At 36.8% G+C, this 140,188-nt stretch overlaps 5 protein-coding genes and 1 long non-coding RNA gene across 10 annotated transcripts; 2 read left to right on the plus strand and 4 right to left on the minus strand.

The window, feature by feature from the left end:
• Positions 1-28,766: 28,766 nt before the first annotated feature.
• On the minus strand, positions 28,767-36,292 carry LOC104092354 (vacuolar protein-sorting-associated protein 11 homolog). Its single transcript, XM_009597946.4, has 5 exons — positions 35,845-36,292; positions 34,427-34,600; positions 33,994-34,317; positions 32,142-33,902; positions 28,767-29,615 (listed from the first exon to the last, which is right to left on the minus strand). The coding sequence occupies exons 1-5, from the start codon at positions 36,058-36,060 to the stop codon at positions 29,226-29,228; spliced, it is 2,865 nt and encodes a 954-aa protein (XP_009596241.1). The 5' UTR covers positions 36,061-36,292; the 3' UTR covers positions 28,767-29,225.
• Positions 36,293-46,594: 10,302 nt separating this feature from the next.
• Positions 46,595-67,886, plus strand: LOC104092352 (disease resistance protein Roq1-like). 5 transcript variants are annotated; one of them, XM_070177758.1, is made up of 7 exons: positions 46,595-47,217; positions 51,058-52,144; positions 54,485-54,778; positions 54,885-56,676; positions 64,486-64,832; positions 65,033-65,138; positions 67,672-67,886. In XM_070177758.1, the coding sequence occupies exons 1-4, from the start codon at positions 46,721-46,723 to the stop codon at positions 56,508-56,510; spliced, it is 3,504 nt and encodes a 1,167-aa protein (XP_070033859.1). In that variant the 5' UTR covers positions 46,595-46,720; the 3' UTR covers positions 56,511-56,676; positions 64,486-64,832; positions 65,033-65,138; positions 67,672-67,886. The 5 variants fall into 5 exon arrangements, with proteins under 5 accessions (XP_070033859.1, XP_070033858.1, XP_018625057.2 ...); XM_070177757.1 differs by lacking the exons at positions 64,486-64,832; positions 65,033-65,138 and adding an exon at positions 58,295-58,385; XM_018769541.3 differs by lacking the exons at positions 64,486-64,832; positions 65,033-65,138 and adding an exon at positions 62,130-62,193.
• Positions 67,887-71,408: 3,522 nt separating this feature from the next.
• LOC104092351 (uncharacterized) lies at positions 71,409-75,259 on the plus strand. Its single transcript, XM_018769540.3, has 8 exons — positions 71,409-71,736; positions 72,224-72,502; positions 72,754-72,817; positions 72,901-73,113; positions 73,202-73,294; positions 73,377-73,478; positions 73,592-73,936; positions 75,010-75,259. Exons 3-8 carry the CDS (start codon positions 72,809-72,811, stop codon positions 75,100-75,102), a joined length of 855 nt encoding a protein of 284 aa, XP_018625056.1. The 5' UTR covers positions 71,409-71,736; positions 72,224-72,502; positions 72,754-72,808; the 3' UTR covers positions 75,103-75,259.
• Positions 75,260-112,650: 37,391 nt separating this feature from the next.
• LOC104095842 (myb-related protein 330-like) lies at positions 112,651-114,925 on the minus strand. The gene is made up of 3 exons (XM_009602064.4): positions 114,498-114,925; positions 114,042-114,171; positions 112,651-113,468 (listed from the first exon to the last, which is right to left on the minus strand). The coding sequence occupies exons 1-3, from the start codon at positions 114,628-114,630 to the stop codon at positions 112,865-112,867; spliced, it is 867 nt and encodes a 288-aa protein (XP_009600359.1). The 5' UTR covers positions 114,631-114,925; the 3' UTR covers positions 112,651-112,864.
• A 12,309-nt stretch (positions 114,926-127,234) lies between these two features.
• On the minus strand, positions 127,235-128,781 carry LOC104090875 (uncharacterized). The gene is made up of 4 exons (XR_685009.4): positions 128,623-128,781; positions 128,465-128,534; positions 128,207-128,386; positions 127,235-127,568 (listed from the first exon to the last, which is right to left on the minus strand). It is a non-coding gene; the product is annotated as an uncharacterized lncRNA (long non-coding RNA).
• A 721-nt stretch (positions 128,782-129,502) lies between these two features.
• On the minus strand, positions 129,503-130,291 carry LOC104090876 (cyclin-dependent kinase G-2-like). Its single transcript, XM_009596068.2, has one exon. It carries the CDS (start codon positions 130,289-130,291, stop codon positions 129,503-129,505), a length of 789 nt encoding a protein of 262 aa, XP_009594363.2.
• Between the last annotated feature and the right edge of the window lie 9,897 nt (positions 130,292-140,188).

Raw genomic sequence — 140,188 nt, forward strand, 5'->3', positions numbered from 1 at the left:
ATAATCTATACTATATATCTGTATAAATATCAATAATCTTTGAAATGTGAGAGTGTATTGATTTCTGAATCTTCAATGTTCAATCTTTCTTACAGAAATGATAGCCACTCTTCATATAGTGGAGGAATCCTACTTTGTATATAATTAAAAATACATAGTGGGGATCCCATGATAGATTAGTTAATTATCTTTTCCTTAATTCCAGTCGGGATTCTCTCCCCTAGTGCGGCTACAACGGCTCTTTGTCTCTTAGCTCGATCTTGGTCGGTCTTGGTATTGGTCAATCTCTGGTTCTCGAGCTCGATATTGACTCGAGCTCGGTATTTATCGATCTCGGGCTCTTGAGCTCGATAACACCACTTCACATCATAGCTCGATATTGACTCGAGCTCGACATTGCCTCGAGCTCGGCATTGATCGACCTGGATCTCGAGCTCGACAACCCGACTTCACATCATATCTCGATATTATAATGATAACCCTCGGTCCATTATATTACAATATTGACTAATTATACGAAGGGCAAACTCGATTTTGACTGTATACAGATAGTCCCCTCGTTTCTAGGAAAGAATGTGGCGAGAAACGATATGATTTTTCAACCTCTAATTAGATACACACTGACGCATGCGTCGAGCCCGATTATGACGTATGTGTCAAATGTCCCGTCGGTTCAGTTACCAAGACATTAAATATGCATCAGACGATGGTCGGCCACTGCTGATTTTGAACCGTCATTGCCAAACCTATAAATTGCCCCCCTTATTCATTATTTTAAACCTTTTACCTTCAACTCTTTTCATTCCAACCTTCACAGTTCTTCGTCTTCTCCAAAGTTCTCTATTTCTAGCTTTAAGAATTTCTTTGTTTGTTCTTTGCCAAACACCAAAATATTTCAGTTTCCCATCTTCTTTGTTCTTGAAAATTTAGATGGCTAAGATATCTAAAATCGTTCCTCAGAAAGAGGTTGCTTCCCCATCTCATCCGGCTGGTGAGAAACCGATGGTGGAGCCATGCCTCGAAGAACTAATTCCCGGGGGATGCGTTATCGATTCTGACTTTAAGGTCGAGAAACCCTCATCAGTTGCTGGTCGGTGTGAGCCGGTATTGAGATATATATGCTCGATACCCCAAAGCCTTATTGATTTAGTGAAGAAAGATTGTGGTTAGGAAAACAAAGAGGTTGTGATACCGGCACTAGAGGAAGCGATCACTACCCACGTGGAAGGATACTTGAGTATTTACACTTATCCTTTCACGCTGGGTCCCCTCGATCCGATCATCATCGACTTCTGCAAAAAGTACCAAGTAACTCTCGGCCAAATACATCCTTCTTTCTGGAGGATTGTAATACAACTTCGTTTCTTTGTGAGCAAAATCGACGGGCTTCCCTTCACCCTCGACCACCTCATAAGATTATATATCCCTCGTCTTTACCGAGGTGGGATAATAAAGCTTCAGCGCCGGGCCACCAAGGCATTCACCTCGAGCATAGATGAAGACAAAGATCGGGGTTGGATGAGACGGATTGTTCGAGTGAAGACCTCGTACTTAATCCCGGCTGAGAGTATGCCATTTCCCTAGAAATAGAATATGAATTGTAAGTGTGATACCGTTTTTAGCTTTTGTTGTTTTTACTTCTTCATCTTTACTTATCAGTGCTTTTCTTGACACATCTCGAGAACTGGGTCAGGAGCCTGGTTTCGACGTTGACATATGCCGAGCGCGCATGGTGCGATTTGTCAAAAGGCTGATGGGAGGCTCGTACTCATGGTAAACCTTCTTTTTGGCTCACCGATTTGCTTATTGTTCAAGTATTTTTTTAGGCATAAGTTTTACTTACTTTTCTTTCTTCGTAGGTCTCAGAAAAGATGTGGTTATGAGACCCCCATCAGGTGATGAAGAAGTTTTACCGCCTTCCTCAAAACCAGAGAAGGCGATTAAGAGAAAAATGACCTCGGACTCCGAGGGCCAAAAACCCAAAAAGAGAGCGGCTCGTAAACCCAAGGTGAACGTAATCCCTTTGACCATGGAGTCGGTCTGAGTCTATGGGACGAAGAAGAAGAAGAAGAAAATGATTTCGGGTTGTTAGTCTGTGCCCGGGCTAGTACCGATACTCAGAATACTTCAGTATCGGTGGGAGTTGATACTGCTCCGACCAGGCTTGATGAGGTCGAGGAGGGGACTTCGACCCAAGTTCTCGAGCCAAGGGAGACCGAGGATGTTTTACCTCGGGGTAAAGAGACCGTCGAAGAGGCAATGAATACCAGTGCACAAACTGAGCTTGGGGCTCCCAAAGACGGAGTCGGTGCCTCAAAAGACCTACTCGGGGCGATAGAGATTGGGGGTTCCCCCTCTTTCCTTTTCTTTTCCCAATTGATCATACGTGACACTCAATCTGTGGAGATTTTCCACGGGGAAGAGGCCCATAGAGGGGAGGATCCTTTCCGTGGTTATTTTAATTGGGTAGAAGAGGTTACCGGCCTGAGTGACTTGGAGGCTTCGAAAAAGAGCTCGAGCGAGGTGGGAGAGCCTTGCCTATTTAACAAAGCCCAACAAGCCCTGAATCGGGTAAGTTCATACTTTCTTTGCCAATTTTCATACTTGTGTTTTCCTCTCCTTGTATAATCTCTTCTTATTTTTGTAGGCTTCTGTGCTTCATCACGGGGCATTTTTTCAATCCCGAGGGGAACTGAGCTGGTACGAGGCCGAAGTTTGAAAGCTTACTGAGGAGAGAGATGCCTTAAAGCTTCTCAGTGAGCAGAGAGAAGGAGAAGTAAAAGGACTTCGGGCCAAGCTGGAAGCATCTCGAAAAGAACAAGTTGAGCTGGCCGAGCAGGTACAACGACCCTTTGAATTTAATGATATTGAATTGGGATTGATGGCTAATAATTTTGTCCCGCAGGTCGAACAAAGGTTCGATGCGATTAAGCAGCTTCATGCTGAAGTGGACGCAGTGAAATCGTTGGTCGAGGAGTGGAAAAAGAACATGGACCGCCTCACCTCAGAAAAGGAGACTGCCCGAACTCAACTGGCTTCGGCCGAGGCCCAACTTCGAAGCATAAAAGAGAAAGCCTTGGTGCAAGCCAAGAAAATCGAGGAGTTGTAGTCTCAGTTGAGCTCAGCAAATTTTGATCGATAGTGATTGGCCACAGAACTTGCAGCGGCCAAATAGAGGTCGAGAAAATGATGGCCAATGCTGATGCAATGGTGGCCGTTTATCGATCTGATGCCGAAGCTGCTCAAGTTCGAGCAAAGGAGGTTGTTGAGGCTGCTCAGGCTCGGGCAAACTGGATTGCCGAGCATGCTAAATGCTAGTCTCGAAGGGAGACTCTCGAAGAGATTCATGCTCGTGGCTTCGATCTAACAGCCGAGATCGAAAAAGCTAAGGAGCTTGAAGTCGAAGCAGAGTGTTGGCCTTTCCCGATGATGATGACACCAGGAGCGTGAGCGGATCTGAAAGTGAAGGGGGCCTCGAAGGCGAAGATGCTGCTCCCGAAGAGGACTAAAATTCTTTTAATATTTTTTGTGCTTCTTATAAGATAGTTTTGGTCTTTTGTAAATAAATTTGATCAGGCCTTCTTGCCCTTGTAAATGATTTTGACATGAATATAAAAACTTTTCTTCCTTTCATATCTTCTGAATCTTTTGCCTTTTGTTAACTTGTACAAAGGTCAAAAGTGCCTTAGCATTGAATAATTATTCGGAGGTCCAAGATTGAGATAGTAAGGATCGATAATGAGTACTGCACTCGACCGTTTCTTATAGGTAGTCCCCGAGTGAATGTTCGAACTCGAACTGAGGTGGCCTTTAGGCTTGATAGATAGATGTCAAATGAAATGATTCACTAAAACTTGAAGTAGAGTAGCCTTTTTAAGCTTGACACGTAGTCCCCGGTTCGGGGTAATAGTTTGAACTTGAATCAATGTGGCCCTTGGGCTTTGTGATTGAGTGAGAATGATTTCGCGGGCTCGAAGTAAGAGTAGCCTTTAGGCTTAATGGTCGAGTGAGTGTTTGCTCGAACTCAAAATGAGAGTAGCCCTTAGGCTTAATGATCGAGTGAGTGTTTGCTCGAATTCGAAGAAAGGGTAGCCCTTAGGTTTAATGGTCGAGTGAGTGTTTACTTGAACTCGAATTAAGAGTATCCCTTAGGTTTAATGGTCGAGTGAGTGTTTGCTCGAACTTGAAATGAGAGTAGACCTTAGGCTTAATGATCGAGTGAGTGTTTGCTCGAACTCGAATTAATGTAGCCCTTAGGCTTTATGGTCGAGTGAGTGTTTGCTCGAACTCGAAATAAGGGTGGCCATTAGGCTTAATGGTCGAGTAAGTGTTTGCTCGAACTCGAATTAATGTAGCCCTTAGGCTTTATGGTTGAGTGAGTCTTTGCTCGAACTCGAGTTAGTGTAGCCCTTAGGCTTTATGGTCGAGTGAGTGTTTGCTCGAACTCGAAGTAAGAGTAGCCCTTAGGCTTAATGATCGAGTGAGTGTTTGCTCGAACTTAAAGAAAGGGTAGCCCTTAGGCTTTATGGTCGAGTGAGTGTTTGCTCAAACTCGAAGTAACAGTAGCCCTTAGGCTTAATGATTGAGTGAGTGTTTGCTCGAACTCAAAGAAATGGTAGCCCTTAGGCTTAATGGTCGAGTGAGTATTTGCTCGAACTCGAATTAATGTAGCCCTTAGGATTTATGGTCGAGTGAGTCTTTGCTCGAACTCGAGTTAGTGTAGCCCTTAGGCTTTATGGTCGAGTGAGTGTTTGCTCGAACTCGAAGTAAGAGTAGCCCTTAGGCTTAATGATCGAGTGAGTGTTTGCTCGAACTCGAAGAAAGGGTAGCCGTTAGGCTTAATGATCGAGTAAGTGTTTGCTCGAACTCGAATTAATGTATCCCTTAGGCTTTATGGTCGAGTGAGTGTTTGCTCGAACTCGAATTAGTGTAGCCCTTAGGCTTTATGGTCGAGTGAGTGTTTGCTCGAACTCGAAATAAGAGTAGACATTAGGCTTAATGGTCGAGTGAGTGTTTGCTCGAACTCGAATTAATGTAGCCCTTAGGCTTTATGGTCAGGTGAGTGTTTGCTCGAACTCGAAGTAAGAGTAGCCCTTAGGCTATATGGAGCTCGATCTCGTTGATTTTTTGGTTGGCAGTCCCCGATTTATGGGGTAATTATTCAAACTTCGATCATGGTCGGCCCTTAAGCATGTTTACATAATAGATCGGGAACATGATATAGGAATCTTTCTGAGATATGAGATATCGGTAAAGAAGAAATTTCTCTTTATAAGTCATTATACATATGTTCATGTTTTGTGCCAGGGCTCGAGCAAACTAAGAGGGCATGGTTCATTTGACCATTTGACCCTTACAAATTTTCTCTATCGAGACCCTGTTTCCATGAAGTAACGTTCTTGCATCGAACTTGATATATTCGAGGGCAATGCCCCCCAGTATTCGAGGTTGATTGTAAAGAGGACTCAGATACTGTTGATTTGTTCTAAGTTAGCACGATCAATGGTTGCCTCATTAAAAACCTTGCTGAAAAACCCATTTGGGACAAAACCGGTCTAAGGAAAAAAGAGTGCAATGCGTGCTTTCATACCTAAAGGCTTCGAGTTGAATAATCCATCCCTATTTCTAGTCGAATACCTGCAAGGGTTAATTTCGAAATTCAAATGAACATGGGAGGTTCGTACCTTAGCAGTAGTATCGTTTTAGGTGCGATACGTTCCAATTGCTCGGTAGTTGTTTTCCGTTTATCACGACGAGTTTGTAAGATCCTTTTCCGACGATTTCGAGAACCTGATATGGTCCTTCCCAGTTCGGACCTAGTTTCCCTTCATTCGAATTTCGGGTGTTGAGGGTGACTTTCCTTAGTACCAAGTCCCCTATTTTGAAATGTCGAAGATTGGTTCTTCGATTGTAGTATCTTTCGATCTGATGTTTTTGGGCAGCCAACCGGACGAGAGTGGTCTCTCGTCTTCCGTCCAATAATTCTAGGCTCGTGTTCAAGGTCTCGTTATTCGACTCCTTTGTTGCATATCGAAACCTGATGCTAGGTTCTCCGACCTTAACCGGGATCAGAGCTTTGGCGCCATAGACCAATGAGAATGGCGTTGCTCCGGTACTGGATTTCGATGTTGTGCGATATGCCCATAGGACCTCGGGTAGTATTTCTCTCCATTTCCATTTAGCGTCGGTCAATCTCTTCTTAAGATTTTGGATGATGGTTTTGTTGGTCGATTCGGCTTGTCCGTTTCCGCTAAGATGGTACGGTGTTGATAGGATCCTTTTGATCTTGTGATCCTCGAGAAATTTGGAAGGCTCGGGATTTGGACCAAGTGAGATACATCAAGGACGAAGATGGTAGAGTATTGATGGAAGATGCCCAGATTAAGAGGAGATGGCAGACTTACTTTCATAAACTTCTGAATGAAGAAGGGGATCGGGATATTGTGCTAGGCGAATTGGAGCATTTCGAGAGTCACCAAGACTTTGGGTACTACAGGCGTATCGAGGTTGAGGAGGTCGTGGGAGCTATGCGTAAGATGAGTAGGGGCAGAGCGACCGGGCCAGATGAGATTCCGGTAGAATTTTGGAAATGTATGGGGAGAGAAGGTTTGGAGTGGTTGACTAGGTTGTTTAATATTATTTTTAAGGGGAAAAGGATGCCGGATGAGTGGAGGTGGAGTACGGTGGTTCCATTGTATAAGAACAAAGGTGATATCCAGTGTTGTAACAATTATAGGGGTATCAAATTACTGAGTCATACCATGAAAGTATGGGAGAGGGTGGTTGAAGCGAGGGTGAGGATGACAGTGTCTGTATCCGACAACCAGTTCAGGATCATGCCGGGTCGTTCGACTACAGAAGCTATACACCTTGTTAGAAGGTTGGTGGAACTATACATAGAGAGGAAGAAGGATCTGCACATGGTGTTTATTGACCTAGAGAAAGCGTATGACAAGGTTCCTAGAGAAATTCTCTGGAGATGCCTGGAGGAAAAAAGTGTGTCGATTCCCTACATTATGGCGATTAAGGACATGTATGATGGGGCTAAGACTCGGGTTAGGACAGTAGGAGGCGACTCTGAGCATTTTCCAGTTGTAATGGGTCCGTTTTTATTCGCCCTAGTGATGGACGCGTTAACACACCATATTCAAGGGGATGTGCCATGGTGCATGCTATTCGCCGATGATATAGTTCTGATTGATGAGTCGCGAGCCGGTGTTAACGAGAGGCTGGAGGTTTGGAGACAAGCTCTTGAGTCTAAGGGTTTCAAGCTGAGCAGGACGAAGACGGAATACCTGGAGTGTAAGTTCAGCGCTGAGCCAGGGGAAGTGGGCGTGGATGTGAGGCTTGATTCGCAGGGCATCCCGAGTAGAGGCAGCTTCAAGTACCTTGGTTCGATTATCCAGGGGGAGGGGAGATCGACGAGGATGTCACACACCGTATTGGGTTAGGATGGATGAAGTGGAGGTTAGCATCTGGAGTCCTGTGTGACAAGAGAGTGTCACCGATACTCAAAGGTAAGTTTTATAAAGCGGTGGTTAGACCGGCCATGATGTATGTGGCTGAGTGTTGGCCCGTTAAGAACTCATATATCCAGAAGATGAAAGTAGCAGAAATGAGGATGTTGTGGTGGATGTGCGGGCACACTAGGATATATAAGATTAGGAATGATGATATTCAGGAGAAGGTGCATGTGGCTCCCATTGATGACAAGATGCGGGAAGCGAGGCTTAGATGGTTCGGACATGTTCAGAGGAGAATCCCAGATGCTCCGGTACGGAGGTGTGAGCAGCTGGTTACGGAGGGCACGAGAAGAGGTAGAGGGCGGCCTAAGAAGTATTGGGGAGAAGTGATCAGGCAGGATATGGCGAGGCTCCAGATTTCCGAGGACATGACACTTGATAGGAAGATGTGGAGGTCGAGTATTAGGGTTGTAGGTTAGGAGGTAGTTGAGTCGTGCCTTACTTCGTAACATGGTGGGACTAGCCATGTAGGGTTTTTGTCTAAGATAACTAGTGGGAATGTTGTGGCTTACTATTTCGCTTTTCAGTGCAGGTCCTATTTACTAGCTATCGCTTTTGCTTTACATCTTTCTTCTAGATTTCATGGTGTTCCTATTTTTCTTATGACTGTTGTGGTGATACTAATATTTACTAATATTGTCTCCCTTTACTTTGCATTTTTCTTCTGGATTTCATGGTTTTCCTATTTATCCTATGATTGTTGTTGTGATACTAATATTGTCTTCCTTTTTGCCCTTTTGTCTTTTTGTTTTTTTGAGCCGAGGGTCTTTCAGAAATAGCCTCTCTACTCCTTCGTGGTAAGGGTAAGGTCTGCGTACACACTACACTCCCCAGACCCCATTAGTGGGATTTTACTGGGTTGTTGATATTGTTGTTGTTGTTGTTGCCGATGAATTATTTTCCATTATCACATACAATCTCGGATAGCATATCGAATTGACATATGATGTGGTCCCAAATGAAGTCTATCACTTCTTTTTCTCTGACTTTCTCGAAAGCATGTGCTTTAGCCCATTTAGAGAAATAATCAGTCATAAACAAAATAAACTGAGCTTTACTTAGGGCTGAGGGGAGGGGACGACGATGTCCATTCCCCATTTCATGAAAGGCCATGGAGATAGGACCGGGTGGGGTAGCTCCCCGGGTTGATGAATCATGGGCGCATGTCTTTGGCATTTGTCGCATTTTCGAATGAACTCCCTAGCATCTTTGCCCATATCGGTCCAATAATACCCTGCTCTGATTGCTTTGTGGACCAGCGAATCGGCACCGGAATGGTTTCCACAAGTGCCCTCATGAATTTTCCGTAGGATGTAATCGGTATCTCCTGGTCCCAAACATATTGCCAATGGTCCATCGAACATCCTTCTAAACAGCGTTCCATCTTCGGACAGTGTGAATTGTGCTGCTTGATAACTAGGGGTTTTAGCCTATTATTTGCTCTCTTTTGCTTAGGTTTTGGGTCAAAAATGCGTAAAGGTATTCCCGAAAACTAACTTAATGTGCTTGCTTGCAGAGTTTGGTCAAAATGAGGCAAAGAATCCATAATCAACTCATGAAGGAGTCAAACTTGCACGAATCCAAGGCTAAGACTAGAGCGCTGAGAGCGGCAGAAAAGCGCGGCCGCGTAAGGACTACCGCTGAGGCGGCCACTATTACGCGGTCCGCTAAAGTAGATTCAGAGAAGCTGCTTTGAGTACTGAAACCACCATTGATCGCGTTGGAAAGGCGCGTCCGCGAAGGAAATTCCGCTGAGAGCGCATCTTGAGGTTCAGAGACCCTGCAAATCGGGCTTTACTGAAGAACACGGTCCACGTCCAAATTATGCGGACGCGGTTGAAATTACGCGGCCCGCGAAACTAAGCCCAATCCAAACCCAGTATTGAAGAAATGCGGACCACGCTCATTATTACGAGGCCGCGAAAGCTCGAGCGCGGACGTGGTCAGAATTACACGTCCGCGAATCCTCCGCAGGGGCATTTTTATCCGAAAATTTTAGCCTAATATAAATAGATCCTTTTATCAATTTTAGGTTAAGTGTTGTTCAGCAGAGCACGTGAATGGCTGATTTTTCCTTTTTTGGGCAATTTTAGAGTAGGTTTACCTTCAAACTTTAGATTTTCATCTTGTACTTTAATATTATGGCTTATATTTCATCTTTATCTTTGATTTCTGCTGCTAATATGAGTAGCTAGACCCCATAGTTAGGGTTATGACCCAACCCTAGTGTGGGTATTTAATAGGTCTTGAATTTTAGGGCTTAATTATTTATGGGTTAGTGATATTTAGCCTAATTTATGCTAAAATTATAGAATTAGTGGTTACAAACACCGATTCATGCCTTTATGACTTAGGCTCTTCTTGAGAAAGAGGGACTAAGTCTAGAAAAATTAGGCTAACAAGGAATTGGGGGTGAACTCAAGAGATTGGTAGCCCCAATTAAAGGGTTAAACCTAGAGATAGTAATACCCGACTTGAGCAAATTTCACTTGTATTGTATGAACACCCATTTGGGCTTGAGAAAGCCAAATCGGGCAAAGTCACTCAAACTACCGAGAGGTATAGAGTGAGCACTTATGTGTGATGGTTATATCACAACCCCAATCATAACAAGCTTGTCCTAGATTCTTGATACCCATTATATACTCACGTAGGCGGAAGTCACTTCCCTAGTGCCTTTTAACACTTGAAAACTTTCACCAAAAATATTGTACTTAGCTTACACTCAACATACTATAGTATAAAATTAGAATAGACTCAATCGCAACAATGTTTAAAAGTGCAATTAGGAACAACACGCACATCTAGATTAGTTAGATTCCCAACTCCATATCAAATTAACTCCCTATGAAAATCGATCCCGACCTCGTTGGGTAAAACTGCATCAACCATCCTCGCTACTCTATATTGGTGTAGGTTTGGACTCGATCACTTTTTGGTGTCGTTGTCGGGGAGTTAGACGGTGTTGGCTATCTATCTAACTATTTGTGTGTCTTGTTTTTCTTTCCTTATATTTTTCTAACTTTTGTGTATCAATCACTTTAGGTACCAAATGGCTCATAATGATGCTCTCGGACATGTTCTTCCGGGGGAGGAGGTAGATGACAATGGTAAGGATGAGGTTAATATAGAACCTCAAGTCCAAAGAAGAGGCCTCCAGGCTATTGACAACATTCCAAACCCTCCCCCACCTCCTCCACGGGCAGCACACTAGGTGCTACCCAATGAAGGTTACGCAAGTGCAATTGTTCCGCCCTGGATTCGGGCGGGCAATTTTCAAATTACAAATGTCATGCTGACCCTATTGGAGCAAAGTGGCTTCTTCACTGGACTCCTCATCAGAATGCATACAAGCATCTAAAGGGTTTTGTAAACACATGCTGGGGGAGCAAGCAGACGAACGTGTCGGAGGACGCTCTGAGACTGAGACTTTTCCCATTTTCACTTAGAGGGAAAGCTTTGGACTGGCTCGAGAGGCTACCCAACCACTCCATACACATGTGGGATGAGTTGGCAGAAAAGTTTATAGCCAAGTTTTTCTCACCGGGTCATATGGCAGCATTGAGGGATGAGATCTTAGCCTTTAAACAAGAACCTAATGAACCCCTACATGAAATTTGAGATCGATACCGGACAATGGTCAAGGAATGCCCAAACAATGATATGACTAAAACAATGATTCATCACACATTCTATAAGGGCATCAACACGACCAACCAGTGTGTGGTGAATCAGCTAGCTGGGGGAAATTTTATGAAAATGCCTTATGTCGATGCTTGTGACATACTTGATGAGATGGCTGACACATCCTCAGCTTGGCAGAGTCGAGCAAATGTTCCTCAGGGTGACCCTAATGTCATCCATCTTCACAAGGAACTTCATGATCACGGACAAGCCATAGCCGAGTTCACAACTACTATGAATCAGTTAGAGAAGGCCCAGCTTCAGCAAGTTCAAGGGACAAAGCAAGTAAATGCCATGGAAGGGGTAAATGTCATGGTCAATAAGAGGAGACAGCGTGGTCAACAAGTGCAAAACAATCAAGATCAATATGAGCAAAGTATTAGTGGTTACAATCAAGACGATTCTTATGATGATCAAAGTGAGGAAGTGTTATATGCTAATAACTACCTAGGTCAACGGAGTAATGCTCCAACTCAACAATGGAGATCGCAAAGGAACAATCAAAATTAGGGAAACCAAGGCCAAGGGAATTGGAACAATGGCAACAACAACAACTCGAACAATTGGGGGAACAACAATAACAATTGGGGCAGCAATGGAAACCAAGGGGGTTGGAATAATAATAATCAAGGCAACCGGGGACCGGGCTTTCAAAGGCCCCCGATGTATCAACAACCCAACAATCCGCCTCCATATTTGTCTCAAGGGCAAAGTTCCTCAAATAATGAGATGAGGCGGATAGAGAGTATGTTTAAACAAATGATGGAAAGGAATGCTGACTCCGATGCCCAAATAGCCTCCCACACTACCTCTATTCGCAATTTGAAAGTACAAATGGGTCAAATTTTTCAAGCATTGAATACTCGCCCTAAAGGGACATTACCAAGTGATACGGTAGTAAACCCGAAGGGTGGGAACAATACAGGCCATGCTATGGCGGTGACCACAAGAAGCGGTAGAGGTGGAGATTCAAGTACCTCTAATCCAAAGAAGATTGTGAGTGATGATGTTGTATTGCAAGAAGATGATTAGATTCAAGCCAATGATAGGAATGTGAATAATGAAGTGAGGATCGATATTGATGACAATATGGAGGAGACTCAAAATGATGTGAACCCGTCTAGGGAACACATAATAGACATACTGGAAACGGTAATGCCTAAAGCCAAGGCCCATTTGCCAAGGCCTCCTCCACCGTATCCTCAAAGGCTTGCAAAGCAAAATAATGAAAACCGATTCAAGAAATTTATTGAGATGATGAAAAGTTTGTCAATCAATGTGCCCTTGGTGGACGCTCTCGAATAAATGCCGGGATATGCCAAGTTCATGAAGGACTTGGTAACTAAGAAGAGGTCTATGAATTGTAAGACCATAAAAATGACTCATCAAGTGAGTGCCATCGTGCACTCGATAGCTCCAAATCTTGAAGATCCCGGTGCCCTTACAATTCCATGCACCATTGGTAGCGCCGATTTTGCAAAAGCCTTGTATGATTTGGGAGCAAGTATTAATTTGATGCCATATTCCGTGTTCAAGACACTAGGTATTGGGCCACCAAGAGCTACTTACATGAGATTATAAATGGCGGATCGGACAATGAAAAGGCCGCTTGGTATTATTGATGATGTTCTAGTCCGGGTCGACAAGTTTATTTTGCCTGCTGATTTTGTCATTCTCGATTGCAAAGTCGACTATGAGGTGCCTATAATATTGGGGAGACATTTCCTAGCAACAAGAAAGGCATTGGTTGATGTGCAGGGGAGCTCACCTTCCGAGTGGGCGATGAAAAAGTTGTATTCCAATTGTGCAAATCAATGAGGCAACCAAATAGTAATGAAGTTTGCTCTTTTGTGGATCTTGTGACGGAAGTGATAGTTGATGACACGAGTGCCATGACCAATGTGGAAGACCCTTTGGAAGCCGTGTTGTTAAACCATGAGGATAATGACAAGGAAGGCTTAGTTGAATGTGCAAATGCGTTGCAAAGAATGGGATCCTACTCATATGGTCCCCGTAAACTTTCCTTGGACTTGGAAAATCGGAAAACTCCACCAACAAAGCCCTCGATCGAGGAGCCACCAACATTGGAGTTGAAGCCTTTGCCTTCACACCTCAGGTATGAATTCTTAGGCCCTTCTTCCACATTACATGTTATTCTTTCTGCTTGCCTAACTAACATGCAGGTAAACTCCACCCTTGCGGTACTTTAAAGAAGGAAAAAGGCAATTGGATGGACTTTGGCTGACATTCGGGGTATAATCCCCGCCTTTTGCATGCACAAAATTATACTAGGGGATGATGCCAAACCCTCCGTGGAACATCAAAGGAGGTTGAATGAGGCTATGTAAGAGGTCGTCAAGAAGGAAATTATCAAGTGGCTTGATGCAGGGGTTGTGTACCCTATCTCGGATAGTTCATGGACTTCACCGGTACAATGTGTGCCGAAGAAGGGGGGTATGACTGTGGTCACATATGAGAAAAATGAGTTGATCCCCACTCGTACTGTCACTGGATGGAGGGTATGTATGGACTATAGAAAGCTGAACAAAGTGACCCGCAAAGACCACTCTCCATTGCCCTTTCTTGATCAAATGTTGGACAGACTTGCCGGGCGTGCCTACTATTGTTTTTTGGATGGGTACTCAGGGTAAAACCAGATTCTCATTGCATTGGAAGAACAAGATAAAACCACATTCACATGTATGTATGGCACATTTGCATTCTCGCGGATGCCGTTTGGTTTGTGTAATGCACCGGCTACCTTTCAGCGGTGTTTGATGGCAATATTTATGGATATGGTGGAGGACTTCCTCGAAGTGTTCATGGATGATTTTAGTGTTATGGGGGACTCATTTGAAGAATGCTTGGATAATCTTGACAAAGTGTTGGCCCGATGTGAAGAGACCAACCTAGTGCTTAATTGGGAAAAATGCCACTTTATGGCGAGGAGGGCATTGTCCTCGGCCATAAGATCTGAAAGAACGGTATTGAAGTGGACCAAGAGAAGATTGAAGTTATGTCAAAACTCCCTCCTCCTACTTCCATCAAGGGAGTTAGGAGCTTTCTTGGGCACGCGGGGTTCTACCGAAGGTTCATCAAAGATTTCTCAAAAGTGGTGAACCCATTGTGCAAGCTGCTAGAAAAGGATGCAAAGTTTGTGTTCAATGAAGATTGCATGAAAGCTTTTGAGCTTCTCAAGTATAAATTGACAACCACTCCCATCATTACCGCACCCAATTGGAGCTTACCATTTGAGCTCATGTGTGATGCTAGTGACGTTGCGGTAGGAGTAGTTTTGGGGCAAAGGGTCAACAAGATATTTCATCCGGTCTATTATGCAAGCAAAATGATGAATGACACCCAAGTCAATTATACGGTGACCGAGAAAGAGTTACTAGCCATTGTCTTCTCCATGGAAAAGTTCATGCCATATCTCATGGGCGCCAAAGTGATTGTGCACACCGATCACTCGGCACTTCGTTACTTGATGACCAAAAATAACTCGAAGGCTAGGTTGATGAGATGGGTTCTTCTGCTTCAAGAGTTTGACCTTGAAATCATTGATAGAAAAGGAAGTGATAATCAAGTGGCAGACGACTTGTCCCGCTTAGAAGAGGAGGGGAGGCCCCACGATGGCCTCGAAATTAATGATTCGTTCCCGGATGAACAACTTCTCTCCGTGTCGTTGAATGGTATGCCTTGGTTCGCCGATGTGGCTAACTTTCTTGTGACCGGCATTGTCCAGAGTGAGATCTCTTCAAACCAAAGGAAGAAACTCAAACGGGACAGCTTGGATTATTATTGGGACGAGCCCTATCTTTTCAAGATTGGCAATGATGGTGTGATCCGGAGATATGTCCCGGAAGAGGAGCAAATGAATATTCTTGATGCTTGCCATTCCTCGCCCTACGGTGGTCATCATGGTGGGGCGAGAACTGCTTCAAAGGTTCTTAGCTATGGATTTTATTGGCCTACCCTGTATAAAGATGCAAGTAAGCTTGTTAAGAGGTGTGATGAATGCCAAAGAGCTGGTGGAATGTCCAAGAAGGATGAAATGTATCTCGCCACTATTCTTGAGATCGATATTTTTGATGTGTGGGGCATAGACTTCATGGGGCCATTTGTGAGTTCTTGTGGTAACACTTACATTCTGGTTGCTGTTGATTATGCTTCCAAATGGGTTGAAGCTGTAGCTTTGCCCAACAATGAGGCACGGAGTGTGGTGGCGTTCTTAAAGAAAAATATCTTCACAAGGTTTGGCACTCCTAGGGTGATCATCAGTGATGGGGTTCTCATTTCTGCAACAAGGCCTTCGACACTTTACTTTCCAAGTATGGTGTAAATCATAAGGTGTCAACCCCTTATCATCCCCAGGCTAGTGGACAAGTTGAGGTCTCCAACAGGGAGATAAAGAGCATATTATCAAAAACTGTCAATGCAAACTGGACGGATTGGTCAAGGAAACTTGACGATATTTTGTGGGCTTATAGAACTGCATACAAGACTCCAATTGGTATGTCTCCGTACTGGTTGGTATTTGGGAAAGCATGCCATCTTCCGGTTAAGTTAGAGCACAAGGCCATGTGGGCACTCAGGAAATTAAACCTCGAATGGGATGTAGGAGCCAATCTCCGGGTAGAGCAACTCAATGAACTTGATGAATTCCAGTTTCATGCCTATTCCAGCTCGTCCTTGTATAAGGACAAGATGAAGTACTTACATGACAAATATGCCCGAAATAAAGAATTCAAGGAGGGTGACTTGGTTCTTCTATTCAACTCTCGGTTATGACTGTTTCCAGAAAAGCTCAAGTCAAAATGGAGTGGCCCTTTTGAGGTGGTGCACGTGACTCCATTTGGTGCTCTTGACTTGAAAAACAAAATGGTGAAATCTTCAGAGTTAATGGGCACCGAGTGAAGCATTACCTCGACAAGTTTGACGACAGCCATGTGGTGGCATTGATCAAATTCCAATGATGTTGGTAACATGCATCGTGCAGCGACGTTAAATCAGACGCTTATTGGGAGGCAATCCATGTGTTTTTCTTTCTCTTTTGATTTTCTTTTACTTCTTAGATCAGGCTTTATTTTGAACTAACTGGTTGTGAGCTTTATGTAGGAATTGTTTGTGCAGTACAGGGTTGTTGCTGGAGAAATTTGCCTAAGTGTGGGGAATTATGCGGACCGCGCTCAAAATTTTGCGGTCAGCGAGAGTTTTTCGCGGGGGCGCAATTTGTCAGCGGACGCGGACTTGAAAAGTCCAGAATATCAACTCTCTGAAGTTGTATTCGCGTCCGCGTTCATAATTTCGCGGTTCGCGTTGATCTTACGCGGTCGCTCTCGTTAATACGCTCTTAGCGTGTCTGTTTCTGAAAAGGCTCTTCGAAAGGTAAAAGCGCGGACCGCGGTGGAATTCCGCGGACCGCGCTCAGGTAAGTCGGTGGGACCTCTAGGGTTGGTATAAATAGGAAGTCTTTAGGACTTTTATACTTTTCGAACACCACACTCTCACCGAAATAGGCCACTGTTCATCTTCCCCTTCTTACACTTTCAATTTCATATCTCATCACTCAAGAAGAAATTTTCTACTACAAATCCATATCTGGTATGCTCAAATCTTTACATTAATTTCATCATTTGATTTTCTTTTCTTCTAGTTTTACTTTTTTTTAGGGGTTAACACATGTCATGATTTCAAAATGATGCTTCATTGATGGTAAAATTGCATGTGGGTAATGTTTAATGCCTAATGGGGGATAGGGTTGTTCACTATGCCTGTTAATTGCCTAACTTTTTGCACTAAGTGAAACCCTAGGTCTTCAATAATTCATAAGTGCCATTATGTTTGAATTTTGCGAACCGCGGTCCAAATTATACGGTCCGCGTTCATGCTTTTGTGCGAACTGGTTAGGCTTATATGTTCGCGGACGCGCTAATTTTTCCGCGGTCAGCGGTTAACTTTACGCGGCTGCGGCCATAATTTCGCGGACCGCGTTCATGAGCTTAAGAGAATTAACAAATTGATTCCGCAGCCGCGTTCATTTTTATGCAGTCCGCATCCGTTATTTCGCGGACGCGCCCATTATTTCGTGGTCAGCAAAAACTAATGTTCAGAGAGTTGGTACCTGGTCCCAACACTTTTGCGGATCGTGCACCTTTTTACGCGGACCGCGCTGATCCTTCCACGGCTACGCTCTTTTTTACACTGTTAGCGAATCTCTGCTTTGAGAAACAATGTGATAATTTCATTTGCTTTCCTTTGCTGATTCAATGAACAACAATACTAATAAGCTTTCACTGATTATGTATGCAGATAATGGTGTGATCTCGTGGCGGTCCTAAGAAATCACAAGGGAGGGGAGAATCCTCCCGAGGCCGGGGTAGAGGGAAACAGACTGCATCCTTAGCACCTAAAAAGGTCATTGGCAAGAAACAAACCCTCCGAAGACCCACTCCCGACTCTTCTGAGACTAATGAGTATGTCCCTTCCTGGGAGATTTCTGAAGGGGAAGCTTCACAACCCCAACAAGAGGCTCAATCACAGCCCTACTGCCTCGTCGATGAATCTACCTCCTTGTCTTGGTCGTCTGATGGCTCAGGAGGAGGTAGTGCGACTTCCACACCACCTGCCCCATCTGTTGCAACTCCGACCTAAACAACGACTATAATTAATATTGATGATGAAGAGGATGTCCCGGATGACGGGAGAGGTGGTGATACCCGGGTTGAAGGTTTGATTAGATCAAGGAAGCCGGTAGGTTCGTGAGTGAGAAGGCCTACCACAAAATCCGGGAATGGTGGTCACAAAGGTCGCTCACCCTTGAGCGTCATTTCATAGAAAGAGATCTTCTACCCCATAATCCCAATGTGAAGAAGCAATTTGATGAAAGAGTGGGGTGGAAATTCTTCACTAGCAAGCTACCGGAGGCCAATGAGTACTTAGTCAAAGAATTCTACACCAATGTCGCCCACATCAAAAAGGGCACCTATGTGACGAAGGTACGGAACCGGAAGATAAGATTTGTTGGCAAGACACTGAACACATTTGCCGGGTTCGATGATGTGAACGAATCCCTGTACTTGGAGAAGTTGGCATTAGATGAGGCAGCCCGTCTATGGCTTGTAGAGGTGATAGCCATCCCTGGGTCAACACCGGTTTGGCTTACACCTGGGGTCCATATTGCTAGATGATAGTGATCCATGCCTACATGACAGTGACATTCCACTCTCTTGGGCGATCCTCATAGCATCCATCATGGCGGGGTACCCAATAAATGTGGGGAACCTCATGGCCCAGAACATATCTAAGGCAACCGGGAAGGAAGAAATATCCTACCCTTACCTCAATTTCATCACTATGTACCTAGAGGACCAAGGGGTTGAGGGGAGACACTTTGACACGAAGGTGAAGCCGAAAAGGTCCTTCTCTTGGTACAGCCTTCAGGGAGCAGACAATCCCAAGTCCAAAGGCAAATCCACTACCTCCGTTGGCCAGTCTGAAGAGCCAAGGGTAGTGGCCACTAGGTCCGAGCCTTTCACAGCCGAAGGTTCATCTGCTGATATACCACCTCCGTCCTCAGGGCCATCTGTCTCTGCCCCACTATTTGTGCCTTCCTCCTCAGCTTACCCTCTGACTGCACTGCGGATTAATCAGACTTTATCCAGCATCAACAACTGGATGCAGGTAGCTACATCAAAGCTATCTGCCTTATCCAGTGCAATCGCAGCACAGGTAGCTCCAGCACAGCTTCAGATGCCTCCGTCAGTGGAGGATTCATTGAAGAAGATCCTTGACAACCAAAAGCAAATTCTGGAGACTCTGGGTACTCATGCGAAGGCAATCAAGGAGATGGGAAAACAGGTCAAGAAGGTGAAGAAGAATCAAGAGCTGTTAAAGAAGGAGGTAGAGAAGCTTACTTCCACTGGCGATATTCCTCTGGACCTCCTTATGGAAGAGACTGCACCGACAACACAAACAACATATGGATCAGAGCAGGAGGCTGACAGAGAGCCGGTGAGAAGATTTATGGTACCCTAGACCGAGGACCTGGAGATCCAGTTAGAGGATCCTGATGGTGATGAGACAAATACCACATAAGGAGTTTTCTTTACTCTCTATCCCTCCCATGATCTTATTTTTACTTTTAACATTGAGGACAATGCTAACTTCTATTTGGGGGGTGGTCTTATTTTGATTTGATGATTTTGATTACTGGCATGTAATAATTATGATACTATTTTTCTTTATTTTTACTTATCGTTATTTTTATTTTCGTTACTTTTCACTTTTGGTATGTATATAACTTTACCATTCCATGTATATATTCATCCCCATTTTGTGTATATTCGTTTCACTCCCCTATTGTACATATTCATTTTACTTTCCGTATTTTACTTTATAACTTCTTTTGTAATTTTCATCAATAGCTTAGCTTCTTATTTCCTTTAGTAGTTTCATTTTGAGTTTGTAGCCTCTTTTTACATTTCTGCGTGATCAATAAGCCTTTGGTTTTCTTAATGCCACGGTTCTTTCCAAAGGTGGATGTTGTGTGAACCGGGTGGCTCTTCCCAACGATGGATGGTGTGACAACCTTCTTAAGGGATTGAGTCTGTTTTCCTTTCTGTTTTGATATATAGTAGTAATGAATAAAAGTGTCTCAAGCAGGCTTCACTTAGCAATAACACATTTACCTTCGACCTCATGGTTAGAGACAAGTTTGTTGACGAGATTAGCTCTAGTTGTGACCTTTAGACTCTTGAGTTGACTAAAACTATCATCAAGTGGTTTCGTTGAGCCATTTGTGATATTCAATCTTAGCTAGGGTTGTTATGGGCCCTCGACTCTGTTCTCTTTAACAATCCATTAGCTTAAGAGAGAGGTGAGGTATTGAATTGCAAGTCCAAGTCCCGTGCCAATAAGTCTAGAACTTGCCCTAAATGTTTGTCTAGGCGAAATTCTAAGTGTAGCTCGACTTGAGAAGTGATTATAGGCTCTCCTTAGTCCCATTTGAACATTTGAAAACTTTTGTAACCTACCATTATGATATCCTTAGTCAACCCCTTTGAGCCTAAGCCTTTTTCATTCAATAACCTCATTACAAGCCCTCATCCGTTTTATAATGACCCTCTCTTGGCACCCAATCTTTCCTTAGCATTCATGATGAACATTTGGCAAAAATATAAGTTTGGGGGAGAGACGAGGAATTACAAAGTGATGAAGGTTCAAAGAATAAAAAGAATTTATGGAAAGGAAAGGCAAGGAAAGGATGAAAAAACAAAAAGAAACATGTCAAAAAGAAAGTAAAGGTTGAAAGGATTCGAGGAAAACAATGTTCAAAGGCATGGATTGACTCAAAAGACTCAAAGGAGAAAAATAATTGTCATGAAGAAGAAAGAGTGACAATGTGTCTCTCTAGTTCCCCTAAGGAATAAGAAAATGACTCAAAAGAGTCAAGAAAGTATGAGCCGAAATGAGAAAATAGAGTGCTTAAGGAAAGATGATACCATCTTAGTTCATTATGTCCTACCTTGATCCAAAAAGCCTTCATTACATCCCGCTAAAGCCCTATATGATTTCAAGTTGAGTGAGCTTACATTAGTGGTGATTTACATGAGGTGAAAGCTTATGGTACTTAGAGCCGGACATGTGACATTCTTTTGAGAGTGATGAGCGCACTTCTTTACAATCCCTGTTTTGAGTGTCACATTCTATAAGGTGAGATTAGCTCATGGAGAGTAGAGGAGGAGGAGTCTGGGATCCACAATGACCTACGCGAGAGAGCGAGCTTCCTTGATGAATTGAGTCAACTCTTGATGCTTTTGTGACACATTAGAACTATGGAACTCAAGTAGTCATAGCATGATGTTGTTGATAACGCATTTGTGTTGAGGGTAATTGTTAGTCCCAATTGATGCTTGATAAAGTCACCTTAGGAAAGCTGAAATTTTCCTTTCTTTTTCTTGTGGAGGTGAGAATTACCTTGTTTGCTTGAGGACAAGCAAAAGCTTAAGTTTGGGGGAGTTGATAATTAGGGGTTTTAGCCTATTATTTGCTCTCTTTTGCTTAGGTTTTGGGTCAAAAATGCGTAAAGGTATTCCCGAAAACTAACTTATTGTGCTTGCTTGCAGGGTTTGGTCAAAATGAGGCAAAGAAGCCATAATCAACTCATGAAGGAGTCAAACCTGCACGAATCCAAGGCTGAGACTAGAGCGCTGAGAGCAGCAGAAAAGCGCGGCCGCGTAAGGACCACCGCTGAGGCGGCCACTATTACGCGGTCCGCGAAAGTAGATTCAGAGAAACTGCTTTGAGTACTAAAACCACGACTGACCGCGTTGGAAAGGCGCGGCCGCAAAATCTTTTGCGCGACCGCGAAGGGAATTCCGCTGAGAGCGCATCTTGAGGTTCAGAAACCCTGCAAGTCAGGCTTTACTGAAGAACGCGGTCCGCGTCCAAATTATGTGGTCGCGGTAGAAGCACACGCGAACGCGGTTGAAATTACATGGTCCGCGAAACTAAGCCCAATCCAAACCCAGTATTGAAGAAACGCGGACCGCGCTCATTATTACGAGGCCGCGAAAGCTCGAGCGCGGACGTGGTCAGAATTACGCGTCCGCGAATCCTTCGCAGGGGCATTTTTATCCGAAAATTTTAGCCTAGTATAAATAGATCCTTTTATCAATTTTAGGTTAAGTGTTGTTCAGCAGAGCACGTGAACGACTAGTTTTTCCTTTTTTGGGCAATTTTAGAGTAGGTTTACCTTCAAACTTTAGATTTTCATCTTGTACTTTAATATTATGGCTTATATTTCATCTTTATCTTTGATTTCTACTGCTAATATGAGTAGCTAGACCCCATAGTTAGGGTTGTGACCCAACCCTAGTGTGGGTATTTAACGGGTTTTGAATTTTAGGGCTTAATTATTTATGGGTTAGTGATATTTAGCCTAATTTATGATAAAATTGTAGAATTAGTGGTTGCAAACACTGATTCATGCCTTTATGACTTAGGCTCTTCTTGAGAAAGAGGGACTAAGTCTAGGAAAATTAGGCTAACAAGGAATTGGGGTGAACTCAAGAGATTGATATCCCCAATTAAAGGGTTAAACCTAGAGATAGTAATACCCGACTTGAGCAAATTTCACTTGTATTGTATGAACACCCATTTGGGCTTGAGAAAGCCAAATCGGGCAAAGTCACTCAAGCTACCGAGAGGTATAAAGTGAGCACTTATGTGTGATGGTTATATCACAACCCCAATCATAACAAGCTTGTCCTAGATTCTTGATACCCATTATATACTCACCTAGGCGGAAGTCACTTCCCTAGTACCTTTTAACACTTGAAAACATTCACCAAAAATATTGTACTTAGCTTACACTCAGCATATTATAGTATAAAATTAGAATAGAATCAATCGCAACAATGTTTGGAAGTGCAATTAGGAACAACACGTACATCTAGATTAGTTAGATACCCAACTCCAAACCAAATTAACTCCATGTGAAAATCGATCCCGGCCTCGTTGGGTAAAACTGCATCGACCATCCGCGCTACTCTATAGTGGTGTAGGTTTGGACCCGATCACTACTTTTATGCGCAAAGCTCTCGATTCCTTTGGATCTGAAGGAAGCTTCCCGTTCTTGAAGTACTCTATATATTTGTTTCTCCAATCCCAAGTTAGACTTGTGGAGTTTATATCGGCGTGACCTTCCTCGATCACCGATCTTATGAGTTGTATGACAATCCCCGAGTTGAGTTTCATCTTCGACCGATGAACCTAAGTTTGCAAGAGTGTCGGCCTCGCTGTTCTGTTCTCGGGGTACATGTTGCAAAGCCCATTCTTTAAATTGATGTAGAGTCACCTGTAATTTATCCAAGTACATATGCATTCGATTTTCTTGGACTTCAAAAGTCCTGTTAACTTGGTTTACCACGAGGAGGGAATCACACTTAGCCTCTACGACCTTCTCTCCCAAGCTTCTAGCTAGTTCGAGACCTGCAATCATGGCCTCATACTCGGCCTCATTGTTAGTCAATTTTGTAGTTTTGATAGACTGTCTAACAGCATTACCTGTGGGTGATTTTAGTACAATGCCAAATAAGGACCCCTTCGCGTTCGAGGTACCGTCCGTGAAAAGGGTCTAGATTCTCGAAGAGGTACCCGATTTTATCAGTAGCTCTTTTTCAATCTCGGGTACGAGGGCAAGAAAAAGTCAGGCACAAAGTCCGCCAAGATTTGAGACTTGATAGCGTTCCGAGGTCGATACTCGATATCGTACCTACCGATTTCTATGGCCCATTTGGCCAATCGACCCGAAAGCTCGGGTTTGTACAAAGTGTTTCAAAGAGGATAAGTTGTTACAACATGTATCGGATCAGATTGGAAATATGGTTTTAATTTCCTAGAGGCGCTTATTAAATCAAGCGCTAATTTTTCTAAGTGTGGATATCTAGTTTCGACCTTGCCTAAGGTCCGACTAACATAATAAATAGGAAATTGCGTACCTCATTCTTCTCGAACCAGGACTCCATACCGCTATCTCCGAGACAACTAAGTACTAGTAAAGTTGTTCGTCCACTTTCGGGGTATGAAGCAGAGGCGGGCTCGATAAATGCCGCTTTAGTTCTTCCAAGGCCTGCTGGCATTCCGGAGTTCATGCAAAGTTGCTTTTCTTCTTAAGCTATGAGAAAAATCGGTGGCTCCTATCTGAGGATCTCGAAATGAATCGTCCCAAGGCGGCTATCCTCTCTGTTAACCTTTGCACGGACTTCACTACTACCGTGATGTCCTCGATTTCTTTGATTTTATCGGGGTTGATCTCGATTCCTCAGTTGGACACCATGAAACCAAGAAACTTGCCCGAGCCAACCCTGAATGCACATTTTTCGGGGTTGAACTTCATATTGTACTTCTTTAGTATGTTGAAAGTTTCCTGCAAATGCTTTAAATGGTCCTCTGCTCGCAGGGACTTAACTAACATGTCATCAATATAAACTTTCATTAATTTTCCTATTTGTTTTTCGAACATTCGATATACTAGGCGTTGATAAGTTGCACCAGCATTTTTTAGACCAAATGGCATTACGTTATAACAGTAGGTACCGTACTTAGTGATAAACGAGGTATTTTCCTGATCCTCCGAGTTCATTTGTATCTGGTTGTACCCAGAGTAGGCATCGAGAAAACTGAGAGTCTCGTGGCCAGCCGTGGCATCGATCATAAGATCGATGCTAGGCAAAGGAAAGGAATCCTTAGGGCATGCTTTGTTCAAGTTTTTATAATCTATACACATTCTAAGTTTGTTTCCTTTCTTAGGGACTACCACCACATTTGCTAGCCGTTCAGGGTATTTTACTTCTCGAATGGATCCTATTTTAAGAAGTTTGGTTATCTCGTCCTTGATGAAGGCATGTTTGACCTCAGACTGGGGCCTTCTTCTTTGCTTTACCGGATGGAATTTTGGATCCAAGCTCAGTCTATGAGTGGTTATTTCCGGTGGGATCCCTGTTATGTCAAGATGGGACCAAGCGAAGTAGTTCATGTTAACTATAAGAAATTGAATAAGCTTTTTTCTGAGCTCGGGATCTAACCCCGTGCCCAGGTATACCTTTCGCTTAGGCAGATGTTCGATTAGCATGATTTACTCCAGTTCTTCGACCGTTGATTGGGTAGCGTAGGAATCATCGGGGACCACAAAGGATCGAGGGACCCCATAGCCATCGTCTTCGTCAGCCTTCTGGTTCTCTAGTCGGGTCGAGGCTGACGTTTTTGATTGATATTTGGTGTCATGTTCCTCCTTCGAATCTGATACCTTCATCAATGATAGTGAGGATATCAGAATCACTTCATCAACGACAAACATTTCTTTTGCGGCTAGTTGCTCCCCATATACCATTTTGATTCCCTCTGATGTTGGGAATTTTAGAACCTGGTGAAGGGTCGAGGGCACTGCTCTCATGTTATAGATCCATGGCCTCCCGAACATGGCGTTATATCTCATATCGCCCTCGATTACGTGGAACTTCGTTTCTTGGATGATCCTGTCCACGTTTACTAGCAAGATTATCTCGCCCTTAGTAGTTTCACATGCCATATTAAATCCGTTCAGTACCAGGGTAGCAGGTATGACCTGGTCCTGTAGACCGAGTTGCTCTACGACCCTTGATCGAATGATATTGGCCGAACTACCTGGATCAATTAACACACGCTTAACTTGAGTTTTATTCATAAGTACTGATATTACCAGTGCATCGTTATGGGGTTGCATGATTCCTTCCGCGTCTTCGTCACTAAAGGACAAGGCTCCTTTATGTGTGTAATCCTGAGTCCGAGATCGCTTTTCTCTTACAATAGACATCTTAGTGCGTTTAAGCACCAGTCCCTAGGGGACATCGATCTCTCTGATGATCATGTGGATGATGTGTTGTGGTTCTTCTTGTTCGTTTTGCCTATTGAAATCTCTGTTTTGAAATAGTTTCTTTAAAAATTCTCGAAAGCGCCCTTAATTGAATAAACGGGCTACCTCCTCTCTCAACTGCCTGCAGTCTTCAGTTCTGTGGCCATGGGTGCCATTATATTTGCACATTTGATTGGGATTTCTGCGGGCCGGATCAGACTGCAGAGGTCGAGGCCACTTAGTATCTTTGATGCGTCCGATAGCCGACACGATGGCGGATGCATCGATGTTAAAGTTATATTCTGATATCGTGGTGCTTCCTTAGATCCGATATGCCTGTCGAACCCATTCTTGTTTATCAGCCCTCGAGACCCTTGGCCTCGATCACTTCTCATTTCGCCTCGCACGGAGTTGCATGTAGGTTCGCTACCCCTACAATCTCCGTTATACAGCCAATGTCGGTCCTTGTTCGACCTTGGTTCTCGGTCGATGTCCCTTTTAATAACGGACCCGAAACCCAACTGGTTGTCTTCAACTCTGATCTTCGATTGATATCGATTGTGTACATTGGCTCAGGTAACAACCGGGTACTCGACCAAATTCTGCTTCAACTGTCGTGAAGCCATCGAGCTTCATTCATTCAGTCCTTGAGTGAAAGCTTGTACAGCCCAATCGTCTGTGACCGGTGGTAGATCCATTCGTTCCATTTGGAAACGAGATACGAACTCTCTTAGCATCTCGTTATCTTTTTGCTTTACCTTGAAAAGGTCTGACTTCCTGGTCTCGACCTTTATGGCTCCGGCGTGTGCTTTTACGAAAGAATCTGCAAACATAGCAAAGAATCGATAGAGTTAGGCGGTAAATTATGATACCATATCATTGCCCCCTTTGACAGGGTTTCCCCGAACTTCTTTAATAGTACGGATTCAATCTCGTCGTCTTCTAGATCGTTTCCTTTAATGGCACATGTGTAAGAGGTGACATGTTCGTTAGGGTCGGTTGTTCTATTATATTTAGGAATTCCGGGCATGCAAAACCTCTTGGGGATCGGTTTAGGAGTCGCGCTCGGGGAGAAAGGTTTTTGTACAAATTTTTTGGAATCCAAGCCCTTCAATACCGGTGGTGCCCCCGGGATCTGATCAACCCTGGAGTTATAAGTTTCTACTTTTTTGTCGTTTGCTTCAATCCTCTTTTCTCCTGACTCAATTCGTTTTGTCAGTTCCTCTAACGTCTTAATAATTTCGGGATTAGTCCCCGATTCTTGTTTATTTGATCTTACTACATCTGGCCCCGTTTCGTGGGTGATTTCTCGGGGTGGACCGGGCTCGGCCCTACTCGATGCCTGGGTTTGGCTCTGCAACTGAGCTATTGCTACATGTTGAGCTTGCAACATTTCGAAAATCATACGCAGGTTGATCCCGTCTTCCCCAATATTTTGGGTATTTCGAACTGCAAGTCGAGTTCCACCATGGATGCTGTTTTCGGGGTCGGAACGTTGGTTTGCCTCAATGGCCACATGTGAATTAACGTCGATTGGATCTGCGGCCCGAGTTCCAACGGGATCGACGAGTGTCCTTTCATCCCCGCTCATCAGGTTGTTGTTCTCATCTTGAAGGCCAGCTTCGTTGTCAATAGGTAGGGCCATTGATTGAGAGTTCGTCGTTTTTTACCTGAAATCAAAGACACTTCCAAGAGCAAGTGTAAAATGGTATGTTTTGTAGAGATTCGTACCAAATAACCACTATTATCCTTAGCCCCACGGTGGGCGCCAAACTGTTTACCCGAAAAACGGATATAGTTGAATTTATACGTAGTTCTAAGGATACGTGGTATAACTTGAGTAGAGAATAATTTATAAACGAGCAAGATGAATCAATGTCCAAAGCCCAAAAAAGGATAATCTCTACTATATATCTGTGTAAATATCAATAATCTTTGAAATGTGAGAGTGTATTGATGTCTGAATCTTCAATGTTCAATCTCCCTTACAGAAATGATAGCCACTCTTCATATAGCGGAGGAATCCTACTTTGGATATAATTAAAAATACATAGTGGGGATCCCATGATAGATTAGTTAATTAGCTTTTCCTTAATTCTCGTCGGGATTCTCTCCCCTAGTGCGGCTACAATGGCTCTTTGTCTCTTAGCTCGATCTTGGTCGGTCTTGGTATTGGTCGATCTCTGGATCTCGAGCTCGGTATTGATCGGTCTCGGGTTTTTGAGCTCGATAACACCACTTCACATCATAGCTCGATATTGACTCGAGCTCGACATTGCCTCAAGCTCGGCATTGATCGGTCTGGATCTCGAGCTCGATAACCCAGCTTCACATCATATCTCGATATTATAATGACGACCCTCGGTCCATTATGTTCCAATCTTGACTAATTATACGAATGGCAAACTCGGTTTTGACCAGGTACAGTAGGCGAGTCACATAATCTATTTTGTGCCAAGATGTGAGGTGCATGTATAACAATCACCCTTAAGTGTTGTTTGCCCTTGAGACTAGAAATTGAAGTAATAATTATCCTATAGATAAAATATTTGAATTTAAAACACATTGTAGAAAAAGAATTTGAGCTTAAAATTCTAAATATACTGAACTATTTACTTGTACTCATTAATATTCAAGTCATCGTTCATATAAGTCATAATGTTAGGAAGGTTTTTTTTTTTTTTTTTTTTCATTCTCTCCTTCCTTTTTTAAGGTAGAAATGAACCCGTGAATAGTTGGAAAAAGGGAAGCTGGAAGCAGAAGCTCCGTACCTAAGTGATAAATGGTGAAATTGCAAGATTATAACTCTAATCACCCCATTTCGTACATTAATTACTTTAGCAGGAAAGTTCATTGCTATAAAAGATTTAGCAAACAATCTTTTTGAACAAAGCATGATTTTGGAATAAGTTTTCATTAATCAAAGTCTGTGATTTAATAAAACAACACAAGCTTTAGTCTTCATCCTACAAACCCAAAGTGCATTAAGTTGCTGCAATAGCAAATAAAAAAATAAGCTGCTTAATAACCAATTAATAATGACAAAGTGTTACCAAAATAAGCCTAAAGTTTTTTCCAAAACTAGAGTGATTGTGTGACACACAATCAACCAGAATGCTAATCCCATTGGCTGTCAATCTCAAGTCTTCAAGGGAAGCAAAAGATAATAGGGAAGCTTAAATCCACCTTATATAATGCAAGTTTTAGCAAGTTGTTCAAATCAATCAGATGTTTTTCAGCACATAGAATGATCTTATTCTGTTCACACAAAATTCTTACAATACTTCAATTCCAGGGTACAACTTATATAAAAGAAGAAATTGACGCTCTACAATAAACTTTAAAGTAATCAGCAGAGAACACAACGTTATGAAAGATCCTCAATAGATTAAAATCTTGAGAAGACCCTCATAATGAAATGGTCTGAGGAAATCAAGTGGCCTAAGAAACATACATGGTTTGGTTGACATTCTTGTGAACGAATCGCTCAGTAACCTCTGTTTTGGATGGTCATCCAGTTTAATCAAGCATCTTTAATTCACCTACTTATGGCTGAAAAGATCTCAAGAATTTGGGTACACAACAAATGTGCTGAAAGCTTGATGACCAGTGCTGATCAAATCCTAGAAATCATTGCCGGAAGAAGCGCTGCCTGATCTAAGAGCTTCAGCATGCCCGTTGCTAGTTTTGCTGATAATCCCCTTGCCAAAATAATCAGCAATTACGGAAAATCCATCCTTAGAGCTCTTAACCAGTTGGAAGAACTGATCTGGGTTTTTGGAACTTTGCTCCAAGCTTCTCTTTGTTTCCAGAACAGCTCTGTACTCGGGAGCACACTCGGGGCATTCTTTCTCATTGTCGCCAAGGCAGCGCTGATGAAATGAGTGCATACACATGAAGTGTACAGCAGGAAGGTCGAGTGTGAACGTGCAAGTAGTACACTTGCTAAGCTGAAAAATTCTAGCATTTGTTCTTAGATCCTGGATCTCTTTTCTCATTGTTGATGATTCTTCCTGCAAAATGAGGGAAATAATCAGAATATTATATTTCTCAATTTGTGTTTAAAGATCCGTAAGAACTCAGATGAACATAAAAATAGAAATCGAGATAACTGAATATTTTTTTCTCGAAAAGACCATAGAAAAAAAAGGGAGTATTTTTCAAGTAGACTACCCGTCTTACAGGTGCATAGCTAGCGAGCTCGGAGAATTGCGGGTTTCGGTAGTGGTTCTAGGTGCTTGAAGCCGAGAGAAGGCAATAGAAGTCAAGCATCTAATTCAGCGGTGAAAAAGAATGCTTTCCATGTGGAACAGCCAATAGAAGGCAATAGGTATTAGGTAGACATGATGCCAGTAGTATAGGATTAAAGACAGCTATTCCAGCTACTTCTATCCTCCCTCTTCCAAAGAGAAAAAACAAAACATGGAAAAAAAAGAGTATGCAAGACTTATTGCTGAAAGGATAACTTGAACTTTGGTATAGTGACTTTCCATTATCTATTGAAATATCAATTGAGTAAGGCAAAATCATTTAAACAACAAATACTACTACGACACCTTACTTCCACACAAGTTGGAGTCGGCCATACGAATCCTTACTGACCTTTGTTCCCCATTTAAATTTATCTCGGGCCAACATTATACAAAATAAAAAGGAAAAAGAAAAATACTAGAAGTTCTCTATATTTTCTACTGGCATAAGCATTTGTAATAGCACTATACAAGTAAATTTGTGCATGAAACCAGCTTCTTCCTGACATTAAAGAAGACGAATAACAACTCTATGATAAAAACATTGGTACATTAGTTCAGAAGACCGACAATCGATGATCCCAATAGGTATGAAAAATATTCTAGCAGTTTTACTTTCTCGTTAGAGGCCACAAGGAGTAAAAATCCCAGTTCAGATAAACGTTCTAACACCAGGGAACTGTGATGGGAATACTGTTAGGTTGCTCATGAGGGTTAAGAAGGAAGTTGCATGAAGTGGACATGAGTGGGTGCACAGAAAGTAGTACACAGCAGTAGGAGTTCAAATAGTAACAATCGCCCACCGATACACTGATCCATTTTTATGTTACCTTCTCAAAGAAAAGTAACAAAATTTACACACCCTGATTGAGAGCCATGGTGTAAGTAGATCAAGGAGAGTGGCAATTTGAACCCATAAATCAAGAAAACCCAAGCTCCGCATATTTTTAGAAGGTATGATGAATAACAATTATATGTATTTCTGATTATATTAATAAATCTTAAAACACAAATACAATATGTGGTGGCACTAGAATTTAGAATCTCAAAATCTCACACTTGATATTCTGGAAAACTACTAAAGTTTTGGCATGAACACTACCACTTGATACTCACGGTTTTTGAGGTACAGGGAGGAAGGCCATATCAAAGCATCACTTTCAAAGCAAGGTAATTTGGATAAAATGGGAGGAATTTATATAAGTAAATTTATGCGTGAAACCGGCTTCTTCCCGACATTGAGGAAGACAAATAACAACTCTATGATAACAATAACAGTACACTAGTTCAGAAGGCAGACCATCGACGATCCCAATAGGGAAGAAAAACCGTCCTAGCAGTTTTACTTTCTAGTTAGAGGTCACGAGGAGTAAAGATCCCCAGTTCAAATAAACGTTCTAACACTAGGAAACTATGCTGGGAGTAATGTTAGGTTGCTCAGGAGGGCTAAGAAAAAGGTTGCATGAAGTGGACATGAGCGGGTGACAGAATGAAGTACACAGTAGTAGGAATTCAAATAGTAGCAGACTAGCGGACATATATTCTTGATTTAAACTTAATGGCCTCCCAGATATCGATCTAAGACTCAAACATCCATGAATACACCTCCAATAACAAAAGAAAACACACTCAATCAATTCGAGATGGTGAAAAAATAACAATCACAGGTCCTCTCATCTATCCAGCAATATGGACGGCCTAAGGTCAAAATCTCTGAAACAAAGCCTCACAAAGTAAGACGAGTATACTGTGAATCTTTTGTTGGGGCAATCAGTAAGAGTATTCAAAGGACTGAAAGGAATTCTAACCCAACAAACACAAAGAGAAGAGAATACGAAAGAAAACATTCTCCAAATTGCTTAGGCCACAAATCAGTATGTCAAATGAGATGAGATGGGATCTCAGCGAATTGGGAGTCCCTTTGATAAGTACTAAACTCATTTACTGATGCAACAGAAAAAGATTCTGAACTATGTTGGGATAATATGGAGCACTCATTATCTTCACCAACATATGGAAGATATCAACAGCAGACTATATTGAAACGTGTACTACATGAAAAGGCTCAGATAAGTTAAGTAGATGGTACAACTCCATAATTCACCACACATCAAGAAAGAACAGTGCACTGAAGCTAAGTGACCCTTAGTTATGCCATTGTAGTATAATAACCTTTTAACTCTAATAAGGAAATGACTGAAAGGAGGCAAGTTAGTTTACACATTCCAAGTAACCCAATATGTACACATCCAGAAATATAAAAGGGAATTGGAACAGACAAGTACCAACCTGATACTTCTCTATAGATCTGCGGTCTTCGTCAATCAGCTGAGACTCCCGTTCTAACTTTCGAGCTATGTAATCTTTGATAACAGAGAGAGTGAGGCACGGATTTTTGGCAAGTGTCTGAAGAACAACAATGGGAGGCAAGATATCATCCCTCTCAATGTAAGTCAATACTTCTTTGACTTCTTTTGAGCAGTCTTCTCCAAGTTCACCAAAATACTTCAACAAATCTGCCCAAAGAGAAGAATCACCCCCCTTACCCAAATCACCCAATCTCTTGCAGCATGCTATCAAACCTTCATGATCATGTACCTGCATGTAGCATGCAATAACTTCTTTGTAAAGTTTCATCTTCTCATAAAGAAACAGCAGTCCTTCTTTAAAGGCATTCATCTCGCATAAAATTATGGCAAGATCAACATCGTATAGTGGTTGTTCTACTTCAGAAGGCCATGCACTCTTAAGCAAGGCCAGCCCCTTCTGACGTCGCTCTTGACGACCTTTCTCATCATTTAAGTCGTTCTTGTCTGGTATCGCCCTCCCATCGGATACTGCTTTTAATGGTTTGTGTGCTAAATCATTTCCACTTTCATCAATGTTAGATTGTGAAATTGACAGGAAATCCAGATCATGAGAGAAGTATAATTCCAGGAGCGTGTTATGAATTTCCACTTGAGCAGATGAATCCTTCACTTTGCTGGTATATTTTTCAAGGAACTCCAGAAGTGCCTGTGGGTAATGGACAAAAATGTTGAGAAAATCAATAGGAGAAGGCAACATGGAGATAAATGCACTACTTGATGCTCCCTTCTTGGGCAGTTCCGATTCCTCTGTGCAAAGCCTCATAAGTATTTCAACTGTTTCAGCTGGCTTATGCTCAATAAGAATTTTGCCATACTCTTTCACTGTCACCCCAGCTTGACTCAACTCAAGGCTGCTGATATATTTTAAAGCTTCTTCATATCTACCTAGATCTTCAAGCAAAATTTTAAGGTACCATTCATGCCTCCCAGCTTTCTTAGCAACAGACATGGCATGCTCATGATAATTGGCAGCTCTGCATACCCTTATTGCAGTTTCAACGTCAAACTTTTGTTCCCCAACCCCATCCTCACTTTTGATGAACTCATTAAGCTTCTCAACATCTTTCAATTTGGTGTAACAATTTAATAAAAGAGTGGTATGATCTTTTGAGGCAAGCCCCTTCTCATGCAATTTTTCCAAGTAATTGGTGAGATTGTGGATTCTTTGGGCATCCAAAAATTTTTGTATGACATACGAAGGTTCTAGATGCCCAATGGTGTGTATATACTGAGCCATAGCCTCATCAAAGTCTTGTTTACTGTACAAGTGATCGCCATATTTCCTAAGCACTTCAGCAGTTGCAGCGGCATCAGCTTGCTGGCTTTGGACTAGATTTATAGCAACTGTATAAAGGTTTTTCTTGAAAAGCATATCCAATTTGCTCTCCATATCTTTCTCCCCAATACATAAAGTTGATTTGTCCTCCAAAATAAGTATTATGTTACCCCATTCACAAAGCATCTGAGAAACTTCTTTAACCACCATACTGTGGGCAATTAACCGGTTCTTCAGATCATAAATATTGAAAGTATTGTTTCCAGTTCTTTGATCTGCAAAAACACACAGAAGGTATCCGCGAAACCACCCAAGGAATTTCTTCTCTCCTTCAAAGGCCCAACAAGGACCACGGCCATCCACTTCATAGAAATATACCGCCTCAGGCCGACCAATAATGAATTCCTATAAGAGGATAATATCAATGACACTATGCAATGAAATTATCAGCAAAAATGGAAAGAAGATAAGACAGAACACTTCAATTAGCACGCACCGATCGATCAGTCATTGCAACACTAGTTACACTGGATCCAATCTGATCAAGAGTCTGCCGGGTAGGTGATTGAGTATGCATGTTGAACAGGTTTACCGAATTTGGAGTAACAGCAAACAGCTGAAGCATCTGACCATCCACTCTGAAACCAAGACCTGTAATGGAGGATTGACTTTTGTCTGAATGATTATCCACCTGAAGCTTAAAGCGCTTGATGCGTTCACGGGCGATGTCTCCTTGAATGCAATAGATGGAACCATTGTCCAGCCCTATAGCTATGAGTAATAATGGTGGAGCCTCCTCCAGAACTAAAAATGACGTAATCTGCAGTTATAATTTTTCTTCTTCCATTATTTAATCCAATGATATGCAATAAAAGAAAAGGCAAACAACTAGATAAGAAAGAAAAAGCTTTCTAAATACTAATATGCACCTTTGCTTCAGGGAACTGGTTGGTAAATATACGCAGTATTTGAATACAATCTGGACTTGATGTACTTGTTCCCTCGGGCTCCATCTTGTCAAGATCAAAAATTTTAAGACAAACAGCTGAGGACTGGGGAGATATTTGCTCATCTTCTCCAACGGTCACTAAGAAGTTCCTTTGCTAATTAACAGAGAAACGAGGAAAGACAAAGTTAGTGGAATCAGAAGCATTATCAACTTTAAAATAAGCATACTCTAAGGATCTAGAACTTTCTGGGTTTTCATCCAAATTCTGTTAATTCTCACAATCTAAACACGAGATATCAGATAACAAATGAAGTAATAAATTGGCAAAAAGCAAAAAGATTACTCTTCTCTGGAGGCACGTGAGCAGGTGTACTTCCAGAAAAAAAGAATAGAGTTGTCAATAAAAAGATACCAGAGAAACAATACTATCAATGCAACCACCCATCCAGCTCGATTAAATAGTTAAATTGAAAGAAAATTGCTGCAATAGACTTTCTAGTGAGGTAGAAGTAAATTTCAACTTCACGTCTTTTGAAGCTCTGTATCTTACTTGATACCTTCAGGTCCCAAACATATGGAAACCTCCACAAAAACCAAAACTCCAGTTAATTAATAACAAACCACTCATCAAAAAAAAACTTTTTATCAGCATTTCACCCAACACAAGTTTAGAGTTGAATTCCACAATGCAAAAACACAGTTAATCAACTTTCTACATAGAGTTTCCAGGGTTGTGAGAACTTGTCAACAAGCAGAATCAAGCAATCAATCCATCTATCAACATCGCCTGAATACCGACTAGTAGCGATTCATTATATGGGTCTTCTATATCCATTTCTCTCGACTCAGACCCATTTCATTCCAACAATAAAAAAAACTTGTCTTCTAAGACAAATTAAACTAGAGGTTCTCTACTTTCACACTTATTCACTTACTAACATACAAGGTCTCTACCCAAACTGAAAATTCTGCTAATAAACACCAAACTCGATATAAGTGTAACAAACAACTAAACCCTCCTAACCAAATTAGTATCGGTGATATGGATCCTCAACTTCCATTGCATTCTGTTCTTAACTAAGTCTGTGTTGTACTCCCTCCATTCCATTTTGTTTGGCACTTTTCCTTATTAGTCCGTTAAAAAAAGAATGACACATTTTTATATTTCCTTAACGAGAAACTCCATAGCTACTTGAATGTTATGATATACAAGTTTTAAAAGTCTTCATTTCTTTATTAAACTCCGTGTCAAACTATGCCAAACAAATTGCTAAATTTTAAAATTCTTCATTTTTTTCAACTTCATGTCAAGTAAAACTATGCCAAACAAATTAAAATAGAGTGAGTAATAATTAAGGAGAAACTTGAAAAACTAAAACAAATAAGAAAAACTTAAACCTTGAGCTGTTGAAGGAAGAGGACAGAGGAAGAATGAGCTTGGAAACCATAATTGAACTTCAATCCTCGATCCAATAAGGAAGCGGAGCCGTCATCACAGCCCAATACAATCCTTCCTTTACCGCTGGAACAACATTGGATCTTTCCCGTTATATCATCTGCTACTTTCCCACTAAACTTCTCCTCAAAGAATTCAAACTTCCTCCACTGATACATCCTTTTGTTGTTGATCAGCCCTTAGCAGTAGCTCAACTGCACCCACTATTTTCGGCTCGAACTGAAAACTTCAGAAATAATGTACATATGTGTAATTCTGAACCCACTGACTAGTATAAATTCAGGATTTCTATATAGCTAAGAATTCAATCTTTTCTTTTTGCAACAATGCTATAGCATCAAGAATTGAATTTCGACCCTTTTGGTTATTTGATGAAATTTTGACCAGATTGATTGGTTTCTGGGCGTGAGATTGATCTAGTAATATGAAAAGGTCGATGAGAGAATGGAAAGCTTGGAGAATGATACCGAATTGGACTTGTCGGGTCACTGCTGTACCCGTTTCTTCTGCCTGTTTTCTAGCTTTTGTTTTGTGCAATTTTTTATTATTTTTTATTTTTTGGGAAAAGTGAATTTTTTGTGTGTAGAAAATTAGGGTTTATTTTAGAATTTAGATTTTTGGCAATGGCAAAATAGATATCGTGTAGGACGCAGGGGCAGGGGCAGAATGTCTATTGAAGGAGGAATTTGATATTTAAGTAAAGCTGAAGTAAATATTTTCACCCAGTTTTTTTATTAGACTATTGGCAATCTGTTAAATAGACTATATGTGCTCAATTTTAACAAACTTAGAAATAAGGGTGGTATGTGGGCCGTGTCCGGTCCTAAGTGGTCACGGATTTCGCGGGTTTCTTGTTGGAACCGGTCTGGGACCGGGACCACGAACTAACGGTCCCGGATTAAGTGGCCCAAGTGAGTTAAGTGGGCCCAACGGATACTTTCTATTTTTTTAAAAAAAATTATAGAAGTTAGAGAAAAAAATGGTAATAAAAATATCTAAGGTAATTCCTTGTAAATTATATTATAGAATTGTGACCTAAATTTTTTAATTCAAATTTAAAGATAAAAATATTATAAAGAGATATTCAAAGAAATGCGTTATAATTTTATTATAGCATTAAAAAAAATATGGCAATATCTTTCTTAATCTTCCTCCCCCTATGGAATGAGAACAACAAGGTGCTAATACCACCATTGAGAAGAAAAAGAAACTAATCAAGATGTGCCAAAATACAAGTTACATATTAATTTTTATTCATATAAGTTACATGGTATCTCTTACAAATTTCATAAATCCTTCAAGTTTCCGTTGGTGGTGGCGGAAAAGAAGCTTGGTCATCACCGCTTCCGGGCGAAGCAGCATCCTCCGCAAGTTCAGCTAGCATTTCTTCGTAAGCTTCGTCTACCTCTGGTTGTGATTCAGCAAGTCCAAAATTTCTTCTTTCCGAACGGATCCAATCTCTGAAAAGTACTGATTTTTTCAAGCTCCCCCTCATAGACGCTCTATAATCACCGAGTTGAAGTTTTGCTTGACTGAAAGCGCTCTCCGGTGCCACTGTTGAAGCTTGAATAGTTAAAATGTCTCGGGCCATCCTTGAAAGAATCGGAAAGTATTTTTCTTTGTCCTTCCACCATTCCAAAATATTAAAGAAGCCGTCGGGATTCACTTCCTTAATTCTCTGTGACAAATAAATTTCAAGCTCATTTAGTTGTGAAACATCACTAGTACTATAACCTTGGGAACCCCTGAACCCCGCCCAAACACTAAGTGCTCTTACTCCCGTATTTCTTTTAGATGATTGAGAACTAGAAGAAGAAGGAGTTGGAACATTTGGTCTAGCATGATCTAATGCAACTTGATATGCATTATAAATAGTTTAAACATTTATTTTAATTGAGGCTATTGCGTCCGGAAGTTTAGACAACTCCTCGTCTTCAAGTGCTAAACCATTATAAACAGTTTCATACCAAAATTGAGGACCTCCTAATTTTATAGTAGGATTTAACGATGCAGCAATACCATAAATAGGGAAAATAGGGAAAAAATATTTTTTAAACTTTTTTCTCATAGAATCAATAGCAAGTTGATAAATTTTCCCACCCTCTGAAAAATGATCAAACAAATTTGCAAGTTCTGCAATATAAACTAAACAGTTAGAAATAGTAGGATAATATTGACCAGAAAATTCATTAGTAGCAATATAAAATTTTTCTAAAAAATCTACAAGTATTTTAACATTAGTCCAATTTGCATTTGTAAGGTGCTCATCATTATCACTTAAATTAGCATTAAACGTTGAGCTTATGGGACTTCTATATTCATATGCAACAACTAAACTTTCATACATGTAATTCCATCTAGTTGGACAAGGTTTAGGAACCTTTCTTTCTCTTAGGCTAAATTCATCGCATCTTTTAAAATATTCTCTAAGTCTACTTCTACGATTTGAATAAAAAAGCCAATTAAGAGTCATTTTAACCTTTTCAATTTCAACATTTAAAATTCACATACCATCACCCACAATTAAATGGTAAATATGACAAATACATCTAACATGAAAAATGTTACTAAATGTACGACTTAGTGTAGTGGTAAGCAAGGCTACAACATTTGTGTTACTAGTAGCATTATCCATTAAAACTGACATTATTTTATCACTAATGCAAAAATATCTACAAATATCTGTAACCGTGCTAGAAATAAACTGTCATGTGTGACGTGAATTAATTATTCTATAAGTAATAATGCGCTTTTGCATTATCCAATCCTCATCAATCCAATGACTGGTAATAGTAAGGTGATCACAGTCATTACCACTCCTACCAATATCAGTTATAATAGCAACACGACAATTTATATGAGTAAATAAATAGCGCAATTATTGTTCATATTCATGTTTATATTTATAAATATCGCTCTTTACGGTTGTGCGAGGAAAACCTTTATAAGTAAGATTATAAACTTTTCTAATATAATGCACAAAGTGAGGGTTAGAAGGAAAACTATAGGGTAAGCACATAACAGTAACCATTTTTGTTAATTCTTCCCGATCTTTTTTGGATCATAATATAAAATACCACCGGTAATAGTATTAATTCCCGATTGAAATTGATTTGACCCGGTACTAAGGTCAGCCTGACTAGGTGCACTTGTCCCCTCGGCCAAAGCTTTCATACGAAAATATCTAGCTTTATCTTGAGGGTGTAGCAATACGTGTCTAGTCAAACTTTCCGTCCCCCGGACTTCCAACATATTTAAAAACTAACTCTTTGCCACAAGTTTTACACTTAGCCCTATTTTTTTCTCTTAGTTGAGTAAAAAATGGCCAAACAACAGATGTTTCTGCCCGTTTAGAAGGTTGTCTAGAAAAAGTAGGGGCAGTAACATGAGGGTCAGACGGGGCATCATTTGGATTATTATTAGTTGGGTTAACTTCAGAAGCAGGACTAGTGGGTCTATCGTCATCCGGTTGTGTTTCATCAAAATCTATTTCTTCATCATTATTTTCATTAATAGTTGGATTACCATAAAAAGCATTCATATATTCATGGTTTAATTGTTTATCGGGTGCAATATTATGGCAAAATTGACTCTCGGTAAATTGTAATAAACTATTATCGTTATCAAGAATATGATGTGTAGGACGGGTAACAGGTTTGGGTCGGGGAGCCGAGGGAAGTGGAAGAGGAACAGATTGGCCACTAGATTCACCACTCTTGAATTTTCCCTTATTTTTACTAAATATTTTTTTAAGGAATAAGCCATCTTAATTAATCAAGCAAAGTAAATAAAACAAACAAAACTATAATATTAAAACTTAAGAGTTGGAACGAGTTTACCGAATTGACGAACAACTTGTTAAATATTAATTATCGTTGAAGACTTGATGACTTCAATTCACCAACTTCACAATTTTGCACAAATTGTAACAATAAAGTAAGCAATTATAGAAGAAAATTAGAGAGAGATTGATGATTTTGTGAGGAAAAATGAAAGAAATAGGGGGTATTTATAGTTGAAAATAGGGAAAAAGTATAATTATAAAAAGTTTGGGGTTAAAACAAAGTTTGGGGGGTTAAATGGCTATTTTGGCAAACCAAACGGCTAGTTTTTAAATGGCTAAACGGTCAATTTACCGTTTAGGGCCGCTAGGACCGGTCCGGTCCCGGTCCCAAATGGTCCGGTCTCGTGGGCCTCGCGTCCTGGACTGACCCACTTACAAGCCCACCTCCCCCCGGTCCCGGTCTTAAACGGTTAGGACCGTATAGGCCCACTACCCATATGGGCTGGTCCTGGTCCTGGACCGACCCACTTGCCAGCCTTACTTACAAATACAAATTTTAAGGATGAAAATAAATCTATATCCAACCTTAACATGTGGGCTAAAAAAAGCGAAATGTGACCTTTCAGAGACCGGACTATTTTGTGTTTATGAGAAAGCGGGAAATAGGGTTGTGCATAATTTGATAAATACAGAATTACTTTATCAAAATCGAAATTTTGATATTTGTTATTTGATATGGTGTTTGTATTAGGTATTTACAAAAATAATATTGAAAAACCGTATCGAAATATATAATAAGTTACAAAAAACACATACTATTGATTATAATATACTAATAGATTGTTTGGATGATTTTTACATATTGTATTGTATCGTATTGTTACTTTAAATACGATGTTTGTTTTGGTTGTTACTTAAATTTTATTGTATCGTATCGTTAAATCCGTCGTTACGTAACGACGAAATGTGTCACTTTATGTAACAACCGATTTGGTGTGGTTGCGTCGTTATCTTGTCTTTTTCTCTCATCTCACCCTTCATTATTATTAAATAGCTTTATTTTATCATTTACCCTACCTTTTTATATAATAAATTTACCATGTATCATATTTTTTCTTTATAATATTGCAAGTTTATTCTTCATATTGCTGGTGCGTGATATCATGAAACAACAACAAATGATACAATCTATCCAAACATTGTATTCATCAAATGATACAGTACAATACAATACAATATGGTACGTGTAACAACCATCTAAACAAGTTGTAAGTTACATAATACTTTTCTTTGGTATGCATGTTGGGGCTATCAGTACTTCTTTAGGATAATTGAGGAACAAGGTAGGCTGCAGATTTTGACTCTTAGAGCTTGTTTGGCCAAACTTCTGGGAGGTCAAAAGTACTTTTTTCCCAAAGAAAAATACTTTTTCAAAAAAAAAAAAAATGTTGTCTGGCTAAGCCAGAGAAGTACTTTTGGCTAGCAGCAAAAGCATCTTTTTGCTTTTGGGAAGAAGCAGAAAATTCTACCTTCTTCCAAAAATCAAAAGCATATGCAAAAAATTAATTTATTCAAGACAAAACTATCCTCACCGTATCCCTTACTAATTTAGGCTTTTTTCTCTTTTTTGTTTCTATTTCCTACCATTCTTTTAAAATTAGAGATATCGTATATATGAATCACTTTCCAAATTCCTTTTTGACTTTTTTTTTTACTTTTTTCTTTGTGTAATTTCTTGTAACTTTCCAAATTATCTTTGTAACGACCCGACCGGTCGTTTTACTTGCTAGAACCCATTTCCCTAAATAATACTTTCCGTACTTTCTTTTACTGATTTATGACTTGTGGGGATGGTTGGTTCGGGATTTGGAAGAGTTTGGGTTGAAATCAGAACACTTGGTTCCTTAAGGTTGACTTAAAAGGCCAAGTTTGACTTCGGTCAACATTTTGAGTAAACGTCCTCGAAATCGGGATTTGACGATTCCAATAGGTTCGTATGATGATTTCGGACTTGGGCGTATGTTCGAATCGGGTTTTGGATGACCCAGGAACATTTTGGCGCCCAACAGTGAAAGTTGGTTCTTGAAGAACTTTGAAGTTCTTTAAAATCGGTTTGGAGCGGGTTTTGGTGTTATCGAGGTCCGAATGGAATTCTGGGACCGAGAATAGTTTTGTAATGTCATTTAAGACTTGCACGTAAAATTAAGTGTCATTCCGAGTAGTATAAGCATGATTCGATGTATTCGGAGGAATTGGAAGAACTTGAAGTTCTTAAGTTTGATTCAATTGGTTTTAGGATTTGATTCTTAGTTTTAATGTTGTTTCGGGCGTTCCGAGAGTTCGAGTGAGTCCGTTTTATGGTTCCAAACTTGTTAGTATATTCGGGTGGGGTCCGGAGGCCCCGAGTGTCGATCGGGCGAGGCTCAGACCATTTCGGGAGCTGAAGCTCCCTAGTTATGTCATAACCGCGCCTGCGGTTGGCCAGCCGCAGGTGCGAGCCAAGCCCTCGCAGATGCGATCCAAGGATGGCCAGCCAGGTTCCGCAGATGCGGCTCCTTCCACGCAGAAGAGGGAGCCCTTCCACAGATGCGGCCCCAACCGGCCCGACAATTCCGCAGAAGTGGATATCTGGTCCGCATAAGCGAATCCACAGGTACGGCCAATACACCGCAGATGCAAAAATCATAGAGGCAGTGAGGTTCACTTAATATGGGACTTAAGCCATTTTTCACTCATTTTCTCTCACTCTTTGGGCGATTATTGGAGCTTATTGAGAGGGATTCCCACCTAGCTTTTGGAGGTAAGTAATTTCTACCTATTATGAGTTTAATACATAGATTATGGGTAGATTCCAACATGAAAATTGGTAGAAATAATGGGTTTAGATGAGAAACTTAGGGTTTGACAAAAATGAGATTTACTATGAAATTGACCATGGAACTTAGTGAAAATCATATATTTATGTTCCTAAGGTTATGGGTAACAATTTTCTTTGAAAATTTTCGAAATCCAGGCACGTGGGCCCAGGAGTGAATTTTAGGAATCTTGCAATTTAGGTTGGATAATCACTTAAACGGTGGAATTATGAACTTTTGAGCATAGATTGATTAGTTTATGTAATGTTTGACTAGTTTTGAGTCGTTTGGCGTCAAATTTGGAGGTTTGAGCGCGTTCTTGAATTGGGAAGTAGGCTTTGAGGCTAGGTAAGTCTCCTTTCTAACCTTGTAAGAGGGAATTAACCCCATAAGTGAAATAAAAAAATATTTGTACCAAATTGTGGGGGGTTACGTACGTACAAGGTGACGAGAGTCCGTCCGTAACTACTATTATGCTATTGTCCGGGTAGTTTAGGACCCATATTATACTATACTTGGAATGTTTGTGTCCTTACTTGCTAATATAATCACTTAGTCATGATAGAAATTGATAAAAGAATTTTATAAGGTTAAATTCACTTACTTGAAGGTTTGTATGAGATACTTGACTGTAAATGAGAAACTTGTGTTTTCTTGAAAATATTGTTATTTATGGATCGGGTCGAGCGCCTCGGTAGTAAATAGATGCATATATGGTTCGCGTCGTTCGACCATCCGGCAGTGCACAATTTAATATTATGTTGGACCGGGCCGTACGACTTCGGCATAATTGCGCATGTTAATTATTTGGAACTCTTCGTGATTTATACTGCTTAAATGCCTTGAAATGTAAGTCGTTAAAGGATATGACTGAAATTAAAATTTTAATTATGAAAGAAGAACTTATCTCTTCCCTTTATTTAACTGTCAGTATTATTCATGATATTCATACTTAGCATAATACTTTAATTACATTATTATTGGCCCTAGTAAGTGTCAAGCCGCCCCCTCGTCACTACTTCTTCGAGGTTAGGCGGGATATTTACTGGGTACATATTGTTTATGTACTCATACTACGCTTCTGTACTTAATTGTATAGGATCTGAAGTTGGTGCATCTAGTTACCCGTCTGATGCGCATACCTGATCTTGGACCGAGACTTCACGGTGAGCTGCCCTCTTCTGAGCCGTTCAGCAGTATGCCAGAGTTTCTCTTTTATTTTTATTTGTCTATTCTATTTCAGACAATACGATGATCATCTTTTTTATATTCTACTAGTTGCCCACACACTTGTGATACCAGATCTTGGCACGTATTAGTAGACTTTGATTTTGGGTTTGTAATTTCAATTTTTATAACTGTTTTTCGATGTTTCCAGTTGTTTGTCTTAAAAATCCGTTATTTATTAAATGCTTTAAATTTAAGTAAGGCTAAATGTTGGAATTGCTTAATAAACAAAAAAAGAGAGAAATCGCGAAGTTGTTCACTGTTGGCTTGTCCAGCAACGGTGCTGGACGCCATCACTGCCTGACATAGAGTTGGGTCGTGACAATCTTCTTTTTTCACGCTAAAGCAAATTATCTACATCCTTCTTTGGATTATCAATTCTCTTCCTACAAATAATCATTTATAATTTTCTTCTGTTATAGGCTATTAATTCTCGAATCTTTAAGACAATTATCAAATCTAATTTGTGAAAATTACCTACAAATAGGTAATAAATTTACAATTGCAACGCATAATCTTCTAAATATTATTAAAAGAATAAGTAGAAACCTCTACATTAAGTCAAGTGACAGTCTCGCAATAGATCACTTGACAATTTAAGACAAAATTAGTTAGCTTAGGTAATAATTAGATTCTTTTTTAATTTAAATTTTAAAAATAAATAAATTATGCATTATGTGTTGTTAATAATTAGTTTCTCTTTTTGAATTTAAATTTAAACATACTTAACTATTTATTTTTTTACGAAAATATTTTTTATATATTTAAAATTATTTATATTTTACGTTCAATGTCATCTTTCAAGTTGACACTCATAATCACTGTTTTAAAAGGCATTTTCGGGACGAGACGTACAAAAAACGGCCCGGGGCGATGGTATATGTCGAAAGTCTCAAGAGGCGTACGTCCAACAATTTGGGGCGTATGGCGTTCGAGGCGCATTTTTTTAATGAGGAGTAAGCCCCGTAGACTTTTTCAAATTAAAACAAAATTTGTTGAATAAGTCCTTCATATAATACCCAGATTCTCAAAAGTCAGTTTGGTAATTACTCAAAAGGTTTAAAAAGGAACTCTAAAGTATTAAATTTAAAAGTTAAGACCTTTTTTTATTGATTGAAGCCCTAATTCATGGTCTTTCCCAACTTTTTATTTTGTCCACTAGTTTGCTAATATCTCCCAAAAGCAACGATTTTTTTTTTTACAAATACAAAGAGAACTATATTCTCCTTCATAGCAGCAAGCTCAAAGTTCAAATTCCAGGTTAATCATCCCTTTTGTTCCTCCATATAGAGAATTTTATTCTTTTAGACTCAAATTACTTGTGCTTGTAAGTAGCGTATAATAGATTATTTTGATTAGTTACGCGCGCGCGCGCACACACACACACACACATATATATATATATATATATATATATATATATATATATATATATATAAAATATTATAATTAAATACCTATAATTTTCTTTAATTTTTATGCAATTTTACATGTTTATAAATATTTTATGTCATTATATTATTTTATAAAATATTAAAAATTAAATACCTATGGGACTTACGCCCCGTGCCTCGGGGCTTACGCCTCGCTAAGGCATATGTAAAATGCCTCGCCTTACGCCCACGCCTTTTAAAATACTGCTCAGAATCATCTTGTTACAATTACCATGGCTATACATAATTTCATTCGACAATATTCTTCTACCGATAAGGAATTCAGCTATTATGCTAATGAAGACATTACTGCAAAGATTGAGGAAGGAGATGTTCCTTCTGGTATTCTTGTAGAAATGCCGGGCAAGTCTTCTACTAATATGGAGGCGTTGTGTGATAGAATTAGAGATGAAATTGTTTAGAAATATTTTCATGCGTGAACGATTTTGCTTACTATTTTATGGTGGATTATCAATATATAGTAATTTGTGGAATAGACTTCTAATTCATATTGAACAATGACAATAAATAATTATACTAGATAATATTATATATTTTGGTATAACTATATATGTTATATTGATTTAAATCTTTAATATGTGTGTTTACTTTATATTTTATATTTTAATTAAATAAAATAAAAATAATAAAAGCCTCTTACGATAGATATTTAAGTTTATTTTTCTCTTTACAATAATTATAAGACCTTGGTAATATCCCTTTTGGTAAATTGACACTCAAAAATACTTTTTAGGAAGATTGGCTAAACACAATTTGTTTAACAAATGTTGCAAAAAGTACTTCTTAAATGAATTGGCCGATCACAAATTATTATTTTTCAAAAGTACTTTTGGAAAAAGTACTTTTGATTTTTTTCTCTTCAAAATAAGTAGTTTTTTGCAGCTTGGCCAAACGAGTTCTTAACCTCTAGGATGTCAAGCATCTTAACATAATACTTTTACGATTTTAGGGTGTTTTTTCTCGTCTATTGAATTGCATATGTTGGATTAGTCTTTGTTGTATTCTCTAATTTCAGCAATTAGCTTTTAGCAAGTAACAAAATATTTTCAATCATAAAATTTATTCCTTTATGTACTATTTTTTTCTCTCTATGGGTTAATATTTGTTGGTTTTGGATAAAATCTTGTTAAGAGAGTCATGTGAGCTTAGAATATTTTTAGTTTTATATTTGTGAGTATTTTAATTATAAAAATTAAAATTTATGACTTTATACACTAGTTAATATTAAAATCGAACAAACAAAAGTTATCGTTTCGGAAAAACCAAAAAGAAAGGGAAAAAGTCAAATAATATATTAGTATAACATTTAAAGACTCCTTAGTACCGAACTAAAATATTTAAATATATGAAATCCTAAAAGGGGAAACAACAAAATGAGCAAAGTTGACCCCGTTGACTCTTCCTTGTCTCAGTCAATGAATAACTTAAATGTTCCCAACTTTTCTTCATCTCGATCTTCTTTCTATTCGTTAGATTCCAAGTACTCATAAGTTCCCACATGGATTCCCAAAAGGAATTGAACAAAAAATGGGAATATGATGCCTTCTTGAGCTTTAGAGGTGAAGATACCCGCAACAACTTTGTGGCCCATCTCCACAAACGTTTGGAAGAGAGAGGAGTCAACGTATTCAAAGACGATGAGAAACTTGAAAGAGGAAGACCCATTTCAGCTGAACTATTGAAAGCCATTGAAGAATCAAGAGTTGCCATAATCATATTCTCCAAAAATTATGCTTCATCGGTATGGTGTTTGGAGGAACTCACCAAACTTATGGAGTGTGTTGAAAAGAAGGGACAGGAAGCTATCCCTATATTCTACAATGTTGACCCATCAGATGTACGCATGCAAAGATCCAAAAGTAGTTTCGCAAAAGCGATGGCCAAACACAAGGCTAATTTCGAGGGTAATGATTTGGAGAAGGTGCAGAGGTGGACTGACGCTCTCCAAAAAGCAGCCAATATAGCAGGATGGGATCTTGGTAAATGTGCTAACGGGTAAGTAAATAAATGTGTACTTAACTAGTTTATGAGTTCAATTTGATAAAAAAAAGTCCATTACGTGTTTGTTACATTCCTAAATAGTGGTGTTCAAGATAAAGGGAAAAGCCAAGGTGGGGAGGGTGGGTAAGGTGGGGTGTGGGGAGTTAGAGGGGATGGGGAAGGTTGAAAAAGTGTTTTGAAAAATATTTTTTTTTCTCTCGATAGAAAAAATATTTTTCTCCAATTGGAGGCGGCGAGAGAGGTGCTAGGGGTCTCGAAGGGTTTCTCTAGTGGCCACAAAGGGGGCTGGTCGTGGAACGAATAGGTTCAAGACGAGGGGGAGAAGAGGGCTAATAGGGAGGGGTATTAGAAGGCTAGGAAGGAGGTGAAGTTAGCGGTTATTGCGGCTAAGACCGCGCCTTTGGTCGTTTATATGAAGAAATTGGGGATAACGGCAGGGACAAGAAGTTGTACAGGCTGGCGAAGGTGAGAGAGAGGAAGGCCCGTGGTCTAGACCAAGTGAGGTGCATAAACGACGAGGAGGGTAGAGTTTTTTTGTTGGAGGGGGCACAAATTAGGCAGAGATGGTAGTCTTACTTCCATAAACTCTTGAATGAAGAGGGAGATAGGAGCATTGTGCTGGGTGAGTTGGAGTACTCAGAGCGACATCGAGATTTTGGGTACTGTAGACGCATAAGAGTGAGGGAGGTTGAAGGGGCTATATGCAGGATGAGTAGGGGTAGAGTGACTGGGCCAGACGAGATCCCTGTGGAATTTTAGAAGAGCGTGGGTAAGGCGGGCTTGGAATGGCTCTCTAGGTTGTTTAAGTCATTTTTACGACAAAGAAGATGCCTAAAGAGTGGAGGTGGAGTACGATAATTCCGTTGTACAAGAAAAAGGGGATATCCAAAACTGCAACAACTATAGGGGTATAAAGTTGTTAAGCCATACAATGAAAGTTTGGGAGATGGTGATAGAAGGGAGGATGAGGAGTGTGTCCATTTCCGAGAACCAGTTTGGTTTCATACCGGGACGGTCGACTACGGAAGCCATTCACCTTGTGAGGAGATTGGTGGAGCAGTATAGGGCGATGAAGAAAGACTTGCATATGGTATTCATTGACCTAGAGAAAGCTTATGACAAAGTCCCAAGAGAGGTTCTATGGAGATATTTGGAGGTTAAAGGAGTGCCTGTAGCGTATATTAGAGTGATCCAAGACATGTATGATGGAGCTAAGACACGGATAAGGACAGCAGGAGGAGACTCTGAATACTTCCCGGTTGAGATGGGGTTGCATTAGGGATCAACATTTAGCCCGTTTTTGTTTTCCTTGGCAATGGACGCATTGATGCGACACATTCAAGGGGAGGTGCCTTATACATGTTATTTGCAGGTGACATAGTCCTGATCGATGAGATGCGACGTGGTGTTAATGAGAGGCTAGAGGTCTGGAGACATACCCTTGAGTCTAAAGATTTTAAGTTGAGCAAGACCAAGACAGAATACTTGGAATGCAAGTTCAACGGTGTTACCGAGGAAGCGAACGGGGACGTGAGGCTTGATACACAAGTCATTCCTAGGAGAGAGAGTTCCAACTTCCAAGTACCTTGGGTCCATAATTCAGAATGATGAGTAGATTGTCACACATCGTATCGGAGCAGGGTAGATGAAGTGGAGGCTCGCTTTCGGTGTCTTGTGCGATAAGAATGTGTCGTTGAGACTTAAAGGCGAGTTCTACAAGGTAGTGGTTAGACCGACTATGTTGTATGGGGCAGAGTGCTGACCAGTCAAGAACTCCTATGTAACAGATAAAAGTAGCTGAAATGAGTATGTTGAGATGGATGTGTGGGCAAACTAGGTTAAGATAGAATTAAGATTGAAGTTATTCGGGATAAGGTGAGAGTGGCCCCTGTGGAAGAAAAGATGCGAGAGGCGAGACTAAGATTGTTCGGGCATGTTAAAAGGAGAAGCACAGATGCCCCTGTCCGGAGGTGTGAGAGGTTGACCTTTGGGGTAAGAGGAAGGGTAGAGATAGGCCAAAGAAGTCTTGGGGAGAGGTGATCAGACGGAACATGACACAACTTGAGCTAACCGAGAACATGACCCTTGATAAGAGGGTGTGGAGGTTGAGGATTAGGGTAGAAGGTTAGTAGGTAGTTGAGCGTTTCCCTTTGTCTTCCTTCGTTTAATAGTATTAGTGTTAGTATGCTAACCCTTTTATCCTTAGTTTGCTATTATCGCATATCTTGTGCTGTTATTACTTGCCATCGGTACTCTCTTAGTTTGCTATCACTGCATATCTTGTACTGTTATTACTTGCTATCAGTACTTCTTTCATATTCTCTTTTGCTATCTTGGATTTAGTTTTCTAAATTTCTTGTCTTGCTATTACTTGCTATCAGTGCTTCTTCCATCTTTTCTTTAGCCGAGGGTATATCGAAAACAATCACTCTGCCCTTCCAGGTAGGGGTAAGGCTGCGCACATCCTACCCTTCCCAGACCTCACTTGTGGGATTACACTGGGTTGTTGTTGTTGTTGTTGGACGAAAATGAATTCACGAGAAAAATGTTTTCCAAAACATTTAAGCTAACCAAAACATGGGATTACACTGGGTTGTTGTTGTTGGACGAAAATGAATTCATGAGGAAAATGTTTTCCTTCGTACCAAACACACCCTTAGTGTCTATCTCTTTGTTTTAAGTTCAAATGTATCTCTTTGTCAACTTTTTGGTGTAGGATGGAGAATACTTATGATTCTGGTAACATGAGAGAGTTTCTCAGCTCCTTGCAGAATCATAAAGGAGTTTGAGCTTTCTGTAATCCCTATACTATACATATACATCACTAACTTAGTGCTGATTTTATTAATAAAATTTTTCTTTAATGGTCTAAAACCTGTACTATGCTCAGTTTGTAATTGGGTTGTACATACTAACCAGCACTTTCTTTATGCTGGTTTTCTGACATAATGCTACTCTTTCTATTACTTATTAAAAAAAGGGCTTGAAGAAAGTAGAGTATAAAATCACTCTCAAACAGCAAATTGAACATTTGCTTCACAAAATAATTTACAATTAAGCTTGAGCTAGCACTTTGAAAGTGTTCCTTGAACCGAGCTCTAGCTGCACGATGGGGTCATACAAGCTCAGTTCAAATGTTATATGAGCAAAGTTGCAACACCCAGCACTTTGCATGATTATAATCATTTAAACCCCTATGACTAATTATCATAGTGATTCAAATATGTTACAATGTTATTACTGGAGGTAGAATGTGTTGATCAGACCTCTTGCTTCTTGGCTAAAAATAAAAAGATGTAATATCATGTGTTAATAAACCAGTTTCTAATTTTAGTCTATCCTGCTTTGGCACCAGTAGAGTCGCAGGCATGAATGACTGTTTTTTCTAGAATAATCTTGCTTTATCTCTTAAATTTCTTTTTTCCTCTTCAATTTAAAGCTCGGCAAACAATGTTACGCCTTTTAATACCAGGAATTGTTTTCACTTGTCAACATCTATCTCCACTCAATTCTTTTTACTCGTAGCAAATACAACTCGAAATGCAGAAGCTAACCACATACGGATGAAAAGCTAGTTTGAGTTGCATCTTGTTTGGACGAAGTAGGATCTTTGTTTAAAATGGGAATGAAACTGTTTGTTTGTTGGAATCTGAAAAATGGTGGTACAGAGGACAGCTTAGAGAAAAAACATCGACAGGATTTCTGGTTACTTTAACTATCTTGATTCTTTGGACATTAAGTTTCAATAAAGAATTACATTGAATATGGACTCTGCTTAGCATTGAATAAGTTTCACTACTTTGTTATTAATTATTATGTTCTTATTCATCACAGGAATGAGCCAGAATGCATTGATCGGATTGTACACGAGAAATTTCAAAATGTGCACCACACAGTTTCAGCAACTGAGAAGTATTTAGTGGGAGTCGAATCTCGTACTGGTGGAGTGGAATCAATGTTGAAAGTTGGATCAGGAGGTGTTTATTTTGTGGGAATATGGGGAATGGGTGGCGTGGGGAAGACAACGGTCGCAAGAAAAATCTTTGACAATATTTCTAATCAGTTTCAAGGGTCTTGTTTTCTTGCAAATGTTAGAGAAGAATCAAAGAAGCATGGGATAAAACACTTGCAGAAGACACTTCTTTCAAGAATCTTAAATGAAAAATCTTTGAAGGTAGCAAGTTTTTATGAAGGAGCTGACATGTTAAAAGGAAAGTTTTGTCTCAGGAAGGTTTTAATTGTTTTTGATGATGTGGATGACAACCACCAGTTGGAGTATTTAGTTGGAAAGCATGATTGGTTTGGTGATGGCAGTAGAATTGTTACAACAACCCGAAATGCAGATTTACTTCGTTGCCACGACGAGTTATATTCTGTCCCTGAATTGGCGAAATGCGAGGCTCTTGAACTTTTTAGTTGGCATGCCTTTCAGAAGAGGACTCCAGATAAAGAGTTTTTAAAACTCTCTAAGTCTGTAGTAGATTATGCTAAAGGTTTACCCTTAGCTCTTACGGTATTGGGTTCTTTTCTCTACAAACGAGGCATAACTGAGTGGGGAAGCGCATTGGATAGACTCAAAGATACTGGATATGAAGAAATTGTTAAGCAGCTCAGCTTAAGTGTAGATGGATTGTCCTATGAAGACAAGAATATATTTCTTGATATTGCATGCTTCTTTAGAGGAAAAAGGAGAGATTTTGTGATAACAATACTAAATAGTTTTGGCTTCAAATCAGAGATTGGAATAGATGTCCTTACAAAGAAATCACTTCTTTATATTTCAGAAGGAATGGTTGAGATGCATGATTTGATTGAACAAATGGGTCAGCAATTGGCACGTGATGTTGATCAGGACAAACCGTGGAACCATAGTAGAATATGGCATGAAAACGATATAGAAACTGTTTTTTCTGCAAATCGGGTATGTGTCTCCTCTAATCATTTTGAGGATGCTTGAGATTTGTCTTGTTTCTTTTGCATTTTTTGGGATTCATGAAAAGTGAAAACTAGACAATAGACATCGAGTTGTACAGCATTTTAGGACTAAAACATTTTTCTTAATAGTGTAAACTTCAAGTTATGGGCTGTTTTCTTAATTAAATCAATTGCAACATCTTGGTGACAAGTATACTCTGGTATCTCTGAATCACATTCCTTCTATTTTGCGGGCATGTGTCTCTCATGTGGTCATCAATGAGAATAGTTTTATTACGGATTCTACTTTCATATATTATCACATGTGCCTTTGGGAGATTTGAATTGGTATAGCTACTCAATATACAATTACTAGAGTTTTTGTTTCAATTATGATACTTGTATTAGATCTTGTGCTCTTGATTCTTTTATTTTTTGATATGATAAAAAATGTCAAATTTTTATGACCTATTATCCACTAAAGTAATATTAGTAAGAGAAAATTACTCATAGGCCCAATTTTTCCTTATGATGTCTTATTTAAATCATTAGGAGCTAGTAGTTCTATTTTCATAACTCCGCCCGTGTGAACAAAGTACAGCCGGTGGCGGTCCTAAGTTCGTAAAGGAGGATTATAGTAGGTTGACAGCCAGCGGCACAATAGTACTAAGTATGATGATTCTTGTGAATACTAATTTGAATAAAGCAAGATGAATATAAAGGTTTGATATAGTTCAATACAAAGTAATTTGAGATCATGGCATAGTTGATTGATTCATTGAGTCGTCTATTTTTTCTTTTTTACAATTTAATGGTGTTCATTTTTTTGATTTTCTCTGACTATAAGTGTTTCCTGCCAATAGAAGAAAAAAAGACAAAATTAATGTGCCTTTTTTTGTGTTATCACAATTCAGCTCTACAAACTTTTATTGACTTTTGTCATATGATTATCTCTCATATTGTTTCGTCTGCCTACATTCATGTTATTTGTCTTAATGGAAGTACATCTTAGGGAGCGCTTTCTTTACTACCTGTAAATAGTGATATAATTTACTTTTACTTCAAAGTAATTTGTTGCAGTGTCTTTTTTCAGTTATGCCGTTATTTGTCTGAGAGCTATTTGACTGATGACATTTGGCACTCCCTCCGTTTCAATTTATGTGTCTTAGTTTCCTTTCTAGTATGTCCCCTTTTACTGGAAATCGTTGCTCCTTGATTGTTACTATTTGATGCTACTTTTTCTCCTGTTCCTTATCGTCTTTTGTCTCCCTCTTCTTTCTTTCTCCCCCCTCTTTCTTCTTCTTCTTCTTCTTCCATCTTTTCTTGAGCCGAGGGTCTATCGGAAACATACTCTCTACCTCTCCAGGTAGGGGTAAGGTCTGCCCACACACTACCCTCCTCAGACCCCACCTGTGGGATTATAGTGGGTATGTTATTGTTGTTGATGTAGTTTCCTTTCTAGTCTGCTTTAAAAAATGCCATTCTTTATATTTGGTAAGTCTTTAATTCCAACATTCATTTGCATGTTTAAGACCATAAGATTATAAGAGTATTTTTTGTATGTTACTCGCTTTTAGTTTAAGATCACAAGATTCAAAAATATTCTTTACATTCTTAAACTTCGTGTCCAGTCATTCTTGTAAATTAGATTGTTGCAAAGTCTTCTCCCTCTTAGAGAAGAATTATATGAGGAACTAATAGTTGAATGTACTTTATTTTAGATTATAGGGGAAGCTATCCTTTGATAAGTTTCAACATAATTTGCTTTTTGTGGTTTAGCAATTCGTAGACGCTATGCTATATGGAACGAACTTTCGAATGAATTTTCTTTTGAAACTTCCATGTATCCACTTAGGATTTTCTGCTGGTTTTCAAGTTGAAGAAGCAAGTAACTTATTAAAAAACGGGTTGTGAAGCAGCTAGTAGATTTTAGGTTTTTAAGGGAAAGAGACCCTCCCCAGACCCCACTAGTGGGATTATATTGGGTTGTTGTTGTTGTTGTTGTTGTTGTTGTTGTAAGGGAAAGAGATTTTCTAAATGTAAAACATAGAATCTTGAGTTTATTGGGCATTTTTAGTTGAGAAATAAATGTATAATATGATAATTTCTTTTTGATAAGGAAAATGTATATTTAACTGAACTACTGTAGCAACTGAATAATATGATAAGAGAAAGCTGTTCTTAATAAAGTCATGAAACTATTTGATTCAACTCTGAATGAAAGCCAGATGCAAATCCTTCAGTAGTTTTATTATTTCTGTAACACCATTATGCTTTGTCTAAGGAGAATAGAGTCTTTCTCTTTGATGTGAATTCTGGTTAACGTAGTTACATCTTCCATTTTCAGTGGACAGAGTCAGTAAAAGGCATAATGGTACCAATTGGCTCAGACCGACATATATGCAAGTGGAGCAAAGCTTTCAGAAATATGCCTTGTCTTAGGTTACTCATGGTCAAAGGGGAGGAGGTCCGACATTATGAACAAGTTTCTGACACTATTGAATATCTCCCCAGTAGCTTGAAATGGCTTGATTGGTCTTACTACAGTTTTGAATCTTTACCAACAAATTTTCAACCAAGAAACCTGGTTGGGCTCAACATGACTTTTAGTTCTCTTGTTGAAATTTGCAAGGAACCAAAGGTATTGGTGATCTCTTTCATAACGGTTCTTTAAGTATTTAGTTTTCTTTCAAAGAAAAAGAGTTGGTTAAAGCTGACTTTCTATTCTTCTACTTTTTTATAAGCAGGCATTTGTCAAGTTGACGATTCTCAATTTAAGTTTTTCAGAGAATTTACTCCGAACACCCAATTTTTCTGAGATTCCAAACCTGCAGAGGATAATACTGAAAAGTTGTTTAAGCTTGAAAGATGTTCATCCATCCATTGGCAATCTCAAAAAGCTTGTTTCTCTGAACATGAAGAACTGTAAAAATCTCAAGTTTTTACCAAGCAGTATTCAAATGGAATCTCTTGAATGCCTCAACCTCTCTGGTTGTGAGAAATTAGATACTCTTCCAGAAATTCGGGGGAATATGGAATTGCTATCAGAGCTTCTTTTGGGACGTACTGCAATTCGGGAACTACCCTCATCAATAGGACGGCTCTTTGGTATTAGTTTGCTTGATTTGCATTCATGTGAAAATCTTGTAAGACTCCCAGCCAGTGTTAGCGAGATGAGAAAACTGAAAGTTTTAATTCTTAAAGGCTGCTTAAAACTGGCAACTTTTCCAGAAAGCCTGGGTGATCTAGAAGAATTGGAGGAGCTCTATGCTGGAAACACTGCCGTTTGGCGACTACCAGATTCTATGGAAAACTTAAGCAAACTTAAAATCCTATCATTAAAAGGTAGACGAGAGATGAAGTGTCAATCTGCTACAGGTTTGATATTCCCTTGTGCATTTCATGGTTTGAGGGCATTGAAAAGTTTGGATCTCAGTGGATGCAATTTATCTGGTGACGAGATTAATGGTCTTACCTGCTTGACTTCTCTATTGGAACTAAACCTTAGCAGAAACAAGTTTATTTCTCTACCTGATGGCATCAGTCAACTTTATCAACTTCGATATCTCAACATAACACACTGTCATGAACTTAAGAAACTTCCCAAACTTCCTCCAAGTATAAAGGAATTGTATGCAGAAGATTTTCTGGCCAAACAAATTATTCTAGCTATGTCGGTATACCGAGGGTTGTGTTTGGCCTCATTCACCAACTATAGTTTTGATCAACAACCATACACAGAGAAGAGCGATGATAACTCAGTGTTGGATGAGATTCTGAGCTTGTTTCTTTCAGACAGCATGGATGATAAGATGACTTATTGTATTATCTTTCCTGAACGTGCTATCCCCACATGGTTTAAACATCAGAGTACTGAGGAAAAGATCTTGCTTAAACTGCCTGAGGATTGGTATGATGATAGATTTGAGGGCTTTGCTATATGCTGTGTCACTTGCATGGGGGCAGGTGTCCACGATCCTGATTCAGGGCTATCAGGGAAGTACGACTATACTTTCATCAAAGCCAAATTGATATGCAATAATCATATGGAAGAGCTTGAAGTGCTGGAGAAAGAGTGTAAAGTCAGTACAACGTCTAGAACTTATAGCTGGTGTGTTTGCTTTGCCTACATACCATTGTATTCTTTGCTGCAGACTTCTGGCACACAAGTTCTAAACTTTAACCAGTATGGCCTATTCGAGGCATCTATCCAAAGGCACATTACGAGACAATGGGGAGTTCATTTGATTTACAAGTCTGAAAGACAATTTTTCGAGAGCAGAACTGAGAAAGGGTTGCTTGCCCAGAAGTTGAGTCTAGTCAAGCCAATTCGAGTCAAAACGAGAATTGTTCGATTAGAATTACCTAAATAGGCAGTTAAAGCGAAATCATTAAGAAAAGCAGTTGAAGCGTATACCAATTGCGATAGATGCGGACCCCCTATCTAAGTGATAACCCTAGCGCACATGAGCTTGAGGCCAGACTGAATAGCTCCACAAGCTGGTGTCTTCAGGGGATTACCAAGAGTTCACGTTTAAGGTAACTCGATAAATGCTATTATTTCTAATGTAAAATTAGTCTTAGATTTTGAATGCTATTGGGTTAAATAAATATTAAAAAAATTAGGGAAAATATTTATACTAGAACTCCAGCATAATATACTGGAGTTCCAGTATAATATACCGGTCCAGCATAATATGCTGGAAGTTCATATACAGGTGCACCGATCTTCAGTATATTATGCTGGAACTTTTCGTGTTGCAGCAAAATAATGGTTATTTTTCAATGACTTTGCAAGCGCTGACTATTTTTGAATGACCAGTCCGAAAACTGGCTAGCCCATACTATTTTTACCAGGATATTTGCTTTTAGTTAATTGAATATTTATCTATACTATATTAAAAGCATGAAGGCCTCTAGCGAAATGTCGTTCGCCTCTTTTACCCTTTTAAAATATAGTTCACATTAGACAAAATAGTCATTTAATTATTTTCCTAAAATTGAGTTGTTTAAAATCAACTAAAATTATGGCCATTAAATCTTTCTTTATTTGAAGAATGTAGGAACTCCTAATATAGAGGAACTTAAAATTATCCTTATAAAAATACTTTCCTTAGCAATAATTTTGCAAAGTAAATTATGTTAAAAGTTGAACTTTTAAGTTAATGATTTAAAACACGTAATATCAACCATGTTAAAAGTAATATTAGATGTTAAACTCTTTGCATTATACGAGACTTCTTAGATCAACTAATATTGTTTTTAGTGAATTTTTAAACGTGAGTATTTTTTTAATGAAGAATTAATACAAATAGCCGCCTACCTAATCTCTTCAAGTAAAAATAGCCCGCGGATGTATAATTAATGTATAATATGTGTATAACTATATATAATAAATGTATAATTTATGTATCGGTTAGAAAAAGTAAACAATGAATTTGGATGGCTATTTGTGTAACAATACCTTTTTTATTGTAAAGCCAAATAATATTTTAATCATTACTTGGATAAGTTTAAATTTCTCATCAACTATTTATTTGGATTTTTTATTAGATGTTTCTAATATCAAATTATTTGGTATAATATTGGTTCAAAATTAAAAAAAATGGCTTTTATTTCAAATTTCTAAACACCAAAATTATTGATTTTTTTATTCATATTATTTGACAAATCTTTGAATATTTGCAATAAAAGTATGTCACACAAAATATTTAACTAAACATAGTTTTCAAAAAACAAGTTCAAACAAAATGCAGCTGTTTTGAATTCAGAATTAGATTACTTAAACAACAATAATTTTTATGAGATATTTCAAATAATATGATGTTCATGCTGAAACTAAAAGGGAAGCATGATTACTTGTGAAGTTGAGCAGATGAAATTATAGAAGTGAAACTTAGTTTAAGTTGAATATAAGGAATGATGATTGAGGACTTCTATCGGGTAGAGTTTCATAATTTATTGAATTACCTATATAGGATCAATGTTCATCAATTTGAGAAGCTTAAATTTTTATTTTATGAGTCAATCATAGTTTTTAATATAATATTTATGAAATTTTTTAAAAACATTATTCATCGAGATAGGGTACACGAGCAACGTGCGTACTTTAAATTTAGGAGTCTCTTCTACCAATAAAATAATAATTATTTCACAGGTTTATTATCGTGTCTTTGCTGTAATACTATGCAAGTTCTAAGTCTTCTCTATTCATGGTGTTTTGCTTCTGCAATATCTATATTGACCAGGTTTGGCATTATATCTTACTACTTACTTCCTCTGTTAACTTTTAGTTGTCAAGTATTCTAAAGATAAATTTTCATTTTTACTTGTCACTTTTTGCATATCAAGAGAAAAATAATTTATTTTTCATGTTTTGCCCTTAACATTAATTACTCATTCCAAATTATTTTTCAAATCCATTAAGACTATGCACTAATTAATATGAGTATTTCTTAAGGGGCGTGCAAAGTCAATAATTGACTAGTAAAAGTGAACGAAGGGAGTATAAAACTTATGTGCGTATTTATTTTCAATAATTGTATTGATATCAACATCATATACAGAGTTATTGTTCAAGGGGATCGTTATAAATTTAGAACTTCCAAGAAATGTCGGACATGTGCATTTAAATAATTGAAGGAATTAAAATTTAAAGTTCACACAAATTTCTTATTTCTCCATTTTAGTGGATTTTTTCATCAAAGTAATTGCAAAGACGAAAAAAAAGGAAGAAACAAAAATTATAAAGAGTAAAAAGGAAAGGAAAGACTGATTAAAAGGGGGAAGTTTCATAAGGATATCAACTTTATAAAGCATTGCATCCTTTTAGGTTTAGGAGCTTTTTTTTGTTAATAAAATTTTGACAGATTAAATAAATATTTTAGGTAAAAAAGTATTTTGAACTACTTTTAGGTTTAGGATTCTTTAATCTCCAATTTATGGGTTTTTTCACAGAAAAAAATTACAAATATAAAATAAAAATAAAAAGAAACAAAAATTGCAAAGAGGAAAAAAAAGAAAAAGAAAAAGAAATAAAAGATTGGGGGGATCATTAAAAATTCACATTAGGAAAGTTTCTAATATATTGTATTTTTTTCAGGTTTAAAGTCTTTTTTTGTTAATAAATTTGTATTCATTGTTTGACTTCTTATAATTAGTTAATGAAATTTATCATATACTTGTATGGTTAAAATTGGAATAGGTAATTTTTAATTAATAAAACTAATTCATTATTTTCTTATATGGCGTCATAAGAAAAGCATTAAACATCCTTCTAAGGTTTTTAAAAATTTATTCCAATTTTCGAAATTGGCATTCTAAATGAGAAACATTCAAAAACACATATGTTCTTGTTTTTTAAAATCTTAATATCAATTTTTATAAGATGAATTTAATAAAAAATATGGGTCAAGTTACAATTCTGAAATGAAAGAGCTAGAATATTAGAACAAAGTAGTACGTTAACAAAGATTAAAACTACTCTTAGATTTTAAGGTACATATTTATTGTTATTTTATAAATTAGATGCAATTTAACTAATTAGTGATTGAACGATCTTCCGGTTAGTGTTGTGCGACATCCCTTAATTAACCTTCAACTATATCTAATACAAATGTGACATTTATTTTACTTTTAGTATCAAGGGCTATTTATCATTAATTTGTTCTTCTTGTCTTTAATTTTTATTAATCGCGAATAACACGTGTGCAACGCACGATACTAGTTTATCTTATAAAGCATAGAGAGTGATTATGTATCATGTCGTAAATAACTTAAGACTCCTATATAAGGAGTTCCACTTCTATATTGTTCATTTGCAAAAGCCAATTAGAAGTTCCATTTTTTCGTGGTATTGAGTCTTTACGATCTTAGTAGAGTAACTTCATGCGGCCTTACACCACCTTCTCCCAACCAATAGTTTTCTTCTTTCTTTCCTCTTTCTTCTCTCTCGCAAATGGAACCATTCCTCTATAACGATAGGAGCTCCTCTGTACCCTAAATGTTTTTGACCTTTTTATGCCAATTCAAGTTACGTTGATGATGTCAGGGAGATTTACAACGCCAGACCTCTTTTGGTGATTACGAATAGGTTCTCTTCTCTATCCAGTGCAAGAATCACTTTCTTTCATTGTGCAGTTCCTCTGAAGCCAAAGCAAGTTATGCTACCATTTATCGACCCTTTATGGTCATTCGTTGAATTCGGAGCATCTCTTGACTGCTAAGAATTTTTCGATTTCTTCTATTTTATTGACCCTGTCTGATTTTCTCTTTGCTAGGGATTTAGAATCATGTTTAGCAGATTGATTGTACAGTGCCACTTATATTGACACCAAGTACTGGCATTCTACTTTTGCTGTCTGATTGGTGTTGTCTCGTTCTAGCTTGCATTACGTATAACCTATCTCAAGAAGAAATTGATAAACTCACTAATTCCATTCAGAAATTATGGATTTTAAATAGTACAATGTTCTGCCTGAATTTGCTTATTTGTTTTGATGTTATATAATTATCATGTGAATTAGCATCAGCTGTGCCCCCAATGTTCCGGTCTGGTGGTAAGAGCGAATCAAGTGATGTATGGAATAAAGTACACAGTATAAGAGAATACACAGTTATACACACACTGAAACATGACTTTCATGCTTTGTTACACCGAATTTTTCTTTCTGAAAGAGTGCCTTCTACAATTGTCTACCCTGAACGTGCAATTCCCAAGTGGTTCAATTACCGCAATAAAAAAAAAAAAGTCTTGGTTGATTTGCCCAAAGTTCAGTATAATGACAACTTCCTTGGGTGAGTTGTAAGCTGCAGCATTCACATGGAAGATGGTGTATATGGTTAAGCGTATCGGGGAACTATGACTATATTTTCATCCAAACCAAATTGATATTTGCAAAGATAATTCACAAGAGCTCAAAGTCATAGAGAAAAGATGTAAAATGGGCACAGCTTCATGCACTTCCAGTTGCTGTGCTGTGCATTGCCTACATCCTGTATAATAATCTGTGGCAGGAGGCTTATGGGATGTTGGAAATTACAAAACCGAACCAGCATTGGCTATTTGAGGAATCTATAGATTTGGGCATTGCAAATGAGTGGGGAGTCCATTTGGTATACGGCAAACGTGAAAGGAGTATATATTTGGTACGGGGAAAACCTGTGATATAGTATTTATTTTCGAGAAATTTGTGAGAGAATTCAAAGCTATTTTTTGTTTGTTTGTATAGCTAGCAATAAGAGAGGAAAAAGAAAAGGAAGACTCAGATGGAAGCTCACAAAATTGTTTACTGTTAGCCTTCAGTTTGGTCTTCTTCTCTCTTAGCTTCACTATTCTTCTTCTTCTTTATTCCTTTCCTCTGCATGGTTATTGAATATTGCTAGTAAACGCATGTAAGGCTGCATCAGTGCCTTTGGTGAATTTTGTTGTAAGCGCGCATGTCTCGGTGTTCATGTCATGGGATTTGAGGGGGTCATATTGTGGGGGTTACGGGTAACCCTGCAAATTGCATCAATTTGTGGAGGCTTTGGCAACTGACACAAATTAGTTCAATTTTGTGGAGATTTCAAAACGTCACAATAATAGTACCACTTTTTTATACCATATTTGAAGGTTTGAGGTTATTAACCACCACATGTTTTTGGAGGGAAAAAAAACTCCACATATAACATAGTTAATAAATAAAACTTTTTTTTTGTATTGGAGTTTTTATTTTATTTTCTTTTATTTAGTGTATCAGTTCTCTAAACAGATACTTCCACTGCAACAATAACTAGAAAAAGCGGCAATAACGTATACATTGTCCTGCTCCATCCCTTCTTTCTGACTAGGTTTTCTTTTGGTTTTTAGATCCTCCTTCTCTCTGCTGCTTGTTCTGATCGTTCGCCATGTGCAAATAACTATATATTGATTGCTGTAATAATTTTTTTTGCTTGGATTCCTCATTGAATTTTTCTTTCCTCTACGTTTCTGGAAATAACTTGGATTGAAGGAGCTCTTGAAATTGTTGGAGTAGATTGTGGAAGTAGCCAAATCTGAAGGATTGCTTTTTTGAGGTATACTCTATACATTCATGCCCAATGCATTGACAGATATGGTTCCTCTTTCTTGATTGATTCGGCTGGTCCCTAATAAAAACATAAAGTTTTCAATGGATAAATCTTGGATTGGAAAGCCGAGGAACACAAATGAGTACTTACTTGGTTTGGATGAATTTTTAGAATTTGCATTTAATAATTCGGCAGCAGGAGATACATATAAGATGCCCATGTCCTAAATGTGGTTTTGGTAAATGGAAAACTAGAGATATAGTGCACGATCATTTGATTTGCAAGTCATTCCCTCAAAATTATGTTATTTGGGATCTTCACGGTGAGAAACGGGTAACAGAGGCGGCGGAGTCTTCTGAAAATATAAATGTAATGCAAGAGACATTTTACCTAGAAGATCCAATAGAAACAATGATTCATGATGCATTTGGACACCAAAGTTTCCAAGCTGATGATGTAGAGATATCTCAACCATTGGGTGAAGATGAAATATCAAACGAGGAGCATAGGGATGATCCAAGTGATTTTTACGAGTTTCTCAAAGATGGAAATGAAACACTGTATGAAGGTAGCAAATACACAAAGCTAGAGTTTGTAGTAAAATTATATCATATAAAGGTCTTGTGTGGATTAAGTGACAAGGCATTGACTATGATACTGGATTTGTTGAGAGATGCATTTGAAAATGCAAAGTTACCTCCTTCATTTTATGAGGCCAAAAAAACCATTAACAAACTTGGCCTTGACTACACCAAGATACCTGCATGTCCAAATAATTGTATGTTATATTGGGAAGGTGATTCAGAATTGGAAGCATGTAAGTATTGTGGTACATCTAAATGGGATCCCAAGAAGAAGAAAAAGCAAGCTGCAAAGGTTTTGCGTTACTTTCCATTGAAACCAAGGTTGCAAAGATTGTATATGTGTCGTAAGACTGCTGAGCATATGAGATGGCATGCTTCAAGGAGTAACAACGATGGGGTGATAAGGCATCCAAGGGATGGCGAGGCCTAGAGGACATTTGATTTGACTCACTCTGAATTTGCTTCAGATTCTCGAAATATTCGCTTAGGCCTTGCTAGTGATGGTTTTAATCCTTTTGGAACAATGAGTACTACCTATAGTATTTGGCATATTTTCTTGATTCCATACAACCTTCCTCCTTGGATGTGTATGAAGCACACCTCCTTCATCCTATCAATGATCATTCCAGGAAAGCAGATGCCTGGAAATAATATTGATGTATACTTGCAACCCCTCCTGAAAGAATTACGTGAGCTATGGAATGATGGTGTGGAAACCTTTGATTCCTCATCGAATGAAGCTTTTAGAATGCGAGCAGCACTTATGTGGACAATTAGTGACTTTCCTGGATTAGGTATCCTATCTGGCTGGAACACACATATTGGATTTGCTTGCCCAACTTGTAACTTCGACACAGAACCTTGTCGTCTTCATCACGGTAAAAAGTGGTGCTTTATTGGTCATCGGCGCTTTCTGAAAAGAAATCATAGATTTAGATTGAATCGAGTTCATTTTAACGGAAGCACAGAGGAACGAAATCCACCATTAAAACTATCAGGATCTGATATTTTGAGGCAAATAGAAGAAGGGAGAGGAGTAGAGTTGAATGGTAGTGGGAAAAGATCAAGACGGCCAACTAAGCAATGGAATAAGAGAAGTATATTCTTTGAACTTCCATATTGGGAGTCCAACTTGCTGCGTCATAATTTAGATTTTATGCATATTGAAAAAAACGTATGCGACAATATCATATATACATTGCTCCATGATAAATCAAAATCAAAAGACAATATTAATGCCCGGAAGGATTTAAGAGAAATGGGCATAAAGCGTGATCTTTGGCCGGATGATAATTGAACATATCACCTTGCTGTATTTTCACTTATGCCGCCTACACGTGATAATAAGCGTGATACCAGAAAGTTGTTTCTTACAACTTTGAAGAATGTTGTAGTACCAGATGGTTACTCAAGTAACATTTATAGATGTGTTGATTTGGTACAAAAAAAGATTTTTGGATTGAAAAGCCATGATTGTCACATTATTATTGAGCAATTGCTACCATTGGCGATCCGTAATGTGTTGCCAGACCATGTAACTGCAGTTTTGGTGGAATTCTGTTCATTTTTCAGAGCCCTCTCTAGTAAAAGCTTGAACCTTTCAGATCTTGATAAGCTCCAAGAGCGCATTGAACTTACACTTTGCCACCTAGAAATACTATTTCCTCCATCATTGTTTACAGTCATGGTTCATTTAACTGTCCATCTAGTACAGGAAGCAAAACTCGGAGGTCCAGTGCATTATCGACATATGTATCCTGTGGAGAGGTAAATCATTAGCATTTCTAATGTAAATCCATATGTATTCTGGGTCAATTTAAATAGTTTATATACTTAGTGCCTATTATTTTTATAGGGAATTAGGCCATTTTAAGTCCTTTGTGCGGAATAAGGCACAAGCAGAAGCTTCTATAGCGGAGGGTTACTTAGCTGAAGAGACTCTTACCTTTTGTTCTCGGTATATGGAGGATATCGAGACAAGGTTCAATAGACCTAGGCGTGTTCGTGATGACCCAAATGTCACGGAGCCTTCTGAAATGTCCTCTATCTTTCCTCAATTAGGTAAACCAGGATCAGCTTCTGAAAATTTCCCTTTAACACATATGCAGAAACTACAAGCTCATCGATATGTGCTTCTGAATTGTGCAATAGTCATGCCATTTGTGGAGTGAGTAACACTTACAAAGTTTACATCTTTATCGTTGTAATGTTTGAAACATGGCAGTCATGTTCTTTAACATTAATGTAATTATTTCATGTAGTGAATTTAGGCAGTTCATAAGGAGGAGTTCAAGAGGAAGACGACCTTCACCTACAGAGATCGAGAGGAGAGTAAATAAAGATTTTTTTGATTGGTTCCTGAGGAGGGTGAGTAAGCAATCAATAATTATGATTTTATATTTCCTTTCGAATAGGGAAACTCGACTAAGACAAATTTTTTTGATTTAGATTATGAATCCAGACATAATGGACACAATGTCTACTGATCTAAAATTTCTAGCACGAGGTCCATCGGTAAATGCAAGAAGATTTACTGCATATAACATTAATGGGTTCAAATTTCGAACTTTGGATCGAGAAAAAGGTCTGAAAACACAGAATAGTGGAGTTTTTTTAACCTCTAACACATCATGTGTTGCAAGCAGTGTTGACAGAAATTTACAACAAGCTGACTTACCATATTATAGAAAGTTAGAAGATATAATTGAGATTAATTATAATGGTCGGTTCAAGGTGGTTCTTTTCAAATGTATATGGGCTGACACTACTCGAGATAGAGGGTATAAAAAGGATCGTTGGAGTTTTAATTGTGTTAATTTTGATAGAGTGATTCATACTGGTGAACGTGAAGAACATGAGCCTTACATCGAAGCATTTCAAGCACAAATGGTATATTATGTGGATGATGTAGTCAATAAAGGGTGGAGTGTTGATGTGCATCTAAAGCCAAGAGATTTGTATGAAATGGCAGAAGAAGTAGTGGAAGATGAAGTATATGAGAATGAGCCTTACCAAGAGCAAGAACTTGAACAGTTTTTTGGCCATGGAGATGAGTATATACAACTGGCTACAGACCATCTGATTAATGAGGAAAATGTTGTTACTAACTTACCAGCAGATGCAAACATGTCTGAATAGAAAACATACTTTATATGGTGCTTTATCAAAAGATAACACTATTGCATAATTAAGCAGTGCTTATTTCATTTATTTTGTTTAAAAGTATGTTCAGAAATAACCATAGGAGATAGAGTTCATATCTGATTCACTTGTTTACACTATATTGCTTGTGACTTGGTTTGATTTTATTTGTTTATATTACATTACCTTAAGAAGCCTATTTGGCATTTGATACAATGTCACAACAGAGATTGTCACTAGAACAATAATACTATTGAGTTTGGTGTTTCAGAGTAGTTCCTTAAGTTTTTGAAAGATGATATATTAGTTTCAGACATTCATAGGTTGAGTAGTTTTAATTCCTTTATTTATGAGTTAGATTACAGTTATTTCACATGTTAAATTTCAAATAGAAACACCTTTGAGATAAATGAGGCTATTAAGCCGTTTGTTATTCATCATCTATGTTTTTTATTTGAACATGAAGATATTATCCCGAACAGAGAAGAACGGTAAAATGGAAGTATGTAATGAAAATTTATATCTGCAAATCATCATTGCAGTGTTTTATAAGAATAGATGTACTGTAAGAAATATGGGATTGTAATATCTGTAGCACAAACAAAATAGAACAACAGTTTGGGAAATTTTGGAGGTGAAAATTAGAGAAAATGGAATAGAAGATAGGATACTTACTGGATCAATGAAGCTCAGATAGTTTCTTATAAGTTTCTGTCTTTTCTTACAATTCCTATTCTTACAAGTTTCTGTCTTCTCATGTGTTTGCTATATTTTGGAACTTCATTGTCCATGCGGTAGATTGATTAAGCCACTTGATTAGGAATTTGTGACTGTTACTTAATATCTCTTAGTTTTAGAAATTTGCTTCTAGCCGCGTTGCGGGGACACTTTTGCATGCAACCAAAATTTGATTTGTACGTAGGGTGCCACGACTAATATATTAGTACTATTTTCTAACGACATACACCAAATTCTTACGAAACTTTTCGAGTGCCGGTGACCCCTCTTTTTATAAGTGTGAACTACTATTTTTGATATGGTATGCCTACATGGAATTGTTATATCCAAGTCAATCATCTCATATTACTCCTGCAATCTTTAAATTTACTGGTTTCCATGGCTAGAAATTGTGAGATGGTCACATTTGTTTTCTGCTTACCTTATGCATCTAGATATTCTGATGTTTTTGAACTTAAAATTTCCTTGCCATTTGTTTACCCAATTATCTTAAGGCTGTTGCTAGATTTTCCTATATGCATGACATTGAGTTATTTAAGATGCTATTTGGTTCTTCATTTTCTTTTACTTTATGTTTGGTAATTTGATAGTGGTGTGTCCATGAACAAATATGCTGACTTATACAGGCGAGATGTAGGCCTCTGTGTTAATCAGGTAAATCGTGTGCTACTTCATTATGTTAAACACTGACTTTTGACTAGAAATGAAAATTTAAGAGATAAACTTTGAATTAATCTCGTAAACTATGTGCTACATCATGGTCCTGTGCTAAATAGCTTATTCAGTAAATGACACTTTGCTGCTAGATCTTAGAAATGTCGTTATCCTGATATTAATCCATTTGCTAAGTATGGAGTTGGGTTATTCAGAGAGCATGTGACTTCAACCTAATGATTAATTCTCTATGGTATTCATTTACTTGCTAAACCTAGTACTGTTGCCTGCTATTTATGATCGTTATCTTCGTTTGGTTTAGCATTCATGAACTATGTATGACATTTGTTTTATTTTATCATTTCAGGTCATACGCTATGATGTTTAGAGATTTAGCAATATGGAAGACTTCATTACGATCAAGAGTTAGAGAAATGTTAATAGGCTAACTACTACTACTACTTTGTATTATGGATATTTGTTGACACTAGCTTTTGGATTCAAATAGTGTATATTTCTTTTCTGTGTTGACTCATTGGCTTCAAACGATAACCAATTTGTATAGTAGCTTTTTGTTTATTATGCTTTTGGTAAAATATATTATGTTTTTCAAATGCAAGTCTACACATCTTAGTTATCCGAGATTTGAGTAGTTTTAATGGTTATTGGAATTTGGTTTATATTGATATTCCAGCCTGCTTTGGATGAACTGAGTCTATTGGATTGGGTGTCTTTTAGCAGTTAGTGTCCTTCCGTTGGCCCTATATAAAGCCTTCAGTATGACTCTATTTTCCTAAAGAAACATCTCTTTTATCGAATTCTTACTTAGTTTTCTCTTTTGGGTATCCACTCTGTTGACATTCTTGAAGAGTTTTGTAGGTTTCTTCATTTGGGTTTTCTTCAAAAACCAGTCTTTCTTATCTCTGAACCAAACAAATTGTTGTGAACTACTACTGATCAGTACTGCAAAGAGTGAAGCTGTGGGTGTTGTTATACTCTGCATTTTATTTTTGGGATATTTGGTGAATTTTTGGTCCTAAATGTTCTGTCCAGTTTCGCTTCTGCGGAACAATTGGTCGCATCTGTGGCTCGCTTCTGCGAGCAAGAGTCGCGCTTCTGCGATCCACACTGCCCAACCCAAGCTCGCACCTGCGGACAGAATGCCGCATCTGCGCAAATCACGTGGAGTTTTCCGCTTCTGCAATGCCTTTCCAGCCCTGCCCAATTTCGCTTCTGCGAGGAGCTGCCTCGCTTCTGTGATGAAGCTGCCGCAGAAGTGAATGCACCAGCGGCTGTCCAGAACAACAGAAATTCCAGCAGCTCCCATTGTCCAAAATCCAATCCGTTAACCTTCGGAAATCCACCTGAGGCCCTAGGGACCTTAACCAATTATACCAACACGTCCCAAAATACAATATGAACTTAGTCGAGGCTCCAAACCACGTCAAACAACGCCGAAATTGCGAATCGCGCATCGAATCAAATTATGAGTTTTCAAATCTTCCAACTTCTACATTTTGTGCCGAAACGTATCAAATCAATCTGGAATGACTTCAAATTTTGCACACAAGTTACAAATAACGTAATGGAGTTGTTCCAATTTTTGGAATCGAAATCCGACCTCGTTATCAACCAATCGACTTATAGTCGAATTTATGAATATTTCTAGGAGTGTTAACGGATATTTAAAAACCGACTAAACCGACAGAACCATACCATACCGATCCGATTTTTAGGTTTCTTTTAATAAAACCGTAGGTTTTTATAAAATATATAACCGTACCGATAATTAGGGTAGGTTTTTTATTTTACAAAAATAAACCGAAAAATTACCGAACCGTACCGAATAAATTTACATGTGAAAAATATATCTATATATTAAGTTTAAAAATAATAAAATATTAAATTTTTCCTTGGGGTTTGAAATTATGAAAACAGTTACAAGCCACAAGTAATTAAACACAAAATCCTAATTCCCAAACCTCTTATGCTACTCCTATTGAAACTAAATTATTTCCAGCATATTTACTAGTAAGATACAAGGTATTCTAGCGATTTGAGTAGCAAACTACAATATGGTTGAATATGTTTCCTTTCATATGATTTAGATTTATCTTTTTGAATATTAATCTTCTATAAACTTTATTCTTGAGTCCCAACTTGGTTAATATCTTTTTACCCATCTGATTTATATATATATTTTTGTATTTGCTTAGTTTTTTTTTACGATGTTGTAGAATAGTTGATGGATCTATACTCTGGTCATCTTTCATGTTTACTTAATTTATCGCTTTATAAACAGTAAAAATGTTTAGAGAATTTTGCTAAGTCCTATAAAAGTACGTGTTTTATTGCATTCTACTTTTAATAGTGACTTTTATATGTCATTTAAAAAAATACTGAAAATTAACCGAATCGTACCGATACCGAAGAGAAATTGGCATGATTGGGACGATTTCAAAAAATCTAATTTTGGTTGTACATAATAGAATAACCAAAATATTGGTATGGTACACAATTTATAAATTTACCGGCCGAACCAAATCATTGACACCCCTAAATATTTCAAGAACTTCATTTTCCAACTTTTCGCCGAAATGTGCCAAATTGCCCTACGAACTTCTAAATCCAAATCCGGACATACACCTAAGTCCGAAATCACCATACAAAGCTATTGGCGTCATCAAAACTCCATTTCGGAGTCGTTTGCTCAAAAGTCAAACTCCGGTCAACTCTTTTCATTTAAGCTTCAAAAATGAGAATTGTTCTTTTATTTTAATTCCGAATCTTCCGAAAACTAAACTCGACCACACACGCAAGTCATAATACATATTACAAAGTTGCTCGGGACCTTAAGTCGCTGAACGGGGCGTTAATTCATAAAATGACAAGTCGGGTCATTACACATACATCTAATCATCAAGTGTATCGATTGAACTTTGTATCTTATGAAGCCGAGCTGAGCTCAACCAAGCTTTACTACAATTTGATCGAGCTCGAGACGGCTCTTTTTGTTTGTGTCCAGAAACTAGGCGATGCCTATAATGATTTCCGTTTATTGATATATTATATTAATTTAAAGGACAATTAAATTTAAATTTTCTATGTGATCATGATTTAATAAAACATGACAAAAAGTAATTTTAGAGATTAAGTTAAGAACACGATAATTTAAGTTTAATCTAAGACAGAGTGTGGTTAACAATTCATGTCAAACTGATTGATTAATAAAAAAATGAATACTACTTTTAAAATTGACTATTGAATTAAAATTTGTTGATTTCTGATTTACTACTTAGCAATTGAGCATAATGATTGAATGTTTTTTTTGTAAAAGGTTACACGATTAATCGAACCAAACGAGCCTTAGCTGAGCTAGCTAAATCGTGCCTGATCTTTAACCGAGTCAAACCGAATTTAGAATGAAATGGGATCAAGCATAGCCATGGCCTCTTTTTTAAAAATAGGTTAATTTGACATCAACGGGGAAAAACTCACATACGTCTAATCATCAAGTGTATTGATCGAACTTTGTATCTTATGGAGCCGAGCTGAGCTCAATCGAGCTTTACTACAATTTGATCGAGCTCGAGCCAGATCTTTTTGTTTATATACGCAAACTAATCGATGCCTATAATGATTTTTATTTATTGATATATTATATTAAAATCATGATTGAAAGGAAAGTTGAATTTGAATTTTCTCTGTGATCATGATTAACAATATATGATAAAAAAGTAACCTTAGATTGAGTATGGTCAAAAATATATTCATATTAAATTGATTGATTAAGAAAAAAATTGATTATTACTTTTAAAATTAACTATTGAACTAAAATATGTTGATTTCTGATTTACTACTTAGCGAATTGAGCCGAATAATGACATTTTTTTTTTGCAAAGAAAAAGTTACACGGGTAATCGAATTAAATGAGCCTAGTCGAGCCAGCTCAATCGAGCCCGATCTTTGACCGAGTCGAAACGAAATGGGGTTGAGCAGAGTCGTGCCTCTTTTTTATAAAATAAGTTCATTTAACATCAATTAGAAAAAACTCACATAAATGTAATTAGCTAATCTAACTTTGTATCTTATGAGCTAACGTACAAGATATGCCCAGCCCTAACTTTAGCCAATAGGCAAATAAAAGTACTCAAATTTTCTAGTACAAATCTCAACTGCAATCTTAAGGCTGCACATTGTATCCAAATATCATTGCCTCCATTATTTTTTCCATTTCCCTCCATTGTTTTTTTTTTCCTTTCCCTCCATTATTTTTCTTCATTTCCCTCGTAGTTTAAGAATCATGGGTGGTTTCATAAAACTGTTTATATCATGGGTACTTACCTTTACCTTTTATTTATTGAAAGCCCTCCCTTTACAGAGCTCCTCAACAAGAATTCATGCGTGAGAGCCAAATCTCGACAATCAGCTGGTCAGTTTTCATTGCCTCTGCTTTTTTGTTTCTTGATTCTCTATGCATCCTTTAAATTAAATTATGTCTACAACAAGTGGTATTTTATTGTTTATATGGGTTATTAATAGAAGTTGACTTGCATGTACATAGAGTTGGTATTTTCAGTTTTGCACAGTTTACAACTTGAAAGTTACCCTCTCTTTTTTCGCCTAAAATACAGAGTATTGGTAAATAGAGTTTGGCTCGTTTCTTCCTCAGATTTTACTATCAGATTTTAATGTTTATGTTATGCTTAATTTCCCATGTCTAAGTCACTGACAGGCCATCCTTTTCCTTCCCTACTCTGTTGTTCTTTGTCCTTTCCTTTGTTTGAATAAAATAGTGAAAATGACAATTTTGTAGAATTTTTCGGCAATTAAAGTTCTACCATAGTTCCGTGTTCGCTTCATCTCAGTGCACTAGATCATATTTGATTCACCAATTTTTTTTTCTTATGAATATGCAGCCATGCCAAAGGTTAAACGTTTCCGGAATCCATTAAAATCAGCTCATGGACCATATGATGCTCATGGACGTTTTTCATCACCAACAACTCCAGCCCCGTCACTTGCTATAGAGCCCTCAACTTCGTTACAAGCTCCCCCACATGCTCCTGCAAGTTCTTCAGTAGCTGATGAAGTCCCACAACAAGAACAAGCTCCAACTCTGCCTTCTAATCCAAGTGCAATGTCCACACGCCATCCTGGACGTGAATCTACACAATATTGGAAAGTAGAGGCAATAGGTATATGCCTTATATGTATGTTTATTTCACTTTATAAATTTCTGATGTTTTTCCTTTTGGTTGACTAACTTGTCTTTTTATTAAAGACTCAAACAACATTACTAAGCACATTAAGATCTACCTATCAGAGAACGCATCATTGTGGACTTTGATAACTACGATGCAGCATATGGGGAAGCGCAAGGGTTGCTCGCTGTATATTGTGGATTACTGGCTATTGATGGTAATTTTTTTCCAATTAATTTTGACAGGTGGTCAGGACCGCCAGGCATTCCTAAAAAATACAAGGAAGACTGCTTTGAAATAATGCTAAAGGTATTACACATATATCTATTTATTGTAACTAAATTTTTATTATTGGATAGAAAACTAACTTTGTTTTTCTTTTTCATTTGAAGCCTCGGTTCTTTTTTAGGACTACTAATGCCATTGCATACAGATATTGCAATGCTAGTTTGAACAAGAAATGGGCTACACATAGACATAGGTTGTGGGATGAATTTAATGACCCAGCCAAAAGTAGAACTGAACTTTTAAGCAATGTGCCATCGAGTATAAATAGAGACCAGTGGGCTGGTTTTGTTGCTTATCGTCTAAAATCATCAACAGTTGTAAGATTCTGATTATCTGAATAGATTTTGATGTCGTTATGATTAAATACTAGACTAACTTTTTAAGTTGTTATTATTTTGTTGTTAGAAAAGTTGTAGAAGAAATAAAAAAATTCACCGCAAGCAAACAATGCCTCACACTAGTGGTTCCAAAGCTAACTCGAGACGACGACATGAGCTGGTATTCATGTTAACTTAATAGTTTTACTTGTTCTCTAATTTAAATACTTTATTACAATCTATTTAATTTATCTCTTTCTTAGTTTTTGAAAACTGGGAAAAATCCTACTCGGGAAAAGATGTTTATCGAAACTCATAGGAGAAAGGATGGATCATTTGTAAATGATGAGGCAAGGACTATAGTGGTAAGTTCAGTTGTGGTGTGTTTTTCTAACATTATTTGTAGTTCTATTTAACATTTTGCATCTCAATCTAATTACTTTCCGTAAATACTAATTGATAATTTCTCTGCTTGTAGGAACAAATTGAATCGACTCAAGGTAATAGCAATGAATCTGAAATTTTTCCAGATGATATTATTGGCAAGGTGTTAGGGAAAGAGCATTCTGGGAGGGTACGATGTATGGGTATGGGAGCAGCTCCTTCAAATACATTCAAGAATATCAAACAACGACTTAATGAGCTGAACCATTCTTCATCTAGCTTCGGCGCATCATCTGCAACTTTCAGCTATTTGCAACAAGAGGTCACTCATTTGAAGTCCCAATTAGCCAGCACTTTAACTGCACTGAAAGCTTACATGATATCAAAGGAAGGAAGAGTTCCTGAGCAATTTATTGGTTTGTTTGCTTCTCAACCACATGTAAGAAGAATATTAGAAGTTCTGTGCTTTGTGTATATATCTTATGTGTTATCTTTTAATTTGGTTTGGTTAGAACCATCAGATATGCATTCGCCAAGCACATGAACCACTTTGCCTTTTAGCTTCAAACACTTTACAAGAAGCAGCTTGTGAGTAGGGAGGAATTTTCCATTATGTAGATTCTATCTACTTTCTCCATCCTTTCCTCATCACTGAATTGATGAAAATCCTCACCTTTAACCACTAGAGTATCGTCCGAGTCAGGGTTATTAACCAATCCAGCTTCACAGACGATGTTTTTAAGTTCATCAACATCATCTTCTGAGACAAATATGATCTTCACTTCACCTTCTGTGTGAGTTTCAACAGCACCTTTGACAACTTCCTGATGATTTTGCTGTGCTAACCAACCAGTCTTTGCGGAACAAATAATAGTAACTGACGAGTCTGTCTCGAGGAGCAATGCTATATTAACTTTGGAATAGTCCTTGTTTGATACTATCTTCCCTTTCCAATACGCAATTGCTATTGCTACAATGTGAGGTAATCCTTCTGTCATCCCCACCAGTGAAACACAAAGCAAGGTTGTCAATTTGGATTCATCTTAAACAAATTTTTTGATGGAATTTGCTATCCGTAAGAAGGATGCATAATAGATAACTGTAAAATGCATTACTGTACATTTGATTCTTGACGATGCTAAGTTGCGTACCATGATTTAGAATATTGTACATGCTTGAGCATGGTTGATTGAAGAATCTGAAACATGCCTTCATATGTAGTAGGGAGATACTGGTATAAATTCTTCTTGTTTTTCTGTCACTTAGGAAAGCATTGCCATTTATATGTATGATCTAACTTGAGAATCTTCCATGTATAGAAATTATATCTCTTAAGATACAATAGCTTCTTGTCTAACAGAATGCCATAAGCATTATTATTAGGCATGTGAATTGTAACGAGGATATAGTCCTCATCTTGGTCATAGCTAGATAATCATGTCTTTAAGGAAGCATTCAAAATTTGGTATAATGGTCAGATTTTTCATCTGAATATGCTTTTTATTATTTCAGCCTAGTGATGATGCAGAGAGTGAACCTACTTCACCGGTGGATGTAAGAGGATCATCGGGCAGCAGCTACCAGAATCAACAAGCAAATACTTAGAATATTATTTATTTAATGTGGAACCACTGTTGCTTTTATGGATTTTAAGTAGTAATGTTTAGGAGCTACTTTAGTTTATATTGTTTTAGTATGATTTGCAGTGAATTTGTGATTGTTGCTATTGTGGATGTTTTAATGAAATTTGATTTCTGTTAAATACTGAATATTATTTAGTAAACAATTTATTTGTTTGTTTATGCATATGATGATACAAGCTTGATCTTATTTAATCATGCAATAATTAATGAGAAGAAAGCGCATTTCAATATTCAACTCGTGAGGGTAATTAATTCTCCCAAATTAAAATTTATAAAAGAGATTATATTGTGGCGATTATAGACCCCAACTAATTAATTATTGTTAACGTAAAGCTCATATTGTGATGGTTATACATTGCCACAAAATTATTTTTTTAAAATCACATATCGTATTGTGACAATTACAAAGCCCCACAAATTATTATTTTTTAGCATTAAAATTATATAAAGGAGGTTATAACCCGCCCTTAATTGACTTTAAAACCTCCACTAATTACAAATTTAATTTGCGGAGGTCGTCGTGGGGTTCTTTAAAACTGTCACAAAAAGCCTTGTGGCGATGATAACCATGGTGTTTCTTAAAACCCCTCCGAAAACGTCACACAATTAAGAAAAAACTTCCACAAATTACACCTTTTCTTGTAGTGCCTTTTAGATTTTAGAGTTTAGACTGTAGGCTTGTGTGGGCAAATATGGTAGAGTTATGTGCTGGAAAGTAGAGATCAGTAACAGAGATGGAGTCTTCTCTGTCATTAAGGTTTCCACCGGCCTTATTGCTTAAGACATTAATTAGCAATGCGTGGTAATAGTTGACATAAGTAATAGCCATATTCGTGTAAGATGAATTTAATCTGAAAATCTTTGCAGAGTATTTCATTTTTGTAGGTTTAGTCTTTGGTTCTTTCTTGATGTTTCAAATTCTGATGCTAGGCTTCTGTGACTCTGATATTGATAGTAATGATCCAATGTGAGAGGAAGGTAGGTATATTTGAAGATTTTCGACTATTTGAGATTTGCAGACTTTGGGTTACCGTAAGCTTTACTGCAATCCTTTCTCTGTTCTTTTTCATGCATTGCCAAGGCATAAAATCTAGTGGCACTGGTGACAATTTTTCGCACATTAAGGGGTCAACTGTCTCCTTTTGCTCTTTGCTGGTCCCCTTATGTAGTTTTTTTCTTTTTGCGGCAACCAAAGTTCTTTAAAGAAAATATGGTTCTTATTCCTAAATTAGACAGCATCTGAATATTTCAATTTATAAAATATATCACTTACTAATACCACATTTTTAATTAGTTTTACATCTTTATTAGGAATCTTTTGATCTAAGCCGTTTTGCGAAAATATTCAATTCTCTGAAGTTGTACATGTTATAAATTCTCTTCCTAAAGATCAAGGAAAGTGAGACTTACCAAAATTTATTGGAAGAGATTGAAAATTCTCCTTTCTAATATAAATTAGATTTCATTTAGCAAAAATCAACAAGAAATCCATCGCGACCATTGATTACAAAGTACTTTTTTTTTGGGTTTAATTACCTGGTATTCAAAATTTATTGGTCCAACTAATCTAGATTTGAACCGTGTATGGCCTATTTAAGGAGGAAACGCTTTCTACTAGGTATTTCTTCCTTCCCATTACTCGAACCTGAGATTTAAACATTCTGGAATTTCGTTTATATTGCCAAATTCCTTTATGGCGATACTCTGATAGCAAAGTATTAAATATTCAAAAATGTTTATATCCTAAAATATTAAACCCAGAAGTAACAAAAGGTTGAAATGTACATTTATCATAATGTAACATTAGGAAACTAGTTTATATCCTCATAAGTCATAACATCAATAGGCGGATCCACCTCTTTGACAAGACGTGGAACTGCACCTACTGTATTGATTACAAAATAACTACTTTTAAAGCTGCTCTTTAAAACATGGTCATAACTGGCCAAAGTTGCACTAACTTTTAATTTGTGGTCATGTACTAAAGAGCAGCCTTAAGAGTGACTATTTGTACAAATGGCCCTGATATTGAAGACTACACTTTAGGCCAATGGGTCATTATTTGGGCTATGTGGCACTCAAACTCCGCAAAAGAACGTAAAAATAGCAGGGACTAGCCAGTTTTAGGACTGGTAATTGAAAAATAGCCAACGTTTGCAAAGTCATTGAAAAATAGCCACTATTTTGCTACAACATGGAAAGTTCCAGCATAATATACTGGAGATTGGTGACACGGAAAGTTCCAGCATAATATACTGGAGATTGGAGTACTTGTGTATGAACTTCCAGCATATTATGCTGGACCAGTATATTATGCTAGAACTCCAGTATATTATGCTTGAAGTTCACATGTAAAAAATTCGAACTCCAGTATATTATGCTGGAATATTTTTCGAATTTTGAACAGTGTTTTCGTTCAGATTTATCTTTACATAAAAAGTGGTTAAATTTCGATTACTTTTGAAATTGTTGTTATTTTTCAATTACCACTTGTAAATTTGGTTGTTTTGAATTTCACCCCAAAAGAACATATTTGTTGCCTCAAACAGGCCATGCACTTGGGCCTTTTTGGATCTTTTCTGGGCTGGACATATATGCCATAAAAGGGATTTTTACCTATCAATACCACATATGAAACTTATTTACCCTCAATACTACATATAAAATGGAAATATTTTTTTAATCCGAAAATGGAAACATCAATAAATATTTTTTTTTCTTTTCTTTATTATTTTTAAAAAATAATTCTCGTGCATTTCTCTTGCACATGGAAGACCTTCCTCATGTCCCTTCCATGACATAAAACATATGATATCAGAACAAGTACAAAAGAAAGAAAAAGATTTAGTATAAGTTCGACTCTCCAATGATCAATAATGTCGACCTAAAAAGCCTATTACTACTTAATTATTCTACATATCACAGATATAAAATATTCATCCTCATAGTCTCATTGCTTAAGAATTAATTAATTATACCTTTTTTGTACGATAGCTTTTCATATAATTATTGGCACTACTGGAAAAAAAAGAAAGAAAATCACTATGAAAAGGAATATCTTGCACAATTGAAGGGTTAATATTATTATTTTTTTAAAAACTGAACAATAGTAAAAACAAATTGCATTTATTTTGTATTCTAATGCTATTAATTAACAAACCTCAAAAGACCTAGAACGTCATGTAAGTAATTCATACCAATGCTTTAAAATATTTTTTTTTAGACTCGCCACGAGGCAGAGGCACTATTAAAACGCCTTAAGGCTTATGTTTGAGGCGTAGTTCTATGAGGCTTACTTTCTCAAGAGCCTGACTATGTGCCCTAAATACACCTAACGGTTAACGCTCGGGCTTGCCCAATAGTTCCTATGCAAATCATGTGCCGAATTCACTAATTAGCACTATTAACTCTCAAAATTCTTTAACAACTGAATAGTTAAAGTTCTTCATTTATAGGAATATGAAAATTGTAAATAACTCAAATAATGAAGCATATTATTGCATATTCACTAATTGAGAACATTGTGACTCGTGAGGATAAATATCAGTTGAATATTTTTTTTGAAAATAGATAAGCAAAATTTATATCTTTACTTCCTAGATCTTCATGTCTTAGTTTAATGTCTCTCAAAATTATTATACATCTATTATTTTTTTATTTAAAAATAATTTTATATTTACTCATGAAGGAGTAATATTTTAAAATATACTACTGATAAAATTTATTGTATATTTATTTTTAAGGAGGTAAAATCTGAAGTTTCACAATATTTTATAAGGAATTATAATTTTTAATTATTTGAAAGTTAAGAAGTTATAGTTGATTTATATTTCATAGTAACTTTAACATTATTGTATTATTTATACTTATAAAACATGCTAAATATTTTATTTTCTATGAGTTTCTTTAGTTCTTTTCAATTTTCTTGAACTTTTAATGTACTTTTTATATTTTTTGTATTATAATGCTATATTATTAATTTATAAATTAAAACATTTAAAGATTCATGGGCTTACGCCCCATGTCTCAAGGCTTACGCCTCGTCATGTATCAAGCAAAATGCCTCGCCTCGCCTCGCGCCCCCGCCTTTTAAAACATTGATTCATACACGTAATACCCACACAAAAAACGCATTATTAGAAAATGAAAGTACTTCAAATTTTTCTCAAAAGAAATCAATAATAAACGGTAAGTTAAATTTTAATTGCAGGATATGGACGCTTATGTACTTTAACCTAACAAAAATTAGTTACAACAACAAATTTAATGAGATTGTTCCATCATTTCCATACATATCATAGTAACGCCACATAAAGATATACTTCTCATGTATTTTTGATGCATTACGGAAGCTACCATAATTAGAAACTTCATTGGTAGCTCAAAATTGCACCTACTCATTAAAAATATCAGAGGAATTCGTCTAATATTACTCCAAAAGTATAAAACTATATAAGTTTCCACCAAATATTGGTTGCTTGTCCACTTCTTTTAAAAAGTAATAAATACATAATTAAACATTCTATTGGGAGGGGAAAAGAAAATTCAAAAAATGACTCAAAAATGAATTAACCCTTACAATATCTTGTAGATTTCTTTTTTCTTTTTCAGTTTGGGCCCTACCAATTATTATTATTATGGACATTAAAAAGACAAACAAAACGGACCTACTAAAGTACATGTCATTCATTCATTCATCTACCTAACACTTTCAATCTAAAATCAATTCCATAAAAAAAACTATGCTTCTATTCCTATTTAAATACTCTTCTGTTCCAGTTTATGTGAACCCATTTCCTTTTTGGTCCGTTAAAAAAAATGACCCTTTTCTAAAATTGAAAGCAATTTAACTTAAATTTCAAATTAGAAACCATCACCTCTTTTAGTTTAAACGACGGTAGTAGGACAAAACATATGGATCTTTAGGTGAGAAAACTCCAAAATGGAGAGGTGAAAAAGCTTATCCAAAAGGGTTGACACAAACACAAATTTAATTTCACAATCCTTTTATTTAAGAGGAAGAAAGCAGAAGCAGCCAACTTTGTTAGGTATGAGTAACATGGGATCTTTGCCTTTTTTATTGGCCATGTTCTAGAAGAAAATGTCATCTATCCATTTCATTGTTTCCTCTCAACCAAGTATATAAATATTCACTATAATCATGTCCATTCTTGACTTCATCAATAATATCTCAAAAACTAAAAAACAGTACATTTTCTTCATCCCCCTTGAAGTTTTTGATACTTACATAGATTACTTTTATAGTACTGACATTACAAAATCGACCCCTCTTTAGTCACTAAAGTTGTATAAAGACACCCACACACTATGTCTTATAAAGCAACTTGCCCTTGCATATTTTGTTTTGTTTGGATTTGGTCCATCATGTATATGGAAAAAAAAGTAACTTGATCTTCATGTTATGTTTTGCTCGGGTAAATTTCACAAATGGTCATATAATTATGATTTATTTTTTTTTAAAAAAAAAAACTCATATAACTAAATTTTCTCACACAAAAATCATAAAACTTTTATTACTTCACAAAAAAATCATAGTGACTGAAAAATATAATTTTTCTATAATATTTTTGTATGCTGCATTTTTTTTTTTATATATTTTGAATCTAATAAATAATAACCCAATTAAAATAGAAAAATGACCCAACCTAACCCGACCCCATTCGACCCAATACCCATATACATAAAGTAAGATAATACTAAAAGTGAATCCCCCAAAACACGATACTTCTATCTTTTATTTTCCTTTTTCAGATTTTCATTCAAAATGATTGCATTATTGCTTCAAATCTATCTAATTATCCATACCTCTTTTTTTAATCAGAAACTCATGCATTCCAAATTAAGTTTTTTTTGGTGAAGATTTCACTTGTGATACTATCTTACTTTATGTATATGGGTTTTGAATCAGGTCAGGTTGGGTAATTTCTATTTTAAGGGCAAAAGATTGATTGATTGGTTGAAACTAATTGCATTCATTAACCAAAAATATATAAAATATGTATATTATATGTATATAATACACACATATATATAATATATATTTTGTCGGCTATTATTTTTGGAGCTGCTAAAAATATACATTTTCTATTTTAATTGAGTTATTATTTGTTAGACTGAAAAAACCATAAAATAAGAAAATACTTCTGAAAAGTTGTGTTTACTGGTCACTATGATTTTTTTGTGCAGTAGTAAAAGTTTTATGATTTTTGTGTGAGAAAATATAATTATATGATTTTGATAAAAAAAAAATCAATGGTTATATAATTATTTGTGAAATTTACCCAGTTTTTCTTAGAGCTAGTCCCTCATATTTTTCTAGTAAAGTGGATTAAGTTTAATTTTTAGTCCCTCATTTTATTTTGCAATCACAATAACATGTTTCAAGCATCAGAGCTTATATTTTATTTGATAATATAACACAATATATAAGCAAGTGAATTAAGTTGTCCGGTCTAATTTTTCTTAAAATAAACATAGGGACCATAAAATTTGTAGACTTTCAAGTGTATAAATATCCTGTAACTTGCTCCTATTATCATACAAGAATATTTTGTAATTATCAAAACCTTTGAGGTGGTGGTAAAATTATTTCAAACAGAAACCCCAGGAATTACTACTAAAGAGGTAGTAGACCCCAGGAATTGATGAGAAGAGACATAGGCAGTTGTAAATTGTAATATCTAAGCTCAGTTACTTACCAACCATTGCTCTGCCCCATCTGTCCTTTGTCTTTGTCATCTCTCTTTTCATTTGTCCCTTTCTTTGTGTATCAATCCATGGCCACGTGGAAGTTTTTGGTATTCATTTATATACTATATATAACAATTCGGTGCAAGCGATGATTCAAAGTTTTAATTCTATTGGTTTGAAACTCGAATTCCAACCATTGAATTCATTACTTTATTTGAGGTATGCGTTTATAATTTGATATTTTCAACAATTTTAGTAATTTTATACAGATAAATTTAGGTCCCTGTCAAAAGTTATGGGGTTCAGATGATATATCCTTGCAAGTGATATGACCTTTTACCAACTTTTGATCATACACATATGAATATTTTAGGTTTAGCAGTAATGGTTTTCTTTTTTATACTACACTTTTTTTTTCTTTCAAAAGCATAGATCTGTTAATAGTGAAAAGGGAAAAAAAATCGGGAAAAGTCAACATTACTAATCCGTTATGATAAAAGACCACTATCGTATTTATGAGGTAACTAGTTGTGTTTGAAAACAATTTTAAGAACATAAAGCAGAATATATTCGAATTGTGTCATTTAGCAAATAGCGAATATCAAGTATGGTATTTCATTGTTTTTTCTCCATCCTCTGGATTTACCTTCAAGGATATAAAGCATTTTAAAAAAAAACATCTACTGTGTTAGCTAATTAAAAAAATTGGATTTTGGATTTTGATCAAAGGCCAATAAACAAATTGTGGAGCCTATAATATGTAAGAAAAATGCCTTTGTATCTTCTAGAAGAAAATAACAAACAGTCACTACGTGCCATTGAAAGAAGGGGAAAAGGGCAAAATATATCCATCTACATTTAACTTTCGTTATACTATCGAGTCAAATTTACCCCTACCATTATATTATCGGGCCAAATTTACCCCTACAATCAGCAAACTTTTAAAAATATCCCTTGATCTGTTAAGTAATCCAAAATCTCCAAAATTCCTTTTATATAAATCACTTGTTGTTCTTCTTGGTCTACTACTTTTAAGAATTACTATTGATGTGAATGTTAAAGTTACTAGACTATACAAACTATTCATAATTTTTTTAATTACTAATGCAGCCATTTCTCTTTTTGTAATAAATAAAATTAGTTTAAAATTTTATTTATTTTTCAATCATATACACATCGTAGAATTTAGTGGGCCTATTTATTGTGTATTATATGCAGCTGATTATCATGTATGTATATGTATATTCAAATATATTTTGTCCTTGCCTGGTTAGTATAGAGTTCGATCGACTAACTTAAGAGTGCACAATGTGTATGCATTTAACTAAAGCAAAGTTGAATTAGATAATGTAAAGTCTCCGAGGAACTTCACCTTCAATCACTAATACTTGCAAAGTTTTCATACATTTTGTGCAACGAATTCATTAAAATTAGGATGTTGTAAATACTTTTAGAATTTAGAAAAGCTACCTAATTTAGAATTTTTAATTTACTATACTTTTGTTTATTCAGTTGTATTATTTAATATTTTTTTCTCTAATTCAAAAAGTATGTAAATGCCAATTATTTCAAAAATAGTGGACCAAGACGAATAACAAGTGATTTAAATAAAAAAAATTGGGAGATTTTGGATTACTTAACATATCAAAGGGTATTTTTAAAAGTTTACTGATTGTAGGGATAAATTTGGCCCGATAGCATAACGGTAGGGATAAATTTGGCCCGATAGTATAACAGAGGTTAAATGTAGATAATATATGAAAGTAGAGGGGTATATTTGGCCTTTTCCCCCTCGAAAGAATTGGTAGGATAGAAATAGGGAAAAGGGCCAAATATGCCCCTCTACTTTCATATATTGTCTATATTTAACCTCTGTTATACTATCGGGCCAAATTTATCCCTACCGTTATACTATCGAGCTAAATTTACCTCTACAATCAGCAAACTTTTAAAAATACCCCTTGATCTGTTAAGTAATCAAAAATCTCCCAAATTTCTTTTATTTAAATCACTTGTTGTTCTTCTTGGTCCACTATTTTTAAAAATAATGGAGCAAGAAGAACAACAAGTGATTTAAATAAAAAGAATTTGGGAGATTTTGGATTACTTAACAGATCAAGGGGTATTTTTAAAAGTTTGATGATTATAGGGGTAAATTTGGCCCGATAGTATAACAGTGTAATGACTCGACCGGTCATTCCGAGAGTTGTAGCCCCATTTTTCCCATTTCTGCTTATTTATGTGTTGTTCAGCTGTGTTGAGTTGTATCGAGTTGGTAGATTTGGGTTCGGAGTAATTTTGGAGTGAAATGAGACACTTAGTCTCTTAGTTAGAAAGCTAAGTTAGAAAAGTCAACCAAAAGTTGACTTATGAGTAAACTAGTTCGGACTTGAATTTTTATGATTCAGTTAGCTTCATTGAGTGATTTTAGACTTAGGAGTGTATCCGGAATGTAATTTGGAGGTCCGTGGTAGAATTAGGCTTAAATTGGCGAAAGTTAAAAATTTAACGATTTTGGTCGGCAGTGGAAAAATTTGATATCGGAGTCGAAATGAAATTCCGAGAGTTGGAGTAGGTTCGTAGTGTTATTTTTGACGTGTGTGCAAAATTTGAGGTCATTCGGATGAGTTTTAATAGGTTTCGACATCAGTTGTGAAAGTTTGAGGTTTCAAGTCCATTAAGCCTGAATTGGTGTGTGATTCATGTTTTTATTATTGTTTGAGGTGATTCTAGAGCTCGATTGAGTTGGTATGGTATTTTAGGACTTGATGGAACATTTGGTTGAGGTTTCGGAGGCCTCGGGTGTGTTTCGGGTGAGTTTTGAGCGAGTCCGAACATTACCGGAACTGAAGCATAGTTCTAGTGCTTAATGTTTCGCGGACGACAGCACAATTTCGCTGAGGGCGGCAAAATTTCTGCTGAGGGTGGCAAAATTTCTCTGAGGGCGGAAGAGGGGGCGCGGACCACATAAATTTGGTCATGGAGGCGCTCTAGGGCAGATCTGCAGATTCGCTGGTCCGAATTCGAAAGCCTATATCTTTTGATCTACAAGGAATTTTGAGATCATTCAAAAACAAAAGTTATAGCCCTTCGTATCTAATTTACAGAAAGCTAAAGAAATCATCATTTGGATATTTGTAGAGAACGTTATGGACAAAATACTAAGGCATGTCACTACAGCCACAGAAGTGCAGACATCGCTACTTTTTCGCGGCCGCGCCTGTATTTTCGCGGTCAGAGTAGTGGAGATCAGAGAGTGCACTATATAAACGGGGTTTAGGGCATTATTTTATATTTTGGACCTAGGGAACTCCGTTTGTGGTGATATTTCAAAGTTTTTTCAAAAAATTCATTGGGGTAAGTGATTCTAACTCGGATTGGGCTAATATACATGAATATATCACTGATTTCATCATTTGATTAGTACTTTGGGGTGGAAAATTATAGAAACTTCATAAAACGGGTTTTGAGAGTTGAATGTCAATTCGAGGTCGGATTTTGACAAATTTGGTATGGTTGGACTCGTGAGTGAATGAATTTCCTAATTTTGTAAGTTTTATCGGATTTTGAGACGTGGGCCCGGGGGCCGGGTTTGACTGAATTATGGAATTTTGGCCTGATTTGATAATTTTCATATAGGCTTCATCCCTTTAGCAAATATTGATGATAATATGCTAATTTTGGTTAGATTCTGAGCTTTTGGAGACCGAGTCGAGAGACGAGGGCATCCCGGAGTAGGATTTTACGCTGTTAAGGTAAGTAAGAGTTTTATCTTTGGCCTTGAGGGAATAAACCTGGAGAATTTGATATCATGTTATTGTTTGGAGGTGATACCCACGTTAGGTGACGGGCGTGTAGGTGTATACCTCGAGGGATTGAGACTTGGTCCGTCCCGTAAGGCTGTGAGGCCTAATAACCATTATCTGTGTTTATGTATTTACTTGTTGGTGAACTTGTCTGCCTTCACGTTAGAGATCATGTTTAGGCTTCATTCATGCTCGCGTTATTTGTACTCATTCATAGAAATTATTGTACATGTTTACCTCAGTCTCTATTATTTTGCTGATATGTTGTGATACTTGATGTGGGTTGTGTCCCATTATTTGTGATGCATTGTGAGGCTGGAGAGGTACATGACTGAGTGAGGCCGAGGGTCTGGTTGTGAGGATATTAATACCATACCGCGTGAGCTATCCGCGTAGCATGTGAGCTGACCGTGCGGGTCCAGGTGTTGATACCATAGCGCGTGAGTTGTCCGCATAGCACGTGAGCTGACCGTGCAGATCCAGATATTGATATTATGGCACGTGAGTTGTCCGTACTTAGTGCTTGGCTTTGGGAGCCCCTCCGGAGTCTGTACACACCCCTAGTGAGCGTATGTACCTATTGAGTGTCGAGTGTCGAGTGCTGAGTGCGAGTGCCGAGAGCCGAGTGTTGGGTGATGGAGTGACATTGCTGCGAGGATTCATTGTTTTTGCTGTTGCTGCATTTTACCCGTTAGTGTTTTTGTAACATTTATTGAGTTGATGGAATTTACCTATTTATTTCTGTTTATTTTAAATTGTGATAAAGAAATAATTGAATTGTTCTATTTAGCTCGTCACTACTACTCGGTTCCTTAGTTATTTCTGTTACTTGCTGAGGTGGTTGTACTCATGCTACACCCTGCACTTTATGTGCAGATTCAGGTGTGTTTAATCACGGAGGTCGTTGAGTTCGAGCGCGATCGAGTATCGGAGACTACGAGGTAGCTGCCGGCGTTCGCAGGTCCTTGACTCTCCTTCTATATTCCTTTCTGTCTTGTACTGATATTTAGACACTGGTTGCCTTAGCTTGATTATCTAGATGCTCATGACTTAGTGACACCACGATGTTTGGGGCTCGTTTCCGTATTTTCTATAATTATATTTAGAGTTGATTTAGTTTATGAAAAAATTCAAATGTTGGAAATGTTTTATTAAATTCTTATAATCGATTTAGGAGTAATATTTTGGAAAATAGGCTTGCCTTGTAATATGATAGACGCCATCACGATCATGGTTAGATTTTGGGTCGTGACAAACAGTAGGGATAAATTTGGTCCGATAATATAATAGAGGTTAAATGTAGACAATATATCAAAGTAGGGGTATATTTGACCCTTTTACCATAGAAATATTATTAGTCTAAGCAGCCAATATAATAGTGTAGGTGCAGGTTGACACTCAAAGTTGTTTGTCTTAGCTAAAAATGATGATTTCATTTGACGTAGACGGAAAATATAAATAACTAACATTACGTTTTATTCAGTTTTGCTAAGGTCAAGAGTATATATGATTAAATTGATTCCATCGATCGAGATCACAATATCTTTTTATTTTTTTTTAAATTAAAGTTTCTATCACATGATGTTTTTCGGTTATTAGGTGGTGACCTAATTGGTGTTATCCTGTTTTTGTTTACATAAGCAAGGTATTAATTATACAAAACTTTCATAAATTAAACTTCTATATATATATATATATATATATATATATATATATGCGCTATACGTGACATTCTTATTGAGCAAAAAGTATTCGAAATAGTCTAAAAGGAAAAAAAAGAAAAGGACCTAACAATCAATAGACAACAATATCTTGATCTTCTAGTAGCTGCAGCTTCAGGGAGTCCTACACATGGCATTTCTATTGAGAAAAACTGATTGAAACTGTTTAAGAATTAATACCTTTACACAGTCAATCTGGAAAATAATTTCTTAAATTGCACCGCAACATACTATTTTAGTCTTGGAAAAAGGGCCAAATATACCCCTTTACTTTTAAATATTGTCTACATTTAACCTCTGTTATACTATCCGTTAAATTTACTCCTACCGTTATACTATCCGGTCAAATTTACCCTTATCATCAGCAAACATTTAAAAATTACCCTTTGATGTATTAAGTAATTCAAAATCTCTCAAATTACTTTTATTTAAATCACTTGTTGTTCTTCTTGCTCTACTATTTTCAGAAATTATTATTGATGTGAATGCTAAATTTACTAGACTATACAAATTATTCATGAATATTTGTAATTATCAATGCACCCACTTCTCTTTTTGTAATAATGGGTTTGGAATTATTTTTTTTTTCAACCATATCACTTTAGAATTAAGTGAGTCTATTTATTGTGAATTATATGCAATTGATCACCATATATGTACATGTATTATATTCAAATATATTTTGTCATTGTTTGGTTAGTATAGAGTTCAATCGATTAACTTAATAGTGTACAATGTGTAAGCATTTGATTAAAGCAAAGTTGAATTCGACAATGTAAAGTCTCCGAGGAACTTCAACTTCAATCACTAATACTTGCAAAGTCCCCATACATTTGGTGCAATGAATTCATTAAAATTGGGATGTTGTAAATACTTTTAGAATTTAGACAAGCTACCTAATTTAGATTTTTCAAATAACTATATTTTGTTTATTAACGGTTGTATTATTTAATATTTTTTCTCTTATTTGTTTCTTCAATTCAGAGAGCATGTAAATGCCAATTATTTTGAAAATAGTGGACCAAGAAGAAGAATCAGTAACTTAATTAAAATGATTTGGGAGATTCTGGGTCACCTGACGGATTGAGGGATAATTTTTAAGAGTTTGCTGATTGTAGGGATAACTTTGGTCTGATAGTATAACGATAGAGGTCAATTTAACTGGATAGTATAACAGATATTAAATGTAGACAATATCTCAAAGTAGAGGGATATATTTGTGTGATGACCCAAAACGTCATCTTTAATTTAAACATTCATCTCTATGTTCTAAGACCTCAAATAACACTATTTATCATTCCTCGGCTTGCGTGCGTAGTCGAATAATTTTCCAGAAAGTTTTTATATAAAAAATTGATTTAAATGTGAAATAGAGCTTTAAAATTCAATTGAGTTGACTTCGGTCAATATTTTGAGCAAACAGACTCAGATTAGTATTTTGACAGTTCTAGTAGGCCCGCATCGTGATTTGAGACTTGGGTGTATGCTATGAATCGAATCCGGAGGTCCCTAGCTCAAATTATCGCTAATTAACGCAAACTAGAAATCTAAAGGCTAAAGGTTTCCAAAGTTAGACTACGGATTTGACTTTTTAATATCGGGGTCGAAAATTTGATTCTGGAAATTTGAATAGGTTCGTTATGTCATTTATGACTTGTGTGCAAAATTTGAGGTCAACCAGACTTGATTTGATAAGTTTCGGCATCGAATGTAGAAGTTGAAAATTCTTAAGTTCCTTAAGCTTGAATTAGGGTATGATTCGCGATTTTAGTGTTGTTTGATGTGATTTGAGGTCTCGACTAAGTTCGTATGATGTTTTAGTACTTGTTGGTGTATTTGGTTGAGGTCCCGGAGTCCTCGGTTGGATTCCGGATAGTTAACGGATCAAAAGTTTGACTTAAAGAAAATCTAAAATTTTGGGCCTTCTAGTGTAATCGCACCTGCGGATTTTAGCCTGCAGAAGTGAGCCATGCCTCGCAAAAGCGGACAGTCCGAAGAAGCGGATGGGGTGTCGCAGAAGCGCGACCGCAGAAGCGGGAAAAGGGGGAAGGGGCAGCCTTTAGCAGAAGCGAGTCCGCAGAAGCGACCCCAATTTCTGCAAAAGCGGAACCGCAGATACGGTCAAGTGTCCGCAGATGCGATCAAGTGTCCGCATATGCGAAAAAGCCTAGACAAACCCCATAAATTCGGAAGCTAACCATTTTTACTCATTTTTGAGTTTTGAGTCTCGAATTTAGGCTATTTCAAAGGGATTTTTCACGAGTTTGAATTGGGTAAGAGTTCTGTAACCAAAAGTGATTATATTTCATAAATCCATGTCTATATTCATCATTTATTTCGGATTTAGATGGAAGAAATTGGAAGTTTTGTAAAACTTTCCAAAAACGAAAATTTAAGATTCGAAGGTCCATTTGACATCGGAATTTGATAATTTTTATATGTTTGGACTCGTCTCGGAACGGGTGTTCGGATTTTGTAAGTTTTTTTCGAGATTTGAGACATGGAACCCACTATTAAATTTTGAGATGAATTTTAAATTTTCATCCGAGAAATCAGTAAATTCATATACTATTAATTCCTACAATTTGTATTGAGTATATTGAATTGTTTATGACTAGATTTGAGAATTTCATATACGAATTCGCGAGGTAAAGGTTTATTGGAATCTTGAATTTGGTTGCAAAGCGAGGTAAATATCGTGGTTAACCATGACTTGAGGGAGTAGGATTTATTTGTCTATTGTTACGTGATTTAATATGCGGGTACAACGTATATGTGAGGTGACGAGTACTTATGCGTTATGGTTGAGTCAAAGCATGCTGGAGGAATTTATTTCATTTTGAATAATTGCTTATTTAATTAAGATATTCCTGTTTAAGTTTATTATTGATTATTTGATAATTATTCATTAAATTATTATTGATTTATTTATTGTTGAATAGGTGAGAAAGAGTGTGAAAGCACAAAGGGTGATGTCGTTCCATTTTTATTATTTATACTATCATTGTCATGGTGAGAAAGAGTGTAAAAGCACAAAGGGTGTTGCCGTGTCAATTTTGAGAGTTAAAGTACGAAGGGTGATGCCGTGCTATTTTCAGAGAGTGTAAAAGCACGAAGGGTGATGCCATGCCAAGAGAGAGTTAAAGCACGAAGGGTGATGCCGTACCACTTATTATTATTTATTTATCTGTTTATGGGAGGAATGAGAGTAAAAGTGCGAAGGGTGGTGCCGTGCCATTTTCATGTTGTTAGTTGCTCATTTTACTGTTAAGGAATTAATTGGCTGCTAAGTGATAATTTTTTCGCTGAAATTATTATATCATCCCCATTCGCATGTCCCATCCTAAATTTATAAATTTTTAACTATTATGTTATTGTTGCTTTGTATTTGTATATGCTTATACATGTTGATTACGTACGTGTCTTGTCATAGCCTCGTCACTATTTCGTCGAGGTTAGGCTCGATACTTACGGAGTACATGGGGTCGGTTATACGCATACTATACTCTGCACTTCTTGTGCAGATTTTGGAGTTGGTCCTAGCGGAGTACCATAGACTTGCTCGGATTCAGCTACCTAGAAGAGACTTAAGGTATAACTGCACAACATCCGCAGTTCTGAAATCCCCTTTTATCTTATCTTAGATGTGTACTATCTTTCAAGCAACTTTAATTTTATTCAGACCTTTATTTGTATTATTCTAGTAGCTCATGCACTTGTGACACCAGATTCGAGGATGTATTTTGATGATTCGGTAGTTATGGTCTTCTGCACTTTATTTTAGTAACTGACTTCCGTTTAATTTAATTTGTTTAAAAATAGTTAAGATTATTCTAATGTTGGCTTGCCTAGCAAGTGAAATATTAGGCGTCATCACGGTCCCGAGGGTAGGAATTTCGGGTCGTGACAGATGGTATCAGAGCCCTAGGTTACTTAGATCTCACGAGTCACGAACAAGCTTAGTAGAATCTGAACGATCGGTACATAGACGTCTTTACTTATCTTTAAGAAGCTATGAAGTTTATGAACAATATCACTTCTTTCATATTCTGTCATGTGATCTTATTCTATCATCGATGATTGACCCATTCTATTCTTATTCTCTCGCAGATAGTGAGAAAACGCAATAAATCTACCGATGGACAGGGACCAGAGCCCCTAGTGGCAACTATGACCAAGGGTAGAGGTCGAGGTCGAGGTCGAGGTCGACTTCGTGCTAGAGGCCGAGTCAGAGGTAGATCTCAGTCTGGAGCTCAAGCAGCAACACTTGTTATAGAACCTCAAGTAGATCTTTAGGAGGAGGTTCCAGTTCAGACTGTACCACTTAGACCAGTTCAGGTCGCGGAAGGATTCACAGCTACTCCAGTGCTTCAGAATGCTCTAGTCCGTTTGGTGAGTCTTATGGAGGGCGTGGCCCAGAATGGTACATTTCTAGTAGCACCAGCCTTCTCACAGGCTGGGGGAGGAGCACAAACTCCCAATACTCCTGCTCCGGAGCAGATAGCTCCCTTGTATCAGGCTCCAGCAGCCCCGCCAGTTGGGATAGTTCAGCCAGTTGTTGCGGCACAGGACGGTGATAGGCCCGCCATGTCTTCTGAGGCCTTATTGAGACTGGATAAGTTTACTAAGCTCTTTCTAGTTCACTTCAGTGGTATACCTTATGAGGACCTACATGATTATCTTGACCATTGTTATGAGGTATTGCGGAACGTGGGTATAGTTGAGACCAATGGGGTCGATTTTACTGTATTTCAAATGACGGATTCCGCCAACAGGTGGTGGAGAGATTATACGTTGACCAGACTAGTTGGATCGTCTACATTGACCTGCGAGCAGTTCTCACGGCTATTTATAGAGAAGTTCCTCCCTATCATATCCAGAGAGGATTATCGCTTGCAATTTGAGCGTATACAACAAGACAATATGATTGTTACTCAGTACGAGACCCGTTTTGTGGATTTGGAACGGCATGCTCTCCTTTTACTACCCATTGAGGGAGAGAGAGTGAGGACGTTTATTGAGGGACTCATTCACCCTATCATGCTTCAGATGGCTAAGGAGACTCGAAGTTAGATTTCCTTTCAGGCGGCTGCTAATGTTGCGAGGAGGTTCGAGATGGTTCTTATACAAGAGAGAGAGCAAGGGTATGATAAGAGGCCTCGTCAGTTCAATGAGTTCAGTGGTGCCTCGTTTTGAGGCAGGGGTAATTTTGGTAGAGGCCATCCTCCCAGGCTATTTCATTCAGCGCTCCAGGCATCCTACGGTGCTTCAGGTGGTCACGGCCCTCATGTGTCTCATTCCGACCAACTAGCTTACAGTGCACCACCAGCTCCTACTAATGTACCTCTAATCCAGAGTCATCAGAGTGGTTATCCAGGTCGACTTGGCCAATTCCAGGGTCAGCAGTCATAACAACCGAGGACCTGTTATACTTGTGGCGATTCGAGACACATTGCTAGATTTTGCCCTCGGGCATCGGGCAGTTCACAACAGTAGGGTTCTCGTGCTATGATCCTTCCATCAGTTGTTCCGCCACCCACCTAACCAGCTAGGGCAGGGGTCAGACAGCTAGAGGTAGAGGTCAGTCCATTAGAGGTGGAGGCCAACTAATTAGAGGCCGTCCCAGGGACGCAATTTAGAGTGGTGGGGCCTAGCCCTGATTTTATACTTTTCAGCTAGGCCTGAGGCCGAGTCATCCGATGCAGTGATCACAGGTATTGTTTCAGTTTGCCATACAGATGCTTCGTGATTCTCTGAGTACTCCTGTGTCCACTCAGGTGGGAGATTCTATCGTGGTAGATCATGTCTATCATTCGTGTGTGGTTACTATTGGGATTCTTGAGACTAGTGTGGATCTTCTACTTTTTGATATGGTAGATTTTGATATCATCTTGGGTATGGATTGGTTGTCACTTTCTCATGCTATATTGGATTATCATGCCAATACGTTGACCCTAGCCATGCCTGGGTTACCTCGATTAGAGTGGAAATGAACTCTTAGTCATTCAACCAGCAGGGTTATTTCTTATATGAAAACTCGGCGTATGGTCAAGAAGGGGTGTCTAGCCTATTTGGCTTATATTCGCAATCCCAGTGTGGATGTTCCTTCTATGAACTCAGTACCAGTTGTTCGTGAATTTCCAGAAGTATTTCCTGTATATTTACCGGGGATGCCACCCGACAGAGATATAGACTTCTGTATTGATTTGGCTTCGGGCACTTAGTCCATTTCTATTCCACCGCACTGTATGGCCTCGTTGGAATTGAAAGAACTGGAGGAGCACTTACGGGACTTGCTTGATCAGGGATTTTTTAGACCTAGTGTCTCGCCCTAGGGTGCACCAGTTTTATTTGTAAAGAAGAAAGATGGTTCAATGCGAATGTGTATAGATTATGGGCAGTTGAACAAGACTACTATCAAGAACAAGTATCCACTGCCAAGAATTGATGACTTATTCGATCAGCTTCAGGGTGCCAAGGTGTTTTCAAAGATCGACTTGAGGTCTGGTTACCATCAATTGAAGATTAGGGTATTTGATGTCCCTAAGATAGCTTTTCACACTCGGTATGTGCATTACGAATTCCTAGTGATGTCATTTGGGCTAACAAATGCCCCAGCATCATTTATTGATTTGATGAATCGGGTGTTCAAGCCCTATATGGATTCATTTGTGGTTGTATTCATTGATGACATCTTGATTTACTCCAGCAGTCGAGAAGAGCATGAGCAATATCTTCGGATTGTGTTTCAAACTTTGAAGAATAATCAGTTATAAGTCAAATTTTCAAAATGTGAATTTTGGTTAGACTCAGTTGCCTTTTTTTGGGGCATGTTGTATCGACAGAAGGCATAAAAGTGGATCCTAAGAAGATTGAGGTTGTTTAGAATTGGCCTAGACTTACTTCAGCTACAAAGATCCAGAGTTTCCTGGGTTTGGCAGGATATGATCGCCGGTTTGTGTAGGGGTTTTCATCTATAGCATCTCCATTGACCAAATTGACCCATAAGGGTGCCCCATTCAGATAGTCAGATGAGTGTGAGTTGAGCTTTCATAAGCTCAAGATCGCTTTGACTATGACGCCAGTATTGGTATTACCCACATGTTCAGGATTTTATACGGTGTATTATGATTCATCTCGCGTTGGGCTTGGTGCAGTATTGATGCAAGAGGGTAAGGTGATTGAATATGCATCACGACAGTTGAAAGTTCACGAGAAGAATTATCTCGTTCATGACTTGGAATTGGCAGCCATTGTTCATGCGCTGAAGATTTAGAGGCATTACCTTTACGGTGTCTCGTGTGAAGTATTTACTGATCATCGTAGCTTACAATATCTGTTCAAACAAAAGGATCTCAATTTGCGGTAGAGAAGATGGTTGGAGCTGTTGAAGGACTATGATATCACTATTTTGTATCACCCCAGAAAGGCCAATGTGGTGGCCGATGCTTTGAGTAGAAATGTTGTGAGTATGGGCAGTCTTGCGTATATTCTGGTTGGTGAGAGGTCGTTAGCTGCAGATGTTTAGACTTTGGCTAATCAGTTCATAAGGTTAGATGTTTCAGAGCCTAGTCGAGTTCTAGCTTGCATAGCCGCTCGGTCTTCTTTATATTAGCGCATCAGAGAGCGGCAATATGATGATCCTTATTTACTTTTCCTTAAGGACACAGTGCGACAAGGTGATGCTAAACAAGTTGTTGTGGGGGAAAATGGAGTTCTGCGAATGCATGGTCGTATTTGTGTGCCTAATGTAGATAGGCTTCGTGAATTAATTCTGGAGGAGGCATACAGTTTACAGGTATTCTATTCATCCAGGTACCACCAAAATGTATCAAGATTTACGACAACATTATTGGTAGAGGAGAATGAAGAAGGATATAGTTGCATATGTAGCTTGGTAGCTCGGTGTCTAAACTATCAACAAGTCAAGTACGAGCATCAGAGACCTGGTGGTTTACTTCAAAAGTTAGAAATTCCTGAGTGGGAGTGGGAGCGTATTACTATGGATTTTGTTGTTGGTCTCCCACACACTTGACGCAGTTTGGGTCATTGTGAACAGGTTGACTAAGTCAGCACATTTCATTCCAGTGGCAGTTACATATTCTTCAGAGCGGTTAGCTGAAATTTATATTCGTGAGATTGTCCATCTTCACAGTGTGCCCGTGTCTATTATCTCATATCGAGGTACGCAATTTACCTCACACTTCTGGAGGGATGTGCAGCGTGAGTTAGGCACACAGGTTGATTTGAGTACAATATTTCATCCGCAGATAGACGGACAGTCCGAGCGCATTATTCAGATATTAGAAGATATGCTTCGCGCTTGTGTTATAAACTTTGGAGGTTCTTGGGATCAGCTCTTTCCACTTGCGGAGTTTGCCTATAATAACAACTACAAGTTGAGCACTCAGATGGCTTCATATGGAGCATTATATGGGAGACGATGTCGTTCGCCAGTTGGGTGGTTTGAATCAGGAGAGGCTCGGTTGTTGGGTACCGATTTGGTACGGGATGCCTTGGATAAGGTCAAGATTATTCAGGATCGACTTCGCACAACTCAGTCTAGGCAAAAGAGTTATGCCGACCATAAAGTTCGTGATATTGCATTCATGGTTGGAGAAAGAGTGTTGCTCCGGGTTTCACCTATGAAAGGTGTAATGAGATTCGGAAAGAAGGGCGCCTAGGTATGTTGGACACTTTGAAATTCTTGAAAGGGTGGGTGAGGTAGCCTACATGCTTGCACTACCACCTAGTTTACTAGCAGTTCATCCAGTGTTCCATGTGTTTATGCTCCGAAAATATCAGGATGATCTGTCCCATGTGTTAGATTTTAGCTCAGTCCAATTGGACAAAGATTTGACTTATGAATAGAAGCCGGTAGTTATTCTAGCCCGACAGGTCCGACAGTTGAGGTATAAGAGTTTTTCATTAGTTCGAGTGCAATTGAGAGGTCAGCAGGTAGAAGCATCTACCTGGGAGTCCGATTAGGACATGCGAAGTAGATATCTACAACTTTTCACCAGCTGAGGTATTTTTCTAATTCTGTTCGAGGACGAACGTTTGTTTTAGAGGTGGAGAATGTGATGACCTAAAATATCATATTTAATTTAAACATTCATTCCTGTGTTCTAAGACCTCAAATAGCACTATTTATCATTTATCTACTTGCGTGCACAGTCCGAATAATTTTTCGGAAAGTTGTTATATGAAAAATATTGATTTAAATGTGAAATAGAGCTTTAAAACACAACTGAGTTGACTTCGGTCAACATTTTGAGAAAACGAACACAGAACAGTATTTTGACAGTTTCAATAGGTCTGTATCGTGATGTAGAACTTGGGCATATGTCCGGAATCGAATTCGGAAGTCCCTAGCTCAAATTATCGCTAATTAACGGAAACTAGAAATCTAAAGGCTAAAGGTTTTCAAAGATTGACCACGGATTTGACTTTTTGATATCGGGGTCGGAATCCTATTCTGGAAATTTAAATAGGTCCGTTATGTCATTTATAACTTGTGTACAAAATATGAAGTCAACCACACTTGATTTGATAGGTTTCAGCTTTGAATGTAGGAGTTGAAAATTCTTAAGTTTCTTAAGCTAAATTGGGGTATGATCCGTGGTTTTAGCATTGCTTGATTTGATTTGAGGCCTCGACTAAGTTCGTATGATGTTTTAGGACTTGTTGGTGTATTTGGTTGAGGTCCCAGGGGCCTTGGGTGGATTCCGGATGGTTAACGAATCAAAATTTGGACTTAAGAAAAAATCTAAAATTTTGGGCCTTCTAGTATAATCGCACCTGCAGATTTTAGACCGCACGTGCGAGCCCGCATAAGCGAGACATACTTCGCAGAAGCGGACAGTCCGTAGAAGCGGACGGGGTGTCACAGAAGCGGAAAAAGGGGGAAGGAGCAGCCTTGCGCAAAAGCAGACTCTTGCCCGCAGAAGTGATCGAACCAGTATAAGCGACCCTAATTTCCGCAAAAGCGGAACCGCAGATGCGGTCAAGTGTCCGCATATGTGAAAAAGCCTGAACATAACCCATAAAATCCGAAGTTAACCATTTTTACTTATTTTTGAGTTGTGAGTCTCGAATTTAGGGGATTTCGAAGGGATTTTTCACGACTTTGAATTGGGTAAGTGTTCTATAACCAAAAGTGATTATATTTCATAAATCCATGTCTATATTCGTCATTTATTTCGGATTTAGATGGAAGAAATTGGAATTTTTGTAAAACTTTTCAAAAACTGAAATTTAAGATTCGAAGGTCCATTTGACATCGGAATTTGATAGTTTTTGTATGGCCGGACTCGTCTCGGAACAGGTGTTCCGATTTCGTAATTTTTTTTTGAGATTCGAGACGTGAGTCCCACCGTTAATTTTTGAGATGAATTTCGGATTTTAATCCGAAAAATTAGTAAATTCATATGGAATTAATTCCTACGATTTGTATTGGGTATTGAATTATTTATGACTAGACTTGAGGATTTCAGACACGAATTCACGAGGCAAAGGTTTGTTAGAATCTTGAATTTAGTTGCAAAGCGAGGTAAGTGTCGTGATTAACCTTGACTTGAGGGAGTAGTATTTATTTGTCTATTTGTTACGTAATTTAGTGTGTGGGTACAATGTATATGTGAGGTGACAGGTACTTATGCGGTGTGGTTGAGTCAAAGCATGCTGGAGGAATTTATTTCATTTTGAATAATTACTTATTTAATTAGAATATTCATGTTTAAGTTTATTATTGATTATTTGATCATTATTCATTAAATTATTATTGATTTATTTATTGTTGAATATGGTGAGAAAGAGTGTGAAAGCGCGAAGGGTGATGCCGTGCCATTTTCAGAGAGTGTAAAAGCACGAAGGGTGATGTCGTGCCAAGAGAGAATTAAAGCACGAAAGTTGTCGCCGTGCCAATTATTATTATTATTATTATTATTATTATTATTATTATTATTATTATTATTATTATTATTATTATTATTATTATTATTATTATTATTATCTATTTATCACTTTATGGGAAAAATGAGAGTAAAAGCACGAAGGGTGATGCCGTTCCATTTTCATATTGTCCGTTGCTCATTTTACTGTTGAGTAATTAATTGTCTTCTAAGTGATAATTTTTCTGCTGAAATTATTATATCATCCCCCTTCGCATGTCCCCCCCCTCCCCTTCCCCCAAGTGTAAAAGCACGAAAGTTGACGCCGTTGCTTCGTATTTGTAGATGCTTGTACATGTTGATTACGTACGTGTCTTGTCATAGCCTCGTCACTACTTCGTCGAGGTTAGGCTCGATACTTACGGAGTACATGAGGTCGGTTGTGCGCATACTATACTCTGCACTTCTCTTGCAGATTTTGGAGTTGGTCCCAGCGGAGTACCATAGACTTGCTCGGATTCAGCTACCTAGAAGAGACTTAAGGTATAACTGCACAACGTCCGCAGTTCTGAAGTCCCCTTCTATCTTATCTTAGCTGTGTACTATCTTTCAAACAACTTTAATTTTATTCAGACCTTTATTTGCATTATTCTAGTAGCTCATGCACTTGTGACACCAGATTCGGGGATGTATTTTGATGATTCGGCAATTATGGTCTTCTGCACTTTATTTTAGTAAGTGACTTCCGTTTAATTTAATTTGTTTAAAAATAGTTAAGATTATCCTAACGTTGGCTTGCCTAGCAAGTGAAATGTTAGGCGTCATCACGGTCCCGAGGGTAGGAATTTCGGGTCGTGACAATTTGGTCCTTTTCCCTTTAGTCTTTGAATAGTTAGATTTTGTACATTAAAAGGCACATATATATTGTGAATGGTAAGGTCGAGTATTTATTTGTTTCTTATCAATAGAACAAATCATCATTCTACAAGTTAGTATAATAACACGACTTATACGGTCAAATCATAGAAAGAGTATTATACGTACGGTCAAATCATAGAAAGAGCATTATATTTTAAAATTTTAGGAACCGTATCACCGAGGGCTTTACAACTTTCTTGGTATAAATTAAAATGATCATTCAAAGGATTTACAAAATTTGAACGTAAAGGTTTCCTCGGGTCAGATGGAGATTGAAATTGAAAAGAGCAGAGACGGACATTTACCGAATTATTTGGATATAGACAAGCAACTCTTAAACTTTTGAATAAGAAAAGATGAAATTAGACAATTAATTTTGCTAGTAATTAGTGTTTATGATGAACTTTTAGTTAATTAGCTGATTACTTGTAGAAAGAGGAAAGCATAAGGGAAAATATTTCCCTATATTATGACTACTTTAATTGAACAGCTCTAGTGAGAGTGCAATATAGCCAATATTGTGGATGTTGAAAGTCGCAGACTTGAATAAAGTGGTGTTCTTAAACTTTTAGTTGGGCAAAAAGAAAGAAGAGAAAAGTAATAATATTAGTAGCGGAAAAATGCGAATGTATCAGAAAAAAAAAAAGACACAACAGATCTAATTAAGATACTCACACTAGGAGAAGAGCTATACTAAAAGGTTAATTAGCTCGTGAAAGTCTTTTGTAAGAGAAAGAAAACATGACATTAGCAAAACCTAAAAAGTTAACATCACCAAAGTCTTTAAAGAGCATATAAATGCCGGAAAAGTCAAATTAGAACTTAATTAGCAAAAAGGAATTAGTTAGAAGCAAACGGATCATCAAGGAGTATGGTGTAATGACGAGTAGAGGCGAATCTAGGATTTTAATTATATGAGTTCTACATTTATAGTTTTTAACATTTAACCTATTATATTTTAAAGTTATATGTTCTTATCTACTATTTATTTTAAATTTAGTGATTTTTACATATAAATTTATGCTCCGCGGCGAAAATATTGAATTTAGTTGAACCCGATTTGTATGCTGCATCCGCCCCTGATGACTGGGATCCTCCATCAACTTAACATGAGATTTTTGGTACGAGTTATCCAACCCTAATGTGAATTAATCGTCCGTGAACTATATATGCATATATATACTGAACAATAAAATAAAAAAAAAGGTTGGAAGCAAATTAAAGGAAAAGAAAACCTGAGAGTCAGAAGCAAAAAGACAAACCAGAGCGTCATCACATGGAAGAGAATGAGAGGGGTTAGGTAGGCAGGGAAAGAAACTATCTAGAGTATTTCGAGTTAGAGTTTTGAGATTGAATTTTTTTTTCCAGTATTTAATATGTATGGTTCTTTGGTGGGTTTATCATGTACACATTCGAATTAATTGGAATAATAGACTTTAGTACAAAATAATTTTATTTAAAAGAACGTAACTGCATGTGGCTGTGGAAAGAGAGTGAGAGAGAGCATGTGATTGCATTTACGCTGAGAATATGGATGTTTGAGTGTTGATTACAACAATACGATAAAAACAAATAAAGCATTAAAAGAGTAAACAACATGGCCAAAGCCATCTACCACTAACGTGCTTCCTTTTGATGCTGATTGGTTCTTCATCTTCTTTCCTTCGGCCTAAATGCATGTACATGCACATTTTCCTTCTTATTCTTCTAAGCTAACTTACGTATAGTTTTTTTTATTTTCCTTGTTCTTTTTATCCTCCGAGTATCTCTCTCATTTCTTTATCTGAACTAATTACTGTAATTTTTAGATTTTATATTTTGACGGCACGATTTGATCGAAATCGTTGCAATAGACTATTGGCACGGGATGTTCGCAATGACCCCAAATCGTTGCAACAGGTATTTCAACGGGTTTTCTATCTAGTAACCGTTGCCATAGGCCTAATTTCTAGTAATATATATAATAGTTTAGCCCAGTGTTTTTTGGGTAAGGCGTCAGATGTTCAAGTAAAGAGTAGAATTGATAATTAAAAGTGTTGACAATTTGAGTACATATGTATAGCGAGGGTAGACCATTTTGAAATCCAGAGCTAATTAAGTATTCAAATAAATAAGGATTTTAGTTTAACAAGGATGATTTGAGAGTCACCCAAACTCAATATCATATTTTTTTAATGCGAAATATAGTCTTTTATGTAAAAATCAATAAAATTTCAACAAGTTTTAAATTTGAGCCCACAATTTTAAATTATATTTAGTACTAGGAACCTCGCTCTCAAAGGTCAAACCATCAAAATAAAATCAGAGATCTGTGTTTGTTTTGTTGTATTTACGCATTCTTTACAACATGATCCGTGTCATTTAAATCTTTATAATCGATTAATCACCATTTTCTTGATTATTATTTAATATTTATTATATTACATAAGTAAAATTATTTATAAATAATATGATTTTGTAAGTATCTCTTACTCGCATATAGAACTTCAACTTATAAAAATGTGGATTTTTTTGCAAAGACCCACCCACCACAAACTATATATCTGGTCCACCCTTACTCATAAAGTTTTCTCCCTATTATTTTTTTAGTCAAGCCAATACTATCCGAGCCAAACCAAATCAAGTTAAGTTAGATTAGGTAATTAATTTTAACTGAATAAGTATATATCGTAAATAGTTTTGAAATCAATAAAGAAGGATAGTTATTTTAAGTTAAAAGGGTATTTTGCATAAGTTTGATCTAAAAGAAAATATGGACCAACCTTGAGGCAAAGCTTATCATTTCCAGCTGGACTTTCTTAAAAAAGAAGTTTCTTTTTCGGCTGACCTATTAAAATAGTAACTTAGGAATAAAGAATCCCATACTACACTGTATTAGCACATGACCATCCCCCAACCCATGCCTCTCCACCTACCTTTAACTAACACTGTTTTTTTCTCAATTTTCTTTTCCTTTTTTCCTACTATTTTAAATAGAGATTAGGTTACCTACCTTCCAAACACGTCACATGTTTTTCCCTTTTCTTTATCCTTTTGCCCTTTTCTTATACTTCTTTTGTCTCTAGAAGCACATTGTGTTCAAAGCTAATAAACACAACCAATAAAAAGATGGGGTTATATTCCAGTTTACTTTATTTGGGTTAAAAAATTAGAAGGAAGATTCCCTTATTTCCCACTCAATCCAAGCAAAACTCAAATCTCACATAACTGACATATAGTATTATTCTCTTATAGTGAGTTGGTTGTGTTATTAGGTGGAGGAAAATCCGCCATTCTTTCTGGAACCTTAATATAAAGGACTGGATTCCCAACAAACACATTTATTATATTCTTGCATTTAAACAAATATTTGACAGATTAACCATTGGCCAAACACCACTTGATCCAATTCCAATGCTACTCTTTTTTCTTTCCTTTCTTTTTCTATTTGATGGAAATATAAGTAATGATTTAAACAGTAAAATTGAAAGTCCGGGGGAGCCAAACTCAAAACCAATGCCTTGACAACATAGATATTTAATTTTTAATATTTTACTGTTCACAATTATGAATTAAGTGAATCAAAAATATTAGTCCTTTCGTTTTAATTTAGCTGATACTATATTTTACTTATCGAGAGTCAAATTGTATGAAGTTTGATCAATATTTTAAAATATTTTTTTTATCATATTAGCATGAGAAATGTTGCAACTTATATTATTTCTCGTATAACTTTTAAATATCTAAATTTTAATTTTAAAATATTGGGAGCTAATCCAATTTAACTTCAAATTTTAATTTAACTTCAAATTTTAATAAATTAACTCTTGATAAATAAAATGTGTCGTCTAAATTAAAATCTATATTATTGTCTACATCGTTAAATTCTTGTGCGTTTTTGTATTATATGCTATACAATTTATAGTATTTCTTTCTATACTTTTTCATATTTTAATCTATTTTTGCAACTTCGTTTTAAGCGTTGTGCGTTGAGACTTGTGTACCTACCCTCCCATAATTAATAAAACATCCCACTAGTGCCTTCCCCTTTTGAAACATTGAATAAACCTTAAACGCATAGATGCCGAGATCAAATTTCATCATTCCACTCAAAAAACAACACAATATTTGGGTTATTCAAATGTTTGCATGATTCTTCTAATTAATAGGATGAATACCAGACTTGCCATCCTCGAAGAAAAGAAGAATGTCAAAAATTGAGACAGAAATGTCGATCGTGATTTTGGACTTTAATTTCTTGTTTTGGATTCAAAATTTTTGTCATTATTCTGTCTAATTTACTGTATTCAAAATTTATTATTTATAGTTATATTAAGTGAAATATTTTAACTATATATAAAATTTAAGTCAAAATTATTGAGTTTGGATAAACACATAAACTCCCAACTAGATCCGCCCCTTAGTCGACCCTTCATACCTTCTTCAATACGACGTGGTAATTTTCTCGTCTCTTCCTCTTATCTTGTACACAATTACCCCATCGGTATATTATAAGTGGTCTTTTAGCTTTTGACACCGTCCTTAAGAAAAAATGAACTCGTAGAACTAAAAAGATGTATTCACTAAATTACCCTTAATTAATTGTTACATTGATACATCGAGATACGTAAATAAGGACAAATTTTAAAAAAATAAAATTAATTTATTTTTGATTATGTAAAAAGACACTTATTTTAATCCAAAATAAAAAGACCAGAATGTGATTTATTATGGACCGAAGGGAGTAAGAATTAAGCAAGAATATATTAATTCAGCTAACATTTTGGCTCATAAATTTGTAACCACCCATTTACAAACGTTTATTATGTTCACATTTTTGAAGGCTCTACTCTCTCTTTCTCTCTCCCATATATATATATATATATATATATATATATATATATATATATATATATATATATATATATGTGTGTGTGTGTTTACCCGAAAAATTAGATATAGTTAAATTTGTGTATGGTATTAAGGATACATGATATAACTTGGTACAAATCGTAGAGTGAAATAGAAATATATGTGTTCTTGACAAACATAATGAAATATAAGGCACAGAAAAGAAAAAAAGGAAATGTTGATGAACCAGGCAAAGTAAATGAGCCAAAAAAAGTTAATCTCTCTCAAGTTGTCTTTGTTACAATACCTCACATGCTTAATGTTGGGATTTTAAGCTTGTGTAGTTTAAAGAGGGTGAATGAGAAATGGAGGAAAAATAAAATATTTGAGTTTTCATCCTTGGCAAAGGGACATTGTCCCATATTGGAGGAAGAAAAGGCTTTTGACGGGTATATATATAATTGCTCTTCTTCTAGCTCTTAAAGAGTTAAGAAGAAGGCAAGCCTCGCGCCGTCGTCGTTATCGCTCGCTCGGCTCGGCTTCGGCTTCGGCTTCGGAGATTTGGTCAAAGATCGATTATTTGATTAATCTTTTTGGACAAAATTCCTTTCAATTATTTGATTAATTAATTAAATAATTAACGAAAAATTCAATCCGAAATAACCCATGTGCCCGTTTTCTTTCCCGAATTATTTTAAATTTTTCCGCAATATTTTAAACAACCCGTTCCAACAACCATGGCTGTTTTTGAAAGGTTCCAAACCTTTTCAGAAGCAATGCGAGCAACTCTATAAATATACTTTGAATCCCAGAATCTTTCCTTACGAAATTTTCTGATCTTCTTCTTCTTCTTCTTCTGCACAAAAATTCCAGTGTGTTTTACAGCCTTCGAGTGGCTCGCTGTTCACCAGCGTTTTGGTACCAACACTCCGGTGAGTTAAATCGTTCTATCCTGGGAGGATATATTCCAGCACCTCGGGTACTTGAGGGAAATAATTTCTTTAAGGATGCACTATGTATTCAGTGGGCTCGATTTATTCCTACACTATTTTTCCAGAATTTATTTCTTTAAACAAGTGTTACTAACTTTCTGTTTTGTTTATATATTTCAGAAAGTTTAATGATTTAATTGTTTATTACAGCAATACAGATTTATAACAATCTTAAGGAAATTATTTTATTATATTTTGTATTTTATTTGTGGAGATTAAAACCTGTGTGATTTTCTACACCTTCTGAATTTTACTATTCTGATTTGAAGATATAAAAAACTTCATCAGAGTATTGAAATTCATAAAATGATTTGAAGAACATAAAAACTTCATCGTTTTTCTGTGAAACAATATATAAAAACTTCGGTTTTATTTATTATACATACTATTTTTTGTTAATAACAGTATTGTTCACTGTTCTGATTTTGCAATTAATTAAACTCTTCTATTGTTTACAGTGAGAAATGGAAATTGATAACGGAAATTCTTCTGCGACTGTTGCGGCAACGACGATAGCCTCGTCAAGCCGGACTGCAGTTCCACCGGCAGAGAAACCAGGGAAATTTTCCGGAGCCAACTTCAAAGGATGGCAGCAAAGGGTATTCTTCTGGCTTACCACACTTGGTATGCAGAAAATCACTAGTGAAGAACCTCCAGTGCCTGCTGCGGACATGCCGGATAACGAGAAATTCATGATTGTTGAGGCGTGGAAGCAGGCAGATTTTCTTTGCAAAGGCTATATCTTAAGCGCTTTAGAGGATGACTTGTACAATGTGTACAGTGCGATGAATACTTCAAAAGAATTATGGGACACACTTGAGAAGAAGTACAAGACTGAAGATGCATTCTTGAAGAAGTTCGTGGTTGCCAAGTTTCTAGACTATAAAATGATAGACATTAAAACTATTGGAACCCAAGTTCAGGAGCTTCAACTTATTTTTCATGACCTTATTGCTGAAGGTATGGTCGTGAATGAAGCATTTAAAGTGGCTGCAATGATTGAAAAATTGCCTCTTTCGTGGAGAGATTTCAAGAACTATCTTAAGCACAAGCGCAAAGAAATGAAGTTGGAAGATCTTGTGATTCGTCTCAAGATTTAGAAAGACAACAAAACAGCCGAGAAGAAGTCTCGTGGAAATTCAACGATCATGGGAGCTAATATCGTTGAGGAGACTGCTCCAAAAAGTAAGAAGAGAAAGAGGTCTTCTGGACATACTAAGGAGCAGAACAAAAAGAAATTCAAGGGAAGCTGCTACAATTGTGAAAAAACCGGTCACAAAGCCCCTGATTGTCGTCTCCCGAAAAAGTATAAGAAGAAGGGACAAGCCAAAATATTGGAGAAGAATGATGACATTGATGATCTGTGTGCAATGCTTTTGGAGTGCAACCTAGTTGAAAATCCGAAGGAGTGGTGGATTGACTCTGGAACCACTCGACATGTTTGTGCTGTCAAGGAAGCATTTGCGACTTACTCTACTGCTGGTCCTGAAGAAGAGCTTTCCATGGGAAATACTACAACAGCCAGAATTGAAGGTTATGGGAAGATATTCCTGAAGATGACTTCCGGCAAGGTGTTAACGCTCAACAACGTTCTTCATGTTTCTACTATTAGGAAGAATTTAGTTTTTACTTCTTTGCTTGTTAAGAATGGATTCAAATGTGTATTTGTTTCTGATAAAGTTGTTGTAAGCAAAAATAAAATATATTTAGAAAGGGCTACCTCACAGAGGACCTCTACAAACTAAATGTAACGGTTGTTGATAGTATGAATAAAATTTCAGCTTCTTCTTATTTACTGGAGTCAAATAATTTATGAAATATTCGTTTAGGACATGTCAATTACAAAACCTTGTGGAAGTTAATTAATTTAGAAGTATTGCCTAAATTCGAGTGTAATAAATTAAAATGTTAAATATGTGTTGAGTCTAAGTTAGTAAAATATCCTTATAAGTCTATTGAAAGAATTCAAATTCTTTAGACTTAATTCATACTGACATTTGTGATATGAAGTCGACACCATCTCGAGGTGGGAAAAAGTATTTTATTACTTTTATTGACGATTGCACTCGATATTATTATGTTTATTTGCTTAATAGTAAGAATGAAGCAATTGAAGCATTTAAGCAATACAAGAATGAAGTGGAGAATCAATTGAATAAAAAGATCAAAATGATTAGAATTGATAGGGGTGGAGAATATGAATTTCCGTTTGTAGAAATATGTTCGGAATATGGAATTATCCATCAAACTACTGCACCTTACACACCTCAATCCAATGGAATTGTGGAAAGAAAAAATCGAACATTAAAGGAAATGATGAATTCTTTATTAATAAGTTCCAGATTACCGCAGAGTTTGTGAGGCAAAGCTATCCTTACAGCTAACCGAATACTCAACAGAGTACCCCACAGTAAAACACAATCTATTCCATATGAAAAATGGAAAGGAAGAAAACCTAACTTGAAATATTTCAAAGTGTGGGGGTGTCTAGCAAAGGTACAAGTTCCTTTACCTAAAAAGGTTAAAATCAGACCAAAAACTGTTGATTGCGTTTTCATTGGATATGCTACAAACAGTAAAGCATGTCGGTTTTTGGTTCATAAATCCGATAATCCCGAAATTCACGTTAATACGGTAATGAAATCAGATAATGTTGAATTCTTTGAAAGCATCTACCCGTATAAAACTGAATGTGAGTCGTTAAGTGAAAGACCTAAACGACCTCGGGAAGAAGCAAAGGAAAATACTCCAAGTATAGAAGATCCAAGGCATAGCAAACGTCAAAGAACATCTACTTCCTTTGTACCAGATTTTGTGACATTCTTGCTTGAAAATGAGCTTCAAACTTTTAAAGCAGCTATGTTATCTTCTGATTCAGCGTTTTGGAAAGAGGCAGTCAATAGTGAGATTCAATTAATTTTGGATAACCATACATGGGAATTGGTAGATCTTCCTCCGGAAAATAAGCCTTTAGGTTTGAAATGGATCTTTAAACGGAAAGTGAAAGCTGATGGCACTATTGACAAATATAAGGCAAGACTTGTTGTCAAAGGTTATAGACAAAAGGAAGGCCTTGATTACTTTGACACTTACTTGCCAGTAACGAGGATAACATCTATTAGGGTGTTAGTGGCGCTAGCGGACGTGTATGGTCTTGAAATCCATCAAATGGATGTTAAAACAACTTTCTTAAATGGAGAATTAAAGGAAGAGATTTACATGGAATAACCTGAGGGTTTTGTGGTAACTGGTAAAGAAAAGAAAGTGTGCAAACTTGTTAAGTCGCTTTATGGACTTAAACAAGCACCCAAACAATGGCATGCCAAATTTGACCAAACAATGTTGGCAAGTGGGTTTAAAATCAACGAGTGCGACAAATGTATTTACATTAAAAACACTCCAGGTCATGAAGTCATTGTTTGTTTATATGTTGATGAGATGTTGATAATGAGCAAAAACATGGCAGATATAAATGCTACTAAGCGCATGTTGACTAGCAAATTCGATATGAAAGACTTAGGAGTTGCTGATGTGATCTTAGAAATCAGAATTCACAAGACTCCACAAGGTCTAGCATTATCACAGTCTCACTACATTGAAAAGGTACTTGACAAGTTCAAGTATTTGGATTTCAAAATTTCCAAGACTCCAATTGACGTGAGTTATGCACTTCAAAAGAATGAAGGTGAAAGTGACTCATAACTGGATTATGCAAGAGTATTGGAAAGTTTGATGTATATCATGAATTGTACACGACCAGATATAGCATGTACTATTAATAAACTGAGTTGGTTTACAAGTAATCCCAATCACATACATTGGATGGCAATGAAACGAGTTTTGGGGTAAATACCCAAAATTACGCTTTGCATTATAACAAATATCCCTCCGTGATAGAGAGATATAGTAATGAAAATTGGATCACTGGATCATCTGAAGTAAATCCATGAGAATATGTTTTCACAATTGGGAGTGGAGTAGTGTCTTGAAAATCATCCAAACAAACGTGCATCGCCCGTTCTACAATGGAATCTGAATTCATAGCTTTAGATAAGGCTGGTGAAGAAGTTGAATGGCTCCAGAACTTCTTGGAGGATATTTCATTTTGGACCATTGGCACCTATTTGTATACATTGTGATAGTCAAGCGCCAATAGGCAGGGCAAAGAGTATTATGTATAACGGAAAATCTCGTCATATACGACGGAGACACAATACCGTTAGACAACTACTCTTTAGTGGTGTTATCACAATTGACTACGTAAAGTCAAGAGATAATGTGTCGGATCCAATTACAAAAGGCCTATCTAGAGAGGCAGTTGAAAGATCATCAAATGGAATGGGGTTAAGGTCTAGGACAAGTCATCATGGCGGTAACTCTACCTAGCAGACTGGAGATCCCACGAGCTAGGTTCAAAGAGATCAAACAAAGTTATGAATGACGGTTCAACATTGTTAAATAACTCAACCCATTCTCGTGATGAAGACAATGTTCAGAAATTGAGGTAAAGCATTAAGGCTTTTTGATGAGTCAACAAAACTTAAAGGTTTTTTAATGATTTGCTAAGTCTGGCAGGATATGACCAGATAGTGTGTCTATAGTATTACACGTTTAGAAATCACCTATGTGAGTGTGAAGTGTAAGCCGCTTCAAGGGGAATGAAAGTAAAAGCCCATTCTCTAAGCACTCATAAAACCAAGCGGTGTTCATGGCTGAAACGAACACAATCGTGAGAACCATAGATGGTTAAGGATTGATTGTGTGACTTATGTTGTGTAGGTATACAACAAAGCTCGACGGTTCAAAGATATCAAATCTACCGATTGACCAAGTATATCCGATATAAGTTCACAACGGAAAGTTCAAAGGGAAACCTACTTATCGAGATGCAATTAATTCTTGCATGTAAAACACACACGCGTCCGTGCATTCCTTTATTTTATAGCCATTCCCCATTTATGTGGGGGATTGTTGGGATTTTAAGCTTGTGTAGCTTAAAGAGGGTGAATGAGAAATGGAGAAAAAATAAAATACTTGAGTTTCCCTCCTTGGCAAAGGGACATTGTCCCATATTGGAGGAAGAAAAGGCTTTTGATGGGTATATACTCCCTCCATTTCAATTTATGTGAACCTATTTCCTTTTTAGTCCGTGTAAAAAAGAATGACCTCTTTCTCTATCTGGAAACCATTTACCTTTATGCAATGATTTATAGCCACACAAAATATATGTGCCTCGTCTTACACCACAAATTCAAAAGTCTTCTCTCTTTTCTTAAACTTCGTGCCCAGTCAAATAGGCTCACATAAATTGAAATAGAGGGAGTATATAATTGCTCTTTTTCTAGCTCTTAAAGAGTTAAGAAGAAGGCAAGGCTCGCACCGTCGTCGTCGCTCGCTCGGCTCGGCTTAGCTTTCGGCTTCGAATTCGGATTCGGATTTGAATTTGGATTTGGATTTATCGATTGATTGATTAATCTTTTTAGATAAAATTCCTTTCAATTATTTGATTAATTAATTAAATAATTAACGAAAAATTTAATCCGAAATAACCCATGACCCGCGACCCGGACCGGTCCGGTCAGGCCCGTTTTATTTTCCGGATTATTTTAAATTTTCCCGCAATATTTCAAACAACCTGTTCCAACAGCCATGACTGTTTCTGAAAGGTTCCAAACCTTTTCAGAAATAATGCCAGCAACTCTATAAATATATTTTAAATCCTAGAATCTTTTCTTACGAAATTTTCTGATCTTCTTCTTCTTCTGCACAAAAATTCAGTATGTTTTACAGCCTTCGAGTGGCTCGTTGTTCACCGGCGTTTTGGTACCAACACTCCGGTGAGTTAAATCGTTCTATCCTGTGAGGATATATTCTAGCACCTCGGGTACTTGAGGGGAATAATTTTCTTATGGACACACTGTGTATTAAGTGGGCTTGATTTATTCCTACACTATTTTTTCCGGAATTTATTTCTTTAAACAAGTGTTACTAACTTTCTGTTTTGTTTATATATTTCAGAAAGTTTAATGATTTAAATATTTATTACAGTAATACAGATTTATAACACTTACAAGGATTTCCCTCTTTATAGCAGAGAGATCCTACTTTATCTATAATAATAAAAAATATATAGTGGAGAACCATGATGAATTGTCTTTTCCTCGATTCCTGCCAAGATTCTCTCCCCTAGTGCGGTTGCAACGACTCTTGTCTGTGAGCTCGATACTGGCTCGGAGCCTTGTCGGTATTGGATCAAGCCCTCGGCCTTGGTTCGAGCTCGATTCTGACTTGGAGTCTCGATATTCAAGGTGAATGTTGGCCGGTCTATGCATCTTCGATAATCTTCGCTTCGACTCGTAGTTCGATTTGGATATGAGCTCGATATTGATACCGATCTTGTCATTGATCGGTTTTAGAGCTCGAAGCTTGACGTCCTTACTTCGGACATCGACATGTCGTCATGCAGATACCCTTTGATCGAAGTATTATCATCTCGATCAGTCCGTACGATTGACTTAATCGGTTTTGACCGTACACAATATGCACAACTGATAAAAATCATGTCTCTTTTGTTAGTCAAAATTAGAATCTGCAGCAAGAAGAATTCCTCCGGATAAGATCTGGTTGGTCGAATCTTGTCAATTTCATACTCAAAAAGCTTTTTTATTTTTATTTAAGAAAAGAACTTTTGGTAAGAAGAAGCTAAAAAATTTAGAAAAGGGTTGGATATTTTCTGACCCTTCAAAGAGGAAGAAAAAGGTGTAAAACAAAACCCTTAGAAAATAAAAGTCTTCCCATAACAACGGTTATCAACTTGCACCAGTGTGGTAGGGCTATGAGATTCAATGAAATTTTCAATTTTGATCACGAGACATGTTAATACCATTATTGATTATACCAGTAACAAGAACAATAACAGCAGTAAAATAAAAAAAATAATAAAACAGTCCATTCGTTTAAAAGATGATGCTACTATTATTTGCAAAGTCAAACTAATATCATAATATTAAAATATATCATTAAATTCAACAATCGTATATGTGATTTGCAGTTCTTTTTATAGTTTCTAAGAATATAAACATATTCTAATTTTTTGAAGTATTGTTTAAAATTTATATAAAAATTTAAATATTTTTATTTCGTATTTCAAACAGCTTCTTCATCTTTTATGGATTACGAAAGTAGAAGTAACCTGTTAAATGACTCTGTGTGAAAAAGACCCTTGTGACCAAAGAAAAAGAAAATGATGCGCGCTTTCCACACGGAATTTACGTGAAAATGTGCCTCTTGCCAAACCAGAAAGGCAATACACTATGCAGGAAAAAAACCTCACATGACCAAAATAATTGTTAGGTGAAATTACTATGCGATAACTGAAAAATGTATCAATTATTATACGATATGGAACATTAAAATTACAAACAAACAAAGCTAATATTTAGAATTTTGTCATAGTAAATTGTTACTATTGATTGCTCATTCCTTTTGTTATATAAAGAGCGCGTCATGTAATTTCCCAGATTAGGTTAGCAAGTTCTTTTTTGTTTTGAAGCAAATTAGCTGAACAAGTTTTAAAATTGTTTAACTCATTGACATTAACTAAATACTTCTTCCAATTCATAAGAGAAATATGCTGAAACTGGAAAATTAAATACTTCTTCCATTTCATAACGTGGTAAGTTGTTGCTACAAATGCACTGCAAAGGTTTCTGCATTGATGATTACAACTAGAAGGCAAAAATTTACGCATCCAGATGTTCAAAAAATGAAAAAAGGACATATCTAAACCTAAAAAATTAAAATATTCACTTATCCAAAATGGTATTAATAAAATTACTTAATTATCCAAAAAGGTCAGCAATATCTGTAAAATCCAGTTGCGGTTTTACATTTACCACAAGACTGACCACCACCTTGAAATCCTATTTGCCAACACAAACAAACTGCTTTGGCCACCATCTCCGCCGCGGCCGTCACCGGTACTGCAGCCGTCTGCGGTGGTGCTACCGCCGCCAAGAAGTTGTATGATGCCGTTGACTCAGCTGAAGAAATATGATCAGTCTTCGTATGTAATGGCAACCCTATTGAAAGTTCAAGATTTATCATCAGTTGCTGTGAACTTTTCTGTGGAATTTCTAGTGGCTTTGTTTCTTCAGTAGTACCACTGTTGCATTTTGTTTCATCATATGATGAATCTGTGGTATTATTCCTCTGGTTTATAATATTGGGTTTTTGGTCAACGTTGTTTTTGAAGTCCATGCAGATGTTTTTGGTTGTGGTGGTAGAGATGGTGGTGGTAACGGCGGAGGCGGTGGTGTTGGTGGCGGCAGCGTTGAGTGGACGGTGAGATTGAGGATCAATGCCACGGCTGATGAGTTTTCTCTTAATGTGTGTATTCCAATAGTTTTTAATTTCATTATCAGTTCTTCCGGGTAATCTTCCAGCTATAACAGACCATCTGCAAAAACACAAAATCAGAAAAATTAGTAAAAATTAACGAGAACAGTAATATCAGAAAAAGTAGTAATAAATCAATGATGTTTTATGATTAGATAATATAAACGAAAAAAAGTTTGTTTAATTTTTTTGAGTGACAACAAATTTAATAATTTTACTTATTTTAAGGGAAACTTTTAACCAATTGTAATTCACGCCTACATATTTGCCATCGAAAATGTTTGAACCTAGCTAGTTCAAAGTTAAGATTTAATCTTTTAAATTTCATTTGGTTAATAATAATAACAATAAATTAGAAAGAAACAACTTTAGAATCTCAAGAATTTGCTGATTTGGTATTCCGAGAAACAGAGACGTCCTTCCCCTCTTTTGAAAAATTAACTACTCTGGACCATCTAGCCTTCTTTTTGTTAATTTCTTAATGTGGTCCCAAATTGAAATAAAAAATGGACTTTATATACGGATTTCCACACATTTTTCGATCAGCAAAACAAAGCCAAACAGGAAATAATTATAAGTAAGCAAATAAATGAAATAAAAATAGCAAAGAACAAGAGAAGGTATAGTGGTATACTTGTTTCCAAGTAAACTGTGGAGTTTGATGATCAATTCGTCTTCTTCTTCAGTAAAGTTTCCTCTTTTGAGATCAGGCCTTAGGTAATTTATCCATCTCAGTCTGCAGCTCTTTCCACATCTTTGCAATCCTAAAAAGTTCAAAAATACGAAAAATTGAATCTTTACACAATATCAAGAAAGAAAAAAAAGAGAAGCTTATACTTGGAATCTTTTTTCCTCCAGACACCAAACCTTGGAAAAAGAAAATTAATTTTTGAGATAGATCAAAGTACTATGTCATGGCGGATCCAAAATTTAGATGTATAAAAGTATGAAGTCTAAAATACATTATGTAATTGTATCTACATTTATTTTCACATAAAAAAGTTATTTATATATAAAGGGTTCGAGACGAAACGTAATGAATTAAAGTATTCGAAACTCACAATTAATCCAAATCTCAAAAGAGTAGTACCTGCAGCTGTAGGGAGAGAACGCCAGCAACCTTCACCATGAGAACGTATGTAATTGATAAGGCGTTGGTCTTCTTCTTTAGTCCATGCTCCTTTATTTGTATGAGCTTTTTCACAACAAGGTGAACGTCCCATGACTTGATCTAACACTTCTTTTTCACTTTCCTTTCTTTTCAAGTTTTTACTTTTCGGTAGAGCTATAGAAAGATATTGATAGAGAAAACCAATAACTACGCTTGTCTCTTTCACTACTACTATTAATTTCTCTTCTTGATAAGACTGAAACTGTTTGGTACTTAATTTGCAGTTTCTCTAATGGAGAAAGAGGGAATAGAAGAAGCTATATATCTTAGGGGTGTCGTGGGGTAGGCGTAAAGGGTAAATGTAGGGGCTACGAGTTTGATTGGAAGACTTTGGAACTATTGCCTTTACCAAACTCAAGTGTCTTTCTTTTTTTATTTTTTCTTATAGTTGAGAGAGAGAAAGTGGAGAAAATAGCAGGTACAAGTTTCGAATTTTAAACTTGTAAGTATAGGATACCATTAGATATAATATTCTTTTGTGAGAATATTTATGAATTTATATATAGGAGTATGTGTTTTTAAGAAATTTTTTAATCATAAGTATAATATTTGCTATGTTTTGTACACTGAAAATATATAAGATTTTACGTTATAAAGTTAAGTTGGCATTCAAAGTTGTGACTTAATGATTAATGAAATGACAAGAATCATAAACTATATCAAGTTCAAATTCTAATAGAAGTAAAAATATTAGGTAATATCTTTTCATATGTGTCCAATCTTTAGTAGATAAATATTCAGTGAATTTAGCCGAGATATGCTCAAGCTGACCTGATACAACAATTATAAAAAAAAAAAAGAGGTTAAGCTGACCTAAATAAATAATTTAATTTATCTTCCTATCAAACATGATATTATAATCTTAAAAATAAAATAATGTGTTCCAATCGATTATTGAACTAATAGTATACCGTTTTTCGTTTACACATTTAACGTATTATAAACTTTACTCCTAAATAAAATTCAAATTAAACTCTGAATGTAATTTTGTATATATGAAAGGTTACAAATGTATCTTGCACTAGCAAAGTGGTAAAGAAAGAATTTGACCAAGTTGGTAAGGAAAAGAAGAGATAGGGTTGGATTTGGTAGGTAGGTTTTCTTTTAAGATGAGTTGTCCTTTAGCTTCAAGTGTGTACCCCACTTTGTTTTCCAACTTACATTACTGATCTTGCCACGTGGACCGTACATGTGGTTGTTTGGAGATGTCCCACTGTATCTGTATGTATTCCCTACATTGAGAACAAATCGGTGGAGTCATATTGTATAAATCATATAGGGGTCTTTTTGGTAGGGTTTATAAAAATAATTATGCTTAGATAAGTTATACTGAAATTATTTATATTGAAGTATTAATATTTTGAAAGTGGAGCTCTGTCTTTATAAATATTTATTAATCTATATTATTATAAAAATACGAATATTGAAATATTAAATGTCGAATGACAAAAATATCCTTAGAATCTTAACCGACTTTTATGCCCTTAGAAAACTAATTTATTTTTTAAAGAAACAATTCAATGTTAGGACAAAATTGGTTTTACGTATTATCTGGAACGATTTTAACGTTTCCAAGTAAAATTTAACTATAGGTGTTTTCCAACTACTTCAAACAATTGTAGTGGGATTGAAATTTCCTCACATGTTTGAATCCTTTTGGGAAGCTACCACATACGTGTAATTTTAAACTTTAAAAGTTGTCGGCTACTTTAATGTGGCTCTGTAAAAAGATTAATTCGGTTATTGGTTGATACCAAACCGATGTGAATTGGTGAGTATGTGATAGTCAATTAATGAAAGCTTGATTGTTGCGTTGCAAGATCATGAGCTATCAATCACTGAAGAGATGCTCGTGAATGATTAGATGAAAGATTAAAGGGTTGTAAGATGTTTGCAATCGCGTCATAAAGGAAGCTTAATTACGAGAAGAGTGGAGGAAGTTTAGCACATTCACAAGATGACGAAAAGCCTTACAATCAACGGTAGACAAGAGTTTTCTTTCTTGCATTGCACTCCTTTTAATGTATATTTTTTTTTGTAATTAGCAGTCGCTTTTGTAGGAATGAATTATTTTAGGAATTATTAGTATTATTCTGTATTTTAATTAATAAATAGTTTGGGTACTTTAACTTCGATTTCAAACTTAGTTCTTTGGAGCAGGATCTGTTATTCCCGCCAATATTGCTGTATTTGTAAATAATAATTCTGCAAAAATATAAGTTAGCATAATGAAACAATAATTAATTCGAGCCCACTGAATTCACAGTGTTTCCTTAAGGAATTTAATCCCCTCCTAGTACCCAAGATAATAGATTATTTCCTCCCAGGATAGAATGAATCACACACTGGTGTAGCAGTACTTCAAACCTCAGTGTTTCAGCGAACACAAAGTTCGGTAGCAAATCACACTTACAATTGCTTTGTTTGAAGTTAAAACAATGCAGAACGAAGGAGTAGAAACTCAGAAAATCGTATGGAAATGCTGAGAGGAAGCAGTGCAATGTATAGCCAAATATGTTGAGCGATTTTCAGTTTGTTTCTTGTGCGTTGTGTGTTGAGTGTCTTTCTTCAACATCTGCTGCACATATATATAGCAGCCAGTGTTGAAGAAGACCAAACGTCCACCCTCCATGGTGGAGCAAGCATTAGCTTGTTTGTGGAGCAAGAACATTCATGGTGGGAAGAGCATTAGGTGGCTGCCAAATGGTCAATACACGGATTGAAAAATATCCGTTACAAATGCGGATAATATTACGTTAATATTTACTATTAACAAATAAATTTGGTCCAAAAAATTAATCAATCAATCGATCATTTGACCAAATCCAAATCCAAATCCAAATCCAAATCCAAATCCGAAGCCGAAGCCGAAGCCGAAGCCGAAGCCGAAGCCGTAGCCGTAGCCGTAGCCGAAGCCGAACCGAGCGAGCGACGACGACGGCGCGAGGCTTGTTTTCTTCTTAACTCTTTAGGAGCTACAAGAAGAGCAATTATATATATACCCACCAAAAATCTCTTCCTCTTCCAATATGGGACAATGTCTCATTGTCAAGAGAGGAAAACTTAAAATTTTACTCAAAAATTTTATTTTCTCTCCATTTCCCATTCACCCTCATTTTAAGACTATTTCATCTTAAAAAAAAATAAAAAACTCAACAATCCCCCACATGAATGGGGAATAGCTATATCACGGAAGTATGCATGAAAAAACTGTGTGATTTGCAAGCAAGGATTAATCGCATCTGGATAAGTAGGTTTCCCTTTGAACTTTCCGTAGTAAACTTATGTCGGATATACTCGGTCAATCGGTAGATTTGATATCTTTGAACCGTCGATCTTTGGTGTATACCTAGACAACCATAAGTCACACAATTAACCCTTAACCGTCTTTGGTTCTCATTGTTGTGTTCGTTTCAGCCATGAACACTGCCTGGTTTTATAAGTGCATAGAGAACTGGCCTTACAAAGTTCTCCTTGAAGCGGCTAACACTTTACACTTACATAGGTGATTCCTAAACGTGTCATCCTGTAGATACACTATTTGATATACCCCGTATCAAATTTAGAAATCATTAAAAAGCCTTAATGCTTTATCCTTGGTACTGAACATTGTCTCATCACGAGAACGGACTAAAATTTTATTTGACAATGTTGAACCGTCATTAATGACTTTATTTGATCTCCTTGAACCTAGATCTTGGGATCTCCAGTCTTCTAGGTAGAGTTTACCGCCACAATGACTTGTTCTCGGCCATAGCCCCATTTCCCTTGATGATTTCTCAACTACCTCTCTAGTTAGGCCTTTTGTAAGTGGATCCGACACATTATCACTTGACTTTACATAGTCAATCGTGATAATTCCTCTAGAGAGTAATTGCCTAACGGTTTTATGTCTTCGTCGTATATGACGAGATTTACCGTTATACATAACGCTCCCAGCCCTTCCAATTGCCGCTTGACTATCACAATGTATGCATATTGGTGCCAACGGTTTGGGCCAAAATGGAATGTCTTCCAAGAAATTCCGGAGCCATTCAGCTTCTTCACCGGCTTTATCTAAGGCTATGAATTCAGCCTCCATTGTAGAGCGGGCAATACATGTTTGTTTGGACGACTTCCAAGATACCGCTCCTCCACCAATAGTGAATACATATCCACTTGTGGACTTAGAATCAGTTGAACCGGTGATCCAATTTGCATCATAGTATCCCTCAATCACCGCAGAAAAATTACTGTAGTGCAATTCAAAGTTCTGGGTATGTTCTAAATATCCCAAAACTCGTTTCATTGCCATCCAATGAGATTGGCCTGGATTGCTCGTATATCGACTCAGTTTACTTATAGCACAAGCTATATCTGATCGTGTACAATTCATGATATACATTAAGCATCCCAACACACGAGCATAATCCAATTGTGATATGCTTTGGCCTTTATTCTTTGCTAATGCAAGATTCACGTCAATTGGAGTCTTTGCAACTTTAAAGCCCAAGTGCTTGAATTTTTTAAGTACTGTCTTAATATAATGAGATTGTGACAATGCCAGACCTTGAGGAGTCTTATGGATCTTAATTCCCAGAATTAAATCAGCAACTCCCAAGTCTTTCATATCAAACTTGCTATTGAGAATACGCTTAGTAGCATTTATGTTGGCAATGTCATTATTCATTATCAGCATATCATCCACATATAGGAAAACAATGACTATGTGATTTGGAACATTTTTAATGTACACACATTTATCACATTCATTTATCTTAAAACTATTTGACAACATTGTTTGGTCAAATTTCGCATGCCATTGTTTGGGTGCTTGTTTTAGTCCGTAAAGAGACTTAACAAGTCTACATACCTTCTTTTCTTTACCTGGAACCACAAACCCTTCAGGTTGTTCCATGTAAATTTCTTCCTCCAACTCTCCATTTAAGAAGGCCGTCTTAACATCCATTTGATGAATTTCAAGACCATACACTGCAGCTAATGCTACTAACATCCGTATGGACGTAATTCTTATAACTGGAGAGTATGTATCAAAGTAGTCTAGACCTTCTCGTTGTCTATACCCTTTGACTACGAGCCTTGCCTTGAATTTATCAATAGTGCCATCATCTTTGATTTTTCTCTTAAAAATCCATTTAGAACCCAAAGGTTTATTTCCAGGAGGAAGATCAACCAATTCCCATGTATGGTTGTTCAATATGGATTCTATTTCACTATTGACTGCCTCTTTCCAAAACAATGATTCCGAAGAAGTCATAGCTTCTTTAAATGTTTGAGGCTCATTCTCCAATAAGAAAGTCACAAAATCTGGTCCAAATGAAGTAGACGTTCTTTGACGTTTACTACGTCTTGGATTCTCCTGATTACATGTACTTTCTTTTGTTTCTTCCCGAGGTCGTTTAGATCCTTCACCAAACGACTCACATTCCTTTTTATACGGATATATATTTTCAAAGAACTCAGCATTATCTGATTCTATAACCGTATTATTATGAATGTCGGGATTTTCTGATTTATGAACCAGAAATCGATATGCTTTACTATTTGTCGCATATCCTATGAAAACACAATCAACGGTTTTCGGTCCTATCTTTACCCTTTTGGGTTTAGGAACTTGCACTTTTGCCAAACACCCCCACACTTTAAAATAATTCAAGTTGGGCTTCCTTCCTTTTCATTTTTCATATGGAATGGATTGTGTTTTGCTATGGGGCACTCGATTTAATATTCGATTAGCCGTAAGAATGACTTCCCCCCACAAGTTTTGTGGCAAACCAGAACTTATCAACAACGCATTCATCATCTCCTTTAATGTGTGATTCTTTCTTTCCGCAATCCCATTAGATTGGGGCGTGTAAGGGGCTGTTGTTTGATGAATAATTCCATATTCTAAACATATTTCTTCAAAAGGAGATTCATATTCACCACCCCTATCACTTCTTATCATTTTTACTTTCTTGTTAAGTTGCGTTTCAACTTCATTTTTGTATTGTCTGAATGCGTCTATTGCTTCATCTTTACTATTCAGTAAGTAAACATAGCAATATCGAGTACTATCGTCAATAAAAGTTATGAAATACTTCTTTCCACCGCGAGATGGTATTGACTTCATGTCACAAATATCTGTGTGAATTAAATCTAAAGGATTTGAATTCCTTTCAACTGACTTATAAGGATGTTTAACATACTTAGATTCCACACATGTTTGACATTTTGATTTTTCGCATTCAAACTTGGGCAGTACTTCCAAGTTAATCATTTTCCGCAAGGTTTTATAATTGACATGACCCAAACGTACATGCCATAAATCATTTGACTCAAGTAAGCAAGAAGAAGCTGAAATATTATTATTATTTTTCACAACCATTACATTTAGATTGAAAAGGCCCTCGGTGAGGTAACCTTTTCCTACAAATATTTCATTCTTACTAATTACAACCTTGTTGGACACAAAAACGCACTTAAAATTGTGCTTAACAAGAAGTCCAGTAGAGACTAAATTCTTTCTCATTTCGGGAACATGAAGGACATTGTTCAAAGTCATGACCTTGCCAGAAGTCATTTTCAGAAATATCTTCCCATATCCTTCAACTTTTGCTGTTGAAGCATTTCCCATATAAACTGTCTCTCCGGGTTCAGCAAGAGCATAGGTAGCAAAAGCCTCTCTAACTGCACAAACATGGCGAGTGGCTCCTGAATCAAACCACCACAGTTTAGGATTTCCCACCAAGTTACATTCAGAAAGCATGGCACACAAGTTATCAACATCATCATGGTTTAATACCATGTTTGCTTGACCCCTTTTCTTGTCTTTTTTCGGAGCACGACACTGTGTAGATTTGTGTCCGGTTTTCCCACAGTTGTAGCAGTTTACACTGAACCGCTTCTTACTTGGGTTGTATTTCGGACCAGAAGCCTTCTTCCTCTTTTTGTTAGCTTCAACAATATTTGCTCCCATTATTGTTGAATTTCCACGGCCTCTCCTTTCAGCAGCTTTATTGTCCTCTTCGATTCTCAACCGAACAATGAGATCTTCAAGGGACATTTCCTTTCGTTTGTGTTTCAAATAATTTTTGAAGTCCTTCCACAACGGAGGCAACTTCTCAATCATTGCTGCTACTTGAAATGCTTCGTTGATGACAAGACCTTCAGCAAGTAGATCATGAATAATCACTTGCAATTCCTGGACTTGGGTAATAACAGATTTGCTATCTACCATTTTATAGTCCAAAAATTTTGCGGCAACGAATTTCTTCATCCCGGTATCTTCAGTTTTATATTTCTTTTCAAGCGCATTTCACAATTCTTTTGACGTCTCCATGCTACTGTATACATTATACAGATTGTCATCCAGTCCGCTAAGAATATAATTCTTGCATAAAAAATCAGAATGCTTCCACGCTTCAATCACGAGAAAGTGTTCATTCTCTGGAGTTTTATCCGGCAGATCAGGAACATCTTCCTTGATGAACTTCTGTAGACATAACGTAGTTAAGTAGAAGAACATCTTCTGCTGCCAGCGCTTGAAATCAATCCCGAAAAATTTTCTGGGTTTTTCTGCCGGTGCCAACGCCGGTGTTCGGCTTGTCGATGCGTTGGCAGTCACCATCGGAATAGCTTGGTTTTCGCTTTCAGTCGTCATTTTTTCTGTAAAAGAATGACACAAACAAACGTTTAATACACGTTTTCAAACTGGAATAAAAATCACGTAGATTTTAATCTCCAACAAAACGCCACGAAGGCTTTACTCTCCAAAACGGGAGTACACAAAACCACAAAGGTTTTAGTTTGCAGAATAATAAGAATAACACAAATACAGAAATAAATATTAAATTCCTTAAGATTGTTATTCCCGCCAATATTGCTGTATTTGTAAATAATAATTCTGCAAAATATAAGTTAACGTAATGAAACAATAATTAATTCGAGCCCACTGAATTCACAGTGTTTCCTTAAGGAATTTAATCCCCTCCTAGTACCCAAGATAATAGATTATTTCCTCCCAGGATAGAATGAATCACACACTGGTGTAGCAGTACTTCAAACCTCAGTGTTTCAGCGAACACAAAGTTCGGTAGCAAATCACACTTACAATTGCTTTGTTTGAAGTTAAAACAATGCAGAACGAAGGAGTAGAAACTCAGAAAATCGTATGGAAATGCTGAGAGGAAGCAGTGCAATGTATAGCCAAATATGTTGAGCGATTTTCAGTTTGTTTCTTGTGCGTTGTGTGTTGAGTGTCTTTCTTCAACATCTGCTGCACATATATATAGCAGCCAGTGTTGAAGAAGACCAAACGTCCACCCTCCATGGTGGAGCAAGCATTAGCTTGTTTGTGGAGCAAGAACATTCATGGTGGGAAGAGCATTAGGTGGCTGCCAAATGGTCAATACACGGATTGAAAAATATCCGTTACAAATGCGGATACCGAAGTCGAAGTCGAAGTCGAAGTCGAAGTCGAGCGAGCGACGACGACGACGGCGCGAGGCTTGTTTTCTTCTTAACTCTTTAAGAGCTACAAGAAGAGCAATTATATATATACCCACCAAAAATCTCTTCCTCTTCCAATATGGGACAATGTCTCATTGTCAAGAGAGGAAAACTTAAAATTTTACTCAAAGATTTCATTTTCCCTCCATTTCCCATTCACCCTCATTTTAAGACTATTTCATCTTAAAAAAAAATAAAAAACTCAACAGGATCATTGCCATAATGATTCGGAGAAGATCACTAATAATTTATGTGAAGAGATTTCATCCAAAAAATTCAATATGCATGGCAGATATTTATACACGATGGTGAAGGAGTGCCAGAGATTATATTGCCAAAATATGAATTTTATTTTTTCTGGGGTTACTAACTATGATGAGTATCCACAAATATTTTGTGTGAGCAAGTTTTATTGCACTGACGTATTCCCTCATGTTGTTATGTCATTAATTTTGTGAATTTGCATCAGAGGATAAAATTGTATGGCTTGAAAGGTCGGAAGTCAATATATATCTTTAATAAAGCAATTTAATTTTTATAATTATAATATTTAAACTAACACACCATATTACGGATTTTCAATCCATCTAAAAGAAGTGCAACCGCTGGATATATGTTTTACTAGATGAGGAGATGAGATACCTACAATTAAAAAGACTTATGCTAGATGAGGAGACGGGTACGTATTTTACCTGAATATGATCCTGGATTATGTCTTATTAATAAATAAATTTAGCTAATTGATTAAAGTAACAAAATCTAGCAAACTTCTCTAAAATTGTTATTTTTCAAGGTTGGCATATAGCTTGAAACTATGTATTAGGTGGGATTTTTTTTCATGTTAATTATTCACATGTTAATATAGGGACCGCTAGGTTTGTTAGGTTATTTTTCAGTCCTTTATTTTTATTGATTAAAAATAAGTCAAAGTCAATCGCAATCGGATAAAATATGCCCTTCCATCATATGAACTCTAACACATTCCCTTATTCCACTAAATCTCCTTTGCTTTTCATAATTGAACTTATGTTTCAAAAAAAAAAAAAAACTAATGTTTCCAGTTACATGTAACTTGATCTCCTTTTATTTTTTCTATTAGAACTATATTATTCAATGCATATAAACGTATTGCACGAATCTATTTAGAGAAAGGAGGAGAGGAAGACACTATTCCACATTCTTCATCATAAAAATTTGAAGGAGTTTTAGTTTTAAGTTGTGTTGTTTTAGAAAAAAGTAACAAAATTCGGCAAACTTCTCCAAAATTATTATTAGTTCTATTATTTTTTTCTTCTTTGTATTGAACATTGTTTTCATTTAGGATTGTATATAAGGATCAAAGGGTTGAACAGTTTGAACCTTTGAGACTTTGAGCTTTACGATAAATTCAAGATGTATACTCATTCAATAATTCATAAAAAAATCAAAATAGAAAAGGATTAGAGATTTATCAATGTTGTGCCATTCCAGTAGATTTTCAATATTCATCACATGTTATTATTAACGTACAACGCACGTAAATATAAACTAGTATATTAAAAATTATGGTATCGTTAATGCCATAATTTATTATGTATAAGAATAATGATGTATATGTGTATTAATTATACATGGATTGAAAAATACTATAAAATAAGATATTAATAATAACAAAGCTAATACATATATTACATTCTCTAATACATCTTACCAAACGACCGCATAGTGTTCGTATAAATTTTACTCTAGTTTTTTTTTAACGACATTAACTCCATTAATTCAAATTTACAGGAGCTCATTTTTAAGGTCTAAACGTTACTCTAATTTTTAACTTGTGAGGTTTTACCCTCAGCTTCTGAAATACGCTCAACATTTTTTATTACAGCAGAGAAAGGGGAAATTCAATTGATATCGTTGATTAAGAATATATTGATTTGAACTCGCAATAAAATGATTTGAATTATAGCTCTTAAGCTACATAGACGTCTTTGCAGAATTGCTCATAGACTCTTTTAACTTATAAATTAGGAAGTGGATATTTTAAGCTTTCTGCACATGAGAGCACATTATACTTCGATAAAAAAATATACTTTATTAGAACGAATTATTTGCTAAAAAAAAATAAAATTTAAACCTCATATAAAAGTGCCCCTTTTATATTCGCCCCCTTCTAATTTATAAGTTTGCATTTAAGTAAACTTGTAATTTAACATATTTAACGTATAAGCATCTTAGACACACTGGCCAAACATAGAGTGAACACATAACATCTCTCCTTCCATCTGTTAGAATTTAAACTTAATAAGTTCGGTCTTTAAAGTTTTTAATATTAAACTTACAATACCTTTGAAATTATGAATTTAGAATCTAATGTTGCCTAAATTTTTGTGAATTTTCACACATATCTTCGAATAAGTGGGTTTGATTGAACTAGTAGCTCAAACGCTACCTCAGCCACCACTTAAAATAAACCCAAAGAAAAGAAAAAAATTGGAAAATTTTGGAAACCATATCCCATCATGATCATTTCATTTGATACGATTTGAAACATGAAATTTAAATATGATACTTAAATTTAGCTCATAGCATGTAGATATTGTAAAGATTTAGTTTGATAGAAATTCATTACTTCCTCCTTCCTAGTTTGTGTGGCACCGCTTGACTAAGCACGAAGTTTAAAAATACAAAGAAAACTTTTGAAGTTGTGGTTTGAAATAAGTCATAGAGATTTATGTGGTTTATAAATCATCTCATTAAGGGTAAAAAGAGAATTTTAAAGTTCAATTATTTCTAAATATAGTAAGATGATATTGTTTTTGGGACAAACTAAAAAAAAAAGGAGTACCATATAAATTGTGACGGATGTAATATACACATAATTTTATTTAGTAAGGCAATATAATATATCTCAAATTACTTAGTTTATATCAAACAAATACTATGGAATTCCAAAATGAATGGCTGAATGTGGTACTAACGTTTGGCAATTAGAACTGACAAGTGGAACTGGATTGGCCCAACAAGCAGAAGTTCTACAGGCTTTATTGCCTCATAAGCCCATTCCAGTGACATAGAACCGAAGTAGCGGTTGCAAAAGCTGCTTATAAATAGGAATTTTCATATATGACTATTGTTTAGTGGCTATTAACTTTCTATAGCTACTATATACATAATTACTTCCGGTAGCTATCTTTCAGTTGTTATGATAATGTATTCGATGTATTCGAGCTATTGTATTCATGAATACAGTAGCAAAAATCGGCTAAAAAACAGGGCAATCCAGCTGTCAGCCGCTGTATTCACATGTATTTGTGCCATGTATTCATGAATACAGTAACGACAATCAACATAATAATAGGTCTCTCCAGTTGTTTAATAACGAAAAGCTGCTAATTTAGCGGGATACACTCCTAATGTAACTCACCTAAATCAATTATAACATACAACATTATCAATCCAATTAATGAGAAGATTTATCAGACACTAAACACCAAAAAATAAAGCATTCTTCAGAGTTTCAGTCCCTCTTTTTTTTTTTCTGATACAATTCGAGTTTTTTTTCCTGACATTATTCGATGTTCTGCTCGGAATTGATACAAGTATCTACAGAAATATTTTGAAATTCGATTTTCTGTATATGAATACATCATGTGTTTATGCCAGATATAACCTGTAATAGTAACCTACTGCCTGCATATTTCATAATAAACCTAGTGCTTGTATTCTGTTGTATCTAACAATTGTGTTCAATGTATTCAAGTTTATTTTGTATTCACAATATTTTATTTATTTCTAATACATGGTATTACTGCTTTATTGAGTATATTTCATTAGTTGTATTCATTGATTTTGTATTTGTATCGAGAGTATTTTACTGTATTTCAAAAAATAATTTTATTCACTTTTTATATTATGTTTAATAAATACCTGTTTGAATTCAATGTTTAATAAATATTGTATTTCACTGTATTTTATTTATTCCTAATATATGGTATTACTGCTTTATTGAGTATATTTCATTAGTTGTATTCATTGATTTTGCATTTGTATTGAGAGTATTTTACTGTATTTTACAAATAATTTTACTGTAATTTTATTCACTTTGTAATAAACATAGTGTAAACCTTTGTTATAGGTGGTAAAATTTCCTAAAAAATAAATTGAATGTATTCCGAGTGACCGTTGCATTAAGACAAGAAGACGTTCATGTATTCAAAATTTAAAAAGTTGCGTAAAACCATGATCAATTCAGTAATAAGCTGAAAATACAATCCGTATAACAGAAAACTATTCTAAAACTTTCTTCACAGAAGTATTCGATTATGTGATTTGCCTAACAATCTTTGCATGTGCTTCATTGTCGCTTATCACATCGACGTCTAACTTTCCGCATAGCATAGTCCCAAAGGAGGGAACCATATCTTTGACGGAGTAAATTAATTAGCATCAAAGGTTGTTTGTGGAACCAATCCATAAGTGCTCAAATACTCTGCATATGCTGCGATATACAAACCACAATCCCTGAAAAAGTAGATTGACAACAGTTAAATACAATGTATATATATCAAGGAATCCTGCAAAACAAGTAGTACCAAATAGTTTGTACTGATATGGAGTAAGCTTTTATTTGAGGTCGGAGATTATGTCGGTGTTAGTATAGGAACCGATATGCGGCGATAAAATAGGCGGGTGTTTAACAAAGAGTATTATTTCCTGCATTAAAAAAAAAAATTAAAAAGATAAAATATACGGTTGAAAATATAGATGAATACAATTAGGATGAATACATAACTCATTCGTGAATACAACATAGTACACTAATAATTATAACAAAAATTGTGAGTTATGGCAATAACTGTTATTTTAAATACAGATGGATATAGTTAGGTTGAATATATAGATGAATATATTTAGATTGAATGCATAACTAATTGATGGATAACATCAAAATGATAGAACTAACAATGTATTTAAAAATGTTGTTGTATGAACTCAAATACATATAAATACATCTAAATGCAACAGTCAAAAATCACTGTACAAAAACAAATCAGTGTATGCCTTATCGAATACATATAAATACAAGAAGAGAAAACCATTGTACAAATTTAAAATCAATGTATGCGGACTCGAATACGTATAAATACATCTACAATTACCTTGTCATTCTGTATTTCCGACCTCTCTTCCCTAGCTCCCAGAAGCATCATCCATAAGTTTTCTTCTCTTTTCCACATCAGGAAGTGTTGATTTTTTCGATGATTTCTCATCTTGACCTTGTTTCATAGGGTCATTGCATATTTTTGTTTTCCTTTCAGCTTCAATGGTTGCTGATGAACCTGTAAATACAAGTTCCTCTGATGTGATTTGCAAATCGAAAAATGATCCTTCGAAATTGAGCGGTTTAGTGGGTATACCTCGGGTAATCCTTTTCCGAATTGTTGAATCAGCCATTGAAGAGAAAATTTTAAGTATTCCGCAGAAACCCTAACAATGGTGAATATTTTAAAAAAACTGTTGAAAAGAAAAAGAAGAAGCTTTAACCGGTCTAAAACCCAAAAACATTAATACTTACCACAACTTTATGGAGAAAACAAAGTTGAAAATTGAGAGAGACAATGGCGTTGTGAGAGAACTATAAAGCTTGGGGAAGACAATGGGGAGAATCGTGGTTCATCAATATGGAAGACAAACTTGCTATGAGAGAGAGATCATGGAGAGAGAAATTAGATATACTGTGTGGTGATTTTGGGGGAGAATAACTGAAAGAATGAGAGAGAAAAATATTAGACAACGTATTTGATGCCTTAACGGTAGTGTATACCATAAATACATATTTTGCTATAAAAAATAAAAGGTAGCTATAGAAAATAATATTTTAAAAATATTTTTATTTATAATAAATATGGTGTAAACCTTTGCTATATGAGGTAAAATTTCCTATAAATAACAATAGAAAAACTATACAATATAGTTGTCCTAAATAATTATGGTACAATATATGTTTTGTATACCATGGTGGTCTAGCAAACTTGTGCGCGTCTCGACTAATTTCATGACGTATCTGCTTTTTTGCATCATTTTTCCTCATGAGTTTCAAGCAACATTGCATCAAAACTATTGATTTAATTGGTTAAATTAGGATCAAATAATATGTCAGTTGTCAGATTGACTATGTCAGTGAATTATCGTTGAATTATATGTAGGTGCATGTCAATAGGTAGATAAAAAAGACTAGATCTCAATTAAATTTGATCAAGAGTCAAGGATTTCTTTTCCACATTCACTTGAAAGGTGAAAACAAAAGCATTTTGTAACTTGAAATTCAAACAGGTGACTATATAAATTTTTTTTAAAAAAAGGCAAATAGATCTAGAAACAAAAATAGTTTCTGGCAACGTAACACTACTTTTCCAAACAGATTATTGCCTAATTAAACTTAATCATGATTATGCTTAAGGGTAAATTTGGGCATATGTTGAGCTGTTACTAGAACTTGTCTCCTCAAGATCAGGATCTGAACTCTTCATTATAATTACTCTTCGCTTTCGCCAATCAGTTTGCGCATTCAGTGCAGGGAAAGTAGGCATGAATTCTTTAGACTTGGGTAGAGGAACTTCACGAAACCAATCATGGTTCAATGCAGCATCAGCTGTTATTCTCTTCTCAGGATCATACGTTACAAGCCTATTCAACAAATCAAATCCAGCATCAGATAATAAAGGTAACCCCGTAAAGGACGTCGCAGGGAATTTTTTACGTAACAAATTTTCCTGATATTGTTTTGCAAAGTTGACCACTTTCATCCCAACCCCAGTTAGTTTTGAAAATCCAGGCCAAGTTGTCTCATTTGGGGTGCCAAGAATTTTGCAAATGTAGTAAATTTGTCCAGCTAATGATCCTGATCCGTTAAAGAGCGGTTCATTGGATAGCAACTCGGCCATAATACAACCCACGGACCACATGTCCATTGCAGTAGAATAATGTACTTTGGCTCCCAACAGAAGTTCAGGCGCACTGTACAGTAGGTTTCCATAATATTGACGAGCTAAACCAGAGTGAAGAATCTTTAATTCACCTCGGCTGTTTAGAAGCAAATTTGAAGTCTTCAGGTAACGGTGAAGGAGTGAATTATCATGAAGATTCTTGACACCCTCCAAAAGCTGGAGCATAAGACATTTGATTTCACTTGGACTAAATGGTTGTTTCATTGTCATTATTAATTCCTTCAAATCATATTCCATGTATTCGATCGCCATAAGAATGAATGTCAAGACTGCTTCCTACTATTTGAAAGGGATTTAAATACGCTGGGTATTTAGAAAAAATCTTGCAAATTAAAGAGAGGAGGTAGGAGACTTTTTTATTTACTAATAATCGCAATACCACCACCCTTATTTATAAGAGAGTACAAAACCTAGTTTGACTAGAAATTGGAAAACCTAATTCCTATAATTTTGATTACAAATCCTATTTAGACATGGATTGAAGAAATTAACAATTTTCAAATCCTAGACAATTTAGGATTGCTAATTAATCTAGGTTTAATTCCACTACTCCATATTTTTAAAAACTGTTTACGGATAACAATAGAAAAACTAACAGCAATTTAAGCTGATAAAGAAGAGTAGTCTCTCCAGTGATTTAACTAGTTTCTTCTCATCATATTTCCTTATGACACTACTAGAATAATGGTAAAACCCGTTCACAGAATACTGACCGAAATCGATTGAAAAATAAGTAAATTGATCGCAAAAGTCAAAGAAAATATTTCCGACAACCAAAATAGTAGTTCCACAACAAAGATATAAGAATTCCGACCGATGTTGGTCGGAAATTGGTCAATCTTTGACCAAGACCTGGTCATACTGACATATATCTACCAAAATAATTTTTAATTAAAACTTTTCAAATATACCGACCGAAATCGGTCGGTATATTTAAAATTATTCTTTCCCGCCCAAGGCAATTGATTTTTTAATATAACCAAAAATTTTTTATATATATATATATATATATATATATATATATATATATATATATATATATATATATATATATATATATATATATATATATATATATATATATATATATATAAAATTTATTAACCGAAATAAGTTTTACTTAAATTTTTCCGACCGAATTCGGTCGGTATTTCAATTTTTAAAATTTTAAAATATTAATTTAATGAAAATACCGACCGAAGTCGGTCGGTTTTAGTCAATTTATATAAATAGCTTTTAAATAAATAATATTTAATACTTGTGTGTGTGTATGTTTTTTTTTAAATTACTTTTATATGGATTCTACCGCATATACGGGAGGATCTGCTGAGGCAGTGGACCACCGAAAAATTCGAAAAGAGGAGTGAACAGGGAAAGAAGGCCTGGGCATCTGAGAAGGGTGGCTCCTTGCACTGTGTGGGTGCAAGGAGCATGGGGACTGCGAGGAGTCAACTGGTAATTCCTTAAAATATTTACATCTATTTTTATCGAACTATATTTATATATTTTAATTTAGTTAACATGTTTTATTATATTTATAGGAAAAAAATATGGGAGGAAGATGACTCATGATGAGTTCTTCATGGAGACTCACATCCGGAAGAAGAAGGCACCGACAGATCCAAGTAGATAGGTCGAGGACCGGGCGGAGACTACATATGTAAGTTTCACAACTACTATAACTTGAAATTAATGTTTATAATATTATATAGTTAATAATTTTCTATCTTCTAAATAAAGGGTCGCTACAAGACTAATATGGAGGAGTACACTCAGAGTTTTCCACCGAATGAGCAAAGCGTGAGAGATCATTTCGACGCTACAGGGATGGATTGCAAGGTATATGGATTTCTGCCTAGGGCGAGAAAATTGATAGGTCGACTCTCTCATCTATGGAGAAGAAGATCGCAAAGCTGACAGCAGAGCTTGAAGAGACAAAGGCTAGAGAATAAAAGAGAGATAAACAATTTGATACCCTTCAAGTTTAGCTGGAAAAGAGGGACCAATAATTTAATATCCTTCAAGGTCAGCTAGCCAATCTTCTTGCTAGTGGTGCTTTCCCCATTCCCCGGTCTCGTGACCCTTCCCCAGATGCTAATCCTTCGAACCATGCCGTCGATGAATGCTATAGTAGTGGAGATGAAGATGATGTAGTACAAAACACTCATTGAATAATGTTTGAACTTTTAACTTGTGAAATATTTTGTTGTTGGGTATGATATTTTGTTAATATAAATTAGTGGAGATGGAGATGGTGATAATGTTTTGTTAATATAGTTTTAATAGTTGTTATTGTTGTTGTTATTGTTGTTCTTGTTATTGGTTGAATGACAACAATGTAATGCTGCCATTATATGTGATTGGTTGTTGGCAGGTGGTGCAGCTATAAAACAGCTATATTCTGCCAAAATATTACCCAGAAAATCGACCGACTTCGGTCGGAAATGTTCATCTGATTTTCCAGAAAATCAAATTTACCAATCGACTTCGGTCGGACTATTTGATTTTAAATTTTAATTATTTAAATAATACTGGCCGATTTCAGTCGGAATTAACAATTTTAAATAAAAATAAATAATTATATATTTAAAAATATTGACCGATTTCGGTCGGAATTGAATAATTAAAATTTCGATCGAATTCGATCGGTATTTTTAAAATAATTAAAAAATATTTTCAACAATACCGGCCGAATTCGGTCGGTAACTTTTTTTTTTGTGTCATACAATTTGATCAAAGTGCATTGACAGTTACCGACCGACTTCGATCGGAAAATATCGACCATCTGCGGTCGCTCTCTGTTTGCGACCATTGTTTTATCGACTAATTGAAAACGGTTGAAAATCGGTCAATTCTTTATGGATTCCGACCGATTTCGGTCGGTTTTTGTGGACGCTTTTTGGCAATTTTTTAATAGTGTGAATTTTAAGTAACATTTCATCATAATGGGGCTTTTTGACTTGGGCTTCTTCAGGCGAATAATGGGCCTCAAAACCAAAATTCTCCATATGGCTTAGCTAGGCCTAAAATCATTAAAATTGGGTGGCTAACCAACTTTTACCGGTATTTAAAGTTTAGTCGCCGTTTGAAATATAATTGAAAATAATTTTTTTTAATAAAATAAGTAAATTTGGATAAAATATTTCTAACTAAAATATAAAAAAACCCTAACACAATATACTAAAGTTCAAAGATTTTACAAGCGAAAGTTCCTTGAAAATGAGAGGGAGGTTCGATAAATTCAGGTGGCAAGGAAACCGGGAGGTTCGATAAATTCAGGTGGCAAGGAAACCGGATGGCAGGCCATTTTTGGGATAACTATGTTGTGTCTTCGCTACATTATTGTGGAGTGGTGAGATGGTGCACTGATTTAGCTTCTTCCAATTAAATGATTTAAGTTATATGTATTTACAGTGTATTTTTTTTTAATTTAATTAAACAGATACTATAAGATAATTATAAACAAATCTTAATACTCTAATATAAATGGTAACGAACTTGCTATTATAGAGTAAACTATATTGATATTGCAAAAGCCGTGACATTGATATTGTCAATACATATAATTCAAATCCTATTTGAATTTAACATATATACAGTAAGGGTCTTCATAACCTAGAAAAGACACTAGAAGTTATAACAAGAAGCAAGAAAGAGCTCGTGGATCAAATGCTGCAAATTCCTCCACAAGTTTCAAGCTTCAAGCAATCAAGTTCAAGCTCAAGAACGAAGAACAAATCAAGATTCAAGGAGCACGAGTTCAAATCAAAGTTCGTGCTAGTTGAATTCAAGATCATCGTTCGTGACAACAAATATAGGTTCAAGATCAAGCTCAAAGGCCCTTGAATTTATATTGGGAAAGAAGAATCAGAGGATTCATAGAGATTGTGCACTCATCAAATACTACGATTGTTGCAATATTTTCGATCTTGATTTTATTTTCTCGACGCAAATTTATTGTCTACAAATTCTGGCACGCCTAGTGGGACAATCTCTACCTCTCATTTCAACTTTTCAATCACCAAAGTTCAAGAATATTGAAATGGCTTCAAAGAAAATCAACTCCAGTTCAACTTCCACTAAGGCTGTTAATTCCAGGTTCTATGCTGATGTGGAAAGCATCCTCGATGTTACCTTTGGAAGCTTTGGACCAGTTACGAGGAGCAAAGCAAGCTCGTTAAGGCAACAAGCACCCCAAATGACGTCCGCATCAACCCCTGTTTTCGGATCTTCATCCTCAAAAGGAACAAGATCTTCCACAAATGCACCGGAAGGAGGAAGCGATGTTACTGAAAAGATCAAGAAAACTCTTGCTCTGCTTGACCTCTCCGGATCCAATAACTCTGTTGTGAAGGAATATGATGATGCTTCAAGTGATGGATCCTCTCCACGTACAGTGCATAGCGTGAGCCAATCAAGGATCAATCTGTGTGACAATCCATGCTATTCTCCATCATCCACAACCATCAGGCAAGCCATGATGGCAAACACTTCATCTGTGGAGGAGCAGTTGGCAAACTTGACGGAAGCAATCGCTGGCTTGACCAAATGCATGAAAAATCAAGATGCTAGAATTGACAAGTGAACAGGCAGGGTGGGAATCTTGATGGAAGAAGAATCCACCGATGCACCTGGCAAGCTCCCAGAGGTTCCGGAGAGTAATTCTGCACCAAGACAAGTAGCATCCGCTAAGGCTATCTCTATCTCATCTAAAGGGATGATTCCAATCGATCAACTGAAAGAGTTCATTGAAGGAACTATTAAAAGCAAGTACGAAGTTGTTACCAAGTCCTCTCTTACATACGCAAAGCCATATACTGCGATGATCGATATGTTGAAGATGTATGTTGGCTATCAACCTCCAAAGTTTCAACAGTTTGATGAAAAAGGCAACACAAAGCAACATGTGGCACACTTCGTTAAGACATGCAACAATGCTGGGACTTATGGAGATTACCTCGTCAAGCAGTTTGTCCGCTCATTAAAAGAAAATGCTTTTGATTGGTACACAGACCTCGAGGCTGGATCTGTTGATAGTTGGGATCAACTAGAGAAAGAGTTCCTCAATCACTTTTATAGCACAAGGCGCACTGTGAGCATGGTGGAACTTACAAATACTCGTCAACGGAAGGGCGAACCAGTTATTGACTTTATCAATCGTTAGAGGAATGCAAGCCTCAACTGCAAAGACAAACTTAGTGAAGCTTCTGGCATAAAAATGTGCATCCAAGGCATGCATTGGGGACTGCGCTACTGATGAATATAAATTATTCATATGTTATATACTTAAAAATATACTATTTTAAAAAGTATTTATATAATATTTAGATTCTCTGTATTTTCTAACAATGTTTTGCAGGAGATAAGAATACTATTAATAAAGTAAGAAAATGAAAGAAACGAGAAGGTTATAACAAATTTAATTTACAACGCAAGAAGGTTATGACACATCTTCTTCAAGACGCATCTTTTTCAAGACACATCTTCTTCAAGATGCATCTTCCCCGGGACACATTCTCCTCACTATGTATCTCCTTCAGCTAAGATCACAACATTTCAAGAAGAAATGCACTTCTATAAATAGAAGGCAACTCTAGTAGATATCGAGGAAAAAAGGAACAAAAGAGCCACTATATTTTCTAAAGCTTTGGTCTCTTAATCTTTCTTGTTCTTCTTTCTTTACTTCTTGTAATTTTCAGATTTCCTGGTAGTGTTGGTAATATAGGCTATATTATAGAAGTCCTTTCTTTTTTGAATACTCTATAATGGAGTAGTGTCTTTTTGTTGGGATAGTTAATGTAGCTTGATATATATATATATTTATAATAGTTTTCTCAATCTTATTACATACTTGGACTGAGATTCTCTAGCTCCACTTTTATATTGTGCCGGGATGTTAGATTTTAATTAGTCACATTTATCTATTTATTTCTAAAGTTACTTGTATTGATTTTGTAACTCTCACGGAGTAAAATTGATACATATTGACTAGCGTGAATAAATAGATAGAGGGTAATTTTTCAGAAATCTAGCATTCTAAATCTTGATTTTTGCTTACTTTAATTCTAATTCTGACGAAGGTATTGTTATAAGCAATATCATTGATTTTTTCGTAAAGATAATCTCAAGAGGTCTTTACTACTTCTTGGCACAATTCAGGCAAAATATATATTCGGTCTTATCGTCACTAGTCGTAAGTCAGTTAATAATATAACCTCAAGGAGTATTAGTAATTGGTTACTTTCTAGTGAGAAAAGCATAATTGTATTAGCAATAAGCAATTATCTATCAGTGAAATATATGTAGAATTTGAGATTTCATTATAAAAATATTATCAAGTGAATTCAATGATTCCTAACACTTTTTAAATATAAATTTTCCAAAAGTTATTTTTATTTAAGTAATTTACAAATAAAAAATCCTACTCTCTTTCCATCAATTTGGTTCTCTCAAATAGTGGCTAAAATATTACAAGTTTGTAGCATAGATTTTCCAATCTATGTGGGACGATATGTTAAACTATACTAGAATTTGACAAAGAACGAGCAGAAATATCTTATACACATTGGCCTCGTCAGCTACATCTTGCAAGGTATCAAGCCTAGCATATTTGAAGAACTTGCAACTGGTGCCCATGACAAGGAATTGAGTATGGCCTCCGCTGGAAATGAAAGGTTGCCCATCTATGAGCCTCGCAAAGGGAACAACAAGCAAGAAGTCAGGAAATGGGGCAAGTTTGTACCCAATTCTGAAAACAAAAGAAGCTATGAATGTCAACACATCATTTGTGAAGTTCACAACGAAGGTGAGCAAGAAGCAGAGTACGAAATCCACTTCTTTTCAAGATAAACCAAGTGGGAAGTTGACTCTAAAATAAATGCAAGAGAAAGAGTACCTATTTCTAGATTCTGATGTGCCAGTAATTTTTGAAGAACTCCTCGAGTTAAATCTCATTAAGCTTCCGGAGATGAAGCGGCCAAATGAAGCTAGGAAACAAAATGACCCAAATTACTGCAAATACCCTCGACTTGTGGGTCACCCTCTAGAGAAGTGCTTTGTATTTAAAGACAAAGTTATGGACTTGGCTTGTGAAAAGAAGATTGTGCTTGAAGATGAGAAAGCAAGCGCAAACCAAGTCTCTATCACCTTTGTCTCATTTAGCCCAGATCACTATGTAGTTTTAAAGAAAATAAAAATGAAGAATCACTGGAGAATAACAAAGTTGAAGTTGATTAACCTGATGATGGTGAAGGTCAGATATTGGTGACTCGTCGTAGGTGCCACGAAAGGAGCCCATGTAAAGAATCGATCGAACAACCAACAAGAAAAATAATGGTAAAAAGACCAAGGAAATAGAGTCCAGTTAGGCGTTTGAAGAAAGCAAAAGTAGAGGTGCACCACCCTCAAAAGCCACGACATTCTGTGGCCTCCGTTGAGTTCCTACCAAGTTGGTTCCGCACAAAGATTTCCTATGTGGGTATTGATGCCTCTTGTTGCCATGCTGACAAAGGGAAAGAAAAGAATGATGACCTACCATTCGCACCATCTCTGGAAAATCTCATCGAGTCCATTCCTCAATTAGTTAATGCTTGTGAGGGAAAAGTTACGTTCACAAATGACGATCTTCTACTAGGTGACACTCCTCATAGCCGCCTATTGTACCTGGTTGGCTATATGCGCGATGAAAGGGTAAATTGAATTTTGGTTGATGGAGGATCCTCAGTGAACATCTTGCCAATTCGCACTGTGAAAGAACTTGGTATTCCTGTGAACGAGTTTTCAGAAAGTCATGTCATGATTCAAGGATTCAATCAAGGGGGGAAAAGAGCCATAGGTGCGATCAGGTTGGAAGTCACCATTGAAGATATGCAATCACGTGCATGTCTACATGTGATTGATGCAAAGACTTGATAAAACGTCTTGCTTAGAAGGCCTTGGATACACGGGAATAAAGTGGTTCCATCTACATACCATCAATGTTTGAAGTACTATGAGGGAGAAGTCGAGAAGAAGATAGTTGCTGATGACGAGCCATTCACTGAGGCTAAATCATACTTCGCCGATGCAAAGTTCTACTTGAAGAATCAAATTATGAAGGAGCTAAAAGCTGATGATGTCATGAAAAGGAAGAATGACGAGCCCGTGACTAAAAGAACTGATGTGACTGCTGGTAAAGCCAAAGCTGTTACTGAAGAGGTGAAACCTAACTCAAATAAATCTTATAGAGGGGATATTGCGTCTTATGGAAATAAAGTAACTCATGCGCTCCAATATTTCCCTAAAAGGAAGAAAGATGAAGGTGAATTATCTAATCTCCAAACTAACATGCTAAAAGAGTTAATTCTTCCGGTAAAACGAATTGAGGCAGTAAAGTTGTCCTCAAAGCCACTTGTAGGGTTTGTGGCCCAAAATCATTTGCAGAATGTGGCACTCCCTACAAAGCGAACATATGAAGGTTTTGATCCTAACGCTTATAGGCTATTTGCAAAAGCTGGATACAATCCCAATGAGCCGTCAAGGTTAGGGAAGCTCCCATCAGAAGCTGCAATGAGGCAACTGCGTGAAGGTTTGCGGTACAAACAACCATCACCAGTGCGCATATCCAAAAGAAGGGCGAGCAATAATTATATCACCGTAGAAGATTAATCTGCCACTTCTAACAAGCTTTATGTCTTTGATCGACTTGGAAAATCAACTGCGAAGACTTCCGTGTTTAAGAGATTGGGTCCATTGAAGAAAGGGAATAAGTTCCAGATACAAGAACACCCGCTTCGCCCAAAATTCAGAAGATATCTAAGGATTTCCAAAGTGTGGTTCCTTCCAGAATGAGGTGACAAACAAAAGTCATGATTTCGTGTGATAAAGTACTAAAGGTGAATACATACACTGTGGTCTACACTAAAGAACGTGATGAAGACGAATAAAGTGTGGGTTCTTCGTATCATGTCACTGCACAAGGCGAGCTAATGGAGGATGTCGAGAAATTGGAGGATGTTTCACCGTGTTATCACATATCCTTCAATGATGGGGACCCTCAAGAAGATGAAGATGCGAAAGATGCTCCCCCGAAAATTGAAGAAGGGGTGAAGGCAATGATTGATGCCTTAAAAGAAGTTAACCTTAGCACAGATGAAGAATCAAGGCCCACATACCTAAGTGCTTTACTAGCAATTGATGAAGAAAGCACTTATATCGAGTTACTCAAAGAGTTAAAGGATGTCTTTGCTTGGAGTTACAAAGAGATGCCTGGCTTGGACCCTAAAGTAGAAGTTCATCACCTTGCAGTCAAGAATGGTGCTCGTCCTGTTAAGCAATCCCAAAGGCGATTTAGGCCGGACTTGGTTCCCTTGATTGAAAGTGAAGTTAACAAACTCATTGACGCTGGCTTTATTCGTGAAGTCCAATACCCAACATGGGTCTTAAGTATTGTCCCTGTAAGGAAGAAGAATGGTCATATTCGGGTGTGCGTTGACTTCAGAGATCTCAACAATGCGTGTCCCAAAGATGAATTCCCGCTTCCTATTCCAGAGCTGATGATCGATGCTACTACTGGGTACGAGGCAACGTTATTTATAGACGGTTTATCGGGTTATAACCAAATTCGAATGGCACCAAAATATGAAGAGCTTACTACATTCCGTACCCCCAAGGGTATTTATTGCTACAAGGTAATGCCTTTTGGCTTGAAGAACGCTGGTGCTACTTACCAAAGGGCTATGCAGAATATTTTTGATGACCTTCTCCACAAGAATGTCGAATTCTATGTTGACGACTTGGTGATAAAATCAAGAGAGAAGAGCGACCACTTGAAAGACTTGAGAATGGTGTTTGAGTTGCTCCGGAGGTACCAACTTAGGATGAATCCATTGAAATGTGCCTTTGGAGTTACTTCTGGAAAGTTCCTTGGTTTCATTGTTCAACATTGAGGGATCAAAATTGATCAAGCCAAAACGGAGGCCATTTTGAAAAAGCCTGAGCCTCGCGATATTCATGAATTTAAAAGTCTGCAAGGAAAGCTAGCATACCTTAGGAGATTCATTTCAAACCTAGCTGGGAGGTGCCAACCATTCAGTCGCCTCACAAAGAAAGGCATTCCTTTTAAGTGGGACTAAGTTTGCAGCAATGCCTTTGAAA

Source organism: Nicotiana tomentosiformis, chromosome 6, assembly GCF_000390325.3.
Source record: "Nicotiana tomentosiformis chromosome 6, ASM39032v3, whole genome shotgun sequence".
Taxonomy (NCBI): Eukaryota; Viridiplantae; Streptophyta; class Magnoliopsida; order Solanales; family Solanaceae; genus Nicotiana; species Nicotiana tomentosiformis.

Excerpts from the sequence above, each read along its gene's own strand:
- LOC104095842 (XM_009602064.4), bottom strand. The coding sequence starts at position 114,630 with ATGGGACGTTCACCTTGTTGTGAAAAAGCTCATACAAATAAAGGAGCA. Across the intron at positions 114,172-114,497 it reads TTCTCTCCCTACAGCTGCAG|GATTGCAAAGATGTGGAAAG; the intron begins GTACTACTCTTT and ends TGAACTTTTTAG. Across the intron at positions 113,469-114,041 it reads CACAGTTTACTTGGAAACAA|ATGGTCTGTTATAGCTGGAA; the intron begins GTATACCACTAT and ends GTGTTTTTGCAG.
- LOC104090876 (XM_009596068.2), bottom strand. The coding sequence starts at position 130,291 with ATGGAATATGATTTGAAGGAATTAATAATGACAATGAAACAACCATTT.
- LOC104092352 (XM_070177757.1), top strand. The coding sequence starts at position 46,721 with ATGGATTCCCAAAAGGAATTGAACAAAAAATGGGAATATGATGCCTTC. Across the intron at positions 47,218-51,057 it reads CTTGGTAAATGTGCTAACGG|GAATGAGCCAGAATGCATTG; the intron begins GTAAGTAAATAA and ends TATTCATCACAG. Across the intron at positions 54,779-54,884 it reads AAATTTGCAAGGAACCAAAG|GCATTTGTCAAGTTGACGAT; the intron begins GTATTGGTGATC and ends TTTTATAAGCAG.
- LOC104092354 (XM_009597946.4), bottom strand. The coding sequence starts at position 36,060 with ATGTATCAGTGGAGGAAGTTTGAATTCTTTGAGGAGAAGTTTAGTGGG. Across the intron at positions 34,318-34,426 it reads ACCAGTTCCCTGAAGCAAAG|ATTACGTCATTTTTAGTTCT; the intron begins GTGCATATTAGT and ends TTATAACTGCAG. Across the intron at positions 33,903-33,993 it reads TTGCAATGACTGATCGATCG|GAATTCATTATTGGTCGGCC; the intron begins GTGCGTGCTAAT and ends ATCCTCTTATAG.
- LOC104092351 (XM_018769540.3), top strand. Across the intron at positions 73,479-73,591 it reads ATGAGGCAAGGACTATAGTG|GAACAAATTGAATCGACTCA; the intron begins GTAAGTTCAGTT and ends CTCTGCTTGTAG. Across the intron at positions 73,937-75,009 it reads TGTTTGCTTCTCAACCACAT|CCTAGTGATGATGCAGAGAG; the intron begins GTAAGAAGAATA and ends TTATTATTTCAG.